Source organism: Pseudophryne corroboree, chromosome 6 (genome assembly GCF_028390025.1).
Source record: "Pseudophryne corroboree isolate aPseCor3 chromosome 6, aPseCor3.hap2, whole genome shotgun sequence".
Taxonomy (NCBI): domain Eukaryota; kingdom Metazoa; phylum Chordata; class Amphibia; order Anura; family Myobatrachidae; genus Pseudophryne; species Pseudophryne corroboree.
The window spans coordinates 487100427-487244605 of record NC_086449.1 but is presented as its reverse complement, the minus strand read 5'-3'; the positions used below and the strand labels follow the sequence as shown (position 1 = coordinate 487244605).

Here is a 144179-nt window from a genome sequence, read left to right as displayed (position 1 = left end):
ATTAAGGTAATAGCACAGTGCCGGTGTCCGCATTTCCAACATTGGGACACTGCTTGCCCGGCCTATCGGAGCCGTTCCTAGTACTCCAATGTGGTTTGCTCATGCATAAGGAGAGGTGAGACTTGAATTTGCAACATATTAGAGGTACCTCTTATAAGTCTCCAATTCAGATTAATTTGTATCCGTGGAGGCACGGCTGAAAAATACCAAGCATCATTGCATCTTCTGAACAAGGCTCATAAAGACTTTTTCCATCTATGTCTTTTCAGGTGTTATATTACAGTCACATTCATCATCATATATTTATGTGATTTTTAATAATCTAATAATGGGTTATTTTATGTATGTACATTTTTATTTTTATTAATGTGTTTAATAAAACACTGTTTAATTCACTTTCCGAATACATTTACTATATAGACTCATTCAGCGCTCCCATCTTTTTCCTATTATCTCTTTCAGAGAACACTGGCAGCTTGTCTCTACTATACCCAGAACCAGAGATATCATCCTTCCAGTAGCTGGTCCCTACACCAGCTCCACACGCCTGATATGCAGTTTTATACTTTCATTGGTGGATTGCTCTCGCTCCTGGACTCTGATCCCCAAGTCCCCAGTACCTCCTGAATGGGGAGACTCTCTAGTTGTTTACACATTACAAGCTAAGAAATCTATTTCCAGGAACTGGAGATATCTGCAATTAAGCATTCTGACCTCCCACCGGTAAATTATGAATATTAAGCCCACTCCACTATAAACCCCTCCCTTGCGTATTAAACACCCCCTTCCATGCTGGAAGTCATATACCAGGGCCCCATCATTCAGCCTAATGCTCCCTTCTACAGTTTATTGTTCTCCCTCCCACCCCATATCCCACCATCTGTGCAGTAAAGGAGTAATTAGAAGAAATTCTGCTCCAGGTCCTACATGCTGAGCATAAGATAGAACACCCCAAAGCTGCCACTCATAGCACCCCCCACCCCTATCGGTGGAGGATGGGTAGGGAACCCAGTGCATTGCTTTGCCCAGGGGCCTACACTGCTCTTGATATGGCCCTGGTCTGAACAGCCGTATACAGTATTTAATACACATAAAAGTAAGGTAATAGCAAACAAGTGATAAAGTAATAAGGGACCTTGGGCCTAACTTAGATTCAGTTTTGCTATTTTAGCAAAACTGCAACTAGCTATGAGTGCATTCTGGGGGCCGCCGAGCACAGGGCAAGGACGTCCAGCAAGCAAATACCTGGCAACAATGCAACTGTAATTCAATTGTTTTGTGGATGCCCCCTGCCTTCACAGCCAGGCTGCGAAGACAGGCGCAGAGCCGCCATTTTTCTGGTCGCAGTGGGAGCATGTGACATCATGCAGACACCCCGAACCTGCCCCCATTTCAGATAATACACCTGGCCAATGCCGCATTGACGCCCCCACGATGCCACCCTGGACCGACCTGCAATTGCCTCTGCCTGTCAATCAGGAACAGATGTCCACACCTCACTTTGTGTGCACATGCAGTACGGCTGCTGTGCATGCGCACTGGGTATTAATAGTTCAGTATACGATTGCATCGCTGATGCAATCCGTACTGAATAAGGCCCAAGGTACGGTAGTCAAATCAATTTTCCGGGGTCTGGTTCACAAGTGATCAATATCAGAGGGAATAGAAAAGGGCTAATTCAAGTTCCATTCTGGTGTCTGGGACACCAGACACCAGAGGTAGCAAGGGACAGGCAATAGAAAGATCAGGTATTTATGTCAAAGTCCAGTACATGGTACAGACATGACATGGTGAAGACAGGTATAAAGAAGCAGGCACAAAATAAGTCAAGGTGTCATAGCCAAAATCATTGCACAGAGGGGGTAATTCCAAGTTGATCGCAGCAGGAATTTTGTTAGCAGTTGGGCAAAACCATGTGCACTGCAGGGGAGGCAGATATAACATGTGCAGAAAGAGTTAGATTTGGGTGGGTTATTTTGTTTCTGTGCAGGGTAAATACTGGCTGCTTTATTTTTACACTGCAAATTAGATTGCAGATTGAACACACCTGACCACACCCAAATCTAACTCTTTCTGCACATGTTAAATCTGCCTCCCCTGCAGTGCACATGGGTTTGCCCAACTGCTAACAAAATTCCTGCTGCGATCAACTTGGAATTACCCCCAGGGTACGAAGCTAGTATAGAGTGCAGTAGCAATGCATGCAAACACTGGTAATCACCTATCACTGAATGCTTAACCATACACAAAATGTAACCCCTGATGTCAGGGAAAGCTCTCTGCAAATAACCCATGCCTTACCTTTTGCTGTAAGTTTCTAAATCTGGGCTCCATCACAAACTCTCCTTGACGATGTGACGCAGAAGTGCAATATACACTACTGTTCAAAAGTTTGGGGTCACTTAGAAATTTCCTTTTTTTTAAAGAAAAGTACTGTTTTTTTCAATGAAGATAACATTAAATTAATCAGAAATACACTCTATACATTGTTAATGTAGTAAATGACTATGGGGCCAATTCAGTAAGGATAGCAAAATCTTCTAATCAGCAGAATTTGCTATCCTTTTGCACACATGCTGAGGGCCGTACAAGCAGAAATTGTGATCGCCTCGCAATTTCTGCTTGTCAGCAGAAACTAAGGTTGACTCCTGCCGGCGCAGCTTAGCTGCGGCCGCAGGAGTCCCAGCACCATCTTACCTGTCGCGGCGGCTGCGTGTGACATCACGCAGCCTCCACAAATGCACCCCCGAAACGCCCCCGTTCTCGCCACACAGTCCACCGTTTCGGTTGCCCCGCCCCCACAATGCTCCATTTCCTCCCTGAAAAAGGGAGCATTGCCGCCCCCCTCCTGCCCTGCGACCGCCTCTGCCTGATTGACAGGCAGAGGTGACCGCATTTTCTGCGGTCCTCTGCAGAAAATGTGGATGCATGCACAGTAGGGCTCGCTGCGCATGCGCCCGCGACACCCCCGCAAAAATTATGGACGGATCGCGATTTGTGATCCAACCTGAATTAGCCCCTATACTAGCTGCAAATGTCTGGTTTTTGATGGAATATCTACATAGGTATATAGAGACCCATTTCCAGCAACCATCACTCCAGTGTTCTAATGGTACATTGTGTTTGCTAATCGCGGTAGAAGATTAATGAATAACTAGAAAACCCTTGAAAATGCTTGTGCAATTATGTTAGCACAGCTGAAAACGGGTTTGCTCGTTAGAGAAGCTATAAAACTGGCCTTCCTTTGAGCAAGTTGAGTATCTGGAGCATCACATTTGTGGGTTCGATTATACTCTCAATATGGCCGGAAAAAGAGAACTTTCATGTGAAAGTCAACAGTCTATTCTTGTTCTAAGAAATGAAGGCTATTCTGTGTGAGAAATTGCAAAGAAACTGAACATTTCCTACAACAGTGTGTACTACTCCTTTTAGAGAACAGCACAAACAGGCTCTAACCAGAGTAAAAAGAGAAGTGGGAGGCCCCGGTGCACAACTGAGCAAGTAGACAAGTACAAGTCTCTTGTTTGAGAAATAGAGGCCTCACAGGTCCTCAACTGGCAGCGTCATTAAATGGTACCCACAAAATGCCAGTGTCAACGTCTACAGTGAAGATGCGACTCCAGGATGATTGCCTTCTAGGTAGAGTGGCAAAGAAAAAGCCATATCTGAGACTGGCCAATAAAAGGAAAAGATTAATATGGGCAAAAGAACACAGACATTGGACAGATGAAGATTGGAAAAAAGTGTTATGGACAGATGAATCGAAGTTTGAGGTGTTTGGATCACACAGAAGAACCTTTGTGAGACGCAGAACAAGTGAAAAGATGCTGGAAGAGTGCCTGACGCCATCTGTTGAGCACGGTGGAGGTAATGTGATGGTCTGGGGCTGCTTTGATGCTGGTAAAGTGGGAGATTTGTACAATGTAAAAGGGATTTTGAATAAGGAAGGCTTTCACTCCATTTTGCAACGCCATGCTATACCCTGTGGACAGCGCTTAATTGGAGCCAATTTCCTCCTCCAACAGGACAATGACCCAAAGCACACTTCCAAATTATGCAAGAACTATTTAGGGAAGAAGCAGGCAGCTGGTACTCTGTCTGTAATGCAGCAGCCAGCGCAGTCACCAGATCTCAACTTTTGTGGGAGCAGCTTGACCATATGGTATGCAAGAAGCGCCCATCAAGCCAATCCAACTTGTGGGAGGTGCTTCAGGAAGCGTGCGGTGAAATTTCTTCAGATTACCTCAACAAATTAACAGGTAGAGTGCCAAAGGTCTGCAATGCTTTACTTGCTGCAAAGGGAGCATTATTTGACGAAAGCAAAGTTTGAAGGACAAAATTATTATTTAAAATAAAAATCAATATTTCTAACCTTGCCAATGTCTTGACTATGTATTCTATTCATTTTGCAACTCATTTGATAAATAAAAGTGAGTTCCCATGGAAAACAAGAAATTGTCTGGGTGACCCCCAAACTTTTGAACAGTAGTGTACCTGTCTGACAGGCAAGTTTGGGAGAAGCACTACACAGATCACTATGATCTGCCCAGGCTTTGCTAGGTTTAAAATATAAGAAGTATAAATAGTTCAATTTAAAAAATGTCCCCTCCCTTCCCCTCAAAAAAAGAGAAAAAAAAAAGAAAGAAACATCAGAAACCAGCCCTGATCCTCTCAGCTTGGCCTGGTATGGGAAAATGGGGGTGGGGGGTTATCGCGTGAGGTTCCTCCTATTTTCCTATAACCAGTACCAGACTGAACCAGTTAGGGGGATAATACAATAGTAGGGGGAGCTTGGGTTCATTCTGATATAACACAACGACCCCCAAACAAGTCAGCTGAGGGCTGGATTTCCTTGGATAGTCAGGACCCTCCCGCCTTCGCAAGGATCAATGCACCCATGATGCTGGGATAATGGCTAAGAATAGATAATAATATTGTGAAATAATAAGTGCCAGCATGCCTGGACATGTAAAGTGCCAGCAAGAAAATATTAAAGTAACCACAGTACAAACACATCAACTGTGGTAGTATTTTAATTAAAATAATAATAGCTCTCCTTAACAATCTGCATACTTACCAAAACCTTGGATATCCTCCTCCTTAGTCCAATAGGCATCCAATGGTCTTGGTAAAATAACAAGGTGTACTGTGCCTTTACGAAATGAGTGGCAGGCACTCGCAAACCCTGCCAGGAATGAATGGGAAAGCACTGATTGGTTGAGAGGTGTACTACCATAGCATTCATTCCCAGCAGAAATAATTGAAATGGCATACTCATCTTTTTCTGCATTTGAGATCATATATAATATATATAATAGGGGTATTTTTCTTGTCTTTGATCAATTACTGCAGCATGGAGTGTGAATTCCTGCATTTGCACTTAGCAAAGCTTTGACCACTTTATTTGTATATCGTGATAGAGATAAGCCTCCTTCTATCAAGTCCCTTCAATTGTCTGTTTGTTACCATTTGTTTACCAATGCATTGTGAATCCCAGGAAACAGACAACACGCACAGTAATTTCAGCAAAATGAGACTGAAGCTCGTTTAATCAGCAGGGTATTATATAGCAAAAAGGTACTTGCATGAACACTTGATACACATCACATATTAAAACAATAATGCATCTCTTCTCAGAACTCCTCTCTGACTGACACCCTCCTTCGTGTCCTTCACAAGAAGTCTAAACACAAGAGAAACTGTCTAATAACATATTTTCAAGACTATAGCTACGACCTTGCTTCTCACAGAATGTACTAACTGTGAAATGTCAGCATTGTTATGATTTCTTAACAAAGCATACTTCTTATTCACTACATCATGGCTGCTACTTAACAAAATGGCTGATAGCTGCTTAAGCTCAATATATCTCTCGCAATTGTACAGTATATCAACTTTAACCCTGGAAATATCAAGTATCATGTATTAATGAAATCAGACAGCTAATCATTTTTAATTTGCATATAAATAGCCACACAGGTACTTTCCTTTGGGATGTGCCGGCACCGCTATCCTTAGTGGTGTTGGGATTCCAGCGTCAGTTACGTGACGGCTAGTATCCTGACTGCCTGGATGCCAAATGCATCCAATCACAAGAGTGACTGATTTTATTTCATTCTAGTCAAATATTGCAGAATTCAATTGTTATCATTGATACTGATTAAAAAAACCCTCAAGCTTCTTATTTTTTATAGCAACGTTATACCTTTGTAAGTATTACATTGCAGTCTCGGACTGTGCCATGAAGAACCCACTGAGGGAATGCAGTGGCAGGGGATCATGCTTAAGAGGTATGGCCAGTTACCACAGGGTGAGACCAGCCCCCACAGAGGTATGGACAGCCATTAGAGACAATGTAACTGACCCTCTAACAGAGTAACAAGGTATAATCTGAGTGCACTCTGGACACTGCCATTTAGAGGAAGGGGTGGGGCCCTCAGGCAATGGGGCCCACTGAAAATTTCCCTCCTGTGTCTCTGTGGACCAGTCCAACCTTTATACTAAACCTAGATGTATTGGGATGATGATCTATTGGTTTTATATCTTGTAGCTTTATGCTATTTTTAGGGAATATGTCTAGACACAACAGGTCTGCTCTCACTTTCCACATTTACTGAAAAAATCAGATATATTAGATCAAATGTTCTATTAGACGTATTTGTGAGACTGCAATTAATGTAGCAGTTACCATACTTCAGTCTACATGACAAGAAATAGGAGAAATCGAATGAAAAGAGGGAAAATGCTGTTTACAACTTAACGCAAAACAAATATTAAGTGGAAAAGGTTGTGAGGGAGGCTTCATGCATCCCCAGTACACACTGATAAAAGCTGACAGAAGTTTGTCATTTAATTGGAGTGACACATTATCATTGTTACGTGGTAAACACATTGCAATGGCTCCTGTCACTGCATTTTCATGTTAAGCGGAGAACATGAAAGAAGCTACAGTATATAATTTAGCATCAGGCTGTAAATGTAGACAAATGTGCATTTATGTGCTGCCTTTCAAATATCTATTAAAGGTGTGTTTCCCAATTTCACTTGTAAAGAAATTAATTGCAGTAGGGCAGTTCTACTATATTTTTTTATAAACAGTCAAGAAAAATACTGAATAGCAATATAATTCATCACATATTACTTCTAAATTGAGATACTGTAGAAAATCAAGGGTAGATTGAAGTTACCATTTTAACTGCTTAAGGCAAATGTAGTAAGTGGCAGTTTTGTATGCGGTTTACAGAGCCAAACTGCCAGATTTACTATCAGGTGTTTTGGAGGCTGAAAGCTTAAACTACATGTGATATTTGTCTATTTGCAAAGTCCCTAATGCATGCATTTTTGGCTAGATCATCAGAAAAAGGCAGATGGTTAAGAGTCAGACATGGTTTTGACAGGCAAACAGCATGCGGTTTGGCCTGTCTGGCCTATCAGAATAGAAAGAGAAATACAGTAGCTATAATATTAGCTCTATATCATTTAATATTAATGATGGGGGTAATCATTTATTATTTTAATGGGTGCAATATTACTTTACTATTTTATAATGGTGGCAATATTAATTTATTATTATAATTTATTTTTATATAATGCGGCAATAGAAATGTTTTAATTTATAAAAGGGGCAAGATAAATGTAATATTTTATTACTAGAGCAATTTGTTAATAGTGGGGGCAATAGCAACTTCTTTATGCTGACAGCAACACTTAATATTTCAATATGAGGGGCAATGGGGGTCATTCCGACCCATTCGCACGCTGCGGTTCATCGTTGCGGTGCGAACGGGTCAGAACTGCACATGTGCGGCACCCGCAATGCGCACGCATGTCATTACCCAACGACAGCCGTTGGCAGGCAATGATCATAAGAAAGTGATCACTAGCGTGATCGCAAGAAGATTGACAGCGGGGAGGCGTTCTGGGGTGGATACTCACTGTTTTCTTGGCGTGGAGATCCGAACGCAGGCGTGTCCAGGCGTTTGGAGGGCTGTTGTCTGACATCAATTCCGGGACCTTCATCGCTGGAACCATCGCACAGGGTAAGTAACTGCAGGGCTAGTCTTGTTCTGCACAAAACTTTTTAGCATAGCAGGGCTGCACAAGAGATCGCAGCCCTGCTATGCTAAAATACACTCCCCCATAGACGGCGTCTAGTTGATCACACGAGCAGCAAAAAGTTGCTACGTGCGATCAACTCAGAATGACCCCCATTATTTCTAGTGCAAACATGTGGCAGTACAAATGCTAGCATTCACTTGCTCCTATTTACATGCTGATGCTTCTGGTGCAACAAGTGTTGCACCCACCCTAAATAAATTCTTATTACACCTATTATAAAATAATAAAGAAATATTTTCACCATTATAAAATAAGAGTAATTTTTTTCACCATTGTAAAATAATTTAGTAATATTATCTGCTTAATAAATAAATTATTATTGCTCCCATAATTATTAGTCAGTGTTAACTCCCTAATACATACTTACCTTATTAATTGTACTATTCCGTTACTAGCCCAGATACCTTAAACAGTGTGCAGTTTTAACAATCTCACCTGTCATAGCAACCAGGTTTGTTATTTGAAATAATGGCATTTGTTATGCAGCCTGTAGTAAATTACATGGCTTTCAAACTGCACATAAATAACATAAAAGCATGCTATTTTGTAATTACTCACATTAGCACATCTCCCTCCAAGGTCTCATTTAACATAGCTTGTAAGTGAAAACCCCACAGCTGATCAGACATCTACTGTTATTGTCTAATTTACACTAGATAGATTTGAGCCAATTATTTTATTTATTATCAGTTACAGTATTTAAATACAGAAGTACACACATTCTGCAGTACTTTACAGAGAGTATTTGGCTAATTCATTATTGATTGTTTAATGTAAATTTCGAAACAAAAAGCAATGTTCGTAAAACAGTTCTTGTGTTACATAGAGGAAGTTATTACTTTAAATTCAATTTTTCTTTAAAAACAGCTGATACAGTATAGAGATGTGTCGTTTACTTTAATCACCTTGAAAACAGTACTAGAAATGCTGAGGCTTCAGTACTCTATTTCTAAATGACTCTCTTTTTCCCAGTGTATGTATAGCCGAGGTTGTCCTACAATTCCTGTGCCACACATTATTTAATCTACTGCCAGGATACTAGAAACTCATCAACTACTGAAGACTCCCCCCTGCACCAAAGACTAAAATGAGTCTCATGCATCATTTTAATTCAACTGTTGCATAATAAGCTCACTTTTTTGCAAACCATTATTTAAAACTGCAGTACCATCGGGAATGTAATTAATATAGCTGTCCTCATGATCTGCTATCTATACACTTCCCCGTTACTTGTCCTCCACCAGAGTTTGAAAAAAGCTGTCACATTTGATTCTTGATATTCCTCATATTGAACACAGTTTTCGTTATGTTCCTTTTGGGAAAACAGAACATGGAATCAGCACAGTTTCTTAGTAACAATTAAGCTGAAAAGTTTTAGTTACAGTGAACAATCTCTTGGCAGTATAATTGACACATCACATTAAAATGAGCATATCCCATCTGTTCCTTCATCTGATTATAAATGCTAAAAAGAACATTTTCTAATTATACCATTTAAATGTAAGAAAGGTATTATTTAAATACCTTTTTTCTTTTCATGTATAAGTGTCACTCATTCTGCTGAGTATCAAAAATATACTTATTAAATGTTCATAATGTGTGATAGGAAAAAGTTGTTATTCGGTTATTTAATTTTACCTTCCATTAGAAGAGTCTACTGTAACCCTTATCCCTCATGAGTGGTAACAGTGCACACCTGGCTCAGTACAGGGTGGCAGTTTGAAATGACATCTCTACCTCCTCAGGTTACCTTTGGCTAGATCTGGTTCAAAATAACAATAACACACAACTGAGATTGAGGAATACATTTTTAAAATGCAGAATACTGAGCGTATTGTCAGCATAAATAATTCTGAACATTTAACTCAATTGCCTGGCTCAAATTATGACAATAATAGCAGTGGTATATAATACTACTAGTAGAGCTGCCACAACATCGTACAGTTTAAGGCACAGAGCAGAACTGCTGCACATGCCCAATGGTAGCAACATCTTCTTCCAAGATTGTGTGTGGATTTGAGTCCTCAATCAGTGCACTGAACCAGAGTGTAGCTACCAGGAAGAATAGATAGAAGCCTTGCCATGAGGTGGGAGAATGTGTGCTTAGAAAGTGCAGTACTGGTTCTATTATGTTTGTGTATTTATTTATTGTGGTATGTTTCACCTTTTGCTGGCCACTTATCTTATTTATAATATTTAAATGTATACAGCCTATACCCTAGACCATCTATAATGTTTAATATTAATTCTGTATTCCATCCAGTATTCAGTGTATAAAAAGACCAATGTGTACAATAATGTGCAGGGTCATTGCTGGGTTCTTCCACCGCTCCCCCAGACTCCCGCACTTGCTCCAGTGTTCCGCAGAGTGGGAGATTGTGGATTGCATTTGGAAACCCCACTCTAGAAATCCTGCATTTGCCACTGGAAATCCCCAGTGGGCTCTACTGCCAGATTCACTACCTTATGCTAATGCGTAGATCCGTAGGCCAAAGTAGGGGTTGCTGCGTCTGCAAGCAGAAACACATGCTGCCTATTGATTTTACACCAGCCTTCAAAACCATCATTATTCATTTTGGGAGCTGTACCAGCCCCATGCTAGGTGCTAGTAGTCCATCAGAAACAGTCTTCCTCTCTCTGTACTTATGACTCAGAAGCTTATGGAGCTCTAGCTACTGTATAGTATATGCTCATGACATTTCCACAGCACTCCACAAGATAGGTGGTTCCATGCACTCACATTGTTGCCACACCTAAATGCACAATTTCATGGAAAGACAAATGTGTCCGAATTCCATGCAACTCAGAATAGGATGGACATGTGCAAAAATATGTACATTTGCATATGTGCATGCGCTGTGTGTAAAATGTTGTCGCTTGCATCCATAACAGAGCCCGCCCGATTTAGAAACAGCCCCTATGTGTGAGCTGGTATTGTATTATAATGAAAATAAGGGAGAGAAAACTGGCCTAATCCTGAGTTAGGAATAATAGAGCAGGGAACTGTGTATTTGGACAAACCATATTGCACTGCAAGAGGCAGGCCCGGTGACAGGGGTGGAGTGAGGTGGTCTAAGGGCACAGCTGTACTGCACCCCGTTGTTCTTATGGGCCCACAGATAAGTCAAGTGGCCCTGCTGCCTGCACTGCTGCATGTTCAACATAGCACAGGCAAGTGCAAGGCCCATATGGGAGAATCTCGCTGTAGCATTATTGCTCCAGCCACTGCCGGCCTGGTACAATAACCTTTTTTTTGTTTATTGCTGAGTGGTGCGCATGACGTCATGACCACTCTCGGACTCGGAGTGGCAAGCTAGACAGGCCAAAGCAGTGGCGGATCCATAGGGGTTGGGGGGTCCATAACTGCAACCCACTGTCTTGTACTGATGCTGCTGCGGCCAGCTGGTGGACACATGCAGCCTTCCACCCCTGAGTACGCAGAAGTGGGTGGGTGGACAGGCAACCCCCCCCAGTAAACAGTGGCAGGCCAGCAAACTCCCCCCCCCCCCCCCCCCCACCGTATGCAGCCAGACATCTGTGCCCTTCTCCCCCAACCATGGTACATAGCCAGTCAGGTACAGGTAGAAAGTTGAACAGAGTGCGCTGCAGTGAAATAAACAACTAAACAAACAATTTCAAGTACTGATAAGGTGAATTCAATGAATAAAGTATATCTAGTAATATAAGCAGCAAACCAACTTGAATGCATCCAAAATTACACCTGCACTTAAGCAGGTGAACAGACACAAGAAATAATAGTTTGATATTGTGCTAGTTAAACACTCTCAGCCTGATAGGCAGAATCATGCAGTGGTGAATTTCCCATTAAGCATATGAGGCACGTGCCTAGGGGCGGCACTTGTTTGGGGGCGGCACTTGGATAATTGTGTTGGTACTGTCAGCCCAAAAAGTACCAATAACTGAAAAATATATCCACTGTACTGTACCATATGCCATCTTAAATGGATTGTAAATGGGGAGGACATGCACATACTGCCCCTGTAAACTGTCCTATTTAGTAAATATGTATAATAATTACAGTAGTTATTATTTTATTTCCTCTTACGTCCTAGTGGATACCGGGAAACTGTACTTTAGTACCATGGGTTATAGATCGGGTCCTCTGGAGCCTGGCACTTTAAAACCTTTAGTGTGTGTGTGTGTGTGCTGGCTCCTCCCCTCTATGCCCCTTTTACCAGACTCAGTTTAGAAAAATGTGCCCAAGGAGCCAGGTGCATTTCTCTGGAGCTCCAGGGAGTTTCCTTTATTTTTTATTTTAGTTATTTATTTTCAGGTAGTACTGGTTGGCTACCAGTCTACCTGCTTCATGGGACTTAAAGAGGGGACCGAACCAACCTCCTGAGAGTTAATGGTTCGTAATCCCAGCTGACAGGACACTGAGCTCCTGCGGTGATGTTCCACACACCATACTGTGTGTGCCCATGCCAGCATCTAGCCGCCACCCTCTAACAGATGCTGAAGATCGCAGGTGCGGTGAGTGTTAACACCGGGGTCCCCTTTGCGGTTTGCCGGCATGTCATGCAGCAGTCACGGGCCATGAGCTGCAGTGCCCGCCGCAGACTACACTGGTTCAGTGGGCTTTATGCTCCACAGTACTCACTGTGAGTAGGCTTTGTGTGTACTGTATTTCTTAAATTCAGCTAGTATAAGCAATTTAGTGGGACAGTGCGCCATTACAGGGGTGGAGTTTCCCGGAGAGAGGGACCAGAGGCGGGAAGGTGCCATTTCCTGCTGATGTGGATCATCAAGACTGCATGCACGCTGCTCCTTCACGGACCCACACTGTTACAGACTCTGTACATGTACCAGTGGGTCATAGCAGGGGGGGGAGCACATCAGTGGTAGCACCGCTGCACATATATATCAGGTGATACACATATTTTCACACACTGTGCTGCTGTGTTCTCTGTGCGGGTCTCCATTTCTCTGTGTCACTCCAGGGGGTTTGCGCTGTACTACAGTTGTGTACAATATGTCTCTTGACATGGTTATGTGTGCTGCTTGCAATTCTACACCTTCTTCTGCGGGGTCCCTCATGTGTGAAAAGTGCTCCTTATCTCCACAGGGACACAGTTCACAGGCACCTGACTGGCTAGATACTTTTAAGAGCATGATTCACAATGTGAATTCAGAATTACTGCAACTAAGAAGGAGAGAAAGGTGTTAAAACAGTCTATTGATTGTATGGCCAAAGCAGCAGATACCAGAAAGGCTTCTCAGCCCATCTGTTGGTTTCACACAAACGCTCACTGCCACAGGTGCTCCAGTCTGATTCTGATTCTGACCAGCCTGATGTGGATGATGATATGGATGAGGACAGCGCTCTTTCCCCTGGGGTGGAGGCCATCATTTATGCTGTAAGAGAGGTTCTTCACATACCCAATCAAAAAGCAGAACCAGATGAGGAGTTGTACTATGCTGTTAGACCCAAGATCCCAGCCACGTCTCTTGTGTCTAAGGAACTAAACTCCCTGGCCAGGGAAGCATGCGTGAACCCTGACAAGAAATTTAAAACTCCTCAGATGTTTTTATCTACTTTTCCCCTCCCAGCTGAGGACAGGAAGGTATGGGAAAACTCCCTGTCAGTCGATACATCTGTGTATAGACTGTCTAAGAAATTGGTACTGCCGGTGCCAGGGGCTATATCACTAAAAGACCCTGCTGACCGTAAACTTGAGACTACTCTCAAGGCAATATATACAGCAGCGGGTGTAGCACAGCGCCCCACGATAGTTTGTGGTTGGATTTCTAGGGCAGTAGTTAAGTGGTCTGATAATATTATTCATGGATTAGACACTCTGCTTCAGGATGAGGTCATTACTCTACTGTAACACATACAGGATGCTGCAAATTTTATGAGCGAAGCTATAAAGGAATTGTGTAAGATAAATGGGCGTACTACTGCTATGGCAGTTTCGGCACACAGAGGTTTGTGGTTACGTCAGTGGTCAGCGGACGCAGATTCCAAAAAGGGTGTAGAAAATCTTCTCTTTACAGGTGATGCCTGTCCTTGGGGACGAGTTAAATAAATGGATCTCCCTGGCAACGGTGGGTTAGACTACCTATCTGCTGTTGGCTGCACCACCTGCTCGACATTCTTACACAGGTCCCTCCTAGCAGTCCATTCATGTGGCAAGGTTCAGAGGCAGGGGCCAAGGGGTCTCCACCACTCCCAGAGGATCTCGTGGTAAGTCCCGTAAGCTTGCAATTGCTGCATCCCTGGACCAGACCACCAGATCCCCTGCCACTAAGCCTTCCGCGTGACAGTTGACCCCAGCAGCAAGGCGAATTTCAGGTAGGTGCTTACCTTCAACACTTCGCCCACATGTGGGTGAAGTCCTGCCGGGATCCTTGGGTGAGGGACCTCATTTCCCATGGATACCGGCTGGAATTTCAAACACTTCTTCCTCACAGATTTTTCAAATCGGGCTTACCAGTTTTACCTGCAGCAAAAATTACCTTGCAAGAGGCTATTCAAAATTTTTTGCAGACAGGGGTGGTGGTTCCAGTACCTCCTCCGTTACACAATAGGGGTTTTTACCCCAGTCTTTTTGTCATTCCCAAACCAGATGGTTCGGTGTGCCCCATCTTGAACCTGAAGTCTCTAAACCAGTATCTGCGGGTGTTCAAATTCAAGATGGAATCCCTGTGGGTAGTGGTGTCCGATCTGGAGGAGGGGGAATTGCTGGTATCTCTGGATGTCAAGGATGCTTACCTACACATTCCCATGTGGCCCCCTCATCAGGCTTACCTCAGATTCGACATATTGGATGACCACTTCCAGTTTCAGGCCCTACCCTTTGGACTATCCACAGCTATGAGGGTCTTCACCAAAGTTATGGCGGAGATGATGCTGTAACTGCACATGATGGGAGTCAACATCGTCCCCTACTTGGACGATCTCCTGCTAATGGCTATGTCCAGGGAGCGTCTACTGCACAGCATCGGTCTGACGACTCCCCTACTTACGGATTATGGGTGGATCCTAAATTTTCAGAAATCTCACTTGGAACCGACCCAACGTCTTCAGTTCCTGGGAATGATACTGGATACAGTGTCTCAAAAGGTATTTTTTCTGATTGACAAGGCCTTGGCTATCCAGGCTATGGTCCGCTCAGTGCTCTGTCCTCACAAGGTACCCATACATCTTTGCATCCGCTTGCTGGGCAGGATGGCTGTTGCTTATGAGCTAATCCAATATGTCAGATTTCATGCCCGGCCATTTCAGCTGGATCTGCTGGACAAATGGTCAGGGTCTCACCTTCACATGCATCAGGAAGTGACCTTATCTCTGAAAGCCCGGATTTCTCTATTATGGTGGCTTCAAGTTTCTCACCTGGTAGAAGGCAGGAATTTCAATATCCTCTCGTGATGCCAGCCTCTGGGGTTTGGGGGCTGTGACCCTAGGGGCCCAGTTCCAGGGGATATGGTCAGTTCAGGCATCTGCTCTGCCGATAAACATCCTGGAACTCAGGGCAATTTACAATGCTCTTCTGCAAGCTTCCCATCTCCTAAAAGATCAGGCAATCCAGGTTCAATCGAACAATGCCACGGTGGTGGCATACATAAACCAACAAGGGGGAACAAGAAGCAGAGTGGCGATGCGAGAAATGTCAAAAATACTCTTCTGGGCGGAGGCCAATGCAATGGCAATCTCAGCCATATTCATTCCAGGTGTTGACAACTGGGAAGCACACTTTCTCAGCAGACACGACCTCCATCCGGGGGAATGGGGTCTACATCCCCAGGTGTTTCAACAGTTAATTCACCAGTGGGGCTGTCCGCAGATAGATCTGATGGCTTCTCGTCTCAACAAAAAGCTATGCCATTACTGTTCCAGAATGAGGGATCCGCAGGCTGTAGCAGTGGACACGCTGATGACACCGTGGACGTACCAGTTTGTATACCTGTTCCCTCCTCTACCGCTAACCCTAAGGGTTCTAAAAAGACTAAGAAGGGAAAGCATTCAAACAATTCTAATTGCCCCAGATTGGCCTCGTCGGGGGTTGTACTCGGACCTCATATTTATGGCTCTGGATGATACCTGGCCTCTGCCTCTCCAGAAGTATCTTCTTCAATAAGGTCCATTCATCTATTCAGACTTACAGTGGCTACGTTTGATGGCTTGGAAGTTGAGAGGGAGATACTAGCCAGAAAATGTCTTCCCTCCAGGGTTATTTCCACTATGGTCCAGGCCAGGAAGATGGTTACGTCAAAACATTATAATCGTATCTGGAAAAAGTATGTTTTCCTGGTGTGAAAGTAGAAAGGTTTCACCTGTGGAATTTAGAATTGGTCTTTTTCTACTTTTCCTGAAAGCGGGAGTGGATATGGGCCTAGGTTTAGGCTCCATCAAAGTGCAGTTTTCGTTGCTTTCTATTTTCTTCCAGAAACAACTTGCCATGTTGCTGGAAGTACAAACTTTCCAAAAAGGAGTTCTTCATATGCAACTGCCCTTCCACAGCTCCGTGGGATCTCAATGTGGTTCTGTCCTTTCGTCAATCGAATTGGTTTGAATCGTTACATAGGATGGAATTGAAATTTCTTACCTGGAAGATGGTGATGTTATTAGCATTGACGTCTGCCAGAGAGGTCTCTGAATTGGAGGCCTTATCCTGTAAGAGCCCTTATTTGATTTTTCATGAAGACTGGGCGTTACTCAGTTTATGCCAAAAGTGGTATGAGCTTTTTGCAAATCAGCCCATTGTGGTTCTGGTGTTGTCTGACGCTTCCGTTGGTCCAGAGTCCTTGGATGTGGTGAGGGCTCTGAAGATTTATGTCAAAAGGACTGCTCATCATCGGAAATCTGGCTCACTGTTTGTACCAAGATTAGTCGTCCGGCTTCTAAGCAATCAATTGCTCATTGGCTCGGGTTGACAATTCAACAGGCCTATATTTCGGTGGCTCTGCCTTTGCCGATGTCTTTTCAGGCACACTCGATGAGATCTGTGGGCTCTTCCAGGGGGGTCTTGGCCTTGCACTTGTGCTGAGCTGCTACTTGGTCTGGTTCGATCACGTTTGTTCTATTGGTTCGACACCTTGGCCAAGGATGACCTTTAGTTTGGTCAGGTGGTTTTACAGGGGTCTCAGCACTCTCCCACCCATTTGGGAGCTTTGGGACTTACCCATGGTACTAAAGTACAGTTCCCCAGTATCCACTAGGACGTAAGAGAAAATAGAAATTTAATACCTACCAGTAATTCCTTTTCTCGTAATCCGTAGTGGATACTGGTCGCCCGCCTCAGTGCTTCGATTCCTGCTTACCTGAGCAAGTGTTTGGTTGGCCTGCTATTGTGTTCCTCTTGTGTTGTTGGGATAGCTTTGCTATCCTGGTTAGGTTGGTGTTGCTATCCTCTGTTCTGATTAGCACCTTCCTTTTTTGGTTATGGTTGTGTGTTGGCTTAGTGCCTTACCGCTGTTGTACCTGTTTTCTTCTCTCGTGGTATGTCCGTCTCCTCGGGCACAGTTTACTAGACTGAGTCTGGTAGGAGAGGCATAGAGGGGAGGAGCCAGCACACACATACACACACTAAAGGTTTTAAAGTGCCAGGCTTCAGTGGCCTGATCAATACCCCATGGTACTAAAATACAGTTCCCCAGTATCCACTACGGACTACGAGAAAATAAATTACTGGTAGGTATTACAGTCCTATTAAATTGGCTATCATCAAATGAGGGCCTATAACCAACCAATAAAAATAATAATTAGGCAGACAGGGGTGTCCGTTACTGTTGTGGCTAGGGGCTACCTCTTTTCTAAATCCACCCCTGGAATTATGGATTGTTTTATTGAAACAAATGTTGTTAAATGTTATTAAGAATTCAATATTCTAAAAAGAGCAAACTGCTGCTCTAAATACAATAAATATCTCTCTCTATATATACAACACTGTAAGTCTGCACTCATTAATATTCCAAAGGCACACCGTAGAGACCAAGCAAGATCCAAAAACTAAATTGCTTGTAGTAAATATATTTTATTGCAAATCTCACAAATCAAAGTGCATATGTGCATGTAGTCGACGTTTCAGTCCAACCAGGACCTTTATCAGGACCAGCATTCTTTCACCAGTGCAGCCAGAAGATAGATTGATCTGTTTAGTGGGAATGGATGCCCAATATCCAAACACTCACCATGAAAAAAACTCCAGATAGGGGTAGAATTGCATTGGGGCTGAAAGACAGATGATCCAAACGGCAGCAGGAGGGCCAGCAGAGCTTGGATTGGCTGGAGTGTCCCGGATTCCTATTGTTAACCAAACTCATTTAGAACTGGTTGCACAGTTCTATACAAGCCGGTAATTGCTTCTTGTTCAGCCATATAGGATCACCGCTATTTGTGTGGACACTATTTTACATATTTTATCAGTGTTATGATGTTTTATGTATGTACTAAGGAGTATTAAATTGTACTTCACTATGGGCCTAATTAAGTATGAGACACATCAGCAACGTGTTGGCATACAGGAGCTGCACTGCGCTTGCACACACAGTGTGATGCGACGTATCTCACTTATGTGAACGCCTCTGCCTGATTGACAGGCAGAGGCCTTCGCGGTGCAGGCGGGGGTGTCGACGCAGCGTTTTGTATGCATTAATGCGGCGTTGGGGGTGCATGGTTTGGACTGTTGGTGGGCCGCGGCAGCTGCCAATCACACGCAGCCGGCTCTCTAAGACAATCAGCGGTCAACCCATTGAAGTCAATGGGATTGGTGCCAGTGGCAACACCTCAAGATCCACCAGTGGGATCCCAAGGTTTTGCCTCGATTTGGGATCTGGGGCAGACAGGTAGAGCTGAATGGTGGCTTCGATCGCCCTGGATCCCCTATGTTCGGGTGCTGCTTATCTCTACTTTAAAACGAGCAAAATGCGAATTTACAACTTCAGTGCAAAATTATTATATATTGAAGGCTTGCTGGAATTTCAAGCCAAATGGCCTGTTCAACGATGGCAATCGATTTACACATACTTTGGCTCCAGGTGTGCACATTCTTATTTATAGTTGTTTTATTTGTTCCCCGCTCCAACAATATTATTTTTATATAACATTTTTCAGGACACATCTTTAGGGTTCATCATTATGTTGCAGACTAACATGGGAATTGGAATTTTGAAAAAGAAACTTAAAGTTTGAATTTGACAATTGTGAGAAGTGAAAATCGAAGTGACCTAAAACCATCAAGTAAACATAAATTCAACAGATTATAAATAGCACATATCTTAACCACATTTTGTGATTTCAGCATAGACAAAGTGGTCAACTGGTATGATCTGCATTATGGTGATATGCTAGGCTTATAAATAAATGGCTCATTCCATCAATAAATGAATCCATGAAGCAACTGAGGCAAATATTTGTTTGTAGACATTAGCTCAGAGCCCCTGTATTTGACAGGAATTTTATTGGGAAACTACATCAGCAACATACAAAGAAAGTCAGTTTGGTACTGGAATAAAAATAAAAATGACAATGGACACCTGACCAGAGAACACACAGCCACAATCACTCAGCACAGAATAAGTACAGAGACGTCTACTTCCAGGCAAACCTCACTGCACTGATCCCTGTTGTGGCAGCACAGTGCAGGGACCAGTCAGCAGGGAGCTACCGGTTAGAGTACTAGAATGTAGAAACAGTATTATACCTAAAGGATTAGAGGCAGGAGACCCTGAGATTGCGACAGGAGGTATCCGTCAGTGCTGGATAGGACACTTATGTGCACACATCCCGGCAGCGATTATTTGCATCCAGCCATGAATAGTCAGGTGCGTAACATCAATACACTCCGATGGAAGTGGGTGCGTGCACACGTACCAGCACACAGCTGGTGGCACACTCTATACGGACAACGACCCAGGATTGCGAATAACCAAGGGTCAGATGATAACCCAGGATTGCGAATAATCAAGGGTCAGATGACCGTTTCCTCAATCGTATGTATAAAATACATCAACAGGGATCATTCATGGGAATCCATGGGAATCCTGGCGGTCGAAAACCGGACCAGGGCCCCCAAATCCACACATTAGTGCAGTGAGCAAAGTTTGCCACCCGCAAGGGACACGCTGCACTCGCCATCAGGTTCCCGCATATCAGGTTTCCGACATTGGTATTATGACCGCCGGGATCCCGTCTGCCGGGAAACTAACTGCTTCCCATCAACAGTGGTAAAACATACACTACATGGGCAAAAGTATGTGGACACCTGTGCAGCTCGCCTATATGTGCTTGTTGAACATCTCATTCCACATCCATGGACATTAATTTGGAGTAAGCTTTGCTGATATAACTGCCTTGTCTTTTCTGGAAAGGCTCTCCAAAAGATTTTGGAACACTTCAGCAGATTCCCACCCATTCAGCTACATGTACAGTAGTGAGGATTGGACTAATGTTAGGTGATAAGCTGCGGCTTGCAGTTCGCATTCCAATTAATCACAATGGTGTTCAATGGAGTTGGGGTCATGGATATATGCAAGCCAGTTATTCCACACCAAAATCATCAAACCATCTTTAACGGACATTGCTTTATGCTCAGCGTCACTATTATTATTAACATTTATTTTTATACTGTCACATTTTCTCTGCAGCAAATTACAGCAAAACTAACATAACAAGGGTTCAGTAACTGAAAGCTGACATAACTGTGGTACAGTACAGTGTAAAAACAAGGAGCATATCTAGAGAGGAGGAGACCTATGTGCGGGCTCCGTCTGGGCCCCCTCCTCTCTAGCTGTCAGCGCTGTAGAACTCTGTGTGCCAGGGGACCCTAGCACTGCCATAGAGCCTAGAACGCATGCACAGATCTCTGGGAAAATGGTGCAGCAGCCATTTTCGAGGTTATTTTCCTATTCTGCATGTGGGAAACACCAGGAAAATGGTGCCACAACATTTTCCTAGTGATTCCTGCAGTGCTACTACTGTGCTGCGGGACTCCGGAGGGTGGGTATTAAAAATAATTGGTGCAGGGTGTGCGGTGTGGGTGCCCCGGGCCCCGGGGGCCAGTGTGCACCACACACACTGCACCAATTATAAATACGCCAGTGGTACTAGGTAGGATGCAGACAAAGGCAAGGGAAGGATGTTTCCCTGTATCTTGACAGCACATTTAGGGGGTCTATTCATGAAGCAGTAAAAAAAGTGTTGAAGTGAACCTGTGGAGATGTTGCCCATGGCAACCAATCAACTTTTCCCTACAATTGTATAGTATGCGAATTATAAATGTTACTTCAATGCTAATTGGTTGCCATGGGCAACATCTCCACTGGTTCACTTCTCCACACTTTTCACTGCTTCATGAATAGACAATGAGAAAATGGAAGGGAAAGGCAGTTCAGCATACGAGAGTGAAGTTAAAGCACACAGAATCAGAGTCACTGAAAGAAACTATGAAACAGAAGACATGGAGAACTGGAAACAAGGATAGTGATAGGAAAGAAACATGAGGTAGGAGGGTTCTGCCTGTGATAGTTTGCATTCTAAAGAGGAGTGATGAACAGATTTATGGTGAACTTGAAAGCAGTGTACAATAGGGGATGAATTGTCATGCTAAAACAGGAAAGGGCTTTCCCCAAATTGTTTCCATTGTATACTTTATAGCATTAACATTTCCCTTTACCGCCATGAAGGTGCACAGGCCAAACCATGAAAAACAGCCTCAGACCATTATTCCTACGTCACCATTCTTTGCAAATGGCATTAAATATTTGGGCAATACTCATAGGAGTTCTCCTGGCATATGCCTAACCCAGATTTGTTTTTTCGGACTGCCAGATGGTAAAGAGTGATTTATCACTGTAGAGAATGTTTCTACTTTATCAGAGTCAAAAGCAGTGTGCATTACACCACACAGCTGATGTTTGGCATTGTACTTGATTAGCTGAGACTTGCGTGCAGGTCCTCTGCTATGGAAACCAGATCCAGAAAGATCTTTTTATTATGTTACTTTCACATACAGTTTGGAACTCAGGTGTGAGTGTTGCAAATGAGGAGAGTTGATCATTATGTGCTTCCAGGGCTGGTTCTAGCCCTTTTGGCGCCCCGGGCGTAAAATAGGGTCATGGCTTCATACAGGGGGCGTGGTCAGTTACGCCCCCTGTAGAGTTGTGCCCCCTGTAGGCGTAGCGCTGCTTACACACAAAAAATAATAATAATATTTACAATCCCCGCTCCTGATTCCCGACCGCTGCAGACCTCCGCCGGCGCCGCTCCTCTCCTCGGATCTATGGGACAGATAGACACTAGAGGTCAATTATGACCCCTAGCATCTGTGTCAGTCCCACAATGCTGTGCGGTGCTCAATGACATCATCGCGCACCGCACAGCACTCCAGAAGGTGGCGCCATGGGCAAAAGTCCTGCTTGCCCGTGGCAAGATCCGCTACTGTGTGCTTCAGCACTGAGTAATCCTGCTCTGTGAGCTTGTGTGCCCTGCTACTTCACAGCCGACTTGTTGTTGTTCCTTGATGTTTCCACTTCACAATTAGAGCACTTACTGTTGATTGGAACACCTTCATCAGGGCAGAAATGTGATGAACTGACCTGGAAAGGTGGCATCCTATGACAGTACCATCTTGAAAGTGACTGAGCTCTTCAGTACAATGCATTCTAATGATACTGTTTGACTAGGGAGATTTTCTGCTTCCTTTTATATAACTGTTAGGAATGGGTGTGGCTTAAATGGCCAAACACACTATTTGGAAGGGGTGCACACACCCTTTGATCATGCAATTAAACATCTATTGACCCCGAGCTGAGAATACCAATAGCAAATGTGTGTGTATATCTGCGTTCTAAGTAACATATTCAGATAAGCCAATAATAAAACTCTAAGTATCTTAATTATTTACCCAAAGCTCTTCTCTACAGTTGTCAATGCATATTGTAATGGTTATTAGTTCTGCAAGATACCCAACAGCTTCTTCAACAATGTGTCCCTCTCAGATTTGAATTCTCCAGGCTACTTTACCTGAAGAATAGAAGCTATTGAGAAGCACATATTGGCTCCCATGTATGGTGGTGCTAATAGTCATAGATCCCTGACTTCTATTACTAATTTTACAGAAATATATCTGGGAAGTGTGTTATAAATATTCTTCCATGCTGTATTTTGACCAAAGTTATTTTCCTACCAATATTATGATTTCTACTGTGAAAGAAACACTCCTAGCGATCTGAGAAATGTCTTCCACCTGTGCATGTCACATTGGATTTTCAAATGAGACAATAACGGAATTTGTTTGATTTAATCTGGGTAACGTCTTGGTTCTTTGAGTCTTGTAGTATATCATTTTGTGACACTGCTGGAGTTTGATTGATCTATTCAGAGTATCATCATGTATCTGCAAGTTTAGCAGTACATCATTTTATGACACTGTCAGAGCTTGATTGACCTAATTAACTGTTCATATCAAGTAAATTATTTATGTTATTACAGCGCATTATTATCTTTGCTTGCATGGGAAGAAAACTGACAGAATACTGGACAGAGTCCACTGCTAAATATAAACACTTTATTTATTTATGTTTAAAAGCTGGCATGTATATAACAATTACATTGCAAAACAGGGAATCTGCCCTATTGTTTTTTATGCTATGTACAGTACCATAAAGTACTAAATTAATATTATTTTCAGCCAAAACAATGATTTTCATGTGAAAATAAAACCCCAAGATGAAAACACTTGCACAATGGCATCTATTCACACAGGTAGAAGGGACATCTATGAATTCTAAATGGGGCTTAGACATCTGCACTCTATTAATATTTATTTACCAGGCGCACAAGAGACAGCTGCAATGTCATTCTACAATAATTCAAACAAACATGTCACTTTGTCAAGACCCACTGATGAAACTTTGTATAATCACATTTAAATTAGTGATGTGCACCGGACATTTTTCGGGTTTTGTGTTTTGGTTTTGGATTCGGTTCCGCGGCCGTGTTTTGGATTCGGACGCGTTTTGGCAAAACCTCACCGAAATTTTTTTGTCGGATTCGGGTGTGTTTAGGATTCGATTGTTTTTTTTTTTAAAAACCCCTAAAAAACAGCTTAAATCATAGAATTTGTGGGTCATTTTGATCCCATAGTATTATTAACCTCAATAACCATAATTTCCACTCATTTCCAGTCTATTTTGAACACCTCACACCTCACAATATTATTTTTAGTCCTAAAATTTGCACCGAGGTCACTGGATGGCTAAGCTAAGCGACACAAGTGGCCGACACAAACACCTGGCCCATCTAGGAGTGGCACTGCAGTGTCAGGCATGATGGCACTTCAAAAAAATAGTCCCCAAACAGCACATGATGCAAAGAAAAAAAGAGGCGCACCAAGGTCGCTGTGTGACTAAGCTAAGCGACACAAGTGGCCGACACAAACACCTGGCCCATCTAGGAGTGGCACTGCAGTGTCAGGCAGGATGGCACTTCCAAAAAATTGTCCCCAAACAGCACATGATGCAAAGAAAAAAAGAGGCGCACCAAGGTCGCTCTGTGACTAAGCTAAGCGACACAAGTGGCCGACACAAAGACCTGGCCCATCTAGGAGTGGCACTGCAGTGTCAGGCAGGATGGCACTTCAAAAAAATTGTCCCCAAACAGCACATGATGCAAAGAAAAATGAAAGAAAAAAGAGGTGCAAGATGGAATTGTCCTTGCGCCCTCCCACCCACCCTTATGTTGTATAAACAGGACATGCACACTTTAACGAACCCATCATTTCAGCGACAGGGTCTGCCACACGACTGTGACTGAAATGACTGGTTGGTTTGGGCCCCCACCAAAAAAAGAAGCAATCAATCTCTCCTTGCACAAACTGGCTCTACAGAGGCAAGATGTCCACCTCATCATCATCCTCCGATTCCTCACCCCTTTCACTGTGTACATCCCCCTCCTCACAGATTATTAATTCGTCCCCACTGGAATCCACCATCTCAGGTCCCTGTGTACTTTGTGGAGGCAATTGCTGCTGGTGAATGTCTCCACGGAGGAATTGATTATAATTCATTTTGATGAACATCATCTTCTCCACATTTTCTGGAAGTAACCTCGTACGCCGATTGCTGACAAGGTGAGCGGCTGCACTAAACACTCTTTCGGAGTACACACTGGAGGGAGGGCAACTTAGGTAGAATAAAGCCAGTTTGTGCAAGGGCCTCCAAATTGCCTCTTTTTCCTGCCAGTATACGTACGGACTGTCTGACGTGCCTACTTGGATGCGGTCACTCATATAAACCTCCACCATTCTTTCAATGGTGAGAGAATCATATGAAGTGACAGTAGACGACATGTCAGTAATCGTTGGCAGGTCCTTCAGTCCGGACCAGATGTCAGCACTCACTCCAGACTGCCCTGCATCACCGCCAGCGGGTGGGCTCAGAATTCTTAGCCTTTTCCTCGCACCCCCAGTTGCGGGAGAATATGAAGGCGGAGATGTTGACGGGTCACGTTCCGCTTAACTTGACAATTTTCTCACCAGCAGGTCTTTGAACCTCTGCAGACTTGTGTCTGCCGGAAACAGAGATACAACGCAGGTTTTAAATCTAGGATCGAGCACGGTGGCCAAAATGTAGTGCTCTGATTTCAACAGATTGACCACCCGTGAATCCTGGTTAAGCGAATTAAGGGCTCCATCCACAAGTCCCACATGCCTAGCGGAATCGCTCTGTTTTAGCTCCTCCTTCAATGTCTCCAGCTTCTTCTGCAAAAGCCTGATGAGGGGAATGACCTGACTCAGGCTGGCAGTGTCTGAACTGACTTCACGTGTGGCAAGTTCAAAGGGTTGCAGAACCTTGCACAACGTTGAAATCATTCTCCACTGCGCTTGAGTCAGGTGCATTCCCCCTCCTTTGCCTATATCGTGGCCAGATGTATAGGCTTGAATGGCCTTTTGCTGCTCCTCCATCCTCTGAAGCATATAGAGGGTTGAATTCCACCTCGTTACCACCTCTTGCTTCAGATGATGGCAGGGCAGGTTCAGGATTGTTTGGTGGTGCTCCAGTCTTCTGTACGCGGTGGCTGAATGCCAAAAGTGGCCCGCAATTCTTCGGGCCACCGACAGCATCTCTTGCACGCCCCTGTTGTTTTTTAAATAATTCTGCACCACCAAATTCAATGTATGTGCAAAACATGGGACGTGCTGGAAATTGCCCAGATGTAATGCACGCACAATATTGCTGGCGTTGTCCGATGTCACAAATCCCCAGGGAGTCCAATTGGGGTAAGCCATTCTGCAATGATCTTCCTCAGTTTCCGTAAGAGGTTGTCAGCTGTGTGCCTCTTCTGGAAAGCGGTGATACAAAGCGTAGCCTACCTAGGAACGAGTTGGAGTTTTCGAGATGCTGCTACTGGTGCCGCCGCTGCTGTTCTTGCTGCGGGAGGCAATACATCTACCCAGTGGGCTGTCACAGTCATATAGTCCTGAGTCTGCCCTGCTCCACTTGTCCACATGTCCGTGGTTAAGTGGAGATTGGGTACAACTGCATTTTTTAGGACACTGGTAAGTCTTTTTCTGAGGTCTGTGTACATTTTCGGTATCGCCTGCCTAGAGAAATGGAACCTAGATGGTATTTGGTACCGGGGACACAGTACCTCAATCAAGTCTCTAGTTGCCTCTGAATTAACGGTGGATACCGGAAACCACGTTTCTCACCGCCCAGGCTGCCAAGGCCTGAGTTATCTGCTTTGCAGCAGGATGACTGCTGTGATATTTCATCTTCCTCGCAAAGGACTGTTGGACAGTCAATTGCTTACTGGAAGTAGTACAAGTGGTCTTCCGACTTCCCCTCTGGGATGACGATCGACTCCCAGCAGCTACAACAGCAGCGCCAGCAGCAGTAGGCGTTACACTCAAGGATGCATCGGAGGAATCCCAGGCAGGAGAGGACTCGTCAGACTTGCCAGTGACATGGCCTGCAGGACTATTGGCTTTCCTGGGTAAGGAGGAAATTGACACTGAGGGAGTTGGTGGTGTGGTTTGCAGGAGCTTGGTTACAAGAGGAAGGGATTTAGTGGTCAGTGGACTGCTTCTGCTGTCACCCAAAGTTTTTGAACTTGTCACTGACTTATGATGAATGCGCTGCAGGTGACTTATAAGGGAGGATGTTCCGAGGTGGTTAACGTCCTTACCCCTACTTATTACAGCTTGACAAAGGCAACACACGGCTTGACACCTGTTGTCCGCATTTGTGTTGAAATAATTCCACACCGAAGAGCTGATTTTTTTTGTATTTTGACCAGGCATGTCAAAGGCCATATTCATCCCACGGACAACAGGTGTCTCCCCGGGTGCCTGACTTAAACAAACCACCTCACCATCAGAATCCTCCTTGTCAATTTCCTCCCCAGCGCCAGCAACACCCATATCCTCATCCTGGTGTACTTCAACAGTGACATCTTCAATTTGACTATCAGGAACTGGACTGCGGGTGCTCCTTCCAGCACTTACAGGGGGCGTGCAAATGGTGGAAGGCACAAGCTCTTCCTGTCCAGTGTTGGGAAGGTCAGGCATCGCAACCGACACAATTGGACTCTCCTTGGGTATTTGTGATTTAGAAGAACGCACAGTTCTTTGCTGTGCTTTTGCCAGCTTAAGTCTTTTCATTTTTCTAGTGAGAGGATGAGTGCTTCCATCCTCATGTGAAGCTGAACCACTAGCCATGAACATAGGCCAGGGCCTCAGCCGTTCCTTGCCACTCCGTGTCGTAAATGTCATATTGGCAAGTTTACGCTTCTCCTCAGACGCTTTTAATTTTGATTTTTGGGTCATTTTACTGAACTTTTGTTTTTTGGATTTTACATGCTCTCTACTATGACATTGGGCATCGGCCTTGGCAGACAACGTTGATGGCATTTCATCGTCTCAGCCATGACTAGTGGCAGCAGCTTCAGCACGAGGTGGAAGTGGATCTTGTTTTTTCCCTATTTTAACCTCCACATTTTTGTTCTCCATATTTTAATGTGTGGAATTCTATGCCAGTATCAATAGCAATGGCCTACTACTATATATACTGCTCACAACTAAAATGCACCACAGGTATAGAATGTAGATGGATAGTATACTTAATGACAACACAGAGGTAGGTACAGCAGTGGCCTTCCGTACTATACTGCTATATATAGTATTCTGGTGGTCACTGTGTCAGCAAACTGCAAAACTAAAATGCACCACAGGTATAGAATGTAGATGGATAGTATACTTAATGACGACACAGAGGTAGGTACAGCAGTGGCCTTCCGTACCGTACTGCTATATATAGTATACTGGTGGTCACTGTGTCAGCAAACTGCAAAACTAAAATGCACCACAGGTATAGAATGTAAATGGATAGTATACTTAATGACGACACAGAGGTAGGTACAGCAGTGGCCTTCCGTACCGTACTGCTATATATAGAACACTGGTGGTCACTGTGTCAGCAAACTGCAAAACTAAAATGCACCACAGGTATAGAATGTAGATGGATAGTATACTTAATGACAACACAGAGGTAGGCACAGCAGTGGCCTTCCGTACCGTACTGCTATATATAGTATACTGGTGGTCACTGTGTCAGCAAAACTCTGCACTGTACTCCTCCTATATAATATTATACTGGTGGTCCCGACTACCCAGTCCCCACAATAAAGCAGCACACTGAGCACAGATATTTAGTGTTTTTCAGGCAGACAACGTATAATGGTGGTCACTGTCAGCAAAACTCTGCACTGTACTCCTCCTATATAATATTAATTATACTGGTGGTCCCCAGTCCCCACATTAAAATAAAGCAGCACACTGAGTACAGATATGGAGTGTTTTTCAGGCAGACAACGTATACTGGTGGTCACTGTCAGCAAAACTCTGCACTGTACTCCTGCTATATTATACAGCTGCTCCCCAGTCCTCCCCACAATGAATTAAGCAATAATGCACAATCAAATTCAACAATAACGGAGAGGACGCCAGCCACGTCCTCTCCCTAACATTTGCAATGCACGAGTGAAAATGGCGGCGACGCGCGGCTGCTTATATAGAATCTGAATCTCGCGAGAATCCGACAGCGGGATGATGAAGTTCGGGCGCGCTCGGGTTACCCGAGCCATACGGGAGAATCCGAGTATGGCTCGGACCCGTGTAAAAAGGGTGAAGTTCGGGGGGGTTAGGTTTCCGAGAAACTGAACCCGCTCATCACTAATTTAAATTAAATATGATCATCTTTGTCAATACATTTATAATCATTTGTGGCAAGTATGTAGTGTCCTGCACTTTTTATATTATATGTGAGTTATTTAATGGAGCCAGATGACCAGATAGGTAATATAAGCACTTGCACCTTAAATCTCAGGAGTTCTATACTGAGTCTCAGTGATGGAGATTCTGAATGATTTAACTTCTTTCACTGCTGATCTCAATAGTTAGTGAACAATAAAACAAATAAAATGTATATGAGAACCCTTTGTATTATTACTACAAAACAGCAGAGTAACAACCTCGCAGCTGGCGTGGTCCCATCATATATCCCAATCAATCAAAAGAAAGTCATATACAAATGCCTGATTTATTGGTGGATGCTATGATGATGTTTGCACAGTTGTCCTATGTTTTTTGTACTGTGCATGCTACCTGATGATTATCCCCGGAGGACGAAGTGAGAATTTGGATTCAGAGAAGTGGGTTTTGAATGGGCATTTCTTGGTGACAGTGGGAGGTGGATATTCATATGCGGGCATGCTGCCAGTGTGTCACGGTCAGTGACTATGACTTTTTTTTTTAAGTTGCAGTGATTTCAGCGGCTGTGTTCATTTGGACATTCTGAGCAAATATAGGGCAGACAAAATGGCAGTTTAAAAAAACCATATGACCCCATAGAATGTTTTCACTAATCAAGAATTAGATCAAAGGTATTAATAAGTATTAGAATAAGTATTTATGTATTGGTTGCGAAGTAAAGCAGAATGGAACAAATTATTAAGAACCAAGATTCCAAATGTGAGTGCTCTAATGGAAAATGCAAAGTACAAACTTCTGAAAGTAGCAATTCAAAGTCCCGTGGCCCGTACAGAAAAATGGAGATGGATTATTTATGTAGTGGCAGCCAGATAAAGCATTGATTGATTTATAGTCAAAGAAAAGTAATCAAATACATAACGGACCAAAGTTTTAAAAACTTAGCATCCAAGAGATTTATAATGCATTTACAAATTGTAAATTTGTCAAAGTAGCAATTTACAGGCCCAAGGCCAGTACAGAGAATCAGAGATTGAGTATTTTTGTAGTGGTAGCCACATAAAGCATTGATTTATTAATTATCAAAGAAAAGTAAACAAAGAAATGATGGAACAAATTTTTAAAAACTAATGTGCAAAATTTGATTTTTTTTAATGCAATTACAAAGTGCAAACTTCTCAAAGTAGCAATTCACAGGCCTAAGGTTATTACAGGGAAACAGAGACAGAATATGTATGTCAGGCATGTCCAAACTTCGGCCCTCCAGCTGTTGTGAAACTACATATCCCAGCATGCCCTGACACAGTTTTGCTGTCAGAGAATGCTAAAGCTGTGTCAGGGGATGCTAGGATGTGTAGTTTCTTAACAGCTGGAGGGCCACAGTTTGGACATGCCTGATGTATGTGGTGGTAGTCAGGTAAAATCTTGATTGATTGATTCATTCATTCATTGATTACATTAAAATAGCATAAGCTGGTGTTGGGTGGCCTAGCAAGAGACAGGAGACCATCAACAATTTCCTGGTAAAGTACAGTCCAAAATGAAAAATGGTGCATAATGGAGTTGTCCTTGGGCCCTTCTACCACCCTAATGCTGAATATTAAAAAGGACATGCACAGGTTACCAAACAAAAAAATCCAGTATGAGGTGGTGCATGTGAAGAGGATGCCTAACTGTAGTTGGCCCTGGCTTTTGCAATAGGCCTTTTAGTGAATGAATGAGTAGTAGCAGAACCGCCATTCGTAAGGGCGTGGCCTGAGACTTTCCTTGCTACTGTGTGTGGTGTATGGCATGTTGGCAATTTAACTTCTTTCGGCAATACGTTTTTCTTTCATTATAATTAGAGGTGATGCTTTCTTCAGGATTGTGAAATGTTTAGATTTGAGGTGCCTTTTACACCTTTCTAGGGATGTGTGCCAGCCCAAATCTCAGATTTTGGTTTTTGGTTTTGGATCTGTAGCTCTGTTTTTGGATCAATATTAATTTTGCCAAACCCCGCTCTTGTGGGTTTTGGTCCTGGATATTATATTGAAAAAAAGTGTATCTATCTATCTATCTATCTATCTATCTATATATATATATACACTAGCTACAGTACCCGGTGATGCCCGGGATATTAAGAATGTCTGTTTACAAAAATAAATGTAAATATTAAACTCACAGTATAAATGACATTGTAGATAGCTGAATACCCGTGCTTTGCTACGGGATGAGGATGGTAAATTAGAATGATAGTGGTTCGTTAATTTACGGTGCTTGGAGATCTAGTATATAGGCATATCTTGCTTCCCTGACGCACTTTGTGTAGTGGCCGGGTCCCTTTTTGGTCCCCCAAGGGACCCTGCTCTTCCCTGCTGGCCTCCTGCTGCCTACATTCCCCTCCTCACATCATGTCAGTGCCCCTGTGAAATTATAAATTTTTTCACCGGTTTTTATATAGTGCAGCACATTATGTATCTCCTGATATACTTTGTGGTGCTGGGGGACAGTGCTACTTCCACTATATAACTCTCAGTGTGTGGGTTTGTGCTACCTGCATTCCCCTCCTCACATCATGTCACTCCCCAGAGTGTAAGTCATTTGTGTAGCAAGTTTGGTGTAAATTGCTCCAGGCATTAAAGAGTTATGCTGTCTGCTGAAAAACTCTGTGCTGCTGCCTCATGCCTACGGGTGCTAGGGTTGTCTTACCACCACAGTGTTTGTTCCCAGCCTGTAAGTCATATGTGTACCAAGTTTCTTGTAAATAGGTCCAGGCATTCGGGAGTTATGCTGTCTTCTGAAATACTCTGTGCTGCTGTCCCTCCCCTAGGGGTGCTAGGTGTGTTACCCCCACAGTGTTTGTTCCCAGAATTTAAGTCATTTGTGTAGCAAGTTTGGTGTAAATTGCTCAAGGCATTAAAGAGTTATGCTCTCTGCTGAAAAAATCTGTGCTTCTGCCTCACCCCCTAGGGGGGCTAGGGGTGTCTTACCCCCACAGTGATTGTTCCCAGCCTGTAAGTAATATGTGTACCAAGCTTGTTGTAAATAGGTCCAGGCATTCGGGAGTTATGCTGTCTCCTGAAATACTCTGTGCTGCCCCCCCCCCCCCCTAGGGGTGCTAGGGGTGTCTAACCCCCACAGAGTTTGTTCCCATATTGTAAGTCAGATGTGTACCAAGTTTGGTGAAGTTGCTACAGCCCTTCTACAGTTATGCTGTCTGCTAACATACTCTGTGCTGCTGTCCCACCTCTAGGGGTGCTAGGGGGGTCTGACCTGCACAGTGTTTGTTCCCAGAGTGTAAATCAAATGTGTACAGAGTTTGGTGTAAATTGCTCCAGGCCTTCCACAGTTATGCTGCCTGCTGACATACTCTGTGCTGCTGTCATACCCCTAGGGGTGCTAGGTGTGTCTGACCCCCACAGTATTTGTTTCCAGAGTGTAAGTCATATGTGTACCAAGTTTGTTGTACATTGCTGCAGGCATTCCAGAGTTATGCTGTCTGCTGAATTTTGGCCTGTTTCTTTTCCTACAGTATTATTAACCTCAATAACTTTAATTTCCTCTAATTTCCAGTTAATTTTGACCACTTCACAATATTGTTTTTATCCAGCGTCTGATCTTGCAGGTTTTGGATTCCATATAAGGGAACCGCAATTTCACTTCCTTTCTGCCTGGATGTCTGCAATAAAGAGGAAATATGTTTAAGTAATACAAAAATTAGTTGAGTATATTGGTCAAAAACACATTTATTTACATGGTACTTATTATTGGGGTTAATAATAAGCAAGGAACAAAAAAATTATGTGATTTTAGTTTTTTTGGTAAATAAAAAAAGAAACAAAAAAAAAAAAAAAAAGAAACCAAGATCAGCAAAAATGGTCTGACACAGATCTCTATCAATAACTAGATCAGGGACCCAATAGAAGTAGAGTATGCATGTGGTGGAAGGAAGGATTTATTATTAATTTAATTTGTTTGATTTTAAAATTTTAAATAAATCACTTGGGGCATTGGTGATGGTCTTTATTGCATACACAACAAGTTTTATTAGTTATTGCACTAATCTGAGTTTTGCTAATACAACTTTAACTTTTTCTTTGATTTTACATATCCTGACTTAAGCCATATGTGCCCATGACCTTAGTAGATGACGTTGACAGACTTGTATCATCAAGATTGGTGGCAGCCCCTGCGGCCCTAGTATGTGCTTCCTTCTCTCCTCTCAATTGTTCGTCCTCCATATCTATCAACAAACACAAACCAAGGGGTAAATTTGCTAAATTTGGAGTTCTATTTAAGATGGGATGTTGACCATAGCAACCAATCAGATTCCAGGTTTTATCTTCTAGAAGGTGCTAGATACATGAGAAGTAGAATCTGATTGGTTGCTATGGGCAACATCCCATCTTAAATAGAACTCCCATCTTAGTAAATTTACCCGCAAGTGGGGTACAGCACACACCACAATTTGTACAAAAAATGTACCACCTACAGTGTCAATACATGTATGATGCAGAGATAATAATCTAACACTACGGTTTACTTTCACCTACAGTGTCACACAATATGTGTATGAGTCAGAAATAGTAATCGAACACTGTGGTTTATTTCACCAACTGTGTCTCACAATACGTGTATGAGTCTGAAATAAAATGTATTACTGTGGTGCCACCTTTACCCACCATGTCATACAAATACATGTATGAGTCAGAAATAGTAATTGAACACTGCAGTTTCATTTCACCAACAGTGTTGCACAATATGTGGATGAGATTATTCACTGCGTTCTGACCGCCAGTGTCACAGAAAAATAACAGTGTAGTACACTGGGGTTTAGCACAAAAAACCCTATATTTTTTACATGATACATTTAGCTTTTATAATTGGTGCAGAGCACCCCTAGATTGGCAGAGGACCCCTTTATGTACAACAAACCACGGACCACCTGCAGTGTCACAATATGGGTATGATTATACACTGCAGTCTGACTGGCAGTGTCACAGAAAAATAATAGTATACTACAGGTATCCGGTCTCTAGGTCAAACACATTTAGGTCGTCAATTTCTAGGTCAACCGCTATTGGTCGACAGTAACTAGGTCGACAGGAACTCTAGGTCGACATGTTCTAGATCGACAGGTCAAAAGGTCGATGTGAGTTTTTCACAAATGTTTTCTTTTTTTGAAATTTTTTATACTTAACGATCCACGTTGACTACGATTGGGAATAGTAACCTGTGCCAAATGCAGCAGTAGCGGAGCGAGGCACCTTGCCTGAAGCATGGAGAGCGAAGTGAGCCATGCGAGGGGACACGGTACACTAATTGGGGTTCCGGGTCACTGTACGGAGAAAATGAAAGAAAAAAAACATTTAAAAAACTCATGTCGACCTTTTGACCTGGTATATTATTTAACTGGTGCAGAACACCCTTAGATTTGCAGAGGACCCCTTTATGTACAACAAAGCAGGGACCACCTACAGTGTCACTTACCATACGTGTATTATAGTACACTTATTATACAGCAGCCCCTGAACACAGCAGCCCAAGCCCCTTGATGGAACACAGCACCCCTGGAGGACACAGGTTCCACTTTAGCAAGCCCTAGCATAAACAGAGCACCCCTGGATGGACACATCCATTTACTACACCCTCCACAGTTAGAGTGAAATGACACCGATCACCACGGACCTTTATGGAATCCAAAACCTGCGAGAATTTGACAGCAGGAGGATGATGTTTTGCCTCATTTTAGGATCCAAGACAGGCGGGAAAACCAGAGCCGGACTTGGATCTCGAATCGCTAAGTTTGGGTTCTCCGAGAACCGGGCCTGCTCATCTCTACTTCTTTACCTTTGATCTCCTCTAGCAGATGTTGAAGATGTACTATGACTGCCAGGGTTCCGGTATGAATGGTCGACCATGTTATGGTCGACAGTCATTAGGTCGACCACTATTGGTCGACATTGGCAAGGTCAACATGGACAAATGGTCGACACATGAAAATGGTCGACACATGAAATGTCAACACATGAAAAGGTCGACATGAGTTTTTTACTTTTTTTGGTGTCGTTTTCTGCTTAAAGTGACGGGGAACACCAATTAGTGCACCGCGTCCCCTCTCATGGCTCACTTCGCTCACCATGCTTCGGGCAAGGTGCCTTGCTCTGCTACCACTGCGCTCGGCACAGATTACCGTTCCCAACCGTAGTCCACATGGATCGTAAAGTATGGAAAAGTTCCACAAAACGAAAACTCATGTCTACCTTTACATGTGTCGACCTTTCATGTGTTGACCATTTTCATGTGCCAACCATGTGTCCATGTTGACCATGTCAATGTCAACCAATAGTGGTTAACCTAATGACTGTCGACCATGACATGGTCGACCATCCAAACGGATACCGACTGCCAGCAATAGTACTGGGCTGCTCCTGCTCTTTTCTCGAGTGATCCATGATTTTTTTTACATTTTTTTTTTTTACAGTAGTGAAGCTACTGTAGTTTAACTTAACGTCCACCACACCAAGCTACATGTGTAATGAGATATGGAAAGGATGGATATTTACCTTTATAATGTAAAGAGAAATAAAAACTTTGAAATTTAGACAGAGCTGTTCCTAAACAATTTTATATTGATGTGTAAGCCGCAAATATCGTCACATGCTTTCAAATATTCCTTCCAGCATCCCAATTGTATCCATAAGTTTTATCACAGTCCAAAACGCAATATAATAAAAAGTATAAAATGTTTATTTAAAAATATCTTAAAAAACTTTGATTCCACTTCTGTTAAATCAGTATGCACTTTTAGCAGGATTCACCGTCCGGTTTCAATAAACGGGGATATACCTCACCAGACCTCCTGGACTCCAGTTGTCTGTATGATACTTCCCCCCTACCGGGACTTTAGCTACCCAGCACTGTGCACACAAGGGCTATCTCTTCTGCTGGCCGTCCTCCAGTCCTCTATCCCCGACGGAACTTCTACGCCGCTGCGTCTCCCGCTACCCATGCTCTCTGATCTTAATCGACTCACGGCTCTCTCCTCTCATATGAAGTGACCAAATCCACCAGTTGCCAATGCGTTTCTTCCCAATCTGGGTCTTTGTCAAGGCGTGGGTGGATCTGGTCACTAATTTATACCCTTTCCTGAAGATCCGGTGTGCTAACTCCCTTTTGTAATTATACAGATTTCTACTTTTATAATACATATTCAGGGGCGTTTTAAAGATACAATTCACAATTTTATGTTACCCCTCTTTATAATGCATCCTAGATATTTCAGAGTGTACATATTAAATTTATGTAATCTATACATCATAGACTTATATTATAATTGTCTCATCCACATTAAAAAATTCCTCATTATTGGACATTACTAATATACTCCACAACATAAACAATCAGCTGCCACAAAACATTTGAAGTGTTTTTTAAAGAAACCACTTCATTTCAAACTCTCTATTTAATCCATCTGGTTGCAAGGTCTTAAACTCATAAATCCAACGCATCTCTGTTCTGGCTAAATAAGCTGCCACATACTTTTTCCTCTAGTCACCTTTAACCTGTTCAATGGCTTTAAAATTAATCATGCTCTGAATTGAACATTCATGTGTCTTTTTACAGTGTGCCGACAGACAGTGGTTTTCAACCCCTTTTGCTATATTATTCATATGTTCTCTCATTCTAATCTTAAAAGCCCTACTAGTTCTCCCCACATACTGTTTTGTGCATCTACATTGTATCAAATACACCACATTGCTGCTCTCACATGCTATAAACTGTTTACTTTGATACTGTTTCTTTGTTACAGTTGATACAAAAGTTTCCATTTTACTGCCTTCATTCCCCTTAATATATTTGCATGCTTTACACAAACCGCACCTATAAAAACCTTTAGATTTTATTCTGGTCATCACAGTTGGTGCAGGGGCTATTGCACTTTTACCAGAATATTTTTTTTAATTTGGTGCTCTCTTATATATGATTTTCGGTTTCTCTAGAAGTATTTTATCCAATATGGATCACTTTTCAGAATTCCCCAGTGTTTTTTCAAAACCCCTTCAATGTTTTTATACTTGGAGTTATATGTTGTCACAAAAGAAACCAAAAAATCTTCTTTCACTTTTTTTCTACTTGGCTGTAATAGTGTATCTCTATCTATTTCATCAGTATTCTCAAGTGTATTCTGTAAAACAACAGGATCATAGCCTTTCTGCACAAACTGTTCTTTCATTATCCGAACTTGCTGCTTATATATGGGGTCCTCAGTGCAGTTCCATTTTATACGTCTGAACTGACTTCCCGGAACTTCTTTCAACCAGCTAGGATGATAACTACTGTCCTTTCAAATAAAGGAATTACTATCAGTAGGTTTATTTTAATTTTGAGTATGAATACTTAGATCTTTAATATACACTGTTATATCAAGAAATTTTATACTGTGCTCACTCTGAGTGTAGGTTAATACTACTCCAAACTAATTGCATTTAGATTGGCTTGAAATTCTTTAAGGGATTCTTCACCTCCCCTCCACACAAAAATGATGTGATCTATATATCTTTGGTAGAGTACGAGACCTGCCCCCAGCTCGCTCCAGACATAAGGCTCCTCTCACGAGCCAATGAATATATTAGCAAAACTGGGGGCAATTCTCGTACCCATCGCTGTCCCGATGCGCTGCAGGTAATGGTTATCTTTGAAAAAGAAATGGTTATTTGTTAAAATAAACCTGATGCTCTCCATAATAAAAATTCTTTGAATCCACATCTGTATTCTCTCTAATTAGAGTACTTTCTATGGCTTGAATCCCTTTTTCATGTTCTATTATTGAATAAAGAGATCCGACATCCGCTGTTACTGGGATGTCTCCTTGTTGCCACTGCACCCCCTTCAATTTATTAAGGATATCTGTTGTATTTATAAGATACGCCTTACCTTAACACGCCAACAGATGTAAATATGAATCTATTTGCTGCGAGAGGTTAGAAGTAACTGAACCTATCCCAGCTACTATGAGACGGAATGGGGGTCCTCTACATTTTTGTGTATTTTTGGTAGTCCATAAATAACAGGAAAAATTGGGTCCTCTACCATGAGAAAATCTTTTTCCTGTTCAGTAACCACTCCCCTCTCATAGTATTTGATCACCAAAGCACATAGATCGGATTTAATTTTTTCCATTGGATTTTTTTCTCAGGGGTAAGTAAGTCTCTCTGTCGGACAGCATTATCTTTAATTTCCCCTCATATTTTTCCGTGTCCATCACCACCACTCCGCCACCCTTATCGGCAGTCTTGATGGTATTTTCTTGGAGGCTTTTTAATGTCTCCCTTTCTCTCCTAGAAAGATTACTATTTTTAGCCCTTTTCTTTCCTTTTAGGCACCCCTCCCCTATTTCCCCTTTTCCTATATTCTCTCTGCATACTTCCTATTGTCACCATCTTCTTTCTAACAAACCTCGATCTTGCCTTTCTATCCTTTGATCTTGTGGACTCCCTCCTAAAAAAATGGCGCTCAGTCCCATTTCTTCTCCATCTACCTCTACTCCTATCTTTTCTCTGATCCTCAAATACTTCTTCTTCAGGGAAAATACCTGTTCATCTCCTGGGTTCGGGGGGACTATGTTCTCTAAATACCCATTGATTTTAATTTCTTCTGAAATATTTATTTCTTCCATTTATTCATTTTTCTCTCCCATACGGAGCTGGGCTTTTTCTATTCATCCTAATCTCTCTTTTTTCTTGTCTCTGACCTGAGGGTAGTCTCCTTCTCCTCCCCCCTTTTTCATTCATCCATTGTTTATATCCTTGATCATCACCCTTATTATAAAAATGATATGTTTCTTCCCTCCAACTTTCTTTTCTGATTTTATCCCTCCCTCTATCTAAATGGAATGTCTGTTCTCTATCCTGATTATTCTTTTTGTTACCATCACTTCCTACCTCATTGGTTTCAAATTCCTGGTGATAATTGCCAGTAGCCAAATCTTCCTTATCCCTCCAAAACGTCTTTTGTTTTTTCTTAAGCAGATCTTGCTCATTTTTTCTGATTTTATTTACTATATTTATTTCTAATTCCTTATAATCTTCTTATTCTTTATAGGGATTTACCAGACTACTTAACAATTCTATTTCTCTCTCAGTAGTTCTTAAATTCCCTCTCCTCTCACTGATAATTAATTCCATCAACGAGAGGGAGCAAGAGTCCAAAATTTTATACCAGTCCTTCTTGAATTTTTCTGTACCAGTATTAAAACTGGGCAATTTCTTTATTCGTAAACCACGGGGTATCAAGTTCTGAGCAATATAGGTTTCAAGGGTAAATGCTTCCCACCATAAGTTACTCTCTTTAATAAAGTTTTTGTAATTTCCACATTATTCCCTCCAGATCCCCATCTATATCATTTTGTGGTTCCTCAGGTGATACAAAAATAGTCTTTAGTAGATTCCTCCTTTCTTCTCTAAAACTGAACATTTCCTTTAACAGCTCGCCAAGTATCCCTATTAGCTGAATTCACAATGTAACATACACAAATGGGATCCTTTTTCCAAGCGCCTAAGTCTGAAACTGCAGCTGTCCTTCAAAGCCCGCTGATCAGATAATCAGCACCAAACCAAATGTCAAGAGAAAAAGAACTTTGAAATTTCCACAGCGCTGTTCCTAAAAATTTTATATTGATGTATAAGCTGCAAATATCATCACATGCTTTCAAATATACCTTCCAGCATGATATTTGCGGCTTACCATCTCTTGACATTTGGTTTGGTGCTGATTAGCTGATCAGTGTGCTTTGAAAGACAGCTGCAGTTTCAGCCTTAGGCGCTTGGAAAATGGATCCTGTTTGTGTACGTTACATTGTGAATTCAGCTAATAGGGATACTTGGAAAGCTGCTAAAGGAAATGTTCAGTTTTAGAGAAGAAAGGAAGAATCTACTAAAGACTATTTTTGTATCACCTGCGGAACCACAAAATGATTTAGATGGGGAAAAATGTGAAAATTACAAAAACTTCTCATTAAGGAGAGTCATTTATGGTGGGAAGTATTTACCCTTGAAACCTATACTTCTTAGAACTTGATACCCCGTGGTTTCCGAATAAAGAAATTGCCCAGTTTTAATACTGGTACAGAAAAATTCAAGAAGGACTGCTATAAAATTCTGGACTCTTGCTCCCTCTCATTGATGGTGTAGAAGTCAAAAATATTACATACACAGAACATACAAACTCCAAACAGAGAGGTCTTTGTTCATAAGCATACACGCAGCGTGCACAGGATATACGGTAGCATACGCATTCATCCAGACAAGCCACAAAGATATATTAAACACATATTTCATACAACACATAAATTACACATAGACAAAACATGTCAAGCACCAGACATTAAAATGTACTTATATAATAGAGTGTAACATCAGATATATATGTATTATTAGAACGGAACAAGTTAAATATATCATGCTTAGTGTCAAAATGATCAGGAGAATGTGTGGAATAATTTGATAGCTATGGGTAGATTGTAGCACATTGCAATGATTAGTTATAACCAAATGTATGAGTACAAAGGACTTCCTGAAGAGTTGAAACTAGCTTCACAGCATGGCCCTGGGGGCAGACACATGTGCCAGCATTATAGGACAAAAGCCCTCACACTGACCTATGAACCGTTGAGTTCTTGAGAGGTTTGGCCTCTGGACCAATGGAAGGAGACCAAAACCAACAGACTGTTAACTCCCACTGTTTTGATATAGGCAGTTTTTCTAAGATATAGTTAGTTAGTTAGTTGCTTGCTGAGGGGGAGAGAGATGGAGACGATTGTGGACTGAGCAAAGGGTGAAGTATTCTGGCTGTAACTGATTCTTTTGTAACTGTAACTGCTTCTTGTGTAATTGTAACTCTGTAACCATATATATATATACATGTTATACCTAATGATATATTGTACATATGTTATTTTGTATGCAATTCCTTTAATATCAAATATACATATATCTATGAGCATTGAACCTCAGTAATACCATGTGTACGACTGCTTGCTTTCTTTTAAGGGATATAGGGCTGCAACGTTCAGCGCACTTTTTTAATATATGGTAATAAATTGCACCTTGCATCCGCAGTATATATTAATGCTGGCATTTGAAATGTTTATTTAAAATAATTAAAATTCACAATGGAATTAATTATCAGTGAGAGGAGAGAGAATTTAAGAACTACTGAGAGAGAAATAGAATTGTTAAGTAGTCTGATAAATCCCTTTACAGAATTAGCAGATTATAAGGAATTAGAAATAAATATAGTAAATAAGCTCAGAAAAAATTAACAAAATCTTCTAAAGAAAAAACAGAAGAAGTTTTGGAGAGAAAAGGAAGATTTGGCTACTGGCAATTATCACCAGGAATTTGAAACCAATGAGGTAGGAAGTGATGGTAACAAAAAGAATAATCAGGATAGAGAACAGACATTCCATTCAGATAGAGGGAGAGATAAAATCAGAAAAGAAAGTTGGAGGGAAGAAACACATAATTTTTATAATAAGGGTGATGATCAAGGATATAAACGAAGGATGAAAAAAAGGAGGGAGGAGAAGGAGACTACCCTCAGGTCAGAGACAGGAAAAAAGAGAGATTAGGATGAATAGAAAAAGCACACCTCCGTATGGGAGAGAAAAAATAATAAATGGAAGAAATAAATATTTCAGAAGAAATGAAAATCAATGTGTCAGGTTCCGTTTTGCTTGTGTCCCCGGAGGGGGCGCTAGTGGGTCAGTGGAGGTAGGATGGAAGAAGTGAGGAGGCTGGATTGGGTTTCTGCGCATCAGCGCAATGGTGTTTTATTAACATAAAAGTTCACACAATAAGGCAGCAGAATAACGTGCAGGAATAAACAATAAAAAGTATGCAATGGAAATGGTGCAGCTTGGAAGCTGAGAGTCTATGGAGGAAATGGTAATGATGGATAAGTTCACTGGTGTGAGAACCAGAGTGGTTTAAAACGTGGAGCCAGCAGAGATGGTGATATATGTGTAGCAAACCTGGTAGCAGATGCAGGAGACTCAGGTGGAAGTCCACAGTGCAGTTCGTTAGGCACAGGCAGCTAGCAAGCTGCTTCACAGGTGAGGTGATGGAATGCACCTGGAGAGAGTCTCTACTGCTGAGGCTGAAGCACACAGTAGTTGTAGATAGGTGTGGAGCCAAATACAAATGCAGGGATTGCTGATGCTTGTAGTTCCACGGAGATGCAGGAAGGTAACCAGGAACACGGAGGAACAGGAAGGTAACCAGGAACACGGAGGATCCAGGAAGGTAACCAGGAACACGGAGAATCCAGGCACATGGGTCGCAGGAGTGACACAAAGTTCAGGACAACCATAGGCTCACCCTGCAGCTCCTGATATACCCCCTGGTGTGCAGACATTGGTTGGAGTGGGAAAAGGAGGTGCGGCCAAGCTCCGGATTAGCCGCCGTACTCTGACCGATGGAGACTGTCATGGCGGCGCCCATGCCGCGGCCCGGCGGGAACGCGGCGTGCTCACACGCCCACTGTTACAGGAGCATTCCTAGGCCCAGGATGACGTCTGGCGGCAGAGGAGCGGACGACAGCAGAACGTAGGGACCCCGGACAGAGTCCGCACCGACGGACAGATGTGGCTGTGGTGAGTCGATTCCTGACACAATGGGTATTTAGAGAACATAGTCCCCCCTGAACCCAGGAGACGAAAAGTTATTTTCCCTGAAGAAGAAGTATTTGAGGATCAGAGAAAAGAAAGAAGTAGAGGTAGATGGAGAAGAAATGGGACTGAGCGCCATTTTTTAGGAGGGAGTCCACAATATCAAAGGATAGAAAGGCAAGATCGAGGTTTGTTAGAAAGAAGATGGTGACAAAAGAAAGTATGCAGAGAGTATATAGGAAAAGGGGAAAAGGGGAGGGGTGCCTAAAAGGAAAGAAAGGAAAAAGAAAAGGGATTAAAATCCTAAAACAATGAGAATTAGGGAGAGAGACAAAAAAAGCCTAAAAGACTCCAAAATTTATAACATCAGCTCATATGCTTTAACTGCATTAGAAGAAGGTGTTTTGAAAAAAGGCCTTAAGTTCGCACCCACCAATACAGCGAAGGGTTTTGAATTATTTATTGATGTGCAAAAATACCTCAGAAAACTCTCATTAATACTTTTCTTTTCTGAAGTAGAAAGAAATGATATAGGAGTAGCAAATGGGGAAGAAATAGAAAAAGTTTCACTTCAATCCCATACAGAGTAGAGGTGCGGCAGTAAACACATTTGGAAAGATGGTTGTAAATGATTTGAAAAAAATATGTAATACTAGTCAGACAAAAAGGTGATTTGGAGAATGTAATAGTAATCTCTCTAGGAGAGAAAGGGAGGCATTACAAAGCCTCCAAAAAAAATACGTCCATCACCATCAAGCCGGCCGATATGGGGGGGGCGGAGTGGTGGTGATGGACATGGAAAAATATGAGGGGAAATTAAAGATAATGCTGTCCGACAGAGACACTTACTCAAATACTATGAGAGGGGAGTGGTTACTGAACAGGAAAAAGATTTTCTCATGGTAGAGGACCCAATTCTTCCTGTTATTTATGGACTACCAAAAATACACAAAAATGTAGAGGACCCCTCCATTCCGTCCCATAGTAGCTGGGATAGGTTCAGTTACTTCTAACCTTTCGCGGCTATTAGATTCATATTTACATCCGTTGGCGTGTAAAGGTAAGGCATATTTTAAAGATACGACAGATATAATTAATAAATTGAAGGGGGTGCAGTGGCAACAAGGAGACATCCCAGTAACAGCGGATGTCGGATCCCTTTATTCAATAATAGAACATGAAAAAGGGATTCAAGCCATAGAAAGTACCCTAATTACAGAGAATACAGATGTGGATTCAAAGAATTTTATTATGGAGAGCATCAGGTTTATTTTAACAAATAACCTTTTCTTCTTCAAAGATACACATTACCTGCAGCGCATCGGGATGGCGATGGGTATGAGATTCACCCCCAGTTTTTCTAATATATTCATTGGCTCGTGGGAGGAGCATCATGTCTAGGGAGAGCTGGGGGCAGGTCTCGTATGCTACCATAGATATATAGATGACATAATTTTTGTGTGGAGGGGAGGTGAAGAATCCCTTAAAGAATTTCAAGCCAATCTAAATGCAAATGAGTTTGGAGTAGTATTAACCTACACTCAGAGTGAGCACAGTATAAACTTTCTTGATATAACAGTGTATATTAAAGATCTAAGTATTCATACTCAAAATTAATATAAACCTACGGATAGTAATTCCTTTATTTGAAAGGACAGTAGTTATCATCCTAGCTGGTTGACAGAAGTTCCGGGAAGTCAGTTCAGACGTATAAAATGGAACTGCACTGAGGACCCCATATATAAGCAGCAAGTTCGGATAATGAAAGAACAGTTTGTGCAGAAAGGCTATGATCCTGTTGTTTTACAGAATACACTTGAGAATATTGATGAAATAGATAGAGATACACTATTACAGCCAAGTAGAAAAAAGTGAAAGAAGATTTTTTGGTTTCTTTTGTGACAACATATAACTCCAAGTATAAAAACATTGAAGGGGTTTTGAAAAAAAACACTGGGGAATTCTGAAAAGTGATTCCATATTGGAGAAAATACTTCCAGAGAAACCGAAAATCATATATAAGAGAGCACCAAATGTAAAAAATATTCTGGTAAAAGTGCAATAGCTCCTGCACCAACTATGATGATCAGAATAAAATCTAAAGGTTTTTATAGGTGCGGTTTGTGTAAAGCATGCAAATATATTAAGGGGAATGAAGGCAGTAAAATGGAAACTTTTGTATCAACTGTAACAAAGAAACAGTATCAAATTAAACAGTTTATAACATGTGAGAGCAGCAATGTGGTGTATTTGATACAATGTAGATGCACGAAACAGTATGTGGGGAGAACTAGTAGGGCTTTTAAGATTAGAATGAGAGAACATATGAATAATATAGCAAAAGGGGTTGAAAACCACTGTCTGTCGGCACACTGTAAAAAGAAACATGAATGTTCAATTCAAAGCATAATTAATTTTAAAGCCATTGAACAGGTTAAAGGTGACTGGAGAGGAAAAATGATGTTTCAGCTTATTTAGCCAGAACAGAGATGCGTTGGATTTATGAGCTTAAGACCTTGCAACCAGATGGATTAAATGGAGAGTTTGAAACGAAGTGGTTTCTTTAAAAACACTTCAAATGGTTTGTGGCAGCTTACCATAGAAAGTATGGAGTATGGTATTGGAATGAGATCACCATCTAGTATCGATAAATTAGAATTTTTTTAGAATATAAAAGATGTGTAGTCCTATGAATATATAGAATGGAGACATGAGGCATTTTCAGTATGATCCGACGGCAGCCTTTAGATAGAAAAATTTAAATAGTTTATGTTGTGGAGTATATTAGTAATGTCCAATAATGAGGAATTTTTTAATGTGGATGAGACAATTATAATGTAAGTCTATGATGTATAGATTACATAAGTTTAATATGTACACTCTGAAATATCTAGGATGTATAAGAAAGAGGGGTAATATAAAATTGTGAATTGTATCTTTAAAATGCCCCTGAATATGTATAATAAAAGTAGAAATCTGTATAATTACATAAGGGAGTTAGCACACCGGATCTCCAGGACAGGGTATAAATTAGTGACCAGACCAGATCCACCCACGCCTTGACAAAGACCCAGATTGTGAAGAAACGCTTTGGCGGCTGGTGGATTTGGTCACTTCATATGAGAGGGGAGAGCCGTGAGTCGATTAAGATCAGAGAGCACGGGTAGCGGGAGACGCAGCGGCGTAGAAGTTCCATCGGGTATAGAGGACCGGAGGACGGCCAGCAGAAGAGATAGCCCTCGTGTGCACAGTGCCGGGTAGCTAAAGTCCCGGTAGGAGGAGAGTATCATACAGACAACTGGAGTCCGGGAGGTCTGGTGAGGTAAATCCCAGTTTTTTGAAACCGAACTGTGAATCCCGCTAAAAGTGCATACTGATTTAACAGAAGTGGAATCAAAGTTTTTTAAGATTTTTTTAAATAAACATTTTTTACTTTTTATTATATTGCGTTTTGGACTGTGATAAAACTTATGGATACAATTGGGATGCTGGAAGGAATATTTGAAAGCATGTGATGATATAAAATGGTTTATGAACAGCTCTGTCGAAATTTCAAAGTTTTTATTTCTCTTGACATTTGGTTTGGTGCTGATTAGATGATTAGCGTGCTTTGAAAGACAGCTGCAGTTTCATCCTTAGGCGCTTGGAAAAAGGATCCCGTTTGTGTACGTTACCTTTATAATGTAGTTTTAATAAAAGACTGGAGAATATTGTTGACACCAGAAGAACAAAACATTTTTTTACTTCTGATTTTCGGGGTGCAGCTGATGGGGACATGGACAACATCCAGTAATAAGAACAGTAATATACTGTACACTGCGGAATAAATATACTAATAATCATGATTGTTTAATTTAACATTCTCGTGGGAGTTTAGCCAGTTTTTGAAACTCAGAGATTTACTAAATCCAAACTCAGGCGTAAACAATCAATCTGAATAGAAACAAATGGTCAAACCTGGAAATAGAAGTTAATTGACCATCAAACAGTTGATTTACTAAGAAATGTGTTTAAAACGGGTGTGGATCATTAAATCAACAATGTTTAGGTCGACCACTATAGGTCGACAGTCACTACGTCGACAGGGTTTCTAGGTCGACATGTGCTAGGTCGACAGGTCCAAAGGTCGACATGAGTTTTTAATGTTTTTTGGGTGTCGTTTTCTCCGTACAGTGACCGGGAAGCCCAATTAGTGCACCTTGTCCCCTTGCATGGCTCGCTTCATTCGCCGTGCTTCAGGCAAGGTGCCTCACTTTGCTTGGCACAGATTACCATTCCAATCGTAGTCCATGTGGATCATTAAGAATGAAAAAGTTAAAAAAGATTTTTTTTAAAAAACTCATGTCGACCTTTTGACCTGTCGACCTAGCACATGTCGACCCAGAAACCCTGTCGACCTTCGGACCTTGTCGACCTGTAGTGGTCGACCTAAACATTGTCGACCTAGACAGTGTCAATCTTCAGACCGGATCCCGTTTAAAACACAGAGCAAATTCAGACCAAAATAGAAGAATCAAATAGACCACCATGTGAGAAGTGTGTTCTGTAGAAGCTTGCACAGATCAATGTGATCTCTGCAGTGCTTTTGTGTTACTGTGTATATGAATGGTTAAAAAAACTGAAAAATGCATGGAGTCCCCCTCAAAAGTATAATCTTTGAAATATCGTGAAAAAACTGTGTTGGAGTTCCCCTGTATTTGATGGCCATAATAATGGGCTGCAAGTTTAAATGTTTTAACCAAAATATGACAAATTCCCCTCTTTTTTTATTTGCTATATACTGTACACACAGATTTGCAGTATATTATTGATAGCGCCGGGATCACAGCCACTGGTAAGCGATACCCAACCCTGGGCAGTACCAGTTGGATGAGATTGCTTGTTGCTCACATTATTTGACCATTATGAGCGTAGTAAAAGCACACTGCAGTTCAAATAAAATCACACTGATCCTGTATGCTGTAAAAATATAGGGGTGCTGCTTGTAAAATATGATTATACGGGCCCTGTATGCTGTAATATTCAGGGGTGCTTCTGTTGTTCAAATAAAAGCACACTGGTCCCGTATGCTGTAAGAATACAGGGGTGCTGTGAAAATAAAGGGGCACTGTTCTGTGTGCTGTATTAATAAAGGGGTGCTGTCCTTTGAAATGGAGAACAACAATTTGGAGGAAAAAATAGTGGAAGATCAGGAACCACTTCCAGTTTCTAGTACTAGTGCTGAAGCTGCTGCTGCCACCAGTCATGACATTGATGATGCAATTCCATCAACGTCATCTGCTAAGGCTGATTCCCAATGTAATAGAGGGCATGTAAAATCTAAGAAGCAAAAATTAATAATCAGAAAAAAAGAAATTGACTAGAAACATAAAATTGGCAATATGCCATTCACGACACGAAGTGGCAAGGAAAGGCTAAGGGCTTGGCCTATGTTCATGACTGGTGGCTCAGCTTCTCATGAGGATGGAAGGCCTCATCCATCTTGAAAAATTAAAATATTAAGCTTGTAAAAGCAAGGAAAAAACAACCGTGCGTTCATAGATATCACAAATCCCCAAGGAGAGTCCAAGTGTGTCCGCGGTTGCGATGTCTAGGCCTGACCTTCCCAAGACTGTATGGAAAGAGGAGGCTCCTACCACCATTTGCATGCTCCCTGCAAGTGCTGGGAAGAACATCGCCAGTGCAGTTGCTGATACTGATATTGAGGATGTCACTGTAGACGTACACCAGCATGAGGAGGATATTGATGTAGCTGGCGCTGAGACAGAAGTTGACGATGAGGATTCTGATCGTGATGTGGTTTGTTTGAATAAGTCACAAGTGGAGACAGGTGTTGGATGAGAAAGCCCATTGTCATGCCTGGGCAAAATACCAAAAAAGCCACCTCTTCGGTGTTGAATTATTTCTCCACAAATCCGGATAACAAGTGTCAAGCTGTGTGTTGGCCTTTGTCAATCTGTAATAAGTAGGGGTAAGGACGTTAACCACCTAGGAACATCCTCCCTTATACGTCACCTGCAGCGCATTCATCATAAGTCATTGTCAAGTTCAGAAACTTTGGGTAAGAGCATAAGCAGTCCACTGACACCTAAATCCCTTCTTCTTCTTGTTCCCAAGCTCCTGCAAGCCACACCACTAACTCCCTCAACGTCAATTTCCTCCTTAGTCAGGAACGGAAGTAGTCCTGCAGGTCATGTCACTGGCATAACTGACGAGTTCTCTCCTAACCGTGATTCCTCCAGAGGATCCTTGAGTTATACGCCTACTGCTGCCGCTGCTGTTGTTGAATCTGGGAGTCGATCGTCATCCCAGAGGGGAAGTTGGAAGACCACTTGTACTACTTCAACTAAGCAATTGACTGTTTAACAGTCCTTTTGCAAGGAAGATGAAATATGACAGCAGTCACCCTGTTGCAAAGCGGATTACTGAGGCCATAACAACTATGCTGGTGTTAGAGGTGCATCCGATATCGGCCATTAGTGTAGTGGGATTTAGACAGTTGATGGACGTACTGTTTCCCTGGTACCAAATCCCATCTAGATTCCACTTCACCAGGCAAGCGATTCCTGGACTGTACAGGAACATTAAGAAAAATGTCCTCAGTGTCCTGAAAAATGCGGTTGTACCCAGTGTCCACTTGTCCACGGACATGTGCACAAGTGGAGCAGGGCAAACTAAAGACTACATGACTGTGACAGCCCACTGGGTAGATGTATTGCCTCCCGCTGCAACAACAGCAGCGGCACCAGTAGCAGCATCTCACAAACGCCAACTCGTTCCTAGGCAGGCTACGCTGTGTATCACCGGTTTCTGCAAGAGACACACCATTGACAAACTCTTACGGAAACTGAGGGACATCATCACACAATGGCTTACCCCACTTAGACTCTCCTGGGGATTTGTGATATCGAACAACACCACCAATATTGTGCGTGCAATACATCTGGGCAAATTCCAGCACATCCCATGTTTTGCACATACAATTAATTTGGTGGTGCAGAATTTTTTGAAAAATGACAGGGGCGTGCAGAAGATGCTGTTGATGGCCCGAAAAATTGCGGGCCACTTTTGACATTATGCCACTGCGTGCCGAAGGCTGGAGCACCAGCAAACACTCATGAACCTGCCCTGCCATCACCAGAAGCAAGAAGTGGTAATGAGGTGGAATTCAACACTATATGCTACAGAGGATGGAGGAGCAGCAAAAGGCCATTCAAGCTTATACATCCACCTACAATATAGGCAAAAGGAGGGGGAATGCACCTGACTCAAGCGCAGTGGAGACTGATTTACATGTTGTGCAAGGTTCTCCAACCCTTCAAACTTGCCACACGTGAAGTCAGTTCAGACACTGCCAGCTTGAGTCAGGTCATTCCCCTCATCAGGCTTTTGCAGAAGCAGCTGCAAATTAAAGGAGGAGCTAAGATAAAGCAATTCCGCTAAGTATGTGGGACTTGTGGATGGAGCCTTTCATTCGCTTTGCAAAGATTCAAGGGTGGTCAATCTATTGAAATCAGAGAACTACATTTTGGTCACCGTGCTCGATCCTAGGTTTAAAACCTATGTTGTATTTCTCTATTCGGCAGACACAAGTCTGCAGAGGTGCAAAGACCTGATGGTGAGAAAATTGTCAACTCAAGTGGAATGTGACCCGTCAACAGCTCCTCCTTCATTTTCTCCTGCAACTGGGGCTGTGGGGAAAGGATAAAATTTCCTAGCCCACTCGCTGGGGGTGATGCAGGACAGTCAGGAGCAAGTGTTGCCAATGATTACTGACATATCTACTGTCACTGCATATGATTCTGTCACCATTGAAAGAATGGTGGAGGATTATATTGGTGACCGCATCCAAGTAGGCATGTCAGACAGTCCATATGTATACTGGCAGGATAAAGAGGCAATTTGGAGGCCCTTGCACAAACTGGCTTTATTTTACCTAAGTTGCCCCCCCCCCAGGGTGTATTCTGAAAGAGTGTTTAGTACAGCTGGTAACCTTGTCAGTGATCGGCAGAGGAGGTTACTTCCACAAAATGTGGAGAAGATGCTGTTCATCAAAATTAATTATAAATTCCTCCAGGAAGACCTTTACCAGCAATTGCCTCCAGAAAGTACACAGGGACCTGTGATGGTGGATTCCAGTGGGGACAAATTAATACTCTGTGAGAAGGAGGATGTACACACTGAAAGGTGTGAGGAATCAGAGGATGAGAATGAGGACGACATCTTGCCTCTGTAGGAGCCAGTTTGTGCAAGGAGAGATTAATTGCTTCTTTTTTGGTGGGGGGATTAATTGCTTCTTTTTGTGGTGGCCCAAACAAACCAATCAATTCAGCCACAGTCATGTGGCAGACCCTGTCTCTGAAATGATTGGTTTGTTAAAGTGTGCATGTCCTGTTTATACAAAATAAGGGTGGGTGGAAGGATCACCTCAGTGATCTGTAAAAGTTGGCACACATACAATTAAATATACATACATAAATAAATAAATAAATACATACAGTATATATAGTATGTGCTGTGAGCCATATGATTAGCAGCCTTTATGCAAAATCTGGGTCTTCCTTCCCATATCTATATAGATATGTTTTTATATGTCTGTTTTTTGCATACATGTATTCCTGTTACCACACAGTTAGGATTTTGAATGTATTAGATATGTTTTATATTCTATTGTTTTATATTCTATATTCTATAATGCAGGTCTGCGCAAGTGAAAGGGGCTGGACCTGGCCCCTCCTGTTTGGGATCATGTGATCTGTATAAGGGTATATTAATCCACTTTTGGTAGACTACACAACACCTTGAAAAAGGATTACATCTGAAATGGATTGGTGAGGCGCTGTGTGAGCTTCATTTTTTCCCAGAACCTGGCCCCCATCTAGATGTTCCTTCTGCCCCTCTCCTCATCCTGGGTATGAGAAAAGGGTTATGTTTTGAACTTTATTTTAGCTTAATTTGGGTAACCACTTTAAGTCATATTATTTTGGCGTGTTTTAGTGTGTGTATGTACAGGTACTCATTAATTGGTAGTGCTTTATTGTTAGCACTTTAATAAATCTGTATCATTTTTAGGGTAATGCACTATTGTGTGCTTTTTTGTATGTTTAATTTTTAATTATATTCTATATCAGAGTGGATCAAAGGACTAGTTACAAGTATATCTTATTTATAAGAGAAGGGGCCGTAATCATTATCACTAAAATGCCACAATTTCTACACTCCGCAGGAGATGTAGTAATTGTGACATTCATCAAACTCCGGAAAAGCATTTTTCCCAGAGTTTGACTTTGAAACTGTTCACCATCCTGCTATGGTGAACAGCTTCCAAATCTCTGCACAAGCTGCTATATACACGGCAGCTTGTGCAGGAGAGGGGTGGTGGTGGGGGAAGGTCCGCAGCTGCAGCATGTTCCCTGCAGCTGGGCACCCCTTATGAAGAAGCCGGCGGGGGGTGGTGAGTAGGGCCGGAGGCTACAACATAGTCCCTGCTACCATGCACCCTATGCAGGAGCCGGCGTTGGGGAAGGGGGGGGAGGGTGGCTGTATAGGGAATATTATATATACACTGGACTCTGTGAGGATCACTTGTACTTCTATTCTGTACCCCTGAAGAAGTCTTTGGGACGAAACACATTGGATTCTTCATATGTTACATCTTTGAGTCGTACGCTGAATTTACAACAACAAGGAAACACATTTAAACTGAATGTAAACTTGACAAACTCTAAGATGATCACAGCGTCAGATACTCCAGCCTTCTGACGAAGTCGATGACGAAACGCGTTAAGGCGGAGCTAACTGACACATGTACTCGCTGGGGCTGTTGAATCCCGAAGTCCACGGCTGATGTGTTCCTACTCGCGGCCCTCAAAAGGCAGCAGCTAACGGCGGGGTGAGGATTCCAATACGGACTAAGTGACTTCTGGTTCCAGCCTTTGTCGGGAGATTATTGTGAAATCATGTGGTAACCAGCCCACACTGGTTACCTTGCGGTACGAGTTTAATCTTATCCTGTACGTCTGTCTATTTTTATTAAATACTTTTATGCACTATGGAGCGCCCCCTATATATGCTTTTTTAACAGATACATTACATCCGTGGGAATCGGATTGATCAGAGGGGAGCAGCGGTCCATGAAAATTTGAAGGAGGACCTAGTGACTTTTTAAGCATTTATTTTTATGCACTTGATTTCACAAGCACATTTGTGGTTTTTATTGTTCATTGATATCTCAAAGCAATAACCAGCGCTTACCCCTGTCTATATTTGTTATATATATATATATATATATATATATATATAAACGGGTGTAGTATGGTATGCTGCCTGACGGGGGCCCGATGCACGGCATACTGGTGCCAGAATCCCGACTGCCAGCATATCGACAGCGTGCAAGCGCAAATGAGCCCCTTGCGGGCATGGTAGTGTCACGCTAACTATTCTCCCTTCAGGGGGTTCGTGGACCCCCAAGAGGGAGAAACTGTGTCAGTAGGCCAGTAGGCCAGCTGTCGGGATTCCAGCGCCAGTATACTGTGCGCCAGGATCCCGACAGCCGACAAATCTGAAGACCACCCCTATAAACAAACAATACTTTCTTTCTGCGCTATCTAGGTATTGGATTAAGTTTATAAAATAATGTAATGATAGGCAGCCGTATTTCACTAAGTTCCCTGCTAGAAAGAACTGAGAAGATAGATATACTGTATGTGACAATAGTGAATTGGCACCTTAAAGTTGTTACGGTCCTAAAGCCGTTCACACTATCAGTCAATATCGCCTATTGGCGGAATATGGTATTCAACATTTAGAACAATAGAAGTTGTAATACAACTAGTTATTTAAAATTCATAAAAATATGGCAACAGTAAAGATCAATGTTTTGCAGATTTCCTTTATGTCTCCTCCTTCACTTCATGTACGAGAGGTCACAATCAAGACAGATAACCCCTATTTACTATGAATTGTGAATTTGTTTAATACAGTACTGTAGTAGAAGGTCTTATTTGTAATGTACTGTTAATATTCCTAAAATAATTCAATATATATGTAACCAGTCCCTATTTTGGGAATCAACAAAAACATTAAGGAGTTGATTTGGACTATGACTACATACAGAGATTAGCACTGTAGAAACATAATAATAATATGACTTGATGTTATGGGAAATATATAAGCACTAACGCTAAGCTAATTATACAACCATCAGGTCGAATATGCTTGGGATTTATCCTTGATTTTCTTAGTATCTGATTTCCCATACATCCTTTGTGAACCAATCAGGTATGTGCTCCCCTCCTTTATGAGTGGTCCACATCGAATCACTTTTCTCTTAAAGCTAAACCCCAAAATGTATATACAAAGGTTATTCTAATGTTTTTTCAATAGGTGATTGGGCCACGTTGTACAAGAACCTGGTACTCATCCGTTTTAGGACATGAGTGTCCAAGGGCATTTTTACCTACTTCTAACTGTTTTGATGGGTTCTTCATTTACAGTAAGGTATGTGCCCATATGAAGTTGATACTTTATTTCTCTCTGCCTGCTTATGCATTCTTTCTTTAAACTAACTATTGTTTATTCATATCATCAGTCTGATTTGTCATACTGTATTGTATTGTATTTTATATGGTTTCTTTTTAAATATTTTTTTCATGGTTTATGGATTGTTAAAATTACTATATAAACTAATGTCTTAAAAATTGCATCTTACACTTGTAGATACACCCCTGATGAAATCTCACCATGAGACGAAACGCGTTAAAAGGATTATTTGTCTTGTCTGTGACCTACAATTTACATGACGTGAAGGAGGAGACATAAAGGAAATATGTACAACAATGAACTTTATGGTTTCCATATTTTTCTGGATTTTAAATAAATATCTGTATTAAGTGGAACTTTTGCCTATTGTCACAAATATATATATATATATATATATATATATATATGAATATCACCACACCATGAGGCTCCAGTTGGGGCTATGTTGTAGATGAGACCAGCACTCCGGAACAGTCAAACAGTTTATGCCATTTATTGTGCAAATTCAGCAATTAGTACCATCACAAGCGGGTTTATCTGTGCAAATTCAGCAGTTTGTAAACATGATTTAAATATAATCAAGTATCTCACATATCCTGTGTATGCTGGGGATACGTATCCTACCCAGCCGAGTCTCCCAACAGCTGTTTCGGCTATTGCCGTCGTCAGGGGAGCTTGTGATGGTACTAATTGCTGAATTTGCACAATAAATGGCATAAACTGTTTGACTGTTCCGGAGTGCTGGTCTCATCTACAACATAGCCCCAACTGGAGCCTCATGGTGTGGTGATATTCATATTGAAAAGTCCTTGACCGAGCACCCTCTTGGAGATTTCTTAGTGCTGTGCGGCCCACGCTGTCTACTATATATATATATATATATATATATATATATATATATATATATATATATATGTCCTTGTGATCCGGCTCCCCTTTAAGTATGGTTACTGCACCGGGTGCCTCCGTAATAGGTAAATCATATATACAGCAGCCGCGGCACTCCTGGTGTCTGACTTAAAAGAAGACTCTTGTACAGGCAGATGTAAAGTGACAACGTTTCAATGACTTTTATTGTTTTCTATAAGATAGTCTGTCACTAGGCAGCCATAGAATGCAGCGTGTTTTGGTTGCTTCCAGTAGCATAGTACAATGGTAATGCATGGCACGTACTTAGTATTCCATTTGTCTATTTTGTTATGCTGATGTATTAGGATAATGATAAGCTATGCACAATATGCTGCCTTCTATACAGGTTACATGTCTATGTTGATGTCATAGGTAGTAACCTGTATTCTGTAGCTTGATGTTTATACTCATTATGTTGCTAACAAATGTTTTACAGCATCTGCTGGGATTTGATACATGGGGTGTTATGTTTATTGCAACATGTACTTATGTTGATCATGGCGGTACAGTGCTCTGGCATCATTTGATGCCGATATTTGTTTGAATGTTTTCTCTGCAGCTTCTCTGTAGTTGTTTACACTGTTGGCATGGTGATGGGGAGCACGGCCGGGGCAAGTGACGCAGGCATTTGTTCACACAGGGTGATTAGAGGCTTTGTAAGGTAAGATGTGTTTGTTTGTTGCTTAGACCTGAGGAAAATAACTCAATAAAAGTCATTGAAACGTTGTCACTTTACATCTGCCTGTACAAGAGTCTTCTTTTAAGTCAGACACCAGGAGTGCCGCGGCTGCTGTATGTATATATATATATATATATATATATATATAGTGGACAAGAAATAATTGCGCGATATTCCAAACCAGTCCAGTATAATTTAGAAGGTCCAATATTTCCATATCTTGATCACACTATTTTTGTCCTCTGCTGCTTTCTCCAATTAGAACCGTACCACGGGCTTAGTTTAGATACATGCAAAAGAACAAATGAGGAGCGCGGAGTATAAGTAAAACAGTTGTAAGCATTTAATTACAAAAGGTATATGCATACATACATCTCAGTTAGAGACAAGCAGCTTGATGTATCACACCGAAACGCCTCCGGACAGCATCAGTGGAGCGGCCTCTATTCTCAGCTCATCAACCGATCCCTGGCTCGGGACCACACACGATCAAGTCAGCAGTAACGTTGTTACGTCAAGTGTCCAGTTACCACGCCCAATGCGTTTCATCACGAGGACTTCATCAGGGGGTGTGACGCGTATGTTATTTCCTGCTTTGAAGCCAATTAACATACCTCCCATTTTTGAGAGGGGTATAAATATGTGCCCTGTGGGCTGGTGTGTATACACTCCTTAGGAAGTCCAGTGGATAGCAAACGGACAAAACACGTTGAGTGGAAAACCGTGGGCCTGAGTCACGTATTTCAGATAAGCTGTTATAATTTTTTTATATGGTACGGGCAACTTTTTACCAACTGTTTTTATGTTTAATAAATGTATAAAATTTACTACACTATGGCCCTTTCATCTTTTACATTCTGGTGATTGTGCGAGTCATGGTTAAGGAGATCCGAGTGTCTTGAACATTCCAGAAGTTAATTCCAGAATCGTGCTGCTTTGGATGAAAATATCTGCATTAAGGTGGTCTGAATACCACCTATAACGGTACACCTCCAATTCTTAGGGTGTTTTTATATTGGTGCAGGTTACCCAGTATTATAATATTGCATTAGGAGGCGCTTGTTTTCACTTGTTTATATATATATATATATATATATATATATAGAGAGAGAGAGAGAGAGAGAGAGAGAGAGAGAATGCTGGTGCAGCACTCAAACATTTAAGACGGACGCTGTCTAATTTCAATCAACGTTTCAATATATAGAATATGGTCATCAGGATTACAATACATAAAAATAGACATACCTTTATAGTGCTCACCAAACAGAAAAATGACGGCTCCCGGGCTGGGACTGAGCACCCGCCCAGTCGCCGCACTGTGCTGACGTCGTAGGAGAGACGCGTACGTGTATCATTACCATGGCAACATGTAAGCGGAAGTAGGCAGAAGAATACTATAATACAAAACATATCATTACATGTAAATAGCATCTCCAAATAACCTAACTAAACTTGGTCAAAGCCACATTAAGCAATAATAAAAAACAAGAGGCAAATAAATGAATACTACAACGTAAGTTAGCAAACGATATACTTTAATTTAAACCATATGGGGAGATTACATTTAATCTATAAATCCATTGTGCCTCACATTTTAAAAGACACAAAGAGCGGTCACCCCCTCTAACAGACACAGGTATAGTATCTATCATCCTGTATCTAAGACTAGACAAAGGGTGATGAAATTCCGCAAAATGCTGAGCCACTGGTTGGTCACTTGTACCCGAATTTAAAGCAGCCCGTATTGAACTCCTGTGGTTACCCATACGCTCCTTAAATTTACTTTTGGTTTTACCGATATAACTCATGCCGCACGGGCAAGTAATTTGATAAACAACGTGTGAGGAATTACAGGTGAAATGATGAAGTATCTTATATGTTTTACCCAAATGGGGATGCTGAAACGTGTTACCCGTAAGAAGAAACTGGCAGGTGGTGCACGTACATTTAAAGCATCCTGTACGATGTGTCAAAGTAAAAAATATAACATAAAAAGAACATACAAACTACACACATTTGTTTTGTCGCAGAGGATGATGGAGTTGCTTCTAGACCAGTTCCTGCATAATTTTACACAGAGAGAGAGAGAGAGTGATATGGAGAGACGAATTTATATGAGAAAGATAATGGTATTGTATGCTGGCCTGCAACTGTAACTGCATGTATTAACTGCTTACTGTATAAATTGTAATCATGTAATTATGTGTATACTGCACATTGTGATATATTGAATACATATCCTTTTAATAACAAATATATACATCAATGAGCTTTGGAACTCAGATAATGTGTGGGTGTATTATTTTCTCTTATGGGATGCAGTGTTTTGCTATGTATAGCGCACATTCTTGGCACATGGTAATAAGAGGTGCAGGCGTTTACAATATATATTAGAGCGGGCATTTTAAATATTTTTAAGGAAACAATTTGGCATTCACTGATGGGGGCTGGTCCGCGATATCATGGTCTTAATGATGCACTGTACATTATAAAACGACGCTGTGGTCGATCAGCTTGTGGTGGACGCATCGTAAAGCTGAGAAAATCATGTCTGTGTGTATTGTTGTGATATCAGTAAGCCAATGATATGAAATTTCAAGGGACAATGCGTTTCTCATAATATTTAAAATGCTAAAATTTATTTTTATTGTTGCAAAACAAAGTTCAAATAAGTCATATTGTGTTTGATTCAGATTGGATTGTTTATCTGTTAAGTAGGTTTAAAAGTACATTTAAAAGTTGCTGCATAGCCTTGATATAGGTTTTTTTTTAAACTCAGGCCTAAAATAACTTCTGGTGCTTGTATAATGTGTGATTTCTTTGTGACAAAGGAAGCAGCATGGTCTGTCCTCCATTTTGGACTAACCACATGGCCTGTCCACCATTTTGTGTAATCCTCATGGATGTGGAAGGGGGAGGAGCAGTGGCCATTTTAGGAAGGTCATTTTCTAAATAGCTGATTTTCAGTCTGCTCAGAACAATCAGTTTCCTTGGTCACATCAAGCACCATTTATGAGTTACCAATGCATTTATTTAACCCATGCCATAGTCAATTACAAATAGTTTCAGTTGGACCTAGTGAGAGTAAATGGTGAGATAAATGCTTGGCTTAGTGTAAGAAATTGCACACAAAAAAGAAAAGAAAAAAAAAAACATTTTTTTTTCATCTTCTTTCCCAGGATTTAGTTAACTCTTTGTTTGCTGTAGGATAGCCATTGAAATGCAAATTAACCTGTGTAACTGCTTTTTCTTAGCAGTGAAAAGCAAATAGCTTTGATATGCAAATTAGAAGCACTGAATGGGTAAATGAGTCACATAGAAGGCTAGTGAATGATACATATATATATAATATTATTATAATTATGTGTATATTTATATCAGTGTATGTTCTGCAAGATAGCTATCCAATCTGAATCATATAATTTAAATTATAGATTATTGCAGTCATTATAGATCTGTGTGAAATCGGATACATTTGTTGCTATATAGGTAAATTTGAAATAACAGTATTTTAAGGAAGTGTAAAGACACAAACGCAGGTCTGCATAAAAGTTTATACAGAATAAGCTGTGTCTAGTGGGCAATAGTAATTAGTATTGTTCACATTTATAGAGCTGTGTGATTTGTTTTATTGCGGACGCAGGGTTTTGTACACGTGTCTCGGACAAAGTACAGGACTGCACACACAGCGTAAGAGACACGCACGGTCTCGTGTTTACGCAAAGTGCATAAGAGTGCGGGCGCTAAGTACAAATTACACAATAGTGTCGTTTAGTTCAAAGGTGGGACAGTAGCCAGGCTACAATAGCACAAAACTACCCGGTTTCTAAAGCAGATTAGTATAAAACTTTTGTTTAAACTGTATTGCCTCTGGGGGTAAAGCTGCCAATCTGAATGAATTAACATTTTCTGTACAGAAAAACCAAGTGTATTTGAGTGAACGAACGTAGGAGTGAGTGGATTTAAACCCCAGAATTCGGGATCCCGTCGTTCGGTACACCAAGTGAGTGGAGGCTTGGTGGCGTGAGGCGGCTGACTCACGTTAGTATAGGATTTGAAATATATAAGTCGTGAGGAGACTTGCACAGGAGCATGGTAGGGAATTGTGAATTGTGAACTGTGTAACCCATGTAATTTTTTTAATACGCTCCGGCTGAGGTTTCGCAGCTTGTGATTCGATTCCAGTGGTTGTACGGCAGATAAGTAACAAGTACCTATACGCTGTGCGATTGGACCGCGCATTTGTGGGTGCGATATATAGCGCAACTTGATATCCCTTTTACGAGCTTTTGCGTAAAATCGCGGTATCATTAGCGCTGTATACAGCATATGCAAGCGTGATTTGTGTATAAAAAGTGCATAGGGAGTTTCACTGGTCTCTCTCAGGAAAATCTCCAACGACAGATACTTTACTGGAAAGGGTAAGTTATTCCTAAAAACTTCCAGTAAATATAGGTCAATAGGGGCCCTATGTTGGGTACATTGCTTTCGCTATCGACAGTGTATGGTAGTACTGGCCAATGTGGTCGAGAGTGGGTGGAAGTGCTTGGAGAACTTTCACCGTCACCTTATATTGAATATTTTGGTGTTTGTGGGAAAAGTCCCACAATTATGGGAGCCAGTTGCTCAACTAAGAGACGTTTAGCCAGGGTTAAGGCTGAAGAGTCGCGGCCCAAGGGGTCAGCGAGGTTTAAAAAAAAAAAGGAAAAAGTATTATGTGTGGGAAATATGGTCCACACGCTGAATACTTTTTGTCTGAATGGGTACGTATGACTAACAACAATAGGGTATCATTCCCTAAGGTGGGCAGCTTTTAACCAGAGGTACTGCAGAACTTAAGGATAAGAATATGTCTGATAAAATCCCGAAAACAAAGGGTCAGACATACAAATTGTTTAAACCTGTGGCAGCAAGAGGGGTTGGTGAGTTTGATCCTAAGGTATTGCAGGTAGTATGTCTAACCAAAGTCATATAAGACAAGAATGGAAATATAAGAACTGTTTGAACTTGTAGCAACAATAAACAAGTAGGAATAAAAAAAGAGAATGCAAGTACACCGCCATATGTAGATGTGGAAGCAGTTACGGCCAGCATACAAACTATACAAAATAATAAAAATATGAAAAATATGACTGTAGCCTATATATGTACTAATGAATGTTGAAGTTTTATTTAGGAGGAGAAGGTGACCTGATTGTTTTCAGCCATTTCTCATGCACCCAGAGGAGTATCCAACCGGTAAAAGAAGAGCAGTAGCCTGTGGGGGAAGTGGCTGAGACCATTGGAACAGGTAAGTATGGTATCATTTGTGTACATATATAGTAAAACTCAAAAATAAAACAAAAAAAAATCAAGAAAGTAACGTCAGAAGTGGAGAAAAACCTGTCCGCACATTAGTATTTGCCAGTAGGAAAGCGGACAGAGACAAGGTAACCCCCGGGTATTTGTTTCAGTTACCATATAAAAAGTATTAATTCCTAGTAATGCCCCTAGTCAAGATGAGCTCGGAAATGTTTGTTGGACCATGTACTGACCCTTAATACGGGATGAGAAGGATTGAATGAATACTACGCATGACCTAGAAGCTTGTTAAACTTTTTTTTTTGTTGTCTTTTGCAGTAATAGAAAACTCTCCATCTGGATAAGACCACTGGTAAACACTAATTCGGCAAATGGGAGGTGGCTGTCTCTGTGCAAATGGACGGGCTCAATAAGGCATTGAGTGTCAGGGTGCAGACTTCTTTGCAAAATTGGATAGGGGTCACAGTAGCTAATCTTAGATAGTGTGCTATTGAACATCACAAGAATAGTGCTATGCGCAGAGAACAACAGGTGGAGAGGTTGAGGACGGTAAGTATACTGGCACATACAGGAAAGACCCATCAGTCCAAACCCCAGACCTCTAATGGTCAATAATATGTTACTCTTGTAGGAAGGAAGGGCATTTTGCCAGAGACTGTAGGAGTAGTAGGACACATAGTCAATATAGACCCCCTAGACAGAAAACAAAAGCCACATTATTAAACACATAGACGGGACCAAGGGACATATAGTAAGGAATCATAAGCCATATAGAAAACACAGATTCGGCTAATGGGAAGAACAAAATAAATGCAACATTACCCTTTGACAAAACTTGCTGTGGTTAAGATGGGGCCTCTAAACTTTTGCTTCTTTTTCCTAGCAGAAATGGCCCCCGATTAACTTAATTTTGTCAGATATGATATACATATACTGTGCTCCCGCTCAGGAAGTACAAAGTATGTTAGACACCCACGAAGAATAATGTCGCATTCTACTGTTCTAGATGCATGTCCATCACAGGTAGAGGAAATTATCTCACAGATACCGGGTTCCCTATGAATTTAGGATTGACAGGACACTGGATTGATGGCTGGGATAGTCCCAATAGCGATACGACAAACACAGAATTTTTTTTTAAGGGGAGTAGACCAAGTAGAGAATCACTTCCCCGTAGTGCCCAATCCAGTTGTCAAATTTTTATAAAATCTTCTCCACCTCTACAAACTCATCTGTCACCAACCTCTATTCTGTTTCTCTACAGTTTCCTCTTCATCTTTTGCATTCACACAGGGTGGTACAATACATGGACCCAAGTACAGTTCAAACTCCACATGCCTAGGTCCTTCAGAGTTCTGCCCAAACCCAGTATATATCAACAGCACGATAACACCAGTATTACTGCAGTGTGCCTTGTCATGCACAAAGGTGGAGAATGGGAATACTGGTGAAGGGAAATTTTGTATAGACACTGATATGCCTGTTGGTGAATGGCAAACCTGACATTTTCTTTTTCATTTTCTTCTTCTTTCTCTCCTCTAGAGATGTTTTTTTTTCTTCGAGTTATGCTCATGGTACTCTACATTGCAAACACACTATAGTAAATTAAAATGAAAAATTTGTGTTCCCTACAGGAAAAGGCAGTCTGGAGGACAAAGGGGTATGGCCAGGAGTCCTCAGGACTGTGGACAGGTGGACACGGTAAGCCAGTAGCCCCCAGAGCATACCTACCAAGTCTAGCTGAGGTGGCACAGGGTATGTGCAGGCTGATGAGATCCTACTGGTGTGCGCCAGGATTCTATTCTCATGCAGGTAAGAGAGCAATGACCTGTCTTGCTTGCTTGAGGAAGAATATTGGTAAAGCAATACCAACAGAGCCATCCCATATCCCTCCTGCAGACGGATCTTTTCAGGAAATACAAATCGACTTCGTACAGCTAACACCCTTTAGGAATTATTGTTATGTATTGGTGTGCACTGATGTTTTCTCAAACTGGGTAGAGGCATTTCCTGCCACCACGGATGCTGCTGTGTTTACCGCAAAGAAAAATTGCGCAGAAATTTGTGTGTAGATAATGCTACCCCTAGAAGTAGGAGCAAAGCTTGAAATTGTACTATTGTGATCATAGATACTGCCACTAGTATTATGTAGCATCAGAACCACTCCCAGATCTTCACTCAACGAATCACCCTCTTCGAAATTTGTTTTTGTTTTGGTATTTGTGTCTTTTTTTTGGGTTGTTTTTGGAAGACAACCTCATGTCATGATTGATCCGCACAATGATCAGAAATACACCAATGAGGTGACAGTACAGTACCTTATTGAGATGAGCCAGCATTTGAGAACTTGACAAAAGAACTTGAAACTTCTGATTGCTGGTATGCCAAATACTAACTGTCTTGATTGTGAACCAAGAGACTGTGTGATTGTTCTTACACTCAGGTTGCCTAATAGACAGGTGGGAAGGACCATACCAAGTTTTGTTGACAACACTATCCCAGTGAAAGTAGCCAAGAGAGAGACTTGGGTCAACGATTCCCATTGCAGGAAAGTCGGTAGTCCAGAAGGAACTCGTAAATGAAGTGAGATCGCAAAAGTATCACCAGAGACTCTGTTCCGTGAAGACTGAGAGGCGGCACTGTTGAACACTACCTGAGCGTACTAAAGGATTGCAGAAAGACCAGTCATTGTAATTGATTTGTTATGAACAAGAGTTGTTTTGTTCTATTTCTCTTTTCTCTCTTTCCCGCTGACAAACATTTTTTTTTCAAGAAATTATATTTTTGCGAGGTTTTTTTTTATTGAGGAGTCGAGTGTGGGACTGGAACTGGTTCTGGAGGAAGGAGTGATTTCCTTATAGGATCCCAGGATTAGCCGATCAGTTTGTTAAAGTCAGAGAAAAATCAAAGGTCTAGTAGTTATGGAGTTTGGAGGTAATCAGGAACAATCAGACAATGGCTATTTACACATTGCAGATACAGGGCTCATTAATATATGTGGAAGAAAGGTTTATGAGTGGCTCTCCCCGAACTCCGAAGGTTTATGTTATTTAGGAAGGACACTACTTATAACCCGTGTTCAATTATTAAACAGACCTAGCATACGTTCCAGAAATGAAAACAATGTTCAGAAAATGATAGGAATATGTAGATCATATAAATTTTATATGTCACTTTCACGAATTGTTTGTGTCTTCTTCATCTACTCAGCAGAACCTCAGTCGAATACAAACATCAGTGTACAAAGATGTAGGTACATGTATGTGTGAAATGTTCGTCGCAAATCAGACATTATAGGCCAAAGCACTGTCCCAGCATACTCTATAGGTTGAATGTTGTCCCACACCCAACCAGTGGTCCCGTGACCGCCGAGTGCATATAGAGGATGTCTTGTCCTCCTCCCTGTCTTCCCCAAATATAGTAAAGTGTCTGATTTGCGAAATGAATACATACTTGTGTCCAGTGGTGGAACTAGCGAGCGGTGGGCCCAGGTGCGACAAAATGCTTTGGGCCAGCCCATCCCATCCAAGTCCACCCCCTCACCCCTGGAGAGGATCTGGTGAGGGGGACCTGCTCAGGTCCAGAGAAATGGATACCTAGCAACAGTGCCGTAACCAGACATTTTAGCACTGTGTGCAAGAAACGGCATCGGAGCCCCACCCCTGCATGCAAAACAGGGGCAGTGCGCACCGTCGGCGCGCGCAAAAATACATAGTGGGGTGGCTTTGTGGGGAAGGGGTGTGGCCACAAAATAATAAAAATTCATAAAACGGTGCACAGTAGTCTCCATTATTCAAATTACGCCGCACAGTAGCACCACTACACCAGGTAGAGATCCTTTTACACCTTACGGTGGACAGATTCCTCTTTTTACACATTACGGCAGACAGCGTCCCCTTTTTACACATTACGGCAGACAGCGTACACTTTTTACACATGACGGCAGACAGCGTCCCCTTTTTACACATTACGGCAGACAGCGTGCCCTTGTTACACATTACGGCAGACAGCGTCCCCCTTTTTACACATAGCGGCAGGCAGATTCCCCATTTTTACACATAGCGGTAGGCAGATTCCCCATTTTTACACATTGCGGCAGGCAGATTCCCCATTTTTACACATAGCGGCAGGCAGATTCCCCATTTTTACACATTGCGGCAGGCAGAATCCCCATTTTTACACATAGCGGCAGGCAGATTCCCCATTTTTACACATTGCGGCAGGCAGATTCCCCATTTTTACACATAGCGGCAGGCAGATTCCCCCTTTTTAGAAATTGCGGCAGGCAGATTCCCCATTTTTACACATTGCGGCAGGCAGATTCCCCATTTTTACACATAGCGGCAGGCAGATTCCCCCTTTTTACACATTGCGGCAGGCAGATTCCCCCTTTTTACACATTGCGGCAGGCAGATTCCTCATTTTTACACATTGCAGCAGGCAGATTCCCCATTTTTACACATAGCGGCAGACAGATACCCATTTTTACACATAGCGGCAGGCAGATTCCCCATTTTTACACATTGCGGCAGGCAGTCCCAACAAAGACCGAAAGAAAGACAGAAAGAAAGAAAGAAAGAAAGAAAGAGACAGAAAGAAAGAAGAATTATACTTACCCTCTCCGCTGGCTCAGGCTCCTCGGTGCAGCTTGACGATTCCCGGGCAGTAGAGAAGGAGGAGGAGGGAGGAGGAGGGAGGTGGAGGAGGGAGCCGCAGCAGCGCTGTGTTATTGGTGGAGGCGCTGCTGCTGCTGCCCCTCTGCTTCACTATAGGCTGTTCTCGGAAGACAGCCTATAGTGAAGCAGAGGGGCAGCAGCGCCTCCACCAGTAACAAAGCGCTGCTGCGGCTCCCTCCTCCACCTCCCTCCTCCTCCTTCCCCCGTACCGCTGCTCCTCTCCGAGCGGCTGTGCACTGCGGGCAGCGGTTGCTCACAGCACACAGCGGCATGTAATGAGTCAGTTTGACTCATTACATGCTTTGGGCCCCTGGACAGAGGCGGGCCCCAGTGCAACGCACTGGTTGCACTGGCGGTAGTTCCACCTCTGCTTGTGTCTAGGTCACCGATTATTGTATTAAATATTTTTTTTCTTATGTTAATAATTGATGGCAGTTATTGTTTACTGCCAAAGGGTGGACTGTCGAAGTCAAAAATATTACATAAAAAGAACATACAAACTACACACATTATGAGTCGCTATACTTGCAAATATGCGCAGCGAGCACAGCAAAATATGGTAACACACGCATTTACATGGACATGCCACAGAGATGGATTCGACACTTATTTCAGACAGTACATGATTATAATAATATCAAGCGCCAGACATCATGATAATTTAAAATTATATAATGATGTAATGTCATGTATGTGTATTATTTGAACGAAGCAAGATAGACCTGTCATATTTACTATTAAAGCAAGCAGATTAATGTGTAGATTCATTTGATACTTGTTATTAAGTTGTAGGACATTGCAACAAATAGTTATGATTAAATGTATGAAAGGTAAAATCACTTTTATTAGAACAATAGATATTCCAAACAGGTAGTGGACAGGAAGCTCAGGCCAGCCCCTTTGGATGTCTCCTAGGCTGAACCTGTTTACCAACAGAGTAGTGACTCATCATGAATGAGAAAGTTCACTCCCCCAAACTAGATAACATATTGCTGATCACACAGGAGGCAGTTGCTGTTTTGTCTCAGAGGATGATGGAGTTGCTTCTAGACCAGTTCCTGCATGATTTTACAGCGAGAGAGAGAGAGTGATATGGAGAGACGAATTTATATGAGAAAGATAATGGTATTGTATGCTGGCCTGTAACTGTAACTGTATGTATTAACTGCTTACTGTATAAATTGTAATCATGTAATTATGTGTATACTGTACATTGTGATATATTGAATACATATCCTTTTAATAACAAATATATACATCAATGAGCTTTGGAACTAAGATAATGTGTGGGTGTATTGTCTTCTCTTATGGGATGCAGTGTTTTGCTATGTATAGCGCACATTCATGGCACATGGTAATAAGAGGTGCAGGCATTTACAATATATATTAGAGCGGGCATTTTAAATATTTTTAAGGAAACAATTTGGCATTCATAGATGCCTCCCAAATAGGGGGATATTAGAATTGCTCAACGCAGACAATACAATTTTGACCAAGAGATCTTTCAAATTGCGTCCCCTAGTATAACATGACATCACCTCATGACCACCCAAATTTAGTTTTGGATCACTTTTAACAATGGGCCATAACTGTTTAACTGTTTTGTTAATTACAGGGGAAACCACATTGTAATTATTAACCCATCTTAAACTATCTATCTATATATATATATCTATATCTATATATATATATATATATATATATATATATATATAATATTCACTCCCTGGTTCTTGAGCTGCACATGTGCAGCATGAAGAATACAGGGCAGCCAGAGGGGAAAATTATCACTTTTCAAAAAACTGTCTTGTCAAAAAGCACAGTTTTTCGGAAGTGATCATTTTCTCATAGGGGCATAATAAATTATGAAAAAATTGTGTGACAATTCAATGAGAATTGAAAACTAAAAATTCTCATTGCACAATTTTTTCATGATGAATATGCCCCAAGGTTCCATGGGAACGGTGTGAATTTTATCTGAAATAACCAATTCTCAAATATGACCTTCCAAAAAAAAAAAAACCCCATGCATTTGTATAAACGTCCTACAGTATGTCTGCTTATGAGCAAATGGTGCATTTTGTAATGCAAATACAGCAAATATAATTGCGCTTCAGTTTTGATTCACTTGTCAGTGCTGCTGTTTATTTACCAGTAAATGTCATGTGCAGGAAATGTGTGTGCATGGTGTGGACTTTATTTCTTAGTTGATAAATAAATCGATTTATTACTGAATTTTGATGCTAATAAAGACATGATTTCATAAACTAAGGACTTGGTTAATATTTTAACTGCATATTTTTTTTTTAAGATGTTGTATTCTATCTGTATATTGAAAAGGTAATAATTAGAAATGAAATAAATTATTTCATACTGTATACAAAGCACAAGTGATGAGTTCCTTTTCTTATCTTCCTGGCAAATGTAAATGAAAGTTTTAGTAATAAGAATTGAAATCTGGCGATAATGAAGTTTCATATAGAATCTCAACTCAAGCTTAAAAGAAGGCTATTCCATTAGCATATCAATTGCTACAGGTATAATGATCAAATACAATGAAATCCTAATGGTTATGAAAGCAATCACTCACCTCCTTGGATTAATTATGTGTGATATATGTCCACTTGAAAATATTAAACACATTAGAAATTTGAGGATGAGTTATAAAATCAATCTCATTCTTTGGCTTACCTAAGATACTGGTAGTTGACCTCTGACAAATTGTACCATTAGATTTTCGACATGCAGGATTCCATTATACATTATACACAGTCATTGTGAATAATTAGATAAACAGCAATCAAATATTAATATATCATGCTGTTTAATTCTAAAACTAACATTCACAGAATCTCTTGGGGGAAAAAAAGTAATGTTCTATCTATCTATCTATCTATCTATCTATCTATCTATCTATTTACAGTATCTATCTATCTATCTATCTATATACAGTATGTCTAGAATACAAAATATTGCGCCACTTGCGAGTAAACCAGCTTAACATTGTCTGGTTAATATTTTTGGATATTTAAACTTCGTGCAGACCTATATATATAAATATATTGTATAAAAAACACTCCGCAATTTGTATGGGTGTCAGCTACTCCCTAAGTACACAGGGGTGGTAAGTCCCTGTAAAGAGTTTTTATGAAAAAAAAAGGGAATGGGGGGGGTATGAGCAACCAATGGTGTTATAATAGAATAGACTGAAAATGGAAGGATACTCAATGTATAAAAAATATATGCAATTTATTGTAACAACAGGAGCAAAAATATTATAATAATAAAGTTATATAAAAAATGTATCACATCTGACATAAAACACTTTTTAAGAACACAGATGAAATAAAAAATGAAAAAAAAGGAGCAAATACATAGTCATAAAAATGCATAAGAATAAAAAATGTATATATCTTAGCTCAATCAGAGGTCATCAGAAGAATTCACAGACTTCATCAAGGGGTAGGGACAGGGGCGGAACTGCCGGAGACAACGGAGTCTTTTGCCGCCAGGCTCCAGCCCTGAAGGGGGCACTTCTACTCCGTTATCCCCGCCAGCTTCTAGCCCAGGTCACGCTGTCCAAGCATCAATCATCTGATGCCTGCGACCGCGACGGCTGCAGCTCTTACTAACCGCAGCCTGCGCTATCCAATCCGAATACTTCTCCCCTGCTCCTCTCTCTCGTAATTTTGTGTGACTGCACTGTCTGCAACAGCCACAGCCAGCGCAGCTCCGCTTCCTCCTCCTTTTGCTGCTGCTGCTCTGATCTCCCCTCCCCTCACAGCCAGGCAATCGTCTCATGCAGGCAGAAGCTCCGCCTCCCAGACAACGAGGGGGCAGCTGCCTGCAGCAGTTAGTAACTTTAGAATGGTGACTCACACAGATGATTTCTAGGGGTATGTGTCTCGGGGCCCCACTCCTTAAAGGGCAATGCTCGATCAACAGGAGAAGGGGCAGGAGAAGACAGTGGCAGTGTCCCAGCAGAGGGCGGAGCTACCCAGACCTGGTTCCTTCAGTGTAACACTGCCCAGGGACAGAGATATGCTTCTGTGTAGGCATACTTTCCTAAACAGGGTACCACCCTGTATATAAAACAAGTAAGTAAACCAGCATTACATACTTCATGCTTCTTATGCAACAGTAACATGGAATAGTTTGAAAAAAATATAAGGAAATATGTATAGCCATACCCATGGCCAGTCTAAGGTAATTTGGCACCCTAGGCAAAATGTATGCCCCCCCTCCCTCTCACTGTGCCACTCAGCAACCCCCACACCTCACTCTGTCTCTCAGCCTCATACCTTTCACTGTCACTCAAAGTGCCCCCCCCCTTATTCGATCTCTCAGCAACAATCCAATCCTCACTCTGCGTCTCTCAATAATCCCCCCTCGCTCTGTGTCTCTCAATAACCGCCCCCCCTCACTCTGTGTCTCTCAATAATCCCCCCTCACTCTGTGTCTCTCAATAACCCCCCCCTCACTCTGTGTCTCTCAATAATCCCCCCACTCTGTGTCTCTCAATAATCCCCCCTCACTCTGTCTCTCAATAACCGCCGCCCCCTCACTCTGTCTCTCTCAATAATCCTCCCCCCTCACTGCATCTCTCAGCAACCCCCACCCCTCACTCAGTCTCATACCACATCAAATATTAATTGTGTATGTCCTAATAAACACTATTAATGTATTTTTTTTATTATTTAATTGTATTGAATTATATTTTTTTATTGAATTGAATTATATAGGGACACCTGTGTATTGAAAGGAGTAGCATATTCCTTATACCCCTTTCACACCGCAATGCCAGGTCGCATCTGGGAATTGGAAATGGGTCCTTCCCAGATGCGTCCCGGCATTGGACCCTTTCACACTGCCCTCCCGACACAGCAATATGCCGGGTCGGGTTGCCATAGGGAGGCGGGGACAGAGTCGGCATCGGGGCGGATGCGCAGGCGGCGCTGGGAGTTGACATCATCTCCGCGCCACCTCTCCCTATGCAGTGAACATGTCCCGGGTTGCATCGACCTGGCAACCCGTTCACACTTCACTTGACCCGGAAATAACACTGCTTTATTCTCGGGTTTAATTAGCAGGTCAGGCGATCCGGGAATTAGTCATGGCCCCTTTCACACCACACAGCGACCGGTGTCGTCCCGACAATATAGCTGGTCAATACCGGTTTATTTGTGCAGCGTGAAAGGGGTATTACTAACATGTACAGTGTTGCAGAATATTTGGTGCACCAGGAGGCCTGGTGGACATAATGGTGATTTGTTTTGGACTGTGTATGCGTCAGAGTCATACTGTACGTGCACCAAACTCAGATTACTTGTGGTGGTCGTAGTGAGGAGTACGGATGGTGTAATGGTTAGCATTATTGCCTCACACTGATGTCTTTGGGTCAATTCCCACCATGGCCCTAACTGTGTGGAGTTTGTATATTCTGACGATGCTGCGTGGGTTTCCCCCAGGTACTACAGTTTCCTCCCACAATCCAATATATACTGGTTGTTTATTTGGCCCTTGACCAAAAAAAAAAAAATTGACCCTCGTGTGTAAGTGTTAGCATGTACATACGTATAGGGCAGACTAGATGGGCCAAGTGGTTGTTATCTGCCGTCACATTCTATGTTTCTATGAGGAGATGGCACTGCCACAGCCCTCATTCAGTGTCAACTGTTACTATGTAAGGTATGAGGGACATTAAATTCCATTGTGTCTGCATATACTGTATGTGTATCTGTGTATACTTTATATGTGTCTGGATATATGTGTCTGAGTAACTCTATTGTATATATATATATATATATATATATATATATATGTTTTTATGTAATTATACTGTATGTGTCTGTGTAACTGTGTGTATATATATATATATATATATATATATATATTTGTATCTGTAACTCTGTATATGTGTCTGTGTAAATGTATCTGTGTTACTGTATATGTATATGTGTATATGTGCAACTCTGTACATATGTGTTCGTAACTAGAGGCGGAACTCCCGCGGGCATTGCGACATTGTCTGCATTATATGGCAGTCACTGCGACACTGCATTATATGGTGGGCACTGAAAATCCCTGTATAATTTGGCGGTCACCCAGAGACCTCCTGCTATATCAGTTAAGACTCTATGCTATTTTTCCACATTTGATTAGCTTATTTGCACAGACAATCCGCACTTTATTTTGAGAATTTAATATATGTCCATTCCCTTTTTAAAAAAAAACAGTTTTTTAGAACTGTATTTTATGTAAAGGACTCTCATTTTTTCAATTTTTATATGTAAATTTTTTTTTCCATTTATTCCTAATGTTGTGAAATAAATTGATATTATATTTTTATATATCTTTTGTATATTTATTACACTTGGTCACATACAAACACCTCAGGTCGCTTATACCCCTATCCGGTATCCCAATATATATATATATATATATATAAAAGTGATTATTACAACATATTATTTATTAATATAACCACTACATGTAGTAGTGAACTATAACAGTATACAGTATATATATTTAGTGAAATCAGTGAAAAAAGAGAGACATTTATAGCAAGTTGAACTATTCACGTGGGTAACGTATTTTCAGGAAGGGCGCAATTTCATAGCTCTCGTTAAAGCCTGCAGGATACAAAGTCTGTAGTTGAAAGATCCAGAACATCTCGCGGTGTGATAACTTATTTGCCAGATCTCCTCCTCTTTCCCCTAATCTCACAAGTTTAATGGCTTTGAAGGTCAGTGCATCGGGATCTGAATTATGTTCTGTGATAAAATGTTTAGACACCGCATGACTTTCCACTTTTTTCTTGATGTTGCGAATATGCGCATGTATCCTCAGCTTTGGTATCCTTTTGGTTTTACCGACATACTGTTTGCCATATTTACATTGTAGCAGATAGATGACTAATGATGAATTACAGTTTAAAAAATCTTTGATCCTATATTCCTTGTATTGCCAATATCGGTGAAGGTCTTCCTATAAGGATGTAAGTATCTACAAATGTTACATCGTCCACATTTGTACGACGAAAGTCATGTGGTGTCTAAACATTTTGAATAAAGTGACACAAGAGGGACAACGATAGCAACCTGTTTTTTTTGTGGAATAATTAAACAATTTCGATCAGTGATATCTGTGTGTACCAAGTCATCTCGTAGATTGCGTCCACGATGATAACATGTCATAGGACGAAGTTTTTGTAATGATGGTAAGTCCTTATCACTGGCAATGATTGGCCATATGGCACGACTTGCTACAGGTAGTACAGCACTAGAAGTATCAAAGGTGATTACCCATGTGAAGGTATCCTTTATCGAAGTATCCATTTTGGACTTCAATAGATCACTTCTAGATAATTTCAAAACTTTAGGTTTAGTATCTAGCAAACTGGACAAGCTATAGCCCCTGCAACGTTCAAAAAAGGATACCTTTACAAATTTGATCGAAATTTGTTTAATAATTCCACAAAAAAACAGGTTGCTATCGTTGTCCCTCTTGTGTCACTTGTGGCTATACAGTATGTTAACGGGATCTATTATCAAACATCCTCACTCCGGCAAGGAATTCAACATAAGTCATGTGGTAACTTGTACTACACTTTATGTGATTTACGTGATTATATGTCCTTGCGGACTTTATTACGCGGGGATGACCACGAGGACATTCAAAGAGCGGATGGCCCTCCATCGGTCCGCTATTAAGGCTGCCCTGGAGTGCAAACCCATGGAGCAACCTGTGGCTGCTCATTTCAGAAATAGAGGACATACGTTAGCTTCCTTACGTTATAAAATCATTGACCATGTCCCCCCTCTTGTATGTGGAGGTGATCGTCAGGGTATACTCCTCAAGAATGAAGCATCTTGGATTTTTAGACTTGGAACAGTTTCACCCATGGGCCTCAATGAACGCATTACTTGGAATGCGTTTATATAACCATGAGCCATCGTTATGAATATATACCTGTTTATCTATTAGTATTATTTTCTTAGGTGACTGACACATATACAGTATCTATATTTGCTAGTTTTATATGTTGGATCCATATTACAGTAGCATATGATATATTTTTTCTATTACATATATATTTTTCATGATCCTTGTGGTAGTTTGTACTAATCCACTTTATCTGCATATATATTCTGTGTTTACATAGCTGATTCAGAATATTGTTCTTTTGACCAGTGTATTGTTTTTAAATTATAGAGCACCCACGCTGGCGATCGGAGTGGGAGAGTGTCTATCGTTGACATGGCAACGCGGGCAATGTGTGCGACTAGAGTCAATACGATGCGCCGCACTCCATCCCGCACCATGTGACCCATCTTTGGCGCCTGCGGCGGGAGGCTACACCGGGATATAAGGTTAGTTCATGTCACTGCATTTGTTTGTTTGCTTCCTGAAGACGGGGAACACTGCCCCCGAAATGCTTAAGAAAGGCTTGCTTTTTTTACCTATCCGGGAGTGCCGTGCCTGCTTTCTGATACTCACAGATCGCACCTGTCTGCATATTTATCATTGGCAAAAAGGCACACCAGTTGTTGTACCTGGTGTTTGGAGTGCCGGACCTACTTGCTACATATATATATATATATATATATATATATAGACACAGGGCTGTAACTAGGTGTGTGTGAGTGGTGCCTCGCACACAGCGAAGAGCCCTGGGGAGCACACCATCATGGCAGATCAGTACCTTCAGTCAGACATTGCTGAAACTGCAGGCTATGTTCCTAGAGGAGCACTGCGCTGCGCGTACAACAGAGTTCATGTGGCGCTATAATGTCACGCACTGAAGTGCCAGAGCACCGATGGCCAGACGATGCATTCAAGTCCCAGCCAGCCATGGTACACCAGGCTCAGCTCCACTGTATGGAGTGTCAGAGCGGAGAGGACCCGCCAGCACATCCCAGCCGCAGGCTGCCTCAGCTCCACTGTGCAGAGCATCGGAGTGGGGAGGACCCACCAGGATATCTCAGCCGCAGGCCATCTCATCCCGCTTCAGCCCGCCCCAGCACAGCACAGGAGCACCAGCCAATGTCACAGTGCACAATGGATTAAGAAGAGAAGCATGCAGGCTGTCCGAGACAGAGGTAAGTTGGGGGTGTCTCACAGGGGACAGAGGGGTCCATTTAGATGGGGACAGGAGGGGGGGTGCATTTACATTTGGGCAGGGAAAGTGTGTTTACATGGGGACAGGGGGGTGCATATACATGGGGACAGGAGGTGGGGATGCATTTACATGGGCTAAGGGAGAGTGCGTTTACATGGGGATAGGAGGGGGTGCATTTACATGGGGGCAGGGGGAGTGCATTTGCATGGCGACAGTGGGGTGCAATTACATGGGACCAGGATGGGAGGTGCACTTACATGGGGCAGGGGGGGTGCATTTACATGGGGACAGGGAGGTGCATTTACAATGGGAAAATATGGCTGCAGTTACATGGGGACAGGTGGATGCAGTTACATGGGGACAGGAGAATGCAGTAACATGGGGACAGTAGGCTGCAGTTACAGGAGGCTGGAAATAGGGAGCAGGAAGCTGGCATTATGGCAGGAGACAGGGAAGTAGCAGGAAAGACAAGACTGAAAAGATTGGGCAAGAGGCTGGAGGGGCAGGTGTTGACACAGAGTGTACAAGTCTCATTGAACCTCTTTTATATGAGGATGACATTGGTTATATTCCTACACAAACAGGCATCTTCAGGACCAGGTGATCTCCTACATGAATAGTGACTGAAGACACCATCTGCCCATGAAGAATCAGTTTCTTCAAAGGTTCTCCATTGCAGAGAAACCACCATATAGGTAAGGTATATTTTTATGTACTACACAAAAAACAGTATAGATTTTTTTAAGGGGCTCTACAGGGCTCTAGAACCGGCCCTGTCCACCCTCCATCATCAGTCGGCTCTGGAACCCATTACTGACTCTACGGTATCCTTTCTTGGGCTGGAGTGGGCAATACTGTCTGCGTGAGGTGAGCTGCTTTTTCACTAGCACTTATGGAGGGAAGAAAGTTGAGAAAAGAAACAATGAGGCAAGTACATGGGGAGATGCTAAAACTACTGATGCTGTTAAAGAGGGGGAGAAAATGAAGAAGGGATAGAGTAAGGTAAAAAAGAGGGTGATGGTAATAAGGAGGGAAGTTGTTTTCAGGTAAAATGGGACTAGATGGGGAATGAGGTAGCTAAAGAGGAAGTAAAAATATAGAGGCTGGTTTTGAGGGAGGAGAAAGCAATATAGTCACATAATGAGAGTAGTGAAGGGAATTAGATGGGTGCAGTAAAGGAGTGAGTACATTACAGCAGACATCACTGGGTAGACAGACTACCTGCACTCCAGCCATCATCACATAGGTACTGCTGTGTGTCTCTCCCCCTCACTCCTCTCTCCCCCTCCCACCCATCTCTCTCTGTCTTCTTCCCACCACTCTCTCTTTGTCTCTCTACCTGCCACCTTTCTTTCTCTCTCCCTACCAACTCTCTCTCTCTCTCTCTCTCTCTCCCTCCCTCTCTCTCATGACTCTACCTGCTGGAATGTGTAAAAGGTGACTCTACCTGCAGTACTGTGTAAAAGGGGACTCTACCCGCCGCACTGTGTAAAAGGGGAATCTACCTGCCGTACTGTGTAAAAGGGAACTCTGCCTGCCGTACTGTGTAAAAGGGGACTCTGCCTGCTGTAATGTGTAAAAGGGGACTCTGCCTGCCGTAATGTGTAAAAGGGAGCTTTACCTGCCGTAATGTGTAAAAGGGGGACTCTACCTGCCGTAATGTGTAAAAGGGAGCTCTGCCTGCCGTAATGTGTGATAGGGGCCCTACCTTGAGTAATGTGTAAAAGTCTACCTGTTTGTAAGTGGCGCTACTGAGCAGCGTAATTTGAATAATGGAGACTACTGTGCAGCGTAATATGAATTAGTATTATTTTGGCCATGCACTGACCCTATTTTTAATATGGTGGTGGTGGCGGAGCGCCAATGCTGTTTCTTGCACACAGCACTAAAATGTCTATTTACAGCACTGTGTGTGTGTGTGTGTGTGTGTGTGTGTGTGTGTGTGTGTGTGTGTGTGTATATATATATATATATATATATACATACATACAGAATTCATAACAGCCATAATAATAGTCACAACTAGTCTCCGTGCCTGAGTATATCCAAATGCACATTTCCCAAAGCATGGCACTGGAGACTTTTGTATAGCAAGGAAGATCTGTATTACAGATAAACGTTTCGGAGCTTACGCCCCATCCTCAGTACCATACAGAATCACAAAGACAAACATACAAACATATTTAAATACCTGTATCGGTGCTCCTGGACCTCCCTGCTGCTCACCAGACTCCCACGTCCGACCGGCGCGCCAATGTCCGCTTCCTCTCCTGGCGTCACGGTACCCATGGCAACTTGCTGCATGCGTGCCACCGGCTACACTGCCCGGAAGAAGAGGGATCTAAGTGTTACAGGCTGAGGCGGGGACATAGGTGATCACTGCGAGTCAGCACCAGCAAGCACCTATAGTGAATCAAACAGATAAATACAAAATTTAAAAACATTGCAATATACAGAAACATTACAATACACAAAAATACAAAAAAAAACACAAAAATATAGACATAACAGAGAGTAAAGTCCCAATATCCAACGAGCCCACTATACCCATCAACAATTCTTTACAGGATATAGCATCCAGGATCTCCCCAGTAATATGGCATCATGCCCATATAGGTCCCATTTGTATATTAAAAGACCTAAAGAGAAAAATTATATCAAGTTTGGACACATATTTCCATGTGTAATGATAAATTACAAGGTAATCATATCATATTCCAGTTGATTTTATCATTTAACCCCTTCGGTGAGAATGTATTCAATCTCATAATCCACCTTGATTCCTTCTCCACTCCTTAGCGTAAGTGGCACATGATCAATACAAAAATATCTTAATTCACTCAGAGTATGACCTGCCACTTTGAAATGGCGCGCCACCGGCTGATCAACCACTTTGCCCTCAAGCATTAGTTTAATTGCCGATCTATGTGCTGACATATGTTCACTATATTTTCATGTAGTCTGTCCAATGTAGTATAAACCACATGGACAGTCTATCACATAAACCACAAAAGCAGTGCTACATGTGATGACATGCCTAATACTGTACCTTTTCTCACTATGCAGATGTTTGAATTTCTTGCACGAGATCATGTGCTCACATGTAGCACACTTAGGGCATCTATAACATCCAGGGGCTTTACATTTGGAGTTGTTATTTTCCCCATACCAGTTACATATGTCGGTTTTCACAAGTCGATCTCTGAGATTGCTTCCACATCTAAAAGCTGCAATAAGCCTGGTATTCTTAAAAAACGGTAGATCGGGGTCTGACGCCACTATCGGCCAGAGGGCCGTTGTGGCCCTGCGGATAATAGGACTAGCTATAGTATAATTGCTGGTCCAAGGTAACATATCACTGTCCTTTTTATTGACAGATTTTAAAAGATCTGTTCTGGACATCTTTAATACCCGCTGCTTCTGGATCTGTAATAGTGGCATATCACACCCCCGATTAGAAAACTTTGCAATCATTCTTTCTAATAAAGCTGGCACCTTAGCTACATCACTGGTTATTCGCACCACTCTCATCATCTGCGATAATGGCAGACCCATCTTTAAGGGTTCTGGATGGTGACTCGAAGCCATTAACAACGTGTTCCTGTCTGTGGATTTGGAGTAGATTTCTGTGTGTATTTCCCCATTTTCCAATGATATTTTTATGTCTAGAAAATTAGCTTCACTGTAACTACAAGAGTAGGTACATTTTATAGGTGACGACAACCTATTAATCTCCAATATCAGGGACTCAAACTTTCATTCTTAAAGTGAGTTTGGTACATCTACTGTATATACCTTCTCTAAGAACGCATACTAATGATCCATAAGTATGTGTCTCAATAGTTGTTATACTGTTGTGTCAAGTGTTTAAATCTGTACTACACATTGGATATTTTGCTTTCTTTCTGGGATCCACCTGGAGCAAAATTGCATCTGGTTTGATTGCGTGAATACCACAGGATCCCTTCAGATAAAGATACCTTGATGAGCTTCAACTTACCTGTAACACTGTGAGTGGGGTAGGCCTTCTTCTCTTCACCAAAAGATACCTTTGTACGGTTACTCCACATCATTATTTAGGGAGTGTGGTACGCTCTTCACCATCATAAGTCCACTAATTCAAGCACTTAGTAATAATTTTAGGGCATGGTGCACTCATTTAGTGGAGATGCGGCATGCTGTTTAAAATCACCTTTTCACATTCATGTAAAATAGAGCTATTACGGTGTCCATATTTATGTACACATTTGTTAAAATTGTATTACACTATTGTGTCTTTTTATGTTTTTTATGCACTGAATGTCTTGCACAAGCACCAAGTGTCAAGCAGACCGAAGGCTGGATACGGGGAAACTTCCAGATAGGAACGGCTTACACACAGTGATTTTGCTATACTAGCGCCCTGGGTGGTACAGTACACCTCCCAAATTGTTGTATTGTGTTGGTTGTTTTGTAGATGTGTGGTGACATCTGAGGGGGGTATATAACCTAAGGCAGCTAACTCTAGCGTCAGTCTTTGAGCTCTTCAATTGTTTTTTTTTTTCAATGGTGAAAACGCGATACAAATTCATTCAGTAGTTTTTGCGTGATGAAGTACTGAACAAACAAACACACAGACAGACAGAAACTCTGAAAACTTTTTTTGTCTCCATAGCTTATTAACAGTCCCTAGAAGCATATTTCCAAGAAATAAATTGCTTTGGAGGTGGATGATTCACCTCCGAAGAAATTATCTGAAATTATGTTCTGTTGGACATACCTAGATCTGCTGTAATACAGAAACAGTTACACTACATATGTCATGATATGTACAAATAATGTAAATACTTACACACTATGATAGCATAGATTTTTTTTTACAGTTTTAGTAGTATATTCTACTGTATAGCTACATACTGTTTATGCACAATATAATAATGTAATCTAAAGTGCCATATACACAAGAGAATATTGTCTGAACACTCATTAATTAATGTCACATTTTCAATATAAAATGTAATTAAATATAAACACAAATACACAATACAAATAGAAATTAAATTGAATTAAATACAAACATCTGTTGTTTTCTCTTTTTAGAACTCAAATGGGAATCTTCTTTCCTGCATTAGTCTAAATGGAAATGTCAATTAAGTATTGCAAATAGATGGATGTGACTTTTTATAATATAGCTCCACATTTATGATTTAAGTATTATCAGCTGTAGAGGTCAAGATGCAATCAGCTAATCAAAAATGGCTAAATAATTCTGCTGATAGAAAATAGGTCCTGTAGCTAAGCAATTTATTAACCTGGGTGAGAGAAAATAGGATTTTGGTACTTACCAGGTAAATCCTTTTCTTTGAATCCATAGGGGTCACTGGAGTTACTCTTGGGATATGAACGGGCGTTAGCAGGGATATGCACAAATAATTATTTAAATTAGTAGCCCTTATAACCCCTCCATGCGCCATATCCCTCAGTGTTTTTTTTTACTGAGCCAAATAAGAGCGATAGAGAGAAGGTACAATGAACTACATAAAACATTATAACATAACGGACAACAAAAGAGTTGACACATAACATAACGAACAACGATAAAGTTGATATTACAATAGCTAATTAACTCTTAGCCTTGCACCAGTCAGAGAAAATGTGGTAACATAAACTCTACTGAACTGAACACAACCCAGGTCAAACTGCTCTGGGCGGGCGTCCAGTGACCCCTATGGATTCAAAGAAAAGGATTTACCTGGTAAGTACCAAAATCCTATTTTCTTTTTCATCCTCTAGGGGGTCACTGCAGTTACTCTTGGGAGCTAACAAAGTTATCTCCTTGGGCGGGAGAGATATTTGGCCCCTGTAACACAAGACGGCCAAAGCTTGATGCTGATGTCGCAAACGTATCAAACTTATAAAAGCGGACAAACGTCTGTACTGACAACCATGTGGCCACCCGACAAAGCTGTGTCGTAGAAGCGCCACTACTTGCTGCCCATGACGTTCCGCTGAACGAGTGGAATGAGCCGAAATTGATGCTGGTGGTTGTTGACCAGCATGAAAGTACGCCTGACCTATGGTCAACTTAATCCATCTGGCCAAGGTCTGCCTGGAAGCCGCCTGACCCATCTTGACTGTATCATATAGGACAAACAAAGTGTCCGCATTACGTACTGTTGAAGTTCAGGCAATGTAGATGCAAAGAGCACGTACAACATCTAAAGTAACTGGAGTCCCTGCATCCTCTGATAACACAGGGACTACAATTGGTTGGTTGATGTGAAAAGAAGATACCACCTTAGGTAGGAAAGCGGGATTCGTACGAAGTTCCGCTCTATCATCATGAAACACTAGATACGGTGGTTTGCATGACAAAGCACCCAATTCTGAAACTCGCCTTGCTGAAGCTAAGGCCAAAAGAAAAACTGTTTTCCAGGTGAGAAACTTAATATCTACCTTCTGTAAAGGTTCAAAAACTGAGGACTGTACAAAATCTAAAACCAGATTTAAGTCCCATGGTGCTACAGGTGGTATAAATGGAGGTTGAACTCTGAGAACACCTTGCAGAAAAGTGTGAACTGTTGGCAAACGAGCGAACCGTCTTTGAAAGTAAATTGATAATGCAGAAACCTGCACCTTTAGTGTAGACAACCGAAGTCCTGCATCTAAACCTGACTGTAAAAATAGCAAAAGACGGGATAGCTTGAAAGCTAATGTCGGAAAATTCCGGAGTCCACACCAGTTTATATAAGCACGCCAAATTCTGTGGTAATGAGCTGCTGTAACTGGCTTCCTAGCACATAACATGGTAGGTATAACTGTTTCTGGAATGCCCCTTCATCTCAAGGTAGCGATTTCAACAGCCACCCCGTCAAATGTAGTCATGCTAAATTGGGGTATAGGAATGGACCCTGCAATAGCAGGTCTGGACGTAACGGGAGAGTCCATGGTTTGTCTATGAGAAGATCTTGAAGATCCGAGAACCATGCTCTCCGAGGCCAATGACTCATTTGTCACTAGTATTACTGTCGTGGACTCTTGTTTGATCTGCTTTAGCAACCGGGGTAGCAGCGGTAATGGTGGAAACAGATACACAAGGCTGTATGGCCACGTGATTGAAAGACCATCCACTGCAACTGCCCTTGGATCTCTTGTTCTGGACACATACTGGGGTAATTGATGATTTTAGAGAGAAGCCATGAGATCGACTTGTGGGAACCCCCAACGCTGGACTAACATCTGCAACACTTCTGGATTTAATGTCAATTCTCCTGGATGGAAATCCTGATGTCTGAGATAATGCGCTTCCCAGTTGTCCACTCCTGGAATGAAGATTGCCAATAATATCACCCGGTGACCCTCGGCCCAATTCAGGATTTGAGCAACCTCTCGCATGACCATGCGACTGCGAGTCCCTCCTTGTTTGTTGATGTATGCGACTGCCATTGCATTGTCTGACTGAACCTGTACAGACTGACTGTGGAGCATGCGAACTGCCTTATGTAATGCATTGTAAATGGCCCTGAGTTCTAGGACATTTATTGATAGTAACTTTTCTTGGTCTGACCAGAGACCATGAAATTGACAATCTAGGACCACTGCTCCCCAACCTCTGTGACTTGCGTCTATCGTCAGGGTAATCCATTTCCAGACTCCGAACCTTCTTCCCGCGGAGAGATTGCGTACCTGGAGCCACCAGAGTAGTGATATTCTGGCTCTTGGAGACAACCGCACCAACTGATGGATCTGAAGATTCGAGCCAGCCCACTGTGCGAGAAGATCCAGCTGAAAAGGCCGTGAGTGAAATCTTCCGAATTGGAGCGCTTTGAAAGATGCCACCATCTTCCCCAATAGTCGAACGCACAAGAGCACCAAAACCTTCCGAGGTTTGAACACGCATTGTACCAACCGACAAATGCTCTGAATCTTTTGTTCTGGTAGGAAAATTCGTTGATCCACCGTATCGAAAATCATTCCTAAGAACTGAAGTCTTTGAGACGGAATTAGGCTTGATTTTTTGAAATTGATAATCCAACCATGCTGAATTAGTACATTGTATGTTAGTAAGGCATGTTGAAGGAGTTCCTGTTGAGAGGGGGCTTTGATGAGCAGATCGTCCAAGTACAGAACTATTGTCACGCCCAGAGCTCTGAGATGAGATATCATCACAGACATCACCTTTGTAAAAATCCGAGGTGCTGACGAGAGGCAAAACGGTAGAGCCTGAAACTGATAATGGTTTTCCTGTACTGCAAACCTTAAGTACGCTTGATGCGGTGGCCAAATTGGAATGTGTAATGCATGTTTTAGATCCAACGAAATAATGAATTCCTGTTGTTCCAGACCAGCAATCACAGACCTCAGGGATTCCATCTTGAATCTGTAGTAAGTGACGTACTGATTGAGACCTTTCAGGTTCAATATGGGTCTGACCGAGCCATCCGGCTTTGGTACTACAAACAGACTGGAACAATAACCCTGGCCCTGTTGGTGGACTGCAACTGGAACTAAAACTGCTGAATCTACGAGAGACTAAATCGCGATTTGTAGTACTGCTTTTTTTCCTATGGACATAGGTAGACTTGTCTTGAAAAACCGCACTGGTGGAAGACAATCGAACTCTATCTTGTAACCTTTGAACACTAAATTGCGGATCCACCCCTCTGTGGATGTATGAGACCACACCAGGTGAAACAATTGAAGGCGTGCTCCCACAACTGGGGACCCGAGATGGGCTGGCAATCCGACATGCCACCGGTTTGTCAGTGGTCTTAGTGTCTTGACGACGGCTAGTGGTTTGCTGAAATCCACGTCCCCTACCACGTCTACTCTGAACGGTTGTTCCTCTAGCCCGGCTTTGAAAGGGCTGAGGTCTAAAAGATTTGAATGCTGGACCAGCGTATTTCCGTTTAGGTACCTGTGTAGGCAATGGAAGGAAAACCGACTTCCCTCCAGTGGCCTGAGAAATCCATTTGTCCAGTTCAGGACCAAACAACATTTCCCCAGCATAAGGTAATGCTTCTATACCACATTTAGACTCTGCCTCTGCCTGCCAAGCACGAAGCCAGAGTGCATGTCGAGTTGCTACTAAAGAAGCTGAAATGCGAGAGCCAACTCGCCCGACATCCATAGAAGCTGTACCTAAGTACTCAGCTGATTCACAAATGTGATCCGCCAGAAGACTAAGCTGGTCGAAAGGAACATCTTGCTGTAGGCCTAACTTGAGCAATGTTGCCCAAGCAACAACCACTTTATTAACCCAAACACCCACCAGAGCGGGTCTAAGCAATACTCCTATTGCTGTATACATAGATTTTAGCATAGCTTCCAGTTTGCGCTCCGACAGGTCTCTAAGCGTTGTAGCCGAAGACACTGGAATAGTTAACTTTTTAGAAAGTTTAGACACCGAAGAATCCACAGCCGGTGGGTTCTCCCATCTGGCTGTCATAGATTCTGGAAACAGGTAAGTAGACAGGAACCGCCTAGGTACAGAAAATCGTTTATCCGGATTCTGCCAGGCCTCAGTTAACTGCCTATTAATGGACTCAGAATATGGAAAACACACCAGAGTTCTCTGTTTCTTGGGAAACAATACTTCGTCATTTGAAAGATGTTCTTCAGATTCTGTAAAATTTAGAACCTGACGTACCGCCCTGATGAGATTATAAATGGCCGGGCTATCAGAAACTTCACTATCTGACTCCGGTGCCTCTCCAATTTCCTCTTGTTCCTGAATAATCAAGTCTGACATATCTTCAGAATACAATACAGGCGAAAGTGGGAAGTTATAAGATAAATGATAATTATCTTTCAGCCTAGAGCTAGTCCTGGACACTTGTAACCTCTGCAAAGTCCTGGACTTTCCATGAACCCTTCTGGTAATTCAGGCTGTAAAACTCTAGCCTCAGATCTAATAGCCTCTCATTCCTGTCGCGCAGCAGCTAACTCGGACTGTAAACCCGTCATAACCTCCGTTTGCATAGCCCAAGGAGGATTAGGATTAGCAGTCGTGGTTGTAACAGCAAGACACTCTGTACAAGTGGTAGAGCCCTCAGGTAACACATTTTCACAGACCGTGCATATAAGCTGTTTTTTTAGTTTTAGCCTTAAATTTGCTCATTATGTGACAGACAGACACTTTAGACACAAGACAATTTTACCCGCCTCAGTAAAAAATATGTAAAAAAATAATAATTTTTCTTTATACGTATAAATCTATGTACAGAACCCTACTAACACCCTTGCTTCACAGGAAGAGTGTAGTAGTTGCTCCTAAAAAACAAACAAACAAAAACCAGGAGGTAACAAAACGTTATCCTACCCTGAAAATACATAGACCTATAGTGATATTAGTATTTATATATACATATAACACCAGACTACACAGAAATAATAACGACTCAGGCAGCTGCCTGACCTCTACTGTGTATGCGGATCTCCCCTTCTCCTCCTGTATGTCAGATCGCAGCAGCCGTGATTCTGCTGCGGTCAGGATATGCACTCTTTCTATCTCCTGTCTGCCGTGATGCTGCAGGTATCTCTGTGGCCACGGAGCTCTGCTGGCAGCGAAAGAATCGTGGTAGGAGAGAGTGCTGCCATCTGCACGACCGCTGACAGTGAGGAGAGGGGCTCTTACATGCGGTATGTCTAGTAACACCAGAGTCTTTACTAAGTATACATACAACTGCGGGCGGCAGCATGAGCTGACCGCCCCCTCAGCGATATAAAAGTAAATGAGCGGTGGACGAATAAACTGCCTTACCGCTCCATACCTGATTCACGTGGAGCTCCAGACAGGGTTTCTTCTTCAAACTCTAACTCCTTTGCAGCAGCTGCCGCACCCAGTGAAGTCTATGACGGGGCTTTTCTTAATAAGCACCGTCCAGCTTATCCTGCAGCCCAACTGCACCTTGTGGAGGCTATGACAGGGCTTTTGTAATAAGACCTGTCCAGCTCCATCTACAGCCTTAGGCTGCAATCAGCTTCCTGCTGAATGTGATCTATGGCAGTGCTCTTCCATCTGAGCCCTGACAAGCCAGCAGCTGCAATGCAGCAACTAACATCCCAGACCCAAACTTTTGAATAAACCAGGAAAGAATGTAGTAAAAAATGTAAAATAAAATGAAAAAGTAAAAATAAAAATATCTGTGGAACCCTTCCACATCTGCTTCTATTCCTTGCCAATGAGCAAAAAAAAAAACACTGAGGGATAGTAGGCATGGAGGGGTTATAAGGGCAGGGCCGAAACTAGGATTTACGGCGCCTGGGGCACGGCAGTAAGTTAGCGCCCCCCCCCCGAAAAAAATAAAAACATTATATATATATATATAAAATTAAGGTGATGAAAGTAAAAAATAGAAAAAAAAATACACTAAAATAGAATAAAAAACATTATATGCTCTATAATATCCCTCAGACAAGCAGACCCCAGTAAAACACACAGTATGTATATATATATATATATATATATATATATATATATGTGTGTATATATATATATATATATATATATATGTGTGTGTGTGTGTATATATATATATACATACACAAACACATACATACATACATACATACATACACACACATATACATACATACACACACGTTTATTCATATGATCTGTAGTTGTAACAGCATTATAAAGTAATATATACTGTATAATCTTAAATAACTACTGTAGTTTAAATGAGCTTCCGGGGGTTAACACCAGAGTGAGGGAGTGTGTGTGTATGTTTTACCTCCAGTCCTCTCACTCTTTAGTCAGACGGAGGTGAAGGGTGCTGGGCTGCTGTAATCAATCACTGCTGGTGTCTGTCAGCGACTCAGCGGCAGCGCTGAATGCAGGGCAGCGTGGGGCTGGAGAAAGCTCTGCATCCCGACAGTCACAGCCAGGGCGGGCGGCAGCGGCGGCCATATCTCTGCAGGGTGAGTGAAATGCCTCATGGGATTTGTAGTCTCTCTGTTACAGCTCCAAGTATAACCAGTAACAGACTTGACTACAAATCCCATGGTCCTCCACTTCCTCCTTTTGCTGTATCAGACGTAGCAGGATCCCAGCGCCCTATCCAATCCCGCGCCCGGGTCACATGCCCCCCTAGCCCCCCCCTAGTTTCGGCCCTGATAAGGGCTACTAATTTCAATAATTAATTGTGCATATCCCTGCTAACGCCCATTCATATCCCAAGAGTAACTTCAGTGACCCCCAGAGGATGAAAAAGAAAGCACAGGCACCTCCCCCGTCCTTTTTCTCCTGACCTGGAACAAAAATATAGTTTTACTATCTTAAATGAGTGGTCTGTCCTCTGTTCACTGCGCTGAGACAGACTGGGTGGTATGCTCATTTCTTCTTCCAAACTGAACTTCAATATACTGTAGGGGAGAATGCTATAGATGGTTAAGTGTTCTCATGTGGGGAAAAACAATTCTTACAACTCATGCTAATGCTCAGACGGTCTACCACGATAGTGCAATATTGCAAGTCAGCTAATGTTATTCAAGGGAGTGTGCTTATAAAAGGGGCAAATGGAAACAATATCATATAAGGGCATATATTTAATACATTTAAATAATTTAAGCCACCTGCTCCCCATATATGTTTAATGAATTTGTCCACTTGCCCCCCTTATACTGTATAATATATATAATTAATGTATGCCACCTGTCCCCTTTTATAATGTTTAATTCATTTGTGCCATCTGCCCCCTAATATAATATATTTAGTCAATTTATGCTACCTACACCTTATATAATATAGTTTTAAATTTGTGCTACATGCCTTCAGCCCCTCCTACCTTAACTTACCTTGATTCTCCCCTGTTCTGTCCTAATATCATCTTCTATTTTAGGGTCACCTATCTGTGGGGGCTCCTCACCATCTGCAATGCTCTTCTTCATTTTATTGTTGGTCAGAGATATGAGTCCCCATGGTGTCTCTTATTTCTGTCCCCATCACCTGTCTGTTCTTTCTATCCCTCTACCTCCCCATCTCTTGTCTCTGTGTCCCTCTCCTCCAATCTGTCTGTCTTTTATCTATGTCTCCCTCAAACACCCCATACTGTTTCTCATCTATTTACCCCTCATCCCCCTCCCTGCATCCTTCTCTATCATCTCTGCCTCCCTCAACTCCCCAAGTCCCCATTTTATTTCTGTCCACTTACACTCCCTGTTCCTCATTGTCTTTCTTTGTTCCCCTCATCCCCCTGTTTCTCTCCTCTCTCATCTATGTCTGAGCCGCCCTCCTTCTCCTCCCTGTCAGTCTGTCATCTCTGTCTCCAATCTCCTCTTGGGGAACTAGGTGGTGCAAGGTGATGACAATGTTAGGACAGGCTTGAAAAGCTGGAAACCTTGGGTCATTTACGTCTCTCTCCCCTCTTATCTCTCCTCTGATTGGGAAGCTCTGTGCTATCCTGCACACATTCTGGCTGCCTTGTTCTTCCTTCTGCTGTGGCACAAGAGGTAGAGCCAGTTATGTCAGTGTGCTCCAGCCAGGGGGTCCCCTTGACAGAGGGGGACCTGGGGTACAGTGTCTCCTGCACCCCCTTTCCTTAATCTAGCTTTGTTTTCACCAATAATTCACCTTTACAAAATAGTAAAAAGCAGGATTCTATGGTTAGGTTTTAACAAAAAATCTGACCTTGAAATAAAAAATGCATTATTTTTTAAATGTTCACTGTCCTGATTTAAAGGCTTACTATGTGTAGAAAAAAAAGATAGCCAACAAGGCATACAGTACCATTTGTAAACTAGACAAACCTACTACACTAAATGAGGGTCCCCTTTTATATTTGACACAAGATGGGGGATATACAGTACAGGCTATAGATCTAACACATTTATGAAAAAAAATATTTTTTGTGCACTGTTTCAGTTATTGCCTGATAATCATCAGTCAATAAATACTAAGGGGGCACATTGTTTGCAAGAGGAAACTCCCTTCTTTCAAAACAGGATGCCCCATGTCAGTGACGTCAGTGAATGGCTGAAGAGGCACTGGCTAGAGCCAGAGTTAAACACAATATATGAAAATATGCAGTATGCTGGAAAATTGCAGAATTTTGATCAGAGATGTGCAGAAAAGGTAGACACTGCCTCACCTGTCATAAACATTTTACTTCTGAGTTTTGACAATAAAAATGATTAGAATAATACAAAGAAGATATTTATAACATATACTTTGCATGTTTCACCTACATTTTTTATAGCCAAACTCTGGTATATACTACAGTATGACAGGAAAGGCTCTGCCTCACCTGCCTCCCCTCACTGCACATCACTGCCCTATGTGTTTGTGGGCCAGTATTTGACAGATAGTCACAACGTGCCCTTCTCTAATCTTTGGAAACAAATTTTTTTCCATAGAGCAGGGTAATATTATCTGGTGATCACAGGCCCAATCCTTTTAAAAACATTTATTTACACACAAACACTGTAAACATACATTGAGTTCTGTAAGTGAAGCTTATCTAAACAACAGCACCAAGATAGCAGTGCCAGATGGAGCCAACCAACACGAAAACTAATGAGCTATACTTGAACACGTTTCATCTAGTATTCTGCACTTCATCAGAAAGATATACTCCTGATGAAGTCCAGAATACTGAAAGTGTTTTTGCCAACAAATGGAAATATGTTTTTTTGGGCAAAAATGGGGGCTAATAAAATAGCTTGAAAAATTGGCATAAAAAAATATTGCAAATTCCTGTTTTTTGCGCCCAAAAATTCTGGATTAATTGGGTACCCCCCAGTGGCTAATCATTGACTGGACCAGAGCTTAGTAGCCCACTCATCCTTTTCTGCTGCCATGTATGGCAGGATATTATTTTGCAAGAAAAAAGGTTTCCTTCAAAAACTGTTTAATGTGTTTTTATAAATCATGTGCTAATGTTCCCATATGATTAAAATAGATAATCCCAAAAGGTAGAATTATTATACTTTGATGTACAGTATGCATAGTAATTCATGTGTAATATTATTGCTTAAATGCAGGCCAAAGAAAAATAACACATCATGGTTTAATTTACTTGTAAAGGTTAAGTTCCCTTAACCATTGTGACAAATCAGGAAGTGTTAAAGTGTTCTGTTCATTTTGACACATTATCTTAAAGAGTTCGATTGCTGATACTTCTGGGACAATGTTATTTTCTTGGTTCCTTCAACACACATAGACCAAATTAAATGTCACATTCCATCAAGTTTACAGAGTTAACTTATGCTTACAAAGAGAAAGTGTAAGAATAAATTGCTCTCCCAGTATTTCATTTGACAAGGTTTGGTCATCAGTTTTCAATTGGATAATGTACTGTCATCCAACAAGACAGTGAGAATGTAAAATAGCTTCTAATGATTCTGACTTGAAGTTAAAACCTTCAGTGTTCTTCCTTTTTTCGTTTAAAATCAGTTTGTTCAGTCAGATCAACCAGAAAAAAAGCATTTAAATCAGTTTCAGGAGCATCAAAGCCTACTTCCATCTGTCATTTGAGAGATTGTGATCTGACACGCTAATAACCCATGTATGATTCATGTTCCTAACTTATAAGTATGCATCTGCTGCACTGATTTCCAATACCTTATTTATAACAGATATTGTAAGTACTAGAGCCGTACATTTAAAAAAAAACCAATAGTAATTATGCTCCTTTCATAAACAATTCAAAACTATCATTCTGTGGCCTAGTGTATTCCAGATGTCCAGTACAAACATCGGTATCAAGGCATTTGCTGCAGATATACAATACTGCTTATTGTATCCGGCAAAATACTCAGAATGATTTGTTTCACTGTCATGCATTTCGAAAACACATTGATTACAAAAATCTGTTATTTCCTGTTTATTATTCATCTACATCCATGAAATTTCAGTTAATTTTATGCAAAGTGTTAAGAAAATACTGGTTTACATGCAGAATTTGGAAAAAATATATATTTGAGAACAACTGCAATTTATCTTGCTACACTCATCAGACTTCTCCATGATACCATTACTAAAAATATAAAGCAACAGGAAAAAGATTATGGTCTAAAAAGCAAACACAAAACTTTCAGAAATATGTTCTTTTAGAAACTCTGGTTTTATATATCATGGACACAAAAGATTTTCATTCATTGCTGACTGTTTAACAAGGACAATGAGAGACTTTCTGCTGCTGAAGACCCAGATTTGAAATCCTGTATTAGCTCCTTGTTACCTTTGACAGGTAAATTTGTCTTTTTGGATCCAAGGCACAGAATAACTAGATGCTCAGTGGTGTCTGAAGTATTCTGAGCATGGTTGTAGTATGAGTGGCCGGCGAGCGGGATCCTGGTGCCCAGCATAACGGCACCAGGATCAAGACTGCCGGCATGCCGGCAGCGGGGCTTGCACAAATGAGCCCCTTGTGGGCTTGCTATGCTCGCCACTCCTCGGGCATGGTGGCACACTAAGCGTTCCACGCTATTTATTCTCCCTCCAGGGGGGTTGTGGACCCCCAAGAGGGAGAATAGTTGTCGGTATGCCAGGTGTCGGTATTCCGGCACCTGTGTACTGAGCGCTGGGATCCCAAGAGCCGGCATACTGAATACCACCCCTGAGCACAACCTTGCAGTATGATTGTATGAACTAATAGTTCTGTAGTCCTATAAGAGCATAGACATTTATGTATTTCACTGTTTATAGCTACATTACTATTGTTTTTTTTTACATTTTAACAATTTTCTGTGAATTTCAGTGTGAATTTTAGTGCTGGCTAATCACTATTTGAGGAGTTCAAGGAATAAAAAAAATGCAAGTGAAATTGTATTAAAAACTAAAGTTAAACACATCTACATTATTAACATTTCATGCCTCTAAAATATATTATTAAATTACTTGTTATTGAACTAGTAATACATTTTGTGTAAGTAACTGAAACCTGAGCTAATGATGTATTTTACTGTAAGAAACAAACTATTACCCCTTTCAGATGAAAAAGCAGGTCACACCCGGAATTTTGTATACGGGTCCACCCGAATACAATCCAGCTGAGCCCTCTTTCAGACAGGCGACTGAACCCAGTTTATTGCCAGGTTGGCGACGTCACCGCACACAGGTGCATTTAGTGACAGCTTCACGGGGGGCTACAGAGAACGATCGCCCCCATAACTAGGGTGGTTAATCCTGAGATTGTAATTGGCTGGATCCCAGGATTTTCGGCTAAAATCATTGGGATTAGTCAATGTGTGCATGCAATTTTTTTTTTTTGTAAATATAAAATGGTGGGCAGCACTGAGCACTTGCAGCAGGTGGCTCAGATGCTGCACGACTGCCCCTGCCCCCTGGCTGTGCACAACATGACGTGATGTCAGGCATCATGCTGCACAGGCCCAATACCAGCTGCACCTTCCCACACCAGCACCAGCACTACGCTTAAGGCCAAACAGAGGAGCACTGTGTGCTGCTTGGTGGGGAGTTAGCCATGGAAATAGGAGCACACAAGCAGAGGCCAATACTAGATGGAGATATACAGTATATATATATTTGGACTAAGAGTTGGGGGAGAGAGAGATAAAGGACTGAGGGGTGGAAGGAGGATGGTGAGCAGACACTGAATCCTGCTGCTGCCTGCCAATGCCAGCACCAACGCAATCCCGGGATCCTGGGATTCCGGCATTGAGCATTTTTCAATCCCAGGATTGAAAAACGGCCAGAGATTGGCCTCCCTACCCATAACATAGATGAACAGCCACGGCCACTTATACCGCTTTCACATCGCAAACCCAGGTTTGACCTGGCTTTTGAACCTGGGTCCGACCTGGGTCCAGGCAGTCTCAGACCCTTTCACATTGCAGTTTCAACCCAGGTTATTCCCGGGTTGGTGCCTTTCACACTGAACCCAGGTTACCCATGTTAAACACTGTGATGTGATTTAAAATGGACTTTTCTGGCTCACATTGATGAGGTTTCAAAGGAAATAAAAGGAGGGGCTGGGGGCTGCTCTGAGCAGACACATACACAGCCAATCAGCAGTTTTTTCTGAGACCTGGGTTGAATATCCCGGGTCAGAGGCTTTCACACTGCACAACGACCCGGGTCTGAACCATGTTTAACCATTTTTTTTAACCCGGGTGGAAATGCAGGGTTGCTCGACTCGGGATATTCACTTTGGTGCTTTCACACTGCACCTCGGCCCGGGTTGACCCGGCAACAACCCGGTAATAATATGGGTTATTTTGGCAATGTGAAAGGGGTGTTACTAATTCTGTAGCTCCGAGCAATCAGCAGCAGCGCTGTTAGCTTGTTGCTACTGTGGGTAACATTCCTGGGATCAGAAGCGCGTCTGTCCTTGAGAATATGGTAGTATGTCCAGATCCTGGCACTGATTGGTATGGACTCTTCTGGGGGATCCCCCTCACATGTCACACACTGGAGTTCACAGACTCCCTAACCAAACACCAATCCCTGTCACCGACACATCTCCAACTTGGCCAATTTAAACAGCAACTGCAGCAGCGGGAGAGGAAGTCAGAGAGGCAAAGAGGTCTGACGGATGACATCCCTCTACCACCCCGTGCGGCAGTGGCTGAAGGAGGTCTCAGTCTGCATAACTTTACACCAGAGAGCCACATTTGCGTGTGCATACCTCCCAACTGTCCCGATTTTGGTGGGACAGTCCCATTTTTCACAGTCTGTCCCGCTGTCCCACCTGCATGTCGCAGTGTCCCATGGGTGGGGGGGCAGTTGGGAGGTCCTCCCTGTCACTCGCTGCTCTGAGCAGAACAGCAGTGAATAGATGCTGTGCGCATCTATTCTCTGAGCACTGTTCATGCCCCATTAATGACAAAAACGGGGTGGGGCTTGCGATCACATCACTTGCTGCTCGGCCAAGCCCCCTTTCCGGTAGGTCATGCCCCCTAATTTCAGCACGCGGTGGTGTCCCTCCATTATTCTGAGCAAACTTGGGAGGTATGGTGTGTGTAATATGGGCAGAAGGGGTGTTATTTCATTGGCGGATCTCTTGTCAACACAAATCAGCTAAAGTCATTATTAGTTTGTTATTTATAGTATGAATCAATTTACAAAATAGAGAAAAAGTTAAAATAATAATATTTATGCAGCACATATGCAGGCAGTTAATGCTCAGATCTATTTCGTGCATAACCCCATTTTTAATAAGAGGAAAAGCATACATATTAAATTTATCTGATGCCACATTTTGCAACAATCACATTTAGGGGCCTGTTTACCATGGATGACAGTAACTGTGTGACTGCATGTAACTATGTATAGTTATTAACCACCATGTATATACGTTATGCAGCATTTTCCGTTAAATGTTTAAGACCTTCATCAGTTCCTGCCCAAATGAAGCTTACAATCTATATTACCTTGCACAAAATGGTAAAGCTGCTCAATCAGATTGTGATGTCACTCAGGTGCTAAAAGGGGAGGGGTAATTCTGTGTAGGAAAAAACAATGTGTTCCCTAATGCACACCGAGTGAAAAATATTACTACATAATAGTCAGATAATACGGAGATCTTAGTTGCGTATATCTGCAGATATAGGGTTAAGCCCCCAGGCCGATCGACAAGGCTTCTCCGTCACTGGGGTTCCCTAATACTAGGTATGGGTCCGGGGTGCAGGACCCCATAACGTCGGCACAGGTCGGCTAACCCAGGTCAGCACACAGGTGAGAATTAATAAGGGTTAAGAAGAAGCACAGAAGTGCTATGTAAGTGGTGTGATTAAAATAATACAAAAATATATACAAAGTGATAGGGAAAATCATAAGTGTTAATAAAGTGTTAGGGTGTGCCGACCTGAAGCATGCAGCCATACCGACACAGGGGCCACCGCACCCCACACCCACCCCATAAATAATTACAACTATGTCTGGGTTAAATTCCCAGTGTAAGACCACATGGTAATAGCTCCTACAGCATCTGAGAGTTAGCTTACCTGGAGATACCCCTAGCCTCTCCTATGGCACTCTGGAGTCAGCAATCCCTCCTAATGCTGACCCATCCATGCCTCTCTAAATACAATGCACAAAATGGTAAGCTGCTCAATCAGATTGTGATGTCACTCAGGTGCTAAAAGGGGAGGGGTAATTCTGTGTAGGAAAAAACAATGTGTTCCCTAATGCACACCGAGTGATAAATATTACTGCATAATAGTCAGATAATACGGAGATCTTAGTTGCGTATATCTGCAGATATAGGGTTAAGCCCCCATGCCGATCGACAAGGCTTCTCCGTCACTGGGGGTCCCTAATACTAGGTATGGGTCCGGGGTGCAGGACCCCATAACGTCGGCACTGGTCGGCTAACCCAGGTCAGCACACAGGTGAGAATTAATAAGGGTTAAGAAGAAGCACAGAAGTGCTATGTAAGTGGTGTGATTAAAATAATACAAAAATATATACAAAGTGATAGGGAAAATCATAAGTGTTAATAAAGTGTTAGGGTGTGCCGACCTGAAGCAGCCCAGCCATACCGACACAGGGGCCACCGCACCCCACACCCACCCCATAAATAATTACAACTATGTCTGGGTTAAATTCCCAGTGTAAGACCACATGGTAATGGCTCCTACAGCATCTGAGAGTCAGCTTACCTGGAGATACCCCTAGCCTCTCCTATGGCACTCTGGAGTCAGCAATCCCTCCTAATGCTGACCCATCCATACCTATCACATGGACACATACACACTAGGGTTCATTTGCCAGAAGTCAATTAACCTACCCAGGCTCATAGCGAGGGCGGTGTATCCAGTGACGTCAGCTCAAACAATAAGTATTTCCTAGATGCAACATTAAGGGACCATGACAGATATCTACACCATTAATTAAAGGTACAAGAATTAGCCATTTCACACCAAGGTCCAAAAGGATTTGGACTGGAAATGGGAGGGGCAGGAGTAGAAGTGGGAGGGGTAATGTGTAGATAGTCAAGATCCACCCCTGGGCGCAGTGTTGACGCTTGGAGATGAGATCATCTCCAAGTGCCGGCTCTTCCTATAATATAAACGGGTCCCTGTCACGATCCGGGTATCTGGACGCCATTTCTTACCCATCAGATGCCTCCTAAGGCTGGCTCAGCGCTCCAGGACCGGATCCCATCTGTTATCCTGATGTGTACATTCCTGTATCCTCTCCTGTCACTCTGGGACGCTGTCACAGTAAACGCCATATTACACCTGGCATGGCGTCTCCCGCGGCCTCCGCCGCCGTCCCTGAACTTCTGCATGCAGAGTGTCTGAGTGGCGATTACGTCAGCCGCGGCCTCCGCTGTGTCCGCGTGGTTGGATGTGCATCTGTCAGCCTGGCGCCTCCTGTCTCCGGTGGCCGGCGCCGCCATTACTGTTTTCATTACCACATGGATTACAAACCAAACTTCCCTCCAAGTGTCTGCATGGGCGCAGCCATCTTGGATTCTGTCAGCTGATCATTTCCACCAATCTGTTCTCAGTATTGATAATCTGCATAATTGCCTAGCCAATCCCTTCCTTGCTGCAGGTATAACTACACTGTGCCTGAGCAAGGAAGGCGTCAGTGCTTTGGTTGTCAAACCTAGTTCCTGTTTGTCTCTCTCCTGTGATTGTCTTCCAGGTTCCAGCTCCTGTCTCAAGACTTCCACCATAGAGACCCGCACCAGCATTCCACCTGCGGTGTAGCCTGACTCTCCAATCCATTGTGGATTCATCTGTTTCCAGCTACAACATTACCTGCTTCCAGCTCAGCTTCCAGCAGAGTACAGCTTCCCTTAAAGGGCCGGTGTCCTTTCTACACTTTACCACTCTCCACCGGTATTATTATTTCTCCGCTCTCAAGTTCTACATTTCAGTTCATATTTCATCGCTCCCAAGTTCATTTATTATTTAACTGATTCCAGCCAGTATCCACTCCGTGCTAACAACAGTCTGGTTCCAGCCAGTATCCACAGCAGCTGTTTTATCTTCAGCAACCCAGCTTTTCCTGGAACACCAGCTGGCACAATCCTGGGTTATCTCCATTGCTACAGTCGGGCCTGGTAAGGACTTTCCATCTAGAAGATCATAAGAACTATCTCACACTACCAGTGCCCTGTGGCTCCTGCCATCCTGTAGTACCCAGGAACTGTATTTATTCTTTGCTGACTTTTACGTTTTCTTTTACTGCTGCTGTGTTGCGGAGTTGTCATAATAAACATCATTGACTTTTATCCAAGTTGTCGTGGTCACGCCTTCGGGCGGTTATTATTCATGTTACTTACATGTCCAGGGGTCTGATACAACCTCCCAGGTTCCGGTACATCTCAGCCCCTACAACTGAGGCTGCCTCCCGTCAGCTCAGGCCCTCAGTTGTGACAGTAAGCACTGACCTAATGAATCCAGCCGGAGACCAGGATCAAGCGGCCAGGCCGATGCAAGAACTGGCAGCCCGACTAGAACATCAGGAGGCTGCACAGGGCCACATCATCTGCTGTCTCCAGGATCTCTCTACTCGGCTGGATGGGATTCAGACAACTCTCCGTGGATCAGGCGCATCTGGTGCGTCAACCACAGTGACTCCAGCTATAACCCCACCCACCTTACCCATTTCTGCTCCACGTCTTCATCTTCCAACGCCAGCAAAATTTGACGGATCTCCAAGATTCTGCAGGGGATTTCTCAACCAGTGTGAGATTCAGTTTGAGCTACAACCTGGCAATTTTCCCAGTGACCGTACAAAAATTGCCTACATTATTTCTCTTCTCAGTGGCTCAGCCCTTGATTGGGCATCACCGTTATGGGAGAGGTCCGACACCCTGCTATCTTCCTACACTGCCTTCGTGTCAACATTCAGGCGCATCTTCGACGAGCCAGGCCGGGTAACCTCAGCTTCATCCGAGATTCTCCGTTTACGCCAGGGGTCACGTACTGTAGGACAATATCTGATACAGTTCCAGATCCTGGCATCCGAACTGGCATGGAACGACGAGGCCCTGTATGCTGCATTCTGGCATGGCTTATCTGAGCGTATTAAAGATGAGTTAGCTACCAGAGACTTACCTTCTAAGTTAGATGAGCTAATCTCACTCTGCACGAAAGTTGATTTACGTTTCAGAGAGAGAGCAACTGAGCGTGGAAGATCATCTGCTCCAAAATCTTCTGCTCCTCCTCCTCGTCAACTGTCACCATCTAAAGATGAGCCCATGCAACTTGGCCGTTCCCGTTTAACTCCTGCTGAGCGCCGAAGACGTCTCTCCGAGTTTCTCTGTCTCTATTGTGCAGCTCCGTCTCACGCCATTAATGCCTGTCCCAAACGTCCGGGAAACTCCAAATCCTAGCTCGCCAAGGAGAGGGCCGGCTAGGAGTAATGATCTCCTCTCCATCTCCTCAAGATTGTAATCTCCCAGTCTCGCTTCAAGTTGCTCAACGTTATCGGAACGTCATTGCCCTCCTTGATTCCGGAGCAGCTGGGAACTTTATTACCGAAGCCTATGTTAAACGGTGGTCCCTACCCACCGAGAGACTTCCTTCGTCCATTTCTTTAACTGCCGTGGATGGCAGCAACATTTTTGATGCAGTTATTTCTTTAAGGACTCTACCAGTTCGTCTGAGAGTGGGAGTTCTTCATTACGAACTTATTTCTTTTTTAGTGATTCCAAGAGCCACACATCCTGTGGTCCTGGGCCTTCCATGGCTCCGTCTTCACAATCCTACAATTGATTGGACGACTACGCAAATCCTGGCATGGGGTTCCTCCTGTGCTGAGACATGTTTGTTTAAAGTATTGCCTGTCTGTTCTTCCTCCCCCAGGTCGTCTGATGTTCCACCTCCTCCATATCAAGATTTCACGGATGTGTTCAGTAAAGCTTCTGCTGATATCCTTCCTCCTCATAGAGAATGGGACTGTCCGATTGATCTCGTTCCAGGGAAGGTTCCACCTCGAGGCCGAACTTATCCGTTGTCTCTGCCTGAGACGCATTCTATGGAGGAATATATTAAAGAGAACCTAGCAAAGGGGTTCATTCGACCTTCTTCTTCTCCAGCCGGCGCAGGCTTCTTTTTTGTAAAAAAGAAAGATGGTGGTCTGCGGCCGTGCATCGACTACAGAGGTTTGAACGACATTACCATCAAGAACCGTTATCCTTTACCCCTGATTACTGAGCTCTTTGACAGAGTTAGCGGAGCTACCATCTTTACAAAGCTGGACTTGCGAGGTGCATACAATCTCATCCGGATCCGTGAGGGTGACGAGTGGAAGACCGCCTTTAACACCCGTGACGGACATTATGAGTACCTCGTCATGCCCTTCGGATTGAGCAATGCTCCAGCTGTCTTCCAGCATTTTGTCAATGAGATCTTCAGAGACATTCTATACCGTCATGTCGTGGTCTATCTAGACGATATCCTCATTTTTGCCAACGATTTAGAGGAACATCGTTTTTGGGTTAAAGAGGTTCTGTCCCGTCTCCGTGTCAATCATCTCTATTGCAAATTAGAAAAATGCGTCTTTGAAGTCAAGTCCATTCCGTTTCTAGGGTACATTGTGTCCGGTTCCGGACTAGAGATGGATCCTGAGAAACTACAAGCAATCCAAAATTGGCCGGTACCCTTAACCCTCAAAGGGGTCCAGAGGTTCTTAGGGTTCGCCAACTATTACCGAAAGTTTATACGAGACTTTTCCACCATTGTGGCGCCTATTACTGCTTTCACTAAGAAGGGTGCTAACCCGTCCAAGTGGTCTGAAGAAGCCATGCAAGCATTTCATCTTTTAAAACAAAGGTTCATCTCTGCGCCTGTTCTGAAACAGCCTGACATCGACTCTCCTTTCATCTTAGAGGTGGATGCCTCCTCCGTTGGAGTAGGAGCGGTGTTATCTCAGAGGGCTAAAGATGGCCATTTACACCCTTGCAGTTTCTTCTCCCGGAAGTTCTCCCCAGCTGAGCGCAACTATGCCATTGGCGACCAGGAGTTGCTAGCCATCAAGCTCGCTCTAGAAGAGTGGAGGTATCTGTTGGAGGGAGCTTCTCATTCAATCACCATACTTACAGACCACAAGAACCTTTTATACCTGAAGGGCGCACAATGTCTCAACCCTCGTCAGGCCAGAAGGGCACTTTTCTTTTCCAGGTTCGACTTTAAACTCCAGTTCTGTCCGGGCTCTCAGAATCGCAAGGCCGATGCCCTTTCCCGCTCATGGGAGCAAGAAAATGAGTCAGAGTCTTCAGACAAGCATCCTATTATAAATCCGTTGGCATTCTCCACGGTAGGGATGGACTCTACGCCCCCATCAGGGAAAAGTTTTGTGAAGCCGATGCTAAGGAAGAAGCTCATGCATTGGGCCCATGCTTCCCGTTTTGCCGGACATACAGGTATCCAAAAAACCCTGGAGTTTATCTCTAGGTCCTATTGGTGGCCAACTCTGAAAAAGGACGTCTTGGAGTTTATTGCATCTTGCCCAAAGTGTGCCCAACATAAAGTATCCCGCCAGTCGCCTGCGGGGCAACTGGTTCCACTATCCGTTCCCCGTCGACCATGGACCCACTTGTCGATGGATTTCATTACAGACTTACCCATGTGCAACAAGTTCAATACCATCTGGGTGGTAGTTGACCGGTTCACCAAGATGGCACACTTCATTCCTCTCACCGGTCTTCCGTCAGCTTCCAAGTTGGCTCAAGTATTCATACAAGAGATCTTCCGACTCCACGGTCTTCCTGAAGAAATTATCTCAGATCGAGGAGTTCAATTCACAGCCAAATTCTGGCGAAGTTTATGTCAAGTCCTCCAAGTCAAGCTAAAGTTTTCCACGGCTTACCATCCTCAGACCAATGGTCAAACCGAGAGGGTGAATCAGGACTTGGAGGCCTTCCTCCGCATCTATGTGTCCTCCTCTCAAGATGACTGGGTTCAATTACTTCCCTGGGCCGAGTTCTGTCATAACAACCAGTATCATTCTTCATCTGCTTCAACACCATTCTTCACTAACTTTGGATTCCACCCTAAAGTCCCTGAGTTCCAACCGCTTCCAGCAACTTCTGTTCCCGCAGTGGATATCACCTTGCATCAGTTTGCCAATATCTGGAAGAGCGTACGATCAGCTCTGCTCAAGGCATCGTTCAGGTACAAGAAGTTTGCGGATAAGAAGCGTCGAGCAGTTCCTGCTCTCAAGGTGGGTGATCGGGTATGGTTATCCATGAAGAATTTGAGGTTAAGAGTTCCCAGTATGAAGTTTGCACCTCGCTATATCGGTCCTTTCAAGATTGAACAAGTCATCAATCCTGTTGCTTACAGACTCCAGTTGCCTCCCTTCTTAAAAATACCCAGGACATTCCATGTTTCCCTGTTGAAACCGCTGATCTTGAATCGGTTTCATTCCTCACTTCCTCCAACTCCGAAAGTCCAAACTCAACGAGGCGTTGAGTATGAAGTGGCCAAGATCCTGGACTCACGTCACCGTTACGGTCAACTACAATATCTTATTGACTGGAAGGGTTATGGTCCTGAGGAACGTTCATGGACCAATGCTTCTGATGTCCATGCTCCTGCCTTGGTCCGGAGATTCCATTCCAAGTTTCCTCAAAAGCCAAAGAAGTGTCCTGGGGCCACTCCTAAAGGGGGGGGTGCTGTCATGATCCGGGTATCTGGACGCCATTTCTTACCCATCAGATGCCTCCTAAGGCTGGCTCAGCGCTCCAGGACCGGATCCCATCTGTTATCCTGATGTGTACATTCCTGTATCCTCTCCTGTCACTCTGGGACGCTGTCACAGTAAACACCATATTACACCTGGCATGGCGTCTCCCGCGGCCTCCGCCGCCGTCCCTGAACTTCTGCATGCAGAGTGTCTGAGTGGCGATTACGTCAGCCGCGGCCTCCGCTGTGTCCGCGTGGTTGGATGTGCATCTGTCAGCCTGGCGCCTCCTGTCTCCGGTGGCCGGCGCCGCCATTACTGTTTTCATTACCACATGGATTACAAACCAAACTTCCCTCCAAGTGTCTGCATGGGCGCAGCCATCTTGGATTCTGTCAGCTGATCATTTCCACCAATCTGTTCTCAGTATTGATAATCTGCATAATTGCCTAGCCAATCCCTTCCTTGCTGCAGGTATAAATACACTGTGCCTGAGCAAGGAAGGCGTCAGTGCTTTGGTTGTCAAACCTAGTTCCTGTTTGTCTCTCTCCTGTGATTGTCTTCCAGGTTCCAGCTCCTGTCTCAAGACTTCCACCATAGAGACCCGCACCAGCATTCCACCTGCGGTGTAGCCTGACTCTCCAATCCATTGTGGATTCATCTGTTTCCAGCTACAACATTACCTGCTTCCAGCTCAGCTTCCAGCAGAGTACAGCTTCCCTTAAAGGGCCGGTGTCCTTTCTACACTTTACCACTCTCCACCGGTATTATTATTTCTCCGCTCTCAAGTTCTACATTTCAGTTCATATTTCATCGCTCCCAAGTTCATTTATTATTTAACTGGTTCCAGCCAGTATCCACTCCGTGCTAACAACAGTCTGGTTCCAGCCAGTATCCACAGCAGCTGTTTTATCTTCAGCAACCCAGCTTTTCCTGGAACACCAGCTGGCACAATCCTGGGTTATCTCCATTGCTACAGTCGGGCCTGGTAAGGACTTTCCATCTAGAAGATCATAAGAACTATCTCACACTACCAGTGCCCTGTGGCTCCTGCCATCCTGTAGTACCCAGGAACTGTATTTATTCTTTGCTGACTTTTACGTTTTCTTTTACTGCTGCTGTGTTGCGGAGTTGTCATAATAAACATCATTGACTTTTATCCAAGTTGTCGTGGTCACGCCTTCGGGCGGTTATTATTCATGTTACTTACATGTCCAGGGGTCTGATACAACCTCCCAGGTTCCGGTACATCTCAGCCCCTACAACTGAGGCTGCCTCCCGTCAGCTCAGGCCCTCAGTTGTGACAGTCCCGAGTCAGATCAATCTGAGTTACATGTTTAAACTGAGCCTTACCCAGGCCCTTCCCAGGAAAAACCCTGCATGCTAGCAAGGTTAGATTCCTGGGTCACTGAGCCATTTCCACTGACAAAAATCTCGGGTTCATGTGCAATATCCCAGGATTTTCATGTCAGTAGAAAAGGGTTATTTGGTAGATACTATGGTAATCTGGCTATTTACATGTTTGTCCTAATATCAGCACAGCTAAGAGATGTGTAAAACAGTTTTCCACAACTTAACTGGAATCAAGGCTACTGCAGGGATGCAGTCAGTTTACCTCCAATCAAAATCCCGACGTTCAAAATCCCGACACCAATTGACCGATGGTCAAAATCCCGACAAGGTCAAAATCCCGACATGGACAAAATACCGACATTTAAAAAACCGACAAGGTCAAAATACCGACATGTAAAATGCCGACAGGTCAAAATACCGACATGATTTTTTCATGATTTTTTTCATTGAAACTGACTTGTTTATACTGGAGGGGGAATATAATAGTGTGCCGAGCGCAGCGTGGCACCGTGCCCGAAGCATGGCGAGCATAGCGAGCCATGCGAGGGGACGCGGTACACTTTATATGGTGTCCATGTTGACTTATGTCGACATACACACAAAAAACAACAAAAACCGCATGTCGGTATTTTGACCTGTCGGCATTTTACATGTCGGTATTTTGACCTTGTCTGTATTTTAAATGTCGGTATTTTGTCCATGTCGGGATTTTGACCTTGTCGGGATTTTGACCATCGGTCAATTGGTGTCGGGATTTTGAACGTCGGGATTTTGATTGGAGGTATTTCACACCGATCCCCTACTGCATTTACATAAGAGCTCAGAGTGTAAACCTGCTAAGGAAAATTATATGAAGCAAGCAGTGGCATAACTGTAATGGCTGCAGGGTGTGTGGTATACACAGGCACCCATTGTTCATACAATTTTCATACTTTATGGCCAAATCACAAGTTTTCTAGTGCTTTCTGCAGAAATATGGCATTGCTGTTAGTTGTTTTTTCTTTTAAAGAAATCTTGCACATGCGCTTTAGTCTCTGGCCCAGTGACAGTCTTTAGCGCATACACTGGTCTGGTTTCTTCCAGGATGAAGGGGGGCCTCAGAAATTGCCACAGGCCCCTTCTGTGTCACAATGCTCTTAGTAGAAAGAGGTTGCAAATAGTATGGGGTGTTTTTCTAATCACATGGAATATTAGCTTTGATTAGCCTGATTAGTCTAAAGGTTAGATCTGATTAAATCCCATAGGTTACTGAAATTTCATGCTACTGTATTTACACCTGATCATAAATACAATAGGCTCATCTATTTAAAAGTGTAACTAACGACCATGACAAACATGGTAAAAATGTTTCAGAAGCAAAACATTTTAGGTTCTGGCAAGATATGGGGACTCATATAAAATGGTTGAATGTTCTTAGTAGCTATTTCATCCAAGATAACTTGTACAGATGGAGCCACACTCATCCAGTGCAGCTCCATTGCATACGTGCACTCCCGGCGTGACTAGGCGATCCATCCATTCTAGTCACAGACACATGCGTGCCCCAAATGGAGACGCTCTCCCATTCTAGTGATGGGGTGTGTCTCAGTCATGGACGTGCGTGCACCCCAGTCGGAGACGCTTTCCAGGCACAGACGAGCCATGATTAGCACGGCTCCATCTGTACTTTAGGTATTGTGGTCCTTTAAGGTATTTATAATACATAAAATATTGTTTACTAAAATACATAAAATGATTTAGTAGGAATTATTGTTCATATAGTTTTAGAAATTATACAATTGGCAAACTGCACAGCATTATCTTCTTTCATGATTCACCGGGAAATTTTGTTTATTTAAATAAAACATACAGGGCGGTATGTACTAACACTAAAATTAGAGTAAAACCACCAAAACAGACTCCTGGATTGCCCCATAGGTGTGGGAGTCAGGAAATAATCCATAAAGTACCAAGTGGTACCAAAGGCTATTCCTTGGCACACTGTCTCTGAGTTCATGTTCCATGACATCCAATAGTACCTGTGCATAGGGACAGTCCCAAAAGAGGTGCATAGATGTTTCCTCATGGATGATGCACCAGGGTAAATATCTGCACAGGTAATTGAAGTGCATGAATGACAGGGAGTCTGGGAGTCTTTTTGTGAGCCTCTTGGAGGACACATTCTCCCAAACCTGTTTTGCAGATGAAATCCCTGGAATAAACTCCATTGTGTCCTTAACTCTGTTCAGGTTGTGGACTTAGGTTTCCACAAGTCAGGTTTAACTCCGTCCAGTTGGTGCTTCATCACAAACTTGGTCACATTTGGGTAGATGAAAAATATCAAGAGATAGGAAATATTTTTCCTATATCTTGATTAAAATTATAGTATGATAGTGAAGTAGAATGTCTAAATTAGTGAATTACAAATGTATACCTAATTTGAAAAAAAGTTTTTTTTTAGGAGTAATAAATATTATATTAGATTGTGTGAATATAGTTGATCAGTGAAAAGTGATCAGGTGCATAACATGTACTAGTGATGAAAACTAAAAAACAGCAAATAAGTGTACTGTATATACTGCATGAAAAAAACAAAAAACAAAACAAAAACAAAAGGAAAGGTTAAAAGTGCACATGTCTATAGTGCTAGAAAAAAAATTAGTGCTTATAATGAATTTCATAGAAATCGGTGATATTAAATATAAAATATAATATGTATTAAGCTGAGTTAAAAATCCCCCTAATGTATTGGTTACCAAACTGGATGCTATGATACCCTGGAGTGCCTCAGGGCATTTACTAGTGTGCTACAGGTTGGTGGCAGAAGACCAAATCAAGTTATTTATGGTCAGAATGATAGGGAAAACTAGTGCTGGTGGCTGCCAATTATAAAATATGTGGACAAACAGAACTGCAACCTTGTCCACAACTGCATAACTAAACTAATGGATGACAGATAAGCAAAATGTACTTAATCTTTATCAATATTGCAAAATTTCCTACTAAAACTTTTGGTCTAGGGGTGTCATAAAACAAATGTTGACACTCTAGGATGCCATGATTCAAGAAAGTTTGGGAACCACTGCCCTAATGTGTTCCAAAATATGATAACTGTTCAAACAAACTAAATAAAACCTGTAATGCTAGGGAAATAAAATTTTACACATTGCCTACCATAGATGCTAGCGTCATAATGATAGTAAGTAATTCCTATTGCATCAAAGACATCACACTGTACAACAAAGGGATATCAAATAAAAGAATCACCATAGTATATTCTAAATTATGGTAAAATTCTATGGAAGGTATTCAGAAATTATATTGTTATTCGAAGAAAGGAGCAGAGACGAAGAGAAGAGAAGAAAGAGAAAGGGGAATATTTTCCTCCTTAAAACCGTTTTACAAGAAGGATGACAAATGATTGACCTCATTCTGCCATTTTTGGTATACACTGTCCATAAGTAATATAATGTATAAATGTATTTCATTCCAAAGGCTTCCAATCTAATCGGATTGCGTCCATGACATTTTAAGAAATGTCTTGCTATCGGTGTCAATTTTCTTAATTTTAAAACATCTTGCTGAGCAAACCTGATAATACCATAAATGCTCAAGAATTCTCTTCTTCAAGGGTCTAAAAGTTTTCCCTATATATATTTTGTCACATGGACATTTCAAATGATAGATGATACCTATAGAATTACAGTTGATGTAATTTTGGATCTCCCATTGTTTCTTAAATTTGTCAGACTGTTTTTGTTGATGTCATAAATTGACAAGCTTTACATGATCCACATTTGTAAGAGCCTGGTTTGTTCTATGTAATATGTTGTCCCATTTGTAATTGACTATGGACTAGTTTATCTCTGATTCTGAGATCTTCTCCAATTAACTTGGACATGTTGAGGTAATATTTGAGCTAATATACACACAACAAAAAGTAATCCCGCACCAGTAATTCTTTTCTGTGCATATTGTTCTCTTTCCCTTATTCCTTACTCTATGGCCTTAAATAGGCAACAGTATAGCCGATTAGGGAGTGCTACCCAAAGCTTAGATAATATAACACAAACACACAGTAAAAGCACAAAGCTCTATTCTGCGTGCACTGAGAACCTCACAATTAAATTTCAGATTTAACTTTTATTAGCATATACTCATGCAAAAATTATTAATCAGCCAATATGAAATATTAAAAAACATAGTGTGATAATAGAAAAGAAAAAGTGTTTAAAACAAATCTTTTATTATTTAAAAACAGAGACTGTTACGATTAATATCTAGGGAATTCCCTATATAAAGGCTAAATAGCCCGCCGCTGTAATATTATGTATACTCCCTTCTGTCCTCAAAGTGTTACTTTTTATTGCTGGTTAAATTAGCGTAAATTGATAAACTACAATATTCAACTATCTCACTTTCTAAATTGTGTTGATATAGATAGAAGAAAAAAGAGAAAAGTTGTCACATTTAGATTATACTCAATTCATATTATATCCCTGTGACATTCTGTATTAAAGTATCTTATTAATTGCTTTTGTTCATCAATTCATTACATATTACAGAGGTCAGGTCATGTGTTGTAATCAATCTATTTTGTCAAACTACACAATATCATATTATATACAGAAATTAACCAGAAGTCGCACTCATGTTCTTTATATTTTAACTATTCCATATATTGTCCAGCACCCCGTCTCTGACTCTTAGTGCTGATTAGTCTGGTGCTGGTTAGTAGCTTGTATTTAATTTTCAGTGTTTGTCAGTTATTAATGTGTCCCAAAAATATGAGAGTCATTTATATGTACATTTAATCGTTTCCTTCTAGCCTGCATAATAGTAAGACAGTGGCACCAGTAAAGGAAAATTGTATATATATCCCCGAATTTTACTTGTGCCTATCAGCCTTTAATGAGTTTTAATATTGGGCACACTTTTATTTCTTTAAATACATTGCCTCTATACTTCCTACTGTGCCATCCTGCCTTCTATCTCTACTGCTAATCACATATAACTCTCATTTGACACAAATGTAACAAAACATTAGATACTATACACAGTGTAGCATGCTAGCAGGCGGCTTTTAATTTAGTCCTGCTACAAATGAGCCGCAGCTGTCTGTAAGCCGTCTGCAAGCCGCTAGCCGCCACTAGTTTGTGATACTGTGTAGCTGACCACGTGTGGCTGCCTCGCTGCTGTGAGCAGTGTGCGTCTCGTTCTCCCTCCGGCGTTCATACTGCCGTAGCCCGCTCACTGCTACACAGTCACACTAGGTGGTCTGCATGGAATTGGTGTAACACTATGCTTGATACAATAATGCACATTAATATACAACAGTTCTAATCTCGTAACAGCCTCTGTAAACGCCTACACACGTTTCACAGAAGGCTGCTTCGTCAGGGCAGCCTTCTGTGAAACGTGCATAGGTGTTTACAGAGGCTGTTACGAGATTAGAACTGCTGTATATTAATGTGCATTATTGTATCAAGCATAGTGTTACACCAATTCCATGCAGACCACCATAGTGTGACTGTGTAGCAGTGAGCGGGCTACGGTGGTACGAACACCGGAGGGAGAACGTGCCACACACTGCTCACAGCAGCGAGGCGGCCACACGTGGTCAGCTACACAGTATCACAAACTAGTGGCGGCTAGCGGCTTGCAGACGGCTTACAGACAGCTGCGGCTCATATGTAGCAGGACTAAATTAAAAGCCGTCTGCTAGCATGCTACACTGTGTATAGTATCTAATGTTTTGTTACATTTGTGTCAAATGAGAGTTATATGTGATTAGCAGTAGAGATAGAAGGCAGGATGGCACAGTAGGAAGTATAGAGGCAATGTATGTAAAGAAATTAAAGTGTGCCCAATATTAAAACTCATTAAAGGCTGATAGGCACAAGTAAAATTCGGGGATATATATACAATTTTCCTTTACTGGTGCCACTGTCTTACTATTATGCAGGCTAGAAGGAAACAATGAAATGTACATATAAATGACTCTCATATTTTTGGGACACATTAATAACTGACAAACACTGAAAATTAAATACAGGCTACTAACCAGCACCAGACTAATCAGCACTAAGAGTCAGAGACGGGGTGCTGGACAATATATGGAATAGTTAAAATATAAAGAACATGGGTGCGACTTCTGGTTAATTTCTGAATATAATATGATATTGTGTAGTTTGACAAAATAGATTGATAACAACACATGACCTGACCTCTGTAATATGTAATGAATTGATGAACAAAAGCAATTAATAAGATACTTTAATACAGAATGTCACAGGGATATAATATGAATTGAGTATAATCTAAATGTGACAACTTTTCTCTTTTTTCTTCTATCTATATCAACACAATTTAGAAAGTGAGATAGTTGAATATTGTAGTTTATCAATTTACGCTAATTTAACCAGCAATAGAAAGTAACACTTTGAGGACAGAAGGGAGTATACATAATATTACAGCGGCGGGCTATTTAGCCTTTATATAGGGAATTCCCTAGATATTAATCGTAACAGTCTCTGTTTTTAAATAATAAAAGATTTGTTTTAAACACTTTTTCTTTTCTATTATCACACTATGTTTTTTAATATTTCATATTGGCTGATTAATACTTTTTACATGAGTATATGCTAATAAAAGTTACATTTTAAACTTAATTGTGAGGTTCTCAGTGCACCCAGAATAGAGCTTTGTGCTTTTTCTGTGTGTTTGTGTAATATTTGAGCTAAATCTACATCTGTATGTAGTATATTCCAGTGCTTTTGAGAATGTTTTTTCATCTGTTGCCAGTCTTTGCAAAATGTACCTATAAATCTGGTGTTATCATCTTTCTCAAAATCTTTAATTTTGGGAACAAGGAGAGATGATCTTGTATATTATTTCATACTGTGAATAGTATTTTTATTCAGCCATTTATTGTAACCACTATTCACTGGCCTCTCACCTAGCTGTTCCTGTCTTTTTTCAAATGTTCGGGACTTGAGCAGTTCCTTTTAATTATACGGAGTTTTCCATTGTAGTCCATGTTCAAGAGAGAGATTGTTAAGGTCACATCTCTCCCCTTTCCACTTATAAAATACTGTGATCATACCATCCTTCAGCAAAGAAGGCATCTTGCCAGGGCCGGCTCCAGGCCTACTAGCACCCTGAGCGAAAACATGTAAAAGCGCCCCCCCCCCCCCGCTCTCCAGGAAAAGTGGGCGTGGGCTCTTGGAAAGTGGGCATGGCCTCACAACTTCATATTATTAGACTATAAATAAATATGTTTTCACACCCCCTCTACGCACACAATTAGCAGCCTTACACATAACAGCCACAGTAGTCTTCCTTACACACAATGTCTCCAGTATAGTGTCAGATACACATAATGTCTCCAGTATAGTGCCAGATACACAATGTGCAGTGCCAGATAGACATGATATGCCCCCCAGCAGTGCCAGCTACACACAATATGCCCCCCAGCAGTGCCAGCTACACGATAGTGTTCACTTTTTAGGGCAGGGAGGGCACATTTTTAAGTTAGGAGGGCAAAATGATGTACATACTGTAATGCTTGGTGCTCATCTACACACATGGGAAAGCATGGACAGTGCGCGCCGAAGGCGCGCAGCAAAAATTTAGGGGCGTTGCTTCGTGGGGAAGGTGCGTGGCCACATAATAGTGGCAATTCGCATTACACCACACAGTAGTGCAGCTAATACACATTGCACCAGGTAGAACCTCCTAGACACTTTGCGCCAGGCAGAGCACGTTAGACACTTTGCGCCAGGCAGAGCACGTTAGACACTTTGCGCCAGATAAATGTCCCCACAGTGCCAGATAAATGCCCCCACAGTGCCAGATAAATGTCCCCACAGTGCCAGATAAATGCCCACAGTGCCAGATAAATGACCCCACAGTGCCAGATAAATGCCCCCACTGTGCCAGAAATGCCCCCACTGTGCCAGAAATGCCCCCAGTATGCCAGAAATGCCCCCAGTGTGCCAAATACATAAATGCCCCCACAGAGCCAGATATGCCCCCACAGAGCCAGAAATGTACCAGAAATGCCCCCAGTGTGCCAGATAAATGCCCCCAGTGTGCCAGATATGCCCCCACAGTGCCAGATATGCCCCCACAGAGCCAGAAATGCCCCAACAGTGCCAGATATGCCCCCACAGTGCCAGATATGCCCCCCACAGTGCCAGATAAATGCCCCCAGTATGCCAGATAAATGCCCCCAGTGTGCCAGATAAATGCCCCCAGTGTGCCAGATAAATGCCCCCAGTGTGCCAGATATGCCCCCACAGTGCCAGATATGCCCTTACAGAGCCAGAAATGCCCCCACAGTGCCAGAAATGCCCCCCACAGTGCCAGATATGCCCCCAGTGTGCCAGATCTGCCCCCAGTGTGCCAGATCTGCCCCCAGTGTGCCAGAAATGCCCCCAGTGTGCCAAAAATGCCCCCACGGTGCCAGATATGCCCCCACAGGGCCAGATTAATTCCACCCCCCCAATACCTGCGGCGCTGAGAGGGGGAGGAGTACTGCTGAGCCTGTCCGAGTGCGGGAGTGCGGCCAGGCAAGTGCGGGTGCGGGCGGCCGGGCGGCCACTTGTGTGCGCTATGCGCGCTGCGTGGCGCCGGTGTCTGACGTTAGACACCGGCGCCGCGCAGCGCACATAGCGCACACACGGCCGGGCCAATGCTGCACGGGGCCGGCTCCAGCTTCGAATATGGCGGCGCCAGCGCGCGGCGCCCATTAAGGGTGGCGCCCTGCGCGGCCGCTCTATTCGTACATGCCTAGAGCCTGCCCTGCATCTTGCCCTCCACCACCATCTCCTTATATACTGTAGCTCTAGCATGTTCTGGCCAATGAGATCCCACAGCACTATATAGAGCTCAATTTAGAGACCATCACTGCCTGAGGTCTTGCTTTGCTTAAAAGACTAAGTGGCTGAAGGCACCTTATCCAACATCAAGAGAGTGTCCAGGGCTGCTTTACCTGCAGAAACAATAGTGTTAGTGATATCTGACAGAAACTTGTTAGCTGTGTCATTGTCAGTTGTCTTAGAGGAGTAGCATTTGCTGTAATAGTCTCTACTGACCCCCATGTTGCCCTCTTTCACCTTTTTAGGAATAACATAATCCTCGTCATCTCATCTCTCACCCTTCTCCAGACTTTCCAACTTGGAATGGAAGATTATGTGCCTGGATTCCTCCTCAAAGTGCCTTTTCAGGCTCCCCTTGGCCACCTCATCTCTCATGTCCCATCCAAAGAAAGTAATATAGGAACTGCAATTGTTTCTGCAGCCTTCTAAATGTCACACTGTGGATTCTAAGACCCTCTTATCACTGCCACCACTGCTGATTCACTAGCTGGCATGTGTCTGCTGGCCAGTCATCTCCGGACATTCCTATTTGTGTCTGCTTCAGAACAGTGTTGCTATGGTCCGGGGATGCATGGGCACAGCCTCCTTGCCTGAGGTCAGCTGACACTATTGCAGCCAGTCACAAAGGCTTACTTCTCACATGATTCCAGTGTCCAGTCCCAGTGCAGTGAGCACTATAAAAACCAGTTCCTGGCACCAGCTCATTACCAGTTCAACTTGTCTTCTAGTTCCTGGCTCCTCTTTCTGTAGCTCTGTTTTCAGACTCCTGCAATCCTGCTATTAGTTTGTGTGTCAGCGCACCTGTTTCCAAGCATTGTGCTATTTTCTCCTTTTGTTCCAGCATTCATTTCAGTGTGCTTCTGTACTGCAGCCTGCATATCTGCTGGTAACACCTCAGTCTGTACTTCACAATACCAACAACTGGCATCCCGTCCGGCCGTGGGTGGGGGGGAGGTTAGGTTTAGGCAGGAGAAGGGGGGTTAGGGTTAGGGACCTGGGAGGGAGGGTTAGGTTTAGGTTCATAGAAGGGGAGGTTAGGGTTAAGAATCAAGCAGGGAGGGTTAGGGTTAGTCAGTGGGAAGGGAGAGTTAGGCTTAGGCACCACCCGGTAGGGTTAGGGTTAGACACCACCAGGGAGGGTTAGGTTTAGGCACCCACAAGGGAGGGTTTGGGTAAGGGTAGGGGGCAAAAGAGGGTTAGGGTACTTTAGAGGGGGCTGTCTGGATTCTGATGGATGGGATACCACTATTGGGATTCTGACCGCCAGCATCCCGTCTATCAGGGAATCATACTGAACCCCTCAAAGGAATGCAGTACCAGCACCTTTTCTGCAGCGGCGTACACTGTGTTCCACAGGGAATACATCAGGGCGTAGAGCGGGCTCTTGGATCCAGAGGCAACATCAGGCAAAGCTTTGACTGTCGCAGGATGCATTGGGGCCTCCTCTATAACCCCGCCTCCAGGCACTGAGAGCTCACTTTTGAGTGGTGCCTGCAGGTAGCAGGTCACCTAACAGATGGGCTGCACTGGGCAGCCCTGCAAAAAGCTGAAGACTTGAAGAGACGCAGCACTGTTATGTCAGGGTGACATTCAGCACTGTGTCTACGTCACCTCTCAAGCTGCGTCGCATACTCCCACGGCTCAGATCCCGGGTACTTGCGGCAGAGATACTCCAGCTTAGGCACACGGTCGCAGACGCTCTCCTGGTTCATGTGGCTGCTATGAAGGGAGGAGGTAAGAGGGTCCCCCAGATGGTACCTGCCACTAAATCGCGTTCCTGTCGCTGTCTAGGGAGACGGACTGCGATGCTGGCATGGACACTGTTACCGAGCAGGGACCCCACTATATCCGCCTGGGTGTAGGCGTACTAACGCTCCTATTGGTAATGCTCCATAGTACCGGCGGGGTGGCCCAGCATAGGGGAGTCGGCGCTTGAGATGGCGCCCCTCCCCTGGCCCAGGGCGCCATCTCCTCGCAGATTTCCTACCCTGGAGCTGCCTCACACTCTCCCTCAGTTCCTGAAAGAGACGCCTGGTGCCATCTTCTGAGCATAGCTGCTACTAGTCTCTGGGATTGCAGGGCAAGGTCTCCCCTGTAAAGCCGCCTGTCCACAGCGCTGAGACGTTATAGACATTTGAGTATTCTACATGTCTTATTACAGACAGCGTTAGTTAAGAATGAGTCTACCTATTACAGAATATATTGTACGAGTTTTCTGATATATACCTCCGGTCTAGGACCGCACTGTATATATACTAGTCCAGTGCAGTTTTATTGTGCTTATAATAATCTCTGCATTGCCTGTGACTGTGTGTGCCTGAACCTGCTGTATGGTTTCACTCTGATGTGTATACCATCTAAGGTAGCTATCACTATATTCTATACCTGAATGGACTAGGTGCATCAGGGTCCTCTAATATAGTCTACACAATACTTATCGCTATACGGATATTTTACTGTGTTACAGTCACGTACACCAGGATTTTGTTCACAAGTTTGTGTATTCTGACGCTGTTTGTGTACTTTGTCCGCAAATTGTGTACTCTGTCTGGCTTCATTGTACTAATAGCCTGATTGTTGCTTTATTACAATGTCTAACAATAAGGGCAGTAAAAATCTGGAAGCTCCTGTAATTTGCAAGGCATGCTTCAGAGGTTTACCTGAGGGTAGTGTGTGATGGTCTGTGTACTAAATGTCATGCACCTCCCAGTCAGCATGCAGCTCCTGGAACTACAAAGGTGCCACCCTGAGGTTTGTTCATCCCCACCTGGGGACTCTGGTGGACAGTTAGCCCCCCCTATAGGACCTCCGGTGTCACTGTCCGCCACAAGTTGTTCCTATAGTAAATCTGCCTTGGGTGGAAAATTTGTCTACCCAGCTGCAACAGTTGAATCAGCCTTTGGTTAGACAGAAATCTACTTCATGTCCCTGGGTCCTCTAAGCGGGCTGCTTCATCCTCACAATCCACTAACCTCTCTGATGTTTCATCTGACGAGGACGGGGAGCATAGGTCCTGTCAGACTCTGAATCATGTGTTACTGATGAGGATTCTACCTTACAGGTTGATGTCTCTGGCCTGGTGGATGCTATTAAACAGATCCTTCAAATCACCGAGGATGAGGATTCCACTACAGTGGCCAAGAAAACTGATATAAACAGAAGGTGGTTAAAACTGTAGTACCTCATTCTGATCATCTTGTGGACATCAGGAAGGATCCCTGGTCTACTCCAGGTAAGAAATTCCCACTCTCTAAATGGGCTTTGGGTCACTATCCTCTCCCTGCAGAGTTATGTATTAAATGGGAAAACCCACCACCATGGATTCTCATGTCACCCGTCTGGTTGTGTCGTCTACTCTGCCTGTCACCACTGTCATCTCCCTGAAGGAACCGACAGATATGCGCGTGGAGGGATGCCTGAAGTCTTTATATTCCCTCGCAGGGGCCATCCATAGGCCCACCATAGCTGCCTCTTGGGCCGCAAAGGGTATTGAGGCATGGGTTCAGGCGTTAGAGGATGAGCTGCCTGAGGATATTTCTGACAAAGCCAGACAATACCTGTCTCACATATGCACCACCACCTATTACATTCAGGAGGCGTCCTCTGAGGCGGGGGAACTGGCAGCCAAAGTGTCATCCATATCTGTTCTTGCTCACCGCATACTATGGTTAAGGTCATGGAAAGTGGATTTGGACTCCAAGAAGACCTTGGAGGTACTCGTCTTTACTGGGGACATTTTATTTGGAGAGGACCTGAATAAAATAGTGTCTGAATTGGCAGCTGCTAAGACTGTTTTTCTTCCTCCTACTAATCCTTCTGCTCAGGAGGCGAAGACTACCACTTTTCGTTCCTTTCGACCACAAGGGAAAACCAAGGGTCAGTCTTACCCCAGACAGTCTCGTGCTCCCAAGACCATTAAGCCCAAGATGAAACAGTCTTGGGTAGAACAATCAGCCTGCTTCAAAACAAGACAAGCCTGCCACATGAGGGAGCGGGCCTCCCCTTGGTCTCTCATGTGTACGCTGTCTATTTCAAGAGATGTCCCCTTCACCAGTACTGCACTACGGTACTCCCTTCAGAGCCGTTGAAGGTGCAGGCTCTACAAATGGTGGTAGGTTCTCTCATGAGTACAGGAGTGCTTGTTCCGGTACCTCAGTCCCAGCATTGCAGAGGCTATTATTCAACCCTGTTTCTTGTGCAGAAACCCAGTGGGTCTTTTCGCCCTTTTCTCACCCTCAAGTCACTGAACAACTTTGTTAGGGTCACCAAGTTTTGTATGGAAACATTGCGCTCTATTATGCTGGTGATGGAACCCAGAGATTACATGGTATCCCTGGATATACAGTATGCTTACTGCATATTCCTATTGCCATATTGCATCAGCAGATCTTGCAGTTTGCTATTGGTGACAGTCACTACCAATTCCAGGCTCGTCCATTCAGGCTGGCCACGGCTCCTCGGATCTTCACCAAGGTTATGGCCATGATGACGGCGCACCTCCATCGCCAGGGAGTCAGAGTCCTGCCGTACTTGGATGACCTGCTGATTGTGGCGAGTTCCCACTATGTCCTCCTCAGTCATCTACAATTGACAGTGAGTTGCTTACAAGCCCATGGATGGCTGATCAATTGGAAGAAGTCCTCGCTGCTCCCAACTCAGAGCATGGTGCACCTAGGGGTGCTCCTGGACACACACAGTCAGAGACTGTTCCTGTCTCCAGACAAGGTCCTCAAAATCCAGGACATGATAAGACACTAAATCCGTCACCCCAGAGTGTCGATTCACTCGGCAATGCAAGTGCTTGGCCTGATGGTGTCGACGTTTGACATGGTAGAGTACACTCCATTTCATTCCTGCCCTCTGCAATGATTAATTCTTGCCAAATGGGACGGCCTGCCTCATCGGATCAAATCCCAAAGGTTCTTGTTGACTCCGGAGGTTCATTTGTCGCTGACCTGGTGGCTCCAGGACCAGCAATTGAGCAGGGGCTATCCCTTCTGGATTCCCGACTGGGTCCTCCTGACGACGGATGCCAGTCTGAGGGGATGGGGAGCGGTGTTGGAGCCACACTCTTTTCAGGGTCGGTGGACTGAGGAAGAATCACTCTTCCCAATAAACATCCTAGAGCTGAGGGTGGTGTTCAATACATTATCACTCTCCCTGCCTCTGGTACGGAACAGACCGGCTCAAGTACGGTCAGACAATGCCACAACTGTGGCATACATAAACCATCAAGGCGGTACTTGAAGCTGCATGGCTATGAAGTAAGTGTCAATAATTCTTTGTTGGGCAGAATGCCATCTGCCAAGTATATCAGCAGTGTTTATTCCGGGTGTCCTGAACTGGGAAGTGGATTACCTCGGTCACCAGCACGTACATGCTGGAGAGTGGAGCCTTCATTCATAAGTCTTTCAACTCCTAGTGGACAGGTGTGGTCTACCGGACGTAGACCTAATGGCATCTCGACACAATCACAAGGTTCCGGTCTTCGGATCAAGGACAAGTGATCTTCAAGCAGTGTTTGTGGATTCACTGGCAATTCCATGGAACTTTTGGCTGCCTTACGTGTTCCCTCCAGTGTCACTCCTGCCCAGAGTTCTACGGAAGTTCAAACAGGAAGGTGGAATGCTGCTTCTAGTCGCTCCAGTGTGGCCTAGACGGCATTGGTTCTCAGACCTGCAGGGTCTATCGATGGGGCATCCCCTTCTTTTTCCTCAATGACCAGACCTCCTCATACAGGCCCTTGTCTCTAACCAGACCTGGCCAGACTGGCTTTGACGGCGTGGCTCTTGAAGCATCACTCCTGAGAGCCAAAGGTTTTTCAGAGGCGGTTATTAAGACGATGTTGAAAGCCCGTAAACCAGCCTCTGCCCGGATTTATTACAAGGTTTGCAATTCTTACTTCACCTGGTGTGCTGAGAAGAATTACGATGTCCATAGATTCAGAACTTCCAGAATACTGGCTTTTCTACAAAGAGGCCTGGTCTTTGTCTGGCCTCCCTCAAGGTTCATATATCTGCCTTATCAGTTTGGTTTCAGAGAAAAATTGCCTCTATACCTGATGTTCAGACGTTCATTCAGGGCGTTACTCGTATTCAGCCTCCTTATGTCCCACCTGTGGCTCCACGAGATTTGTCTGTTGTTCTAAATGCTCTGCAAGTGTCTTCGTTTGAACCTCTTCAAACGGTGGACTTAAAAGTTTCACAGTCAAGGTCCTGTTCTTGCTGGCCATTGCCTCTGCAAGACGGGTGTCTGACTAAGGCGCTTTGTCCTGTCGTCCACCCTTTCTTATATTTCACCAGGACTGGGTAGTTCTACGAACTCGCACATGTTAATTGCCTAAGGTGGTGTAATCTTTTCACCTTAACCAAGAGATTGTGGTTCCTGCCTTTGTCTCTTCGGATTTGTCTTTCAAAGAATGTTCTTTGGATGTGGTTAGGGCCCTTGAGGAACTGTTTTAGGACATCCCCGATGTATTCCCTGTGGTACACAGTGTACCCCACTGCAGAAAAGGACAGTTATGGTAGATTTACAATGGTTTACTCTCTTTCTGCGAGGTACACTGGGTTCCACAGGGTGTCCACCCTTACGAACCTAGTTTCTTTCGGTTGTATGGCATTAGCCGCTGGTACCCTCTCCTGTTGTGAGATTGTGGTTCTATGTGACTAACATCTGCCTCTTTTACCCGCTCCTGCATTGAACTGGTTAACGAAACTGAGCTCTCAGTGCCTGGAGGTGGGGTTATAGAGGTGGCCCCAATGCATCCTGGGACAGTCAAAGCTTTGCCTGATGGTGCCTCTGGATCCAAGATCACGTTCTACACCCCGATGTAAGAGAGTTAACCATGGTAAGTCTACAATAACTCTCCTTCTTTCTGATGTGACGTATTGCTCTTATAACAAGTTCAGAAACTGGTGAAATAATTTCAGAAATGAAAAAATAAAATTAAAAAATCTGCTAATTTATTATGGAAGCTACTATAAAACTTATATCTACTGTACTTGTGTCTTTAAGTGAGTACCGATATCTTTTTCATGAGTATACTGTAGGTACTTTTCCTCTTAGCAAAAAAAGTCTATGAGCTAGATTTAAAGTTGCACATATCTTAGTATAAGTGTAACTCAAAAAAGGCCATAGAAATGTGAATGTAACATGAAGCACTTTGAGGTGTACTCAATAGTCACATTTTTATGTTTAAATCTAAATCAGTTACTGTACATTTTATGTGCCTCTTGCCTGGATATACTTCTCAAATTAAAGTAAAACATTTTGCTTTTTTCCCAACATTCCTTAAAAGCTGCCGAGTTAGATGAATAGTTTTGTGCCATTGCATTGCTTTATACAATTACTGCTGGACTAAAATCATTATTCTTCAGGATTTTTTTGTCTACCTTCTGTCACCCTTCTTTTCTGCTGCCTCTAAGGCTGCTGATTTTAGGATAGTGGCCCTCTGATATCATGTGTACCAGAAAGACCATAAAGATGAATTCATAACATTTTTAACTTATTCTATTGAGTCTTTTACTTTTTACTTCATATTGTAAATACAGAAGATAAACTTGTGGTAGATCATATTAGCTTAATATGCAAACTAAACCATTAACTGTAAACCATGTATTGCAACTTTATGTTTTCTTGTCAGTGGCTACAGTATACTTTATCTAAATATAAGTATATATATACACACACACACACACACACACACACACACACACACACACACACACACACACACACACACACACACACACACACACACAAAAAAATAACTATTATGACATTTTGTTTGTCAATACAGAAAAACAGGTACATTTCCAGAGATTAAAAATTTCCAGGGACAAATCTTTGAGAGTGAAAATCAAGAACATTGGCAAATGTGCAAATTTACTACAATATATTACAAGCCACATATTTGGCATTATATAAGGCTATAGCATTACTGAAATGCTGCATGCAAAAGTCAGGAGAATTCTGTGTTTTCCAAATAATAATTAATAACAAGAGGCTAACAAAGATTTGACTGATGTGTCTCCAACCTTATCCACATATATTCTGTTGGAAGGTCGGCACAAGTCACCAGGGCCGTAACTAGGTGTGTGCCAATGGTGCCTTGCCCACAGCGCAAATGCACTGAGGGTGCACCATCTGGCAGCACACCCGCATGGCCGCTATGCTATGCACTCACTTCCACTGCCTTCTGTCTCCCGCCAGCCACCTCTGCTACAAGGGAGTGCTGACGCTTCCCTCTGGGACTGCAAGATTGCCAAGGCAGGATCTGCTGATCCGCTGCCCCCCCCCCCCCCCCCCCTCCCTTGTCTCCACGGACTTGGGAGAGACGTGATGATGTCTCGGTTGGCTCTAAATTGGAGTGGGAGAAGGGACCTTCTGATGTCACTAGGGAGGAGACATGTCACAAGGGGGAGGAGCTACGGCCGACCAGGGTACCCGAAAAGTACCCTCGCGGGCTCTCGGGCTGGCTTTGCTCGCCATGCTTCGGGCTCGGTGGCTCGCTTCGCTCGCTCACCACCTGATTACTAAAGGTAATAGTTGGTGGCGTGGATAGTAGAGGAACTATCCCGCTGGCCTATCTCCTCCCCCTTGTGTTGTGGCTCCTCCCCCTGACTTAAAAGGTCCCTTAGGCCACTTGGATCGAGCATCAACCATGATGTCTCTCCCAGCTGTTTCCCATACTGCCCTGCGCCAAGAGGAGCTGCTGCTGTTGCTGTAGTTGGGGGAGGAGGAGGCAGTACATGTCAGGAACACTTCTTTACTGCTGAAAGCATCTTGTTTGGCTGAATACTGTCACATTGAGCAGATAAGTTCAAACATTAACACACTATAGTGCTGCAGTACAGGTTAGTAAATAAATAACAAATTCACTACTACAGTATAAATTAACCTTAGCTGTTTCTTATGGTATGTGCTACCCCTTCACCTCCACTTTTTAACCATAATAGCTTTTGCAAATAACTTACATGAAGAGGTGAGAGATAATTCATATGTCTAATTATAACTATACTGGGATTTCTCCTCACAAGTGTCTGGATAGTTGTGACAAATAGCTGAGACGTTGGTGCGTACTTAGTTTTTCTTATCACTGGTTAGTCATTTTTTTTATAAACCCAGGCGTTCGGATGATACATTCCATTAAAGTTGTGAAGAATAGCTGTTTACTAGCCACTTGTGTCCAGTTTAAGGTTGCTATCTGCAGGCTGAATGCCAGTGAATGCTGATATGTCTTTAGAATCTTTGACCCCTTTGTTATAGCTTACAGACAAGCTGCTACAGATTATATTATAGGCTCCTTGTAGTATATGTTTCCATAAATTGTCTATATTGGCCCTAGAGTCTCTGGCTTTATATGTGTTAGTTTATTGAAAATCACTGTCCTATGAGAATTCTGTTCATTATTCTGAAGCCCTTTCAGTCTCACTTTCTAAGCAGAGAAAGAGAAAACGCAGGTGCACACTCTAAACACTAAGAACAGTGGCAATCAGAACAATTATAATAAACTCTGCAATTTAATATAAAGTAAAACTGAGGTTCTTAGCATAAATTATTGTAAAAAAATATGGGCCCATGACATCATCATATGCGCCCCCCCCCCCCCCCCCCCCCACCTAACCAGCTCTCTCTGGCTGACCCCTGCCTCTGCACCACTTCCTCTGGTAAGGTCTCTGCAGCAGTTTCTGCTGGTCAGGCTCATCCAGCTCTAATTGTACTCCTCTCTCTCCCACTCTCACTTTTATATGAGTGTTGAATGCACAGTCTACAGCACTTGCCTTAACCAATTTTAGATTGCCAGAACCTTCTGGACTGTTCCTCAGCTAAGTTTGTCAGTCAAATAATCACACAGCTTTTGTCATTTTATAATGAATACATAAAACCCACAATAAAACAATAACATTACATCCAATAACTAAAACTGACATCACAACCTACACTATAACATACTGTGGCAATTCATAACAGCATGCATAATTTAACTGTGATACCACAAATAATAGACGCTAAACTTGCATCCTACTATGATAATTTAATTTCAAAATCCTTCTTCCTTCTAGTCATCACAGAAACATGACATGTACATGGCCTACAGCCTAAACCATTCTCTCAAATAAGGGACTCTCTCTCAGCCATATTCCAAGACCTTGAAATAGACAAGGTAGAGCAGTGTGCATTTTAATTCTCCATAATGCACCTTTTAAGTCATTCCCTTAAAACTCACTCTCGCATTAGCTTCCTTTTATTTCCACGCTATTCTCTCCACCTTAAAGATTCACACTAAGTCCAGTTTCCCAATTCCTTGGCAACTTTGATGTCATTCTTTAATATTTCCTATCCCTTGTGTATCATGCAGTACTTAGTTGGCCAGATCCGATGCAGCATGCTCCTCGTAATATTACCCAGATAAATCTGGTACACCTGGAAGTTACCCTTGGAGGTGGCCAAAGTGTTACAAGCAGTAAATATCTAGATAAATCATCTGTATGTGTCCCAGAGGAGGTCTGACAAAGGTTTTTCAGAGTTCTCCCAAGGTGGCCAGTCTTCAGTAGTATTGCATGATTCCCTACCATTACAAATCACAGAAGGTAACTGCCATAGCTATCTCCTCCACCCACACATCTCTGCCTATGAACTGCTGATATGGACCAATGGCACATGCGAATCCTTGCCACTTGTCTCCAACCGCAACCTATATAAGGAAATCGTGCCCAACACTCAGAGCTTGATTATTGAAAGTCCATTCTCTTATCTGCTGTGATAATCCTGTGTTAGTTTGACCTTGAAACTGTACCTAAAATTTCCCCAAAATTGTTTCTCTGCCTTGCTTAATTATCTTCATTTGTATAGTCCTCTGGATGCTGGCTATAATCCTAGATTCACCCTACCTGTACCTCTGCTCTGCTGCATTGTTCCACATCTGTTTTTCTTTTGCTGCTTACTGTGGGGTCTACAGTATGTACTAAGCCTTGAAGAGAAATAAAGTGGATTGAGATAAAGTACAAGCTAATCAGCTCCTAATTATCATGTTACAGGATATGTTTGAAAAATGACAGCTGGGAGCTGTTTGGCTGGTACGTTATCTCCAACCACTTTATTTATCTCCAAGTACAATGTGTATAGACCCCTATTGACACTGTATGTTATAATGTGAATTGGGGGTATTTTGTTGCATAATATATACTGGCAGCCCTGCAATGTGACATAATGTGAACTAGGGCACTACTACTGTATGGACCAGGAAATGAACTAGGTCACTATTATGGGGTATAAAATGAACAACTGCTGAGGAGAGGAGTCTCCCTAGAACCACTGGGACAGGGGCCCCTTCAATATGTTACTATGGGGCCCACAAAGTACTGGCTACACCCCTGTATGGGACTACTTTGAGAACATAACGTTATTATCACTTATTTAAATGTTCTTGAATGATGGAACAGCCTTATTTCTTTGAAGTACATATACATTAAATATTTCTCAACTTATCATACACATTTTTAGAAATACAAGTATAATTAGGTATTTTACATATATACTTTGCTTATCTTCTTGGCATGTTTTAAAAAAATATCTGCAAGCATGTCTGCTTCTTTTTGATATAATATAAAAGAACAGATAACCATTAACTGTGAATTTGTATGAGGAGTCTAAATTGTCATATCAAAGTTTTATAACAGAAATCTCCCATTACTGTACCTGTCATCCGGAACAGCAGACAGAGCCTATAAATTATATTGCACCGGAATAGCAATAGAATAAAAAAACACTAGCTATTATTTTTTCAAATTACAGTACTTCTTATCTCTCTACAGAGAAGTTCCAGCTGTCACACCATTGTAAATTAAGTGCAAGAAACTTTTATTTGCTCAAACTTGATTCTATAGTGGAAAGATATATATATATATATATATCATAAATTTGTACACATATGTACAGTATATGTGTGTGTGTGTGTGTACCGTACAGACATGAAGTGGTTTGACCATTTTTCAACATCTCCATATTAGTTGTATGCTATACCTTAGTTGCAAATTGGTAGAACATTTTCAATTATAATAATCTAATTTAACATATTTGATTCAGTGATGTTCTGGGCACTTTTTGTAGAGGTGTCAAAACAAGTATCAATGTGAGAAAATGATGCCAATAGCAAACAGTAGTGAATAAATAGTTTTTCTCTACTTTGTAATATTGTAGTTTTCCCAAGTGTATTCCTGAAAGAAAATGAACATGTCGTTATTTTTATCCACCATACAATTCCTAATTGCTTTATAAAATAAATCTTATATTATTCTATTGTATTGGAACACTATTTTGCTGCTTAATCTAGAGAGTCCAGAAATAAAGACAAGAAAAAAGGGCGCCCGTAACCTTCAACCCTATGGGAACTTCCTAATGCTGCACAATTTGGAAAAAAAGGGGGAGGTTGCCAACCCATAAAAAACAAGAACAAATGGAAAGAACCAATCTGTGCGCAAAATGATCAAAGTTAAAACATAAATTGTTTTATTAATAATCCAATATTGGATAAATAAATTATAATCTTTAGGAGTGACCACACAAATACAATAATATAGCAAATGCCACTACTAAATTTAAAAAACCATCTATACCTAGTGAGATGAAACCAAAAGGGATATAGCAGTCTCTCAGAGATTGTAACTATTCTGAACTGATATTAATGTAACAATTCAGAATGTATTTCCCAAATCGCAGTCTCAATTCTGTGCACTGACTTAATAATTATAAAGTGTCCACACTGGCTGGCCAGCCTGTATTTAAATGAGGTGCATATTAGCTCACCAAAATTCATCCAAAGAGCCAGTTGATTAATATGCAAAGTGTCTGTGACACAGTTGTGTGAACTGAAGTGTTGAAGAGAGAATCACCATGCAGCTAAAACCGCTTACATACCGTCCCAATCAAGTAACGTGGGTAATTAGAAAATGTCCCGTACAGCTGAGCGGCACTTGTCCTCCCGTGCCGCAGGTGCAAATAGCTGTTTACTAGGGATAATGATATCAGACAACCATCTTGTGCTGCTTCTTGCCGATACCCGTAGTAGTTGTCTTACCGGGATAACCCAGAACCTCCGCTATCTATGCTCCACGTACCGGCGTTCGCTGTGCTGCCTGGGTGCTATCCAGATAGCGCAGCTGGGTAGTCCTTTAAAGCCGGGATCAGATGCACGGAGTCCCTTGCAGCGGATTAAGGTTATATAATTGTTGATCCTATTTTCCTCTGATGAAACGACCGGGGCTAATGGCTAATGGTCAAGAAACGCGGCATTGGAGTGACCTCTTCATTTGGACAATCTGATACTGCCCTTTTGCTGGGTAACAATTATTTACAATTATTCTTTACGGCAAGATTTCCAAATGAACTTTTGAGGTATCGTCAATTCCGTTCCTTGGCTATGTCATCTCGGGTACGGAGCTTCGTATGGATCCGGAGAAACTCACTGCCATTCGTGATTGGACTCAGCCTCTCTCTTTGAAAGCAGTACAAAGGTTCTTGGGCTTTGCAAACTACTACAGGAAATTCATTAAGGGTTTTTCCACCATTGTTGCACCCATTACCGCATTGACCAAAAAGGGTTCCAACCCGAGTTTGTGGTCTCTCAAAGCTGTGGAAGCTTTCACCCGATTGAAATCAGCTTTTGTATCAGCTCCAGTACTCCAACAACCAAATTTCGAGAACCGTTCTTCATGGAGGTCGATGCTTCCTCAGTCGGAGTCGGAGCCGTTCTTTCCCAGTATTCTTCGGACAAGAAATTGCATCCATGTGGGTTCCATTCTCGTAAGTTCTCGCCTGCTGAGAAAAACTACACTATTGGAGATCAGGAACTGTTGGCAATAAAATCCACCTTGGAAGAATGGAGATACTTGTTAGAAGGTGCCAAACATCTGATTACTATTTATACCGATCACAAGAACTTATTGTACATCAAGACCGCACAATGCTTGAATCCCCGTCAGGCCAGATGGGCACTTTTCTTTACTCGACTCTCCTTTGTTATTAAGTACCGGGCCGGGACTTTCAATACAAAAGCTGACGCTCTGTCTCGTTCCTTAACTGCCTCAGATGAAGAGAATTCCTTTGAAAGGAGTTTAATCCTCAGTCCAATCTCCATTTCCGCTGCTTCCACTTCTCTAAATCCTCCTCCTGGAAGAATGTCAGTACCAGTTGAATTCCGATCAGGAATACTACAGTGGGCCCATATCTCCAAGTTCTCCGGTCACCCGGGGGTCCAAAAAATGTTCGAGTTCCTGCAAAGGTCTTACTGGTGGAATACCATGAGGAGGGATATACAGGATTATGTTAGTTCTTGTCCTCAATGCACACAGCACAAAATTCCTCGTCTGCCTCCTGCCGGATTGCTTCGTCCTTTGTCCATTCCAAGGAAACCCTGGACCCATATTTCTATAGACTTCATTACCGAGTTGCCCCACTCCAAAGGTTACAATACCATTTGGGTGATTGTTGACCGTTTTTCGAAGATGGCACACTTCGTTCCGTTGACAGGTCTACCGACAGCTCCCAAACTGGCTCTGCTATTTATCTGGGAGCACTTTCGGTTACATGGTTTACCTCTGGAGGTGGTCTCAGATCGAGGGGTTAAGTTCACCTCCAGATTTTGGAGAGCTCTCTGTTCTGCCTTACGAATTAAACTCAAATTCTCGTCTGCCTATCATCCCAAAACAAACGGGCAAACCGAACGAGTCAACCAGGATTTGGAGACTTTTCTCCGCGTTTATCTCTCTCCTTCACAGGACGACTGGGTGGAACTGTTACCCTGGGCAGAGTTTGCCCATAACCATTTGTTTCATACCTCCACTGGCGAATCTCCGTTCTTCATCAATTACGGGTTCCATCCACGGGTTCCAGAATTACCAATCCTTCCGTCGGAGGAGGTTCCGGTGGTAACTTCCATGTTACAACACTTCAGTCAAATTTGGAGTAGGGTTCATGCTAGTCTCAAGAAAATCTCCGTCCGATACAAATTCTTTGCGGACAGGAAACGGCGGGCCGCTCCTCAATACAAAGTTGGCGATAGGGTAAGGCTCTCCACCCGCAACCTCCATCTAAAAGTACCCACTATGAAATTTGCTCCAAGGTTCATCGGTCCTTACCCTGTTTTACAAGTCCTGAATCCTGTGGTCTGCAAATTAGGTTTGCCTCCTCACTTTCGCATACCAAATTCTTTCCATGTCTCTCTTCTTCGTCCCCTCTTACTAAATCGTTTCCATTCAGAGCCTTCTAGTTCAACCTCAGTGGAGACTGAAACTGGGACAGAATTTGAGATCAAAACTATTCTGGGCTCTCGTTACTATCACAAGAATTTACAATATTTGGTGGAATGGAAGGGCTATGGACCTGAAGAAAGAAGTTGGATAAAGGCTTCTGAGGTCACCGCTCCCCGACTAATTCGGATCTATCATTCCAGACACCCAACAAAACCAGGAAAGTGTCCTGAGGCCACTCCTAGAAGAGGGGGTACTGTCATGCCGCCGCGGCCACAACGCTTACCCCTCCGGGTGCGCTGGGCTTCCCGGCGGCTGTCCCCGCTGGTGGTCCCGGCTCCTGGTGCTCCGTTGGCGCTATTCCCGGTGGATATTCGGGGGTGGGCGCCGCGGGTACGCCGGCGTCCACGAGGGTCGGATGGGCAGGTGACATCATCTGCGCTCCCCGCCAATCAGAGTGAGGCGGGAAGGTCAAATTCAGACGCCGGGCAGAGCTCCGGCACCTGAGTATCATCTATTCTGCCTACAGAAGCTGTGATCTCCAGAGCTCCCGCATTCCTGTGGTTTCCAGCCCCTCCAAGCACCTCCGTGCCTCCAAGCACCTCCGTGCCTCCAAGCATCTCCGTGCCTCCAAGCACCTCCGTGCCTCCAAGCATCTCCGTGCCTCCAAGCATCTCCGTGCCTCCAAGCGCCTCTGCGCTTCCAAGCACCTCTGTGCCTCCAAGCACCTCTGTCTCCAAGCGCCTCCGCGCCTCAAAGCACCTCTGTGTCTCCAACGCCTCCGCGCCTCAAAGCACCTCTGTACCTCCAAGCACCTCTGTGCCTCCAAGCGCCTCCGCGCCTCAAAGCACCTCTGTACCTCCAAGCACCTCTGTGCCTCCAAGCGCCTTCGCGCCTCCAAGCACCACAGTGTCTCCAAGCGCCTCAGTATCTCCAAGCACCTCAGTGTCTCCAAGCACCCAGTGCACTTTAGCGCAGTTTGTACTTCCAGCACCTGGTATTCTTCACTGATTCATCAGGGCCTTTCAAGTTCTGTCTTTCAGGAGACCTTCAGCGTCCACACGTGCCTCCTGTCTGCCGACCTAATCCTGCATGAGGAAAACTTACATTCGGCCATCCCTGCTGCGGCCCGGTTGCAGTTCCTCTTCCCGGTCACCGGAAGAAACCCAGAGTCCACAACACTCCCAAACCAGGTCAGTGATACATCTGCTGAAGCATATAAAGGGTGGAAATCCACCTTGTTACCACCTCTTGCTTCATTTGGTGGCAGGCTAGTATGAACTGTTTTTACAGCCACTGCAATCTGGTACATGCTGTTGCTGAATGCCAAAAAATGTTTCAATATTTTTCGGGCCACAGACAGCATGTCCTGTACGCACCTGTAATTTCTTAAAAAAACTCTGTACCACCCAGCTGTATGCTTTCACAATATTTGTGGTGATATCTGAAATCACAAATCCTGAGGAGAGTCCAAGCAAGGTAATCCATTTTCTATGACATCCCTTCATTTTTCTAATAGGTTGTCAGACTCTAAATGAAGCCAGTGATAGAGAAAGTAGCCTGCTTCTGAATGATCTTGTGTTTGTTAGATGCTGCTGCTCCTGCTATGTGGGCAGTCACAGTCATATGATCTTTACTTTGCCCAGTTCTGCTTGTCCACATATATGTGGTTAAGTGGACAGTGTGTACAATCACATTTTGTAGGCCAATAATTAGGTTTTTGTTTTTTACATCCTGGTACAGATGAAGAATTGCTTTTCTAGTAAAATGAAACCGAGATGGAATTTGGTTGCAGGGACACAGGACCTCAATTAACTGTTTAAAACTTCCTGCACTAATTGTGGATGTTGGACATAGATCTAATACTAACATAACCTATGAAGTCATCGGTGATTTGCTGTGCGACTGGATGACAGCTGTCATATTTTCTTTCTCTTGCAAAGGATTGTTTAACAGCAAATTGTTGATTGAAACTACTAGTAGTCTTCTAGGTCCCCTTCTGGGATGAAGATCCACCCCCAGCAGCAGCAGCAGTAGAAGAAGCAGGCCTAGCGCTCAAGGATTCTTCTTAGGAACTCTGGTGGGAGTCAACAAGCCTTATCAAATTGGATACAGGGATACCTCTGATCAATAATGAGGATAAAAATTGTCTATTGGGTCCCTCTAGTGACAGCAGTCACGTGGAGGTGGGCAGTCATGTAGTATAAGTAAATGTGAGTACACATACACTTCTACATGTCTTGCGGTGCGGGTTTGTTGCTTTTTTTTAACCCCCGGGATGCCTACATGGAACGAAGAGGACCGATCTACACTGGATTTGGTGAGAATTTAATTTTGTTTTACAGGTGACATGGATTTCTACAGGGGCAAGTGGACATGAATGGCTACATTAGATGTAGGTAAGTATGTGTGTGTGTGTGTGTGTGTGTGTGTATGTGAGCTCACAATCACGTAAGGGTGTTTTAATAAACTACTTTCTAACATGTGCGGTCATTATTGTAATATTTGTTTTACTCTAGGAACTACAAGCACTAGTGAGCCCTTTAATGCCATGCATGCTGGTACTTCTGGTTCTCCAAGTACCAGCATGCAGGGGATTCTGCAAGTAAAACAAAATATTTAGTCTTATTTTTTCGACACAAACACCTGGCCCATCTAGGAGTGGCACTGCAGTGTCAGGCAGGATGGCACTTCAAAAAAATTGTACCCAAACAGCACATGATGCAAAGAAAAATGAAAGAAAAAAGAGGTACAAGATGGAATTGTCCTTGGGCCCTCCCACCCACCCTTATGTTGTATAAACAGGACATGCACACTATAACAAACCCATCATTTCAGCGACAGGGTCTGCCACACAACTGTGACTGAAATGACTGGTTGGTTTGGGCCCCCACCAAAAAAGAAGCAATTAATCTCTCCTTGCACAAACTGGCTCTACAGAGGCAAGATGTCCACCTCATCATCATCCTCCGATTCCTCACCCCTTTCACTGTGTACATCCCCCTCCTCACAGATTATTAATTCGTCCCCACTGGAATCCACCATCTCAGGTCCCTGTGTACTTTCTGGAGGCAATTGCTGCTGGTGAATGTCTCCACGGAGGAATTGATTATAATTAATTTTGTTGAACATCATCTTCTCCACATTTTCTGGAAGTAACCTCATACGCCGATTGCTGACAAGGTGAGCGGCTGCACTAAACACTCTTTCGCAGTACACACTGGAGGGAGGGTAACTTAGGTAGAATAAAGCCAGTTTGTGCAAGGGCCTCCAAATTGCCTCTTTTTCCTGCCAGTATACGTACGGACTGTCTGACGTGCCTACTTGGATGCGGTCACTCATATAATCGTCCACCATTCTTTCAATGGTGAGAGAATCATATGCAGTGACAGTAGACGACATGTCAGTAATCGTTGGCAGGTCCTTCAGTCCGGACCAGATGTCAGCACTCGCTCCAGACTGCCCTGCATCACCACCAGCGGGTGGGCTCGGAATTCTTAGCCTTTTCCTCGCACCCCCAGTTGCGGGAGAATGTGATGGAGGAGATGTTGACGGGTCACGTTCCGCTTGACTTGACAATTTTCTCACCAGCAGGTCTTTGAACCTCTGCAGACTTGTGTCTGCCGGAAAGAGAGATACAACGTAGGTTTTAAATCTAGGATCGAGCACGGTGGCCAAAATGTAGTGCTCTAATTTCAACAGATTGACCACCCGTGAATCCTGGTTAAGCGAATTAAGGGCTCCATCCACAAGTCCCACATGCCTAGCGAAATCGCTCTGTTTTAGCTCCTCCTTCAATGTATTCAGCTTCTTCTGCAAAAGCCTGATGAGGGGAATAACCTGACTCAGGCTGGCAGTGTCTGAACTGACTTCACGTGTGGCAAGTTCAAAGGGTTGCAGAACCTTGCACAACGTTGAAATCATTCTCCACTGCGCTTGATTCAGGTGCATTCCCCCTCCTTTGCCTATATCGTGGGCAGATGTATAGGCTTGAATGGCCTTTTGCTGCTCCTCCATCCTCTGAAGCATATAGAGGGTTGAATTCCACCTCGTTACCACCTCTTGCTACAGATGATGGCAGGGCAGGTTCAGGAATGTTTGGTGGTGCTCCAGTCTTCGGCACGCGGTGGCTGAATGCCGAAAGTGGCCCGCAATTCTTTGGGCCACCGACAGCATCTCTTGCACGCCCCTGTCGTCTTTTAAATAATTCTGCACCACCAAATTCAATGTATGTGCAAAACATGGGACGTGCTGGAATTTGCCCAGATGTAATGCACGCACAATATTGCTGGCATTGTCCGATGTCACAAATCCCCAGGAGAGTCCAATTGGGGTAAGCCATTCTGCGATGATGTTCCTCAGTTTCCGTAAGAGGTTGTCAGCTGTGTGCCTCTTCTGGAAAGCGGTGATACAAAGCGTAGCCTGCCTAGGAACGAGTTGGCATTTGCGAGATGCTGCTACTGGTGCCGCCGCTGCTGTTCTTGCTGCGGGAGGCAATACATCTACCCAGTGAGCTGTCACAGTCATATAGTCCTGAGTCTGCCCTGCTCCACTTGTCCACATGTCCGTGGTTAAGTGGACATTGGGTACAACTGCATTTTTTAGGACACTGGTGACTCTTTTTCTGAGGTCTGTGTACATTTTCAGTATCGCCTGCCTAGAGAAATGGAACCTAGATGGTATTTGGTACCGGGGACACAGTACCTCAATCAAGTCTCTAGTTGCCTCTGAATTAACGGTGGATACCGGAACCACGTTTCTCACCGCCCAGGCTGCCAAGGCCTGAGTTATCCGCTTTGCAGCAGGATGAATGCTGTGATATTTCATCTTCCTCGCAAAGCACTGTTGGACAGTCAATTGCTTACTGGAAGTAGTACAAGTGGTCTTCCGACTTCCCCTCTGGGATGACGATCAACTCCCAGCAGCAACAACAGCAGCGCCAGCAGCAACAACAGCAGCGCCAGCAGCAGTAGGTGTTACACTCAAGGGTGCATCGGAGGAATCCCAGGCAGGAGAGGACTCGTCAGACTTGCCAGTGACATGGCCTGCAGGACTATTGGCTTTCCTGTGTAAGGTGGAAATTGACACTGAGGGAGTTGGTGGTGTGGTTTGCAGGAGCTTGGTTACAAGAGGAAGGGATTTAGTGGTCAGTGGACTGCTTCCGCTGTCATCCAAAGTTTTTGAACTTGTCACTGACTTCTGATGAATGCGGACCAGGTGACGTATAAGGGAGAATGTTCCTAGGTGGTTAACGTCCTTACCCCTACTTATTACAGCTTGACAAAGGCAACACACGGCTTGACACCTGTTGTCCGCATTTGTGTTGAAATAATTCCACACCGAAGAGGTGATTTTTTTTTGTATTTTGACCAGGCATGTCAATGGCCATATTCATCCCATGGACAACAGGTGTCTTCCCGGGTGCCTGACTTAAACAAACCACCTCACCATCAGAATCCTCCTTGTCAATTTCCTCCCCAGCGCCAGCAACACCCATATCTTCATCCTGGTGTACTTCAAAAGTGTCATCTTCAATTTGACTATCAGGAACAGGACTGCGGGTGCTCCTTCCAGCACTTGCAGGGGGCGTGCAAATGGTGGAAGGCGCAAGCTCTTCCCGTCCAGTGTTGGGAAGGTCAGGCATCGCAACCGACACAATTGGACTCTCCTTGGGGATTTGTGATTTAGAAGAACGCATAGTTCTTTGCTGTGCTTTTGCCAGCTTAAGTCTTTTCATTTTTATAGCGAGAGGATGAGTGCTTACATCCTCATGTGAAGCTGAACCACTAGCCATGAACTTAGGCCAGGGCCTCAGCCGTTCCTTGCCACTCCGTGTCGTAAATGGCATATTGGCAAGTTTACGCTTCTCATCAGACGCTTTCAATTTAGATTTTTGGGTCATTTTACTGAACTTTTGTTTTTTGGATTTTACATGCTCTCTACTATGACATTGGGCATCGGCCTTGGCAGACGACGTTGATGGCATTTCATCGTCTCAGCCATGACTAGTGGCAGCAGCTTCAGCACGAGGTGGAAGTGGATCTTGATCTTTCCCTATTTTAACCTCCACATTTTTGTTCTCCATTTTTTAATGTGTGGAATTATACGCCAGTATCAATAGCAATGGCCTACTACTATATATACTGTGCACAACTGAAATGCACCACAGGTATGGATGGATAGTATACTTGACGACACAGAGGTAGGTACAGCAGTGGCCTACTGTATCGTAATGCTATATATTATATAGTGGTGGTCAGCAAACTGCAAAACTGAAATGCACCACAGGTATGGATGGATAGTATACTAGACGACACAGAGGTAGGTACAGCAGTGGCCTACTGTACCGTAATGCTATATATTATATACTGGTGGTCAGCAAACTGTGCAAAACTGAAATGCACCACAGGTATGGATGGATAGTATACTTGACGACACAGAGGTAGGTACAGCAGTGGCCTACTGTACCGTAATGCTATATATTATATACTGGTGGTCAGAAAACTGTGCAAAACTGAAATGCACCACAGGTATGGATGGATAGTATACTTGACGACACAGAGGTAGGTACAGCAGTGGCCTACTGTACCGTAATGCTATATATTATATACTGGTGGTCAGCAAACTGTGCAAAACTGAAATGCACCACAGGTATGGATGGATAGTATACTTGACGACACAGAGGTAGGTACAGCAGTGGCCTACTGTACCGTACTGCTATATATTATATACTGGTGGTCAGCAAACTTTTCAAAACTGAAATGCACCACAGGTATGGATGGATAGTATACTTGACGACACAGAGGTAGGTACAGCAGTGGCCTACTGTACCGTAATGCTATATATTATATAGTGGTGGTCAGCAAACTGTGCAAAACTGAAATGCACCACAGGTATGGATGGATAGTATACTTGACGACACAGAGGTAGGTACAGCAGTGGCCTACTGTACCGTAATGCTATATATTATATACTGGTGGTCAGCAAACTGTGCAAAAATGAAATGCACCACAGGTATGGATGGATAGTATACTTGACGACACAGAGGTAGGTACAGCAGTGGCCTACTGTACCGTAATGCTATATATTATATACTGGTGGTCAGCAAACTGTGCAAAACTGAAATGCACCACAGGTATGGATGGATAGTATACTTGACGACACAGAGGTAGGTACAGCAGTGGCCTTCTGTACCGTACTCCTATATATTATATACTGGTGGTCAGCAAAATTATGCACTATACTACTACTATATACTGTCTACAATGCAGCACAGATATGGAGTATTTTTCAGGCAGACAACGTATACTGGTGGTCACTGGTCAGCAAAACTCTGCACTGTACTCCTCCTATATAATATTATACTGGTGGTCCCCAGTCCCCACAATAAAGCAGCACACTGAGCACAGATATGGAGTGTTTTTCAGGCAGACAACGTATACTGGTGGTCACTGTCAGCAAAACTCTGCACTGTACTCCTGCTATATAATACAGCTGCTCCCCAGTCCCCACAATTAAGCAGTGTGAGCACAGATATATGCAGCACACTGAGCACAGATAAGGAGCGTTTTTTTCAGGCAGAGAACGGATAAAACTGGTGGTCACTGATCAGCAAAACTCTGCACTGTACTCCTCCTATATTATACAGCTGCTCCCCAGTCCTTCCCACAATTAAGCAATAAAGCACAATCAAGTTCAACAATAAACGGAGAGGACGCCAGCCACGTCCTCTCCCTAACATTTCCAATGCACGAGTGAAAATGGCGGCGACGCACGGCTGCTTATATAGAATCCGAATCTCGCGAGAATCCGACAGCGGGATGATGACGTTCGGGCGCGCACGGGTTAACCGAGCCATACGGGAGAATCCGAGTATGCCTCGGACCCGTGTAAAATGGGTGAAGTTCGGGGGGGGGTCGGTTTCCGAGGAACCGAACCCGCTCATCACTATTTGATATCTAATTTTTAGAAAACATGTTAATGAAAATAAAAATGCATTTCAGTTTAGGAATGTCACTTTCTTATTTTTATTTTAATGTCAATAAAAGATAAGGTGATAATAAAGATACAGTAATGATGATGTGGATGATGATGATGATGATGATGATGATGATATAGCTGTATTCAGGCCCGGCGCTAGCCACTCAGCAAAGGGATGCAGTGCAGGTAGGCGCCAGGGTGGAGAGGTGCTCTGCCTGCTCTGCTTTCGTGTGCTGAGATCCCTTGCTGCTGCGCCTATCACACTGCAGTGGTGCCGGTAGCATGAACAAGCCTTCCCTCTCGCCCCCGCCCTCAACATAGCGTCAGGCATTTGGAAAGGGGCCTAAGCTACACGGACTCGGGTGGCGGAGCTAAACAGGCTCAGGGGCAGAGCTAAACTGGACCACAAGACTGCTTAGAGGAGGACATGCTGCTCCAGATCCAGCCATCCAGACTGTGATAGGTAAGTGTGGGGAGAGTGCATGAGAAAGTATGTGTGTGTGTGTGTGTGTGTGTGTGTGTGTGTGCGTGTGTGTGTGATTTTCTGAGTGAGTATGCATATGTAAGTGTGTGTGTGGGGGGTGCGGGCTTGTGGGGTATAATAATATATTGCTGGGTGTGTTATGCATCAGTGGCACTACTACTTGGGGGCGCCCTGTATCAGCGCCGCTACTACTGGGGGCATTGTGTATCAGCACCGCTACTACTGGGGGTGTTATGTATCAGCGCCGCTACTGCTGGGGGCATTCTGTATCAGTGGTGCTTTTACTGGGGGTGTTCTGTATCAGCGCCGCTACTACTGGGAGTGCTCTGTATCAGTGCTGCTACTACTGGGGGCACTCTGTATCAGCGCCACTACTACTGGGGCATCGTGTGTCAGCGCTGCTACTGCTGGGGGCATCGTGTATCAGCGCCACTACTACTGGGAGCATTCTGTATCAGTGGTGCTACTACTGGGGACGTTCTGTATCAGCGCCGCTACTACTGGGGGTGTCATGTATCAGTGGTACTACTACTGGGAGTGCTCTGTATCAGTGCTGCTACTACTGGGGGCACTCTGTATCAGCGCCACTACTACTGGGGCATCGTGTATCAGCGCTGCTACTGCTGGGGGCATCGTGTATCAGCGCCACTACTACTGGGGGCATTCTGTATCAGTGGTGCTACTACTGGGGACATTCTGTATCAGCGCCGCTACTACTGGGGGTGTCATGTATCAGTGCCGCTACTGCTGGGGGTGTCATGTATCAGTGGTACTACTACTGGGAGTGCTCTGTATCAGTGCTGCTACTACTGGGGGCACTCTGTATCAGCGCCACTACTACTGGGGCATCGTGTATCAGCACCGCTATTGCTGGGTGCATCGTGTATCAGCGCCGCTACTACTGGGGGCATTCTGTATCAGTGGTGCTACTACTGGGGACGTTCTGTATCAGCGCCGCTACTACTGAGGGTATCATGTATCAGTGGTGCTACTACTGGGGGCATTCTGTTTCAGCACTGCTACTACTGGGGGCATCGTGTATCAGCACCGTTACTGCTGGGGGCATCGTGTATCAGCGCCGATACTACTGGGGGCATTCTGTATCAGTGGTGCTACTACTGGGGACGTTCTGTATCAGCGCCGCTACTACTGGGGGTGTCATGTATCAGCGCCGCTACTATGGGGGTGTCATGTATCAGCGCCGCTACTACTGGGGGCATTGTGTATCAGCGCTGCTACTACTGGGGGCATTCTGTACCAGTGGTGCTACTACTGGGGGTGTTCTGTATCAGCACCGCTACTACTGAGGGCATCATGTATCAGTGGTGCTACTACTGGAGGCGTCATGTATCAGCTCCACTACTACTGGGGGCATTCTGTTTCAGTGCCGCTACTGCTGTGGGCTTTCTGTATCAGCATCGCTACTGCTGGGGGCATTTTGTATCTGCGGCGCTATTGCTGAGGGCGTTCTGTTTCAGCTGCGCTACTGCTGGGAGCGTTAAGTACAGTGTTGCTGCTGCTGCGGGCATTTTGTATAAGCTTTGCTACTGCAGGAGGCATTATGGATAAGCGGCGCTACTGCTGGGGCATTATATAAGCAGCGCTACTGTTGGAAGCGTTATGTATCAGCGGCGCTACTGCTGGGTGCATTATGTATAAGCGGCGGTACTACTGGGGGCATTATGTATCAGCGATGCTACTGCTGGGAGCATTATGTATAAGCGAAACTACTGCTGGGAGCATTATATAAGTAGTGCTACTGCTGGGGGCGTTATGTATAAACAGCACTACTGCAGGGGGCGTTATATATAAGCAGCGCTACTGCTGGGAGTGCTATGTATCAGCGGTGCTACTGATGGGGGTGTTATGTATAAGCGGCGCTACTGCTGGGAGCGTTATTTATCAGCGGTGCTACTGCTGGGGGCGTTATGTATAAGTGGCGCTACTGCTGGGAGCGTTATGTATCAGCGGTGCTACTGCTGGGGGCGTTATGTATAAGCGGCGCTACTGCTGGAAGCATTATCTATATAAGGGACGCTGCTATTGTGGCCATTATGTGTATAAACAGCGCTACTACTGGGGACATTATGTGTATTATCTGCGCTAATACTGTGAGTTTTATGTGTATTAGTGGCGCTACTACTTGTGGAGTAATGTGAAAAAATTGTGCTACTCTGTGGCGTAATTTGAAATGGGGTTACTATTGTGGTGCCACAACCCTTCCATGTGAGACCGCACACCTTTTTAAACATGCACTGTCCCTTTGTAAATTATGGGAGAGCGCAAATTTAGAGTTTTCAGGGGGGCACTGAACACCCTAGCACCGGCCCTGGCTCTATTCTTCTGGCTATAACAGTTCCTGCACTTTTTCCTCTCACACCTCCTTCAGTGGCAAGTTTGTATGGCATAGTATAATGAGGGTATAGGAGCTTCTTCCTGATTAGCTGAAGAAAACAGAACTAGAGGACAGTCTATTGACGAGACAAAACTCAGCTCCAGCTGACATTAAACTCCTCATCCTCTGCAACTGACAGAATATTGTCAATGAGAATCTTAACATAAAGCACGTGAAATAAAATGACACTGAATAATAAAACGAAGCAACGACTTTATCTTTCTCAAAGATATGAACATTTCTTCTTTCTTTACAGTATGCAAAAATGGTCTGTCAGAATGAAATGCATAATTTATAAAAATACTAAAAGCACTATGTTCATGTCAATATATTTGTTCATTTTGCATGTAGTATTTCAATATGTCTATTTTAAAGTTAGACAAAGCCTGTTGCTATTATAAGCTTACACTATGCATAAACATGCTCCTGCCAGATATCAGTTTTTTGCAACTAAAGGTACTGTATAATATGGACAAAATTTTTTATAATTTGCATAGGGACTTAATTTGAGGTTTTAAAATACTGTCATTTTAAATGAAACCATTTACCAAATAGTACATCTGTATCTGCCTAGGGATAAATTGTAGAAAAATTAACTTATTAGAAAATAAATATCTTAACAATATAATTAAGACACACTTGTAACAATGCTTATATTTTAATATTGGTTGGTTGGTTGTTAGTCAATCACTAGGGACAGAAGCCTGCCCACCCCCCACCATTTACCCAATCTTGTTGTAATAAGCAAGATCTCATTGCATGATAGCATATATAAGGTACAGGTCATGTGTTTTGGAAGCATTTAGGATGGATCATTCCTGTCCATGCTCCTCTTATTAGGTTAAAAAAACCTATAGAGTACTTGGCCTTCCCTTACACTTGCTACCATTGGCGGTGGATCGGAGCGGCATCGGCAGAATGCAGAACCGGCCCAAAGATTATTGGACCCCATTACTCTTCCAAGTATATTGATTCCAAATAGTTGTTGTTAATTTTTGGATACCATGAAAATTAAATAGATTACTCAGTGTTAACCTGGTATTCCACTGAAACTATTAGAAATGAAACTATAATTTTTTTTACCACATTACAGGCAACCACAACTCCTCCTATTTGTTTAAGATAGTGTGTTATACAGATAAAAAGCTTTAGTTTCATTTAGAGTATTGTTATTGTGCAGTGTTAAAGTACATGTTACTATAACATATGTATTACTGCATATAAACACATGCACGTATGCAGTGGCGGAACTAGCGAGCAGTGGGCCCAGGTGCGACAAAATGCTTTGGCCCCCCCCACATCCCATCCAAGTCCACCCCCTCACCCCTGGAGAGGATCTGGTGAGGGGGACCTGCTCAGGGCCAGAGAAATGGATACCTAGCAATAGTGCCGTAACTAGACATTTTAGCACTGTGTGCAAGAAACAGCATCGGAGCCCCGCCCCTGCATGCAAAACAGGGGCAGTGCGCGCCGTAGGCGCGCGCAAAAATACATAGTGGCGTGGCTTCGCGGGGAAGGGGTGTGGCCACAAAATAATACCAATTCATAAAACGGTGCACAGTAGTCTCCATTCTTCAAATTACGCCGCACAGTAGCACCACTACACCAGGTAGAGACCCTTTTACACCTTACAGCGGACAGATTCCTCTTTTTACACATTACGGCAGACAGTGTCCCCTTTTTACACATTACGGCAGACAGCGTCCCCCTTTTTTACACATTACGGCAGACACATCCCCCTTTTTACACATAACGGCAGACAGCGTGCACTTTTTACACATAACGGCAGACAGCGTGCCCTTGTTACACATAGCGGCAGACAGCGTACACTTTTTACACATAACGGCAGACAGCATGCCCTTGTTAAACATAGCAGCAGACAGCGTCCCCCTTTTTACACATTACGGCAGACAGCGTGCACTTTTTACACATAACGTCAGACAGCATCCCCTTTTTACACATTACGGCAGACAGCGTGCCCTTGTTACACATTACGGCAGACAGCGTCCCCCTTTTTACACATTACGGCAGGCAGATTCCCCCTTTTTACACATAGCGGCAGGCAGATTCCCCATTTTTACACATAGCGGCAGGCAGTCCCCCCTTTTTACACATTGTGGCAGGCAGATTCCCCCTTTTTAAACATTGCGGCAGGCAGTCCCTCATTTTTACACATTGTGGCAGGCAGATTCCCCATTTTTACACATTGCGGCAGGCAGATTCCCCCTTTTTACACATTGCGGCAGGCAGTCCCCCATTTTTACACATTGCAGCAGGCAGATTCCCCATTTTTACACATTGCGGCAGGCAGTCCCCCATTTTTACACATTGCGGCAGACAGTCCCCCGTTTTTACACATTGCGGCAGGCAGTCCCCCATTTTTACACATTGCGGCAGGCAGATTCCCCCTTTTTACACATTGCGGCAGGCAGTCCCCCATTTTTACACATTGCGGCAGGCAGATTCCCCATTTTTACACATTGCGGCAGGCAGATTCCCCCTTTTTACACATAGCTGCAGGCAGATTCCCCATTTTTACACATTGCGGCAGGCAGATTCCCCCTTTTTACACATAGCGGCAGGCAGTCCCAACAAATAAAGAAAGAAAGAAAGAGACAGAAAGAAAGAGACAGAAAGAAAGAAGAATTATACTTACCCTCTCCGGCGTCTCCGCTGGCTCAGGCTCCTCGGTGCAGCGTCAGACGATTCCCGGGCTGGAGAGAAGGAGGAGGAGGGAGGTGGAGGAGGGAGCCGCAGTAGCGCTGTGTCATTGGTGGAGGCGCTGCTGCTGCTGCCCCTCTGCTTCACTATAGGCTGTTCTCGGAAGACAGCCTATAGTGAAGCAGAGGGGCTGCAGCAGCATCGCCTCCACCAGTAGTAAAGCGCTGCTGCGGCTCCCTCCTTCACCTCCCTCCTCCTCCTTCCCCCGTACCGCTGCTCCTCTCCTCTCTCCGGGCAGCTGTGCGCTGCGGGCAGCGGTTGCCCGCAGCGCACAGCGGCATGTAATGAGTCAGTTTGACTCATTACATGCTTTGGGCCCCTGGACAGAGGCGGGCCCCAGGGCAACGCACTGGTTGCACTGGCGGTAGTTCCGCCTCTGCACGTATGCACAAAAGCATTGGGATAGATATTCCTCTCCATACATATGGCCATACATATAGCTCATACATGTTACAACCTATGTGAGGGGCCACATTTTCCAGGATAATATGGCCCAGAAATAGTGATATGTTTCTACATGCTGTGCAGCCCTTTATGCAGTTCATTTTACTACCATGGTTACTGGGAGCTGCTTTTATGGGAATAACCATTTGAAAAAAATCAGTGGAGCAGCTGATTGTGAGAGTTATGGAAGTTGACAAGGTGAGGCAATCAGGCTACTTTATAGTCTGGTCTTGCTGATTCCCCCTGGACTGGCGATAGTGTGATTTATTCTTGTCTGGAAGCACCTACAAACTTCTAATCTTGCTCATTGCCTTGGATCCTTGCTCATTGCCACTTACCTCTGCATATTAATGGAAGGTCTCATTTCCCTACCACCCTCTGCTGATGGAATGGACTGGTAACATTGTTTCTCATCCTCTCCCTACACTGCAAACTGTTGAACTGTTTATTTACTTTCATTTTATGCTGTTTGTGTTCTATTCATTCTTCATTTATTTTATTTATTACTAGTTATCCAGTTATGCACAAAAAGAACAGAGAAGGATTGGACTTGAAGTGGCGCACTTAAACATTAAATTGATACATAAATTATAACTTTTATTAGAGTATATTTGTTAAAAAGACCTGTAGCTGTGAAATATTAAAACCAAAAACATATAAATTGACAAAACAAAGTGTGATATGTGTGAATAAAAACACACACTGTGCTAACTGTGTAGTGCTACACATATATAATATATTATAGGTACTATGACCCTTGAATCAAATTATATGTGTTGTTAGGCTGAGTGCCCAATGGCGCTTTGAAGTCACTGATCAGTTGTACTAGATAGGCTTACTGAGGGTACTGTAAAGTGCAATATTCCAATAGAAAGCTCCCCCTCAGTTTGGGCGCTGTGACCCCTCACTTATGTGCAATCATATGCTTGTACAGCTATGAGTCAGTGTTTATCCTCACTAGTGATCTCAATGTAATTAGCTGTTCTCAATCAATTTACAGCAGGTAATATCTGAAGACAGTATCACTTTAAGTGAATAATCTGTTTGGGCGCTATGACCCCTCACTTATATGCATTCATATGCTTATACAGCTATGAATCCATGTTTCTCCTCACTAGTGATCTCAATGTAATTGGCTGTTCTTAATCAATTTACAGCAGATAATAACTGAAGTCAGTGTCACTTTAAGTGAATGATAATTGATGTTCACTTATATGCTTATACAGCTATAGATCAGTGCTTCTCCTCACTAGTGATCTCAATATAATTAGCTGTTCTCAGTCGATTTACAGCAAGTAATTAATAAAGTCAATATCACTTTGAGTAATCACAATGTTCATTAGTGATATTGTTAATGAGAGACACTGTAATGTCCAAGAATGCATATAAACTGACAGTTTTCCACAATATTCACTACTATTAAAGTGGAATATAGATCATAGCTGTGAGGCACAGGATTTAGTGAGCTGTTTGAGTATTGCACTAATGCCGTACACTGGAACACTCCATCAGCTGTTAAATAGCAGTATATCCTAACTAGCTGTTTTGTAATTATCAGCTGTGTGCTGGAAAACTATATATCAAATAAACAGCATTTAACCTGAGTAGCACATAAACATTGCTAGATAATTGTTCTATACTTGTAAAGTAACAAGCAGTGCTGTAGAGATGTCTCAGCTGCTACATTAAGCAGTGTATCTTAGTCTTGCTACAATGTTGCTAGTACATGCAGCTTGCTGAGTCATATGTGGTTAAATAATCCTCTCAGTGCAGGAAAGCTTGTGAGCTCCATCAGTGTCATGAGGCTTCACAATAGCCAGCTCAGCTTTAGTATAGATCTCGCTCTATTCCTAACAACACAATACATTTAGCACATTTTTATTATACACAGCATCACAGTGTGACTCGCCGACACGTGTTTCACAGTTAAGTTTTTTCAGGGCTTCTGCAACATCAATCTCAATCCCCAATTCATAACGTATATTTTCCACCCCAATGGTCTCTATTTAATACATACAATATCGCTTATTCTATGTCATAATTATTCCATATTTATATCTATTTTACTTTTAATTCATTTTTATTTTATTTTATTAATTTATTCAAATTCTTTTTATTATCATTTTTCTGAACTACACCCTATGTTCTTTAGATTAATCTATAATCATGGCATATCGATTTCTATTCGTCTCATCTTAATGTATTCTGCTATATTTGTTATCTACTGCCATTTTATTTATTATTTTGGTTCGTTCTTTATATCACTATACCATCAAATTCCGTTGGGTTTGAAAGACATTTTGGACCCCCCCCCCCCCCTCTGATGAGGTAATGAGTGTATGGGCTTAAATAGCCCTCACCAAACATGGCTACCAAGGACTCCCTGACGAAGACCCACATGGGTCGATACGCGTAGGAGCAATACAGATCACTTCAGTGGTTAACACATTCACTGTTCAACCTGACCACTGTATCATCCACTCCACACAGCTCAGCACTTCTGGCGTGCAAGTGACTCCGGAGGCGCGCAGAGACTAGAACGGAGCTTGGAGTCACGTGAACGCAAGTCCCGACAACCAGGAAGGAGATTCAGCACCAGGAGCCGGAGGACGCATGGTGAAGCTGAGTGGAGACGGACGCCGGGATACGATCACAGGAGACACAGGCAACAGCTCTATAAAGGGAGGAGTACACGGCGGACAGTCCCATTTCGGGTCTCTAAGCCGGTGTCACTTTCCCCCTCAGAGACAGGACCGTGTCCCTTCGATCGGGCTGGTGGACGGCGTCTATATTAACAGGTGCTTTTTCACTATTCCCGATGGAGGTCAGACAGCGGCCAGTCCGGAGCTATTTATTACCGATCCCTCTGAGATTCGCCCCGTTTACCCACCGGGGGTACCCCTTTCACCTAAACGCTGCTGGAATAAAGAATCCCAT

The 144179-nt window shown here is 43.0% G+C and overlaps 1 long non-coding RNA gene across 1 annotated transcript; it reads right to left on the bottom strand.

Annotated features, from left to right (window-relative positions):
* Positions 1 to 30721: 30721 nt before the first annotated feature.
* On the bottom strand, positions 30722 to 86197 carry LOC134935384 (uncharacterized). The gene is made up of 4 exons (XR_010180102.1): positions 85975 to 86197; positions 77415 to 77626; positions 57371 to 57519; positions 30722 to 33006 (listed from the first exon to the last, which is right to left on the bottom strand). It is a non-coding gene; the product is annotated as an uncharacterized LOC134935384 (long non-coding RNA).
* Between the last annotated feature and the right edge of the window lie 57982 nt (positions 86198 to 144179).